Source organism: Microtus oregoni, unplaced genomic scaffold (assembly GCF_018167655.1).
Source record: "Microtus oregoni isolate MIOR12 unplaced genomic scaffold, Mior012 000080F_ref0000499, whole genome shotgun sequence".
NCBI classification, from domain to species: domain Eukaryota; kingdom Metazoa; phylum Chordata; class Mammalia; order Rodentia; family Cricetidae; genus Microtus; species Microtus oregoni.
The window spans coordinates 6,263,631-6,402,500 of NW_024544538.1; the positions used below are offsets into that span (position 1 = coordinate 6,263,631).

At 43.7% G+C, this 138,870-nt stretch overlaps 5 protein-coding genes, 2 non-coding genes and 1 pseudogene across 10 annotated transcripts; 2 read left to right on the forward strand and 6 right to left on the reverse strand.

Annotated features, from left to right (window-relative positions):
- Positions 1–6,116: 6,116 nt before the first annotated feature.
- Positions 6,117–6,228, reverse strand: LOC121441714. Its single transcript, XR_005973494.1, has one exon. It is a non-coding gene; the product is annotated as a U6 spliceosomal RNA (small nuclear RNA).
- Positions 6,229–29,622: 23,394 nt separating this feature from the next.
- LOC121441683 (60S ribosomal protein L39) lies at positions 29,623–33,370 on the reverse strand. The gene is made up of 3 exons (XM_041642899.1): positions 33,216–33,370; positions 31,967–32,070; positions 29,623–29,821 (listed from the first exon to the last, which is right to left on the reverse strand). The coding sequence occupies exons 1-3, from the start codon at positions 33,216–33,218 to the stop codon at positions 29,773–29,775; spliced, it is 156 nt and encodes a 51-aa protein (XP_041498833.1). The 5' UTR covers positions 33,219–33,370; the 3' UTR covers positions 29,623–29,772.
- Positions 30,507–30,638, reverse strand: LOC121441716. The gene has a single exon (XR_005973496.1). It is a non-coding gene; the product is annotated as a small nucleolar RNA SNORA69 (small nucleolar RNA).
- Positions 33,371–42,345: 8,975 nt separating the features above from the next.
- Positions 42,346–65,201, reverse strand: LOC121441673 (regulator of nonsense transcripts 3B). 3 transcript variants are annotated; one of them, XM_041642877.1, is made up of 11 exons: positions 64,958–65,200; positions 64,027–64,133; positions 63,751–63,857; positions 59,023–59,121; positions 56,580–56,690; positions 54,395–54,438; positions 53,890–54,072; positions 53,464–53,502; positions 51,417–51,577; positions 50,114–50,408; positions 42,347–43,351 (listed from the first exon to the last, which is right to left on the reverse strand). In XM_041642877.1, exons 1-11 carry the CDS (start codon positions 65,108–65,110, stop codon positions 43,202–43,204), a joined length of 1,449 nt encoding a protein of 482 aa, XP_041498811.1. In that variant the 5' UTR covers positions 65,111–65,200; the 3' UTR covers positions 42,347–43,201. The 3 variants fall into 3 exon arrangements, with proteins under 3 accessions (XP_041498812.1, XP_041498811.1, XP_041498813.1); XM_041642878.1 differs by lacking the exon at positions 53,464–53,502 and having other exon boundaries at positions 42,346–43,351; positions 64,958–65,201; XM_041642879.1 differs by lacking the exon at positions 59,023–59,121.
- Positions 65,202–72,640: 7,439 nt separating this feature from the next.
- Positions 72,641–117,492, reverse strand: LOC121441678 (A-kinase anchor protein 14-like). 2 transcript variants are annotated; one of them, XM_041642890.1, is made up of 6 exons: positions 115,039–115,125; positions 109,382–110,238; positions 109,200–109,291; positions 105,890–106,069; positions 101,848–101,900; positions 100,966–101,059 (listed from the first exon to the last, which is right to left on the reverse strand). In XM_041642890.1, the coding sequence occupies exons 2-6, from the start codon at positions 110,226–110,228 to the stop codon at positions 100,966–100,968; spliced, it is 1,266 nt and encodes a 421-aa protein (XP_041498824.1). In that variant the 5' UTR covers positions 110,229–110,238; positions 115,039–115,125. The 2 variants fall into 2 exon arrangements, with proteins under 2 accessions (XP_041498825.1, XP_041498824.1); XM_041642891.1 differs by lacking the exons at positions 100,966–101,059; positions 101,848–101,900; positions 115,039–115,125 and adding exons at positions 72,641–72,747; positions 117,142–117,492.
- On the forward strand, positions 76,513–100,910 carry LOC121441677 (NF-kappa-B-activating protein). The gene is made up of 9 exons (XM_041642889.1): positions 76,513–77,061; positions 80,525–80,605; positions 87,510–87,580; positions 87,762–87,902; positions 90,414–90,477; positions 92,340–92,449; positions 92,538–92,613; positions 93,947–94,096; positions 97,747–100,910. The coding sequence occupies exons 1-9, from the start codon at positions 76,682–76,684 to the stop codon at positions 97,919–97,921; spliced, it is 1,248 nt and encodes a 415-aa protein (XP_041498823.1). The 5' UTR covers positions 76,513–76,681; the 3' UTR covers positions 97,922–100,910.
- A 13,068-nt stretch (positions 117,493–130,560) lies between the features above and the next one.
- On the reverse strand, positions 130,561–135,477 carry LOC121441690 (NADH dehydrogenase [ubiquinone] 1 alpha subcomplex subunit 1). Its single transcript, XM_041642915.1, has 3 exons — positions 135,269–135,477; positions 133,318–133,407; positions 130,561–130,714 (listed from the first exon to the last, which is right to left on the reverse strand). The coding sequence occupies exons 1-3, from the start codon at positions 135,368–135,370 to the stop codon at positions 130,694–130,696; spliced, it is 213 nt and encodes a 70-aa protein (XP_041498849.1). The 5' UTR covers positions 135,371–135,477; the 3' UTR covers positions 130,561–130,693.
- Positions 135,478–135,616: 139 nt separating this feature from the next.
- Positions 135,617–136,778, forward strand: LOC121441680 (annotated as a pseudogene).
- The last annotated feature ends 2,092 nt before the right edge of the window (positions 136,779–138,870 follow it).

A 138,870-nucleotide genomic window follows, 5' to 3' on the forward strand; every position in this document is an offset into this window, starting at 1 on the left:
ATTAACCCATTTTTCTGATCTAGGTTAGCCATGTGGCTCAGTACCTTTTTCAGTGGGGCAGATCACATCCTGCTGCTTTGGTGGTCTGGGCAGGAGTGTGTGTGAGGAATCAACTTCCTCCTTCCCAGAATTCTCCTGTTCTCATTACATCATTTCTACTTCCTGTCTGGTTTTCCCACCTATATTTCCTGCCTGGCCAATCAACATTTATTTATAACATGATTGACAGAATACAGACAATTCTCCCACACCACTTCCCCCTCTTTTAAAAAAAAAAAACAAAGGAAAATATCCATAGTCCATTTTTGGGAATGTGGGCATAGTATTCCAGGCTACTTCCAGCTGGTTGGGGGCGATGATAATCTTATGGGGACCTAAAGAAAATTTAGAGTTATGATCAAGTCCTGACTGAAGTATTCTGTGAGTCTTGATCACCTCAGGCAGCAGTCTTGAACCTGTTCTGGATGAAGAACTCAGACATCTGGGCCATCTATTCCTGCCGGAGACTTCTCAGGTGGTCTTCCTTGGTCAAACTGGATTTTTCTTAACTCTGAATAAATCCACAGCCTCTCATTTTCTGTGGAAACAAAAGCAAAATCTCTTTTCCAAAGTAACATACCTTTTGACTTCAACTATGAAGTCAAGGCATTTTCAAAATACCTATCTTGGATTAATTCTGCAGCATTTATAAACAAATATCTTTTAGCAACTGTTGCTCCTTCCTCAGCATTCAAACAATTCAAAGAGAGCATAATAACATACAGTATCAAGATTCTCTGTGTATTTTCCATCTTTACGTGGCTTTATTTTAACCTCTATTTCTTTTATTTTTACTTTTAACTTTTGGCTTTTTGAGACAGGTTCTCTGTGTATCTTTGTCCTGGAATTCCCTCTGTAAACCAGGTTATCTTTGAACTCACAGAGATCCATCTGTCTCTGCCTCCCAGGCTACTCTATTTATTTATTTATTTATTTATTTATCATTTATTTATTTATTTATTTATTTATTTGCTTATTTATTTATTTATTTATTTTTAGAACCTTATCCTTTAGCCTGTATATATTTTTAACACACTGTAAACCATTTAGAGGTTTTCTTCCTCTTTGAATCTCTCTTTTCTATTTTGTGACCACATGATCTTTTAATTCACCAAGCAATCATGGCTGAGGTACTGGCTAGAGCCACGTTTATTGCCATAACTCTATGGAGTTTCAAGGTCTTTTCCGGGAAGCAAGCTGCAACAGTGTATCCATCGGGACCGCCTGCTTGAAAGAGTCAGAGTTTTCCCTGGCAGGACGGCCCAAAAAGCCAGCATTTTAAACCAGCGCAGTCTTTTTCCTGCTACGGCTGAAAATTGGTATGTTTTACTCTAGTCTTTCCCAAGCTTTCTCAGGCTTTCTGTGGATGCAGTTATTCATGCTGGGCGCCATTCTGTAACATGAAGGGTCCTGTTTGTTGTGGTGGTTTTCGTACCGCCCGGCCCCCACAACTGTTTAGCTCCAAAGAAAATCACACATAGGTCTCCATAAATTATAAGCTGATTGGCCCATTAGCTCTAGCCTCTCACCGGCTACCTCTCACATCTTGATTAACCCATTTTCCTGATCTATGTTAGCCATGTGGCTCAGTATCTTTTTCAGTGAGGCAGACACCCCCCACCTCCCCGGCTCAGCGCCTTAATACTACCCATTTTCTACTCATTCACAAGATCCTGGACAAGAGGACCAACTACTGCAGCCCCCACTTCCTCCTCTTCTTTTAGATATGGTTTTATACATTCCAGGCTGGCTGACCTCAACCTCACTTTCTGGGTGATCTTGAACCCCACCTGGTGTTATGCAGTGCTGGGGTCAGGATGGAGACAAGGGCCTCCTGCATGCCACACAAACACTCAACCAACTGAGCTGCAGCCCTCCTTGGAGCCTTATTGGCAATGGATAAGATTTTCGTGCGGTTATCCAAGGACCATCTCTTCAGCTTTAACTAGACTCAACTGCCACAAAGACAGGGACCGAGTTTGCTGGGTTAACCACAGAATCCCTAGACTCTGGTACATGGTGGTACTCACTGGGGCTGCGGCGATGGCTCAGCTGTTAAAGGCTCATACTGACTTTTCAGAAGAACTGAGTTCAGCTCCCAGCCCCCACACTGGAAAAGCTCACGATCATGTATAATTCCAGCTCCAGGGTATCTAACACCTCTTCCGGCCTCTGAGGGCATCTGCACTTCTGTGCAAATACCCACACACAGACATATACTCACATAATTTAAAAACTAAAACTACATCTAAAAAGAAGTTACTGATTGCAAATGGAATCTTAGATGTCACCCAAAAGCACATTAGAAACGAATGGAAAAATAAACTGAAGGGCATCAAAATTTAAACTTGTCTTTAAAAATTATTATATTTATTTAGAGCTGGACATGGTGGCTCACACTTTTATTTTCAGCACTTGGAAGGTAGGGGGAGGTAGATAGCGGAGTTCGAGGCTAACCTGATCCACTGAGTGAGTTCCAGGACAGCAAGGCTACACAAAGAAAGCCTGTCTCAAAAAATCTAATATATATATGTAGTATGCATGTGTGTATGTATGTATGTATGTGTGTGTATGTATGTATGTATGTATGTGTGTGTATGTATGTATGTGTGTATGTGTGTGTGTATGTATATGTTATATATATCACATTTATTTGGTTAGTGTTGGTGCCTGTGTACATGCCATGCTATGCACAACATGTAGAAGGTTTTTTCCTTCCATTGAATCCTGGGGAATCGAACTCAGGTCATCAAGCTTGGCAGCAAGCATCTTTACCAAGTGAACCATCTCACCAGTTCCCAAATTAAACCTTTAAAGAACAACAGAAAACTATCAAGAAAATGAAAAGAGGTCAGGCATGATAGCAAAACTCCTGTATTCCCAGCTGAGGCAGAAGGATCAATATGAGTTTTAGACCAGCCTGTCTCAAATAAAAGTGAGTTCTGGAAGGATAGCTGAGTTAAGAAACTGCTTGCTCCACAAGCAAAGAGGACCTGAGTTTGGAATCTCAGCATCTGGGTAAAAAGTCAGCATTAGTACTGTAGTCTGTAGTCCCTTCTTGGGGGAGCAGAGAGAGGTGGATCTTGAGAGCCTGCTGGCCTGCCAATCTCGCTGAATCAGCAAGCTCTGATCTTGTCTCTAAATAAACAAATAAACAAACAAACATGGAGAGCAATTGAGGAAAACACCTGACATCATCGATCTCTGGCTCTATACAGCTGTACACACAGACAGACACACAGACACACAGACACAAACACAGAGACACACACACAGAGTCTCATGGGATAAAACCCACAGAATGGGAGAAGGTGTTTGTAAACATGCATCTAATAAGTTATCTATCCGGCCCAAGCCTGGGGGTGACAGCCTGTAGTCCCATCACCCAGTGGACTTATGACAAGGGTTATCTCAAGTTCCAACCCAGCCTGAGCTACATAGTTAGAGACCCTATCTCAAATTAAACGGTGGTATAGATATGATATTGATCGCATATAAGCTCCTATAAGTTAACAACGCAGACACAACCACCTGATGCTGGAGCGAATAAAGGACTGCACTACACGTTTCTTTCTATGTTTTTGTGGTTGTTGTTTGTTAGGTTGTTTGTTTTGAGACGGGGTTTCTCTCTGTAGCTCTGGCTGTCCTGGAACTCACTTTGCAAACCAGGCTGGCCTCAAACTCAGAGATCCACTTGCCTCTGTGCCCTAAGTGCTGGGATTAAAGGTGTGTGCCACCACCGCCTGCCCCTTACTACACATTTCTACAAGGACGAGAAGCAGATGAAAGAAAAGCATATAAAAAGGTGCTCGTTGTCACTAGGCCATGGAGAAATGGAAATCAAAACTACATTGAGAGAGCTGGGAATATAGCCCAATTTTAGAGAGCTTGTCTAGCATGTATAAAGCCCTGGGTTCCATGCCAGCCCTACATAAACTGGGCACTGTAATGCTTACCAATAATCCTAGTACTCAAGGGAGGAGACTACAGACTTAGTGAATGTTTGGTCAATGGTTAAGACCACTTAGAGTTTTTTGCCGAGGATCTAAGTCCAGTTCTCAGCTCCCATATTAAGCAGTTCACAAATAACTGTAACTTCAGCTCCAGGGGATTGGCCTCTGTGAGCACCCGCACTCATGTGCACATACCTACCTAGACACACACACACACACACACACACACACACCAATTTAAAATAAGATCAATCTTTTAAAAATAAAGGCAGACATATCACCATAGAACCTTCATCTGGCGATGGATGGAAATAGAGAAAGAGACCCACACTGGAGCACTGGACTGAGCTCCCAAGGTCCAAATGAGGAACAGAAGGAGGGAGAACATGAGCAAGGAAGTCAGGACTGCGAGGGGTGTGCCCACCCACTGAGAGAGTGGGGCTGATCTATTGGGAGCTCACCAAGGCCATCTGAACTGGGACTGATGGAGCACGTGATCAAACCAGACTCTCAGAACGTGGCGGACAATGAGGGCTGACTGAGAAGCCAAGGACAATGGCAATGGGTTTTTGATCCTACTGCATGTACTGGCTTTGTGGGAGTCTAGTCTGTATGGATGCTCACCTTTCTAGACCTGGATGGAGTGGGGAGGACCTTGGACTTCCCACAGGGCAGGGGACCCTGACTGCTCTTTGGAATGGAGAGGGAGGGGGGCGAAGTGGGAGGATGTGGAGGGAAATGGGAGGAGGTAGAAATTTTTAATAATAACAATAATAATAAAATAAAAATTTAAATAAATAAAGGCAGAGACACTGGAGAGATGGCTCAGTGGTTAAGAGCACCTTCTTCTTTTCCAGAGGACCGAAGTTCAGGTCCCAAGACTCATGTCAGATGACCACAACACGACAGCCTGTCATTCCAGCTCTAAACAGTCCTATGGCCGGGCCGTGGTGGCGCACGCCTTTAATCCCAGCACTCGGGAGGCAGAGGCAGGTGGATCTCTGTGAGTTCGAGACCAGCCTGGTCTACAAGAGCTAGTTCCAGGACAGGCTCCAAAACCACAGAGAAACCCTGTCTCGAAAAACCAAAAAAAATAAATAAATAAAAAAATAAACAGTCCTATGCCTCTGACCTTCAGGACATCTACTCTGGCCTGCACATACACGAAGGCACACACTCATACACCTAATGAAGACTAAAAGAAATGGGTGCAGAAAGATAGCTCAGCAGTTCAGAGTACTGATTATTCTTCCAGAGGAACCAGGTTCGATTTCCAACACCCATGTGATTGCTTAAAAACCTTATGTGACTCCAGTTCCAGGGAATTCAAGGGCCTCCCCTGGGCTCTGTTGGCCCAGAATGCATTTGGTATACAGACATACATGCTGGCAAAACACCTATATTCATAAAATAAAGTAAAATCAAATTAAATCTTTTAAAAATTAAATCTTTATTTAAAAATTAAATCAACAAAAATAAAAACAGAACACGGAAGGGGGACTTAAAAACAGAACAATGGGATTTGAAAACAGAGACCAAACAAGCACAGAGTAACTGAATTTATCAAGAAAAACAGCAACCCAAATCCGCCCGTGTACTCACCAGCACCCGGCACAGAACTGCATGTGTCCCTCATGGATCCCAATCTTGGTCAGTCTATTTCACAGTTGATAGTTTGCTGAAGGACAGGAAGAGACTTGTTTGCAGCGCTCTGTATCCGCTTCTCCTGCAGGTTTCCTGGCCTGTTTGGTTCCAGGCAGTGAATAGAAGCAGAGAGGAGAGGAGGCATCGGAGAGGAAAAAGGGAAGAAGTCCCTGCAGACAGAAGGAGATCATGTCTAGAGGAATCATGGCCCTTGACATAAAGGTAAGGAATCAGAAAGACTCGATTCCCTGTTGCTCAGCTCAGTAAGCTACGGATGTTCAAAGCAGGGCCTGGGGCATGACAATTGGATTCGTGTGTTCAGGATCACCTGCCAAAAAGACAGAGGAATTTGTTATGCACCCTAAAGAGCCTGTGGCCTGTGACTGGGGATGGGACTCGGTGGTAGTGGCCTTGACTAGCATTCAGGAGGCTCCAGGTTCAACCCCCCCCCCCACACACACACACACAGAATTTTCTTTAAAATGTCTGGAGTGACTCACAAATTCTCATGTCCTCCTTGCTCAAGGGCCATGTTCATCTTCACTGCGTCATTCTAATTTTAGTGCATGTGCTGTAGAATAAGTGAATTCACAAAAATAATTTAAAAAGTAAATACTTCTGTTCAAAACAGGAATCCAGAAAGCATACCTTAACGGGCCCTGGTCAATGAGGAGTTCTGGATATGGACTCTTCCTTAAAGATAGGAAGGGCCTTTTGGTATGTGAATTCGCCTGTGCTCTAGGGCCCAGATGGTCAACAAACACCAATGGTATTGGTGAGTTGTTCCATGATGACCTCATTCTATGTAAGGAAGAGTGTCTGTGGTGACCCGAGGGACTGATTTAATCAATGGGGTTGCTTTAAGAGCAGAGTGGAAGTCTCTCTGACAAAAGAATTTTCAGCTGTGGACGACAGTCCTAGCCAAGTGCAGCCTATGCCTGGGAGACTCAGTCTGCCTTTTTAAAAGGCCTGTCCTACAGGCTTAACCTATGACTTGGTAGAGCCAGAAACTGCCAAATCCAGTACCTAGTAGTAAATCTCTTCCCATTTCTCACCGATGAGTTCTGCTTCTCTGGTTGGACTCTGACTTATTAAATACAAGAAAGAAAGGCTGGAGAGCTAGCTGGCTCAGTGGTTAAGAGCACTGACTGCTCTTGAAGAGGATCTGAGTTCAGTTCCTAGCAGCCACAGAGTGCTCACAACCACCTGTTAACTCCAGTTCCAGGAGATCCAATGTCCTCTTCTGGCTTTTGAGAGCACCAGGCATGCACATGGTATATATATATATATATATATACAAAATTCATATATGTAAAATAAGTATTGAAAAGAAAAGTGCTGGGACCTGGAATCTGCACCAGAGGCTGAGGCAGGAGGATGGTAAAAAGATTTTTCCATCATCCTCTGGTGAGGATCTAGTCCAGATGGGCCATGCATCAAGAACACATCTGAAGCACTCGGGAGGCAGAGGCAGGCGGATCTCTGTGAGTTCGAGACCAGCCTGGTCTACAGAGCTAGTTCCAGGACAGGCTCCAAAGCCACAGAGAAACCCTGTCTCGAAAAAAACCAAAAAAAAAAAAAGAACACATCTGAAACACACATGTAAACATGATACACTCCAACACTGCAGGTTGGTGATCAAATTTAAATTTGTTCAGGTCACAAGGCCCTGGTTTTGATTTCCAGTGAAACACAAGACACACACACACACACACACACACACACACACACAGAGTTCTTTGAATGGAACATACCTGGCAGCCAGGTCATGACTTCTACAACCATTTTCCAATAAAAAGATCCATAATGGATTGTAACACAATGAATGCATGAAATAAATATCAAAAGTTTCCAACTGATACGAAGAAGTTACTATTTTGTTGTTTTGTTTCTTGAAGGCAGGATCTCCAGAAGTTCAGTCTGAGACTAGCCTTGGACTTCTGATCTTCCTGCCTGCATATCCCAAGTGATAGAAGAAATTAATGAATACGTAAGTAAGTGGGGAAGAAGAGGCAAACTTTATATGCAGGAAACCCCCAAAGAATGTGTGCAGATACTTCTTCAAAAAGATTGTACTCCCTACCCCTTTTCTGGTCATCCCTGCCCCATGTTTGTGTATGTGTGTGTGTCTGTCTGTCTTTCTGTCTCTTTGTCTCTGTCTCTGTATTTGTGTCTCTGACTCTGTCTCTGTGTCTGTCTCTCTGAACAGAGACTCACTAAGTAGTGGCTTCAAAGTCTCCATCCTCCTGCCTCAGCCTTCCTAGTGCTAGGGTTCCAGGCATTCACCATCACACCCTGTCCTACTCTTTAAACGAAGGTCGCACCTAACAAGCAATTTTTCCAGCGTACTAGCAGAAAGGAGAAGGGACTCAACATTGGAGAAACCTGACACCCTGCCTTGGCCAGGTGCTCTAGGTCAGTGTCGACATGTGGATGGTATGTTCCTGAGACAGAGCACAAGAAAAATGGCACTTTTCCTCTGTGATCATTCTTTCCAAAACTCGCAAGCCCAGCCTAATTGCAAGGAAAATAGCAAAGGAATCCCGAGAGAGGAGCATCCTACAGATGCTTGACTGGTAATTTTCCAGGTCAGCAAAGACAAGGGAAGCGGGGGACCTCTCACAACAAAGAGCACTCTAAGGCCATGTTATGGCTGACTAAATCATGACCTCATGTATGGGATCTTGAAATGCCAAAGTGAAAAACTGTTTAATGCAAAAACAATTGTGGAGAGGTTCACATCTGCAGTTCCAGCACTTAAGATGAGGCAGGCAGACAAGGCAGGCAGACTCCCTCAAGTCTGAGGCCAGCCTGGACTACATGGTGAGTTCTAGGCCAGCCTGAGGTACACTGTAAAACCTCATTAAAAAAAAAAACTACAGGGAGGTGGTGGTGAATGCCTTTAATCCCAGCACTCAAGAGGCAGAGGCAGGGCAGGGGGATCTCTGTGAGTTCAAGTCCAGCCTGATCTACATAGCGTTCCAGGATACACAAGAATCCCTGTTTCTAAATAAATAGATAAATGCCAGGAAAATGCAATAAACCATGACTTTCTCTGTGGAATCTTCTCAGTTTTTAAAATAAAGCTGTTTTAAACATAGGGACTGAAGAGATGTCTTCTTGAGATCCTGAGTTCAGGTCCACTCACTGCTGCTAACTCACAACCGTCCGCAAGTCCAGCTCCAGGACATCCAATGAGTCTGGACTCTGAGGGTACCTGATTCATGTACATATGCCCAAATTGTGTGCATATGCACACATGTGTGTGAACGTACACATGCACACACCTACACATACTTAAAAATCATAAAAATAAAAATCATTCTTAAAATAGCATCTATTTTTAAAAAAACTCAATCAGGAAAAGGTCATACAAACAAGTTTCAGTATTACACTTCAGAACAAGGAGCTATTCTGCTGATCTTATTTTTGCTTTAATTAAGATACAAATCTTGGGGGCTGGAGAGATGGCTCAGCGGTTAAGAGCATTGCCTGTTCTTCCAAAGGTCCTGAGTTCAATTCCCAGCAACCACATGGTGGCTCACAACCATCTGTAATGAGATCTGGTGCCCTTTTCTTGCCTGCAGGCTTGCATGCAGACAGAATACTGTATACATAAATAAATATATAAATATTTTTTAAAAAGATACAAATCTTGGTGGTTCAAATGAGCAGTTGTTGTTTAAACTTCTGTTGGTCACAACTGTCTTGACTTTTAGCCAATGCTACAAAAAGAAAAAGAGAAAGAGAAAAGGAAAGAAAGGAAAAAAAGAAAGGAAAGGAAAGGGAAAGGGAAACATAGAAACCACCTGAAAGAGATTGTTCCGCTTCTTGTCTGCAGGGCCTCCTTTACCCTAACAGTTGTTACTAACTTACCACTTTGCTTGATACGTAATAAACTCATGCGCAGCCGTCTATGCGGGATGGCCAAGTACTTGGCTCAACATGCCCAGCGTGTGCCTTGCCTTTTAGCAGCGGAACCTGCTGTTTATGCCACAGACCCTCAAAATGTCCCTGTTCCACGGTGGAGGACGCTGAGACTCCAGAAAGGAGTCAGAGGACCAAGTTTTAACCAGCTTGTCTGGCTCCTAGGCTATCCTTCCCAGGACCCCAAACCCACCTCCATCCCACTTCCCATCCCTAGGACCCAAGAGTCACTGACTTCCTGTGTGTCTTCCTACTTCTCCTTCTGAAGCCTTTATGCAAATGAATTCCAAGTTAAAATAATTCCCCTCCTCAAGTCCACGGCCTGTCTCAGAGACCCGTCTCTCGGATGCCTTACAATCATGTCTAACTTGGTATACAAAAACTGACCTCCCAGCCTGCTCTCCAAGTGCTCTAGTTGTCCACCTCTTAGAACACAGCACAAACCTCTAGTGTGTTGTGCAAGACAGATTCCTGAGCTTTGTCGCGGTCACTCCCTTCTCCTCATCCCTGCTGTCAGTCACACGTTTTTGTTGTTGAGACAACTAAATCTCTTCCGTCTGCCCATCTCATCCCTCTCCACTACCTCTGCCCCAATTCTGTCACCAGTATGCCTCCTCGTCTGAACCGCAGCCTCCAGTGAGTCACAGCTCCACGCCTCCCCGCCACAGCCCCAATCACGCCGTTTGCAGCAGTCCACACATTCACCTTCACTCTTTCCTTTCGGCCCCTTTCTCCTACATGACTTCAGTTTTTATTTGTAATCAATCATGATAGCTAATACTTGTAAACACAACACTCAGGAGGTAGAGGCAGGAAGATTGTCCCAAGTCTCAGGCTAGCCTGGAGGGGCCTTATCTCAACACACACACACACACACACACACACACACACACACACACACACACACGAAATGTAACCAAGAACACAAGACCTCTACAGGTTCAAACCAAACAAAATCTCAGCACTGAGAAGGGGAAGTGGACACAAGATCCCACCCTAACCGAGAAGCTATAGATACCTGCTGGGGAAGGGAAACCAGTTTTCTTCAGAGCAGTGAAGCTGAACATGCCATTCACACTCCAGGGCAGGCCTCGACTTTCAGGTCCAGGAGTACTTGACCAACACAGAACAAACTCAGGAGCTTTTTGCAAGCTTTTCATTTTGTTTTGCTTCCGTTTGATGGCTTCACTGTTGTTTGTTTTGATTTTCATTTCTTTTTGTTTTTGAATGAAAGACAGAAAAAGGACATGAAGTTGGGTAGATTGGATCTAGAAGGAGTTGGGGGACGGGAAAGAGTAAGATCAAAATATATTGCATAAAACAAATAAATACACAAAATAAAATAGTGTTAGGAGGAAGGAAGGAAGGAAGGAAGGAAGGAAGGAAGGAAGGAAGGAAGGAAGGAAGGAAGGAAGGAAGGGAGGGGGAAGGAGGGAGGAAGGAAGGGAGGGAGGGAGGACGGAAGGAAGGAAGGAAGGAAGGAAGGGAGGGAGGAAGAGGGAAGGAGGGAGGAAGGAAGGGAGGGAGGGAGGAAGGAAGGAAGGAAGAGAGGGAGGGAGAGGGAAGGAGGGAGGAAGGAAGGGAGGGAGGGAGGGAGGAAGGAAGGAAGGAAGGAAGAGAGGGAGGGAGAGGGAAGGAGGGAGGAAGGAAGGGAGGGAGGGAGGAAGGAAGGAAGGAAGGAAGGAAGGAAGGAAGGAAGGAAGAGAGGGAGGGAGAGGGAAGGAGGGAGGAAGGAAGAGAGGGAGGGAGGGAGGGAGGAAGGAAGGAAGGAAGGAAGGAAGGAAGGAAGGAAGAGAGGGAGGGAGAGGGGAGGAGGGAGGAAGGAAGGGAGGGAGGGAGGAAGGAAGGAAGGAAGGGAGGAAGGCAAAGACCAGTGAAGTAGTTGAGCAGATAAAGGCCTTCCCAACAAGGCTGCAACCTGAATTTCATCCCTAGGACCCAGCTGGTGGAAGAAGAGCAGCAACATTCATGAGCATGGTGCATACACTGTCTACCCCAGCCCCACCCCAAGTTAATGTAAATATGCTTGAATGATTTAAATTATTATTATTATTTAGTGTGTGTGTGCGCGCGCGCGCGTGCGCGCGCATGCACAACGGCTCAAGTGCAGAGGTCAGAGGACAAGTGTATGGACCCAGTCCTCTCCTTGCATCTTTCTGTGGATTTCAGGGCTGGACCTCAGGTCATCAGGCTTGCGCAGCACTTTACTTGCTGAGCCATCTCGCTGTTTCCCCCAAGCCCCCCAAATTTCAAACATGCACAGTAACTGTGCATAACTTTAAGGTACAGTATGATCTATTTTTAGAACAGAATCTCACTATGTATCCCAGGCTAGCCTCAAACTCTTGATCCTCCTGCCTCAGTCTCCTGAATGCTAGCATGGTGGATACACCCCTTCACCTGGCTGTTCAGAGTGTCATTCTGTGATACAGATACACAGTGTGTCATGATCAAATTGGGGCAGTGAGACTATCTACCACCTCGATATCTATCTAAACTCTCCCCCCTCAAGGCCACTGTGTGATTGTGAACACTTTAATATTGTTCTTGGCTATCGATAGAATCCAAGTTCCCCCTAGGCCTAGAGGCTCCCATGACCTAGCTCCTGGATATTTCCCAGACTCTCACCCGTCTTCATTACTTCCTCTGGTAACCCCCTCCCCCCCTCCACCCAATACATCCCCTTTATGCAGTCCTGGTCCACTGAGTAACTTTCAGTTCCCTAAAGGCTCCCAGCCTTCTTTTGTCTGCCCTTCTCATGGTCTGTTTCCTCTGCTTGGCCACATCATGAGGGCTCCATTCTCCACAGCTTTGCTCCCAAATCTAAGGCCTCTTCAGCCTTCGGGGTTCTGGGTGTTCTTCCTTAGCTCCTTCCACGTTAAAGACGGATCCCCAAGCACCTAATGCCTTCCTCAGAACAGGAGGTGGGGTAAGCTGGGCTCTGTCTTTGACCTCCTCTGTCACCAAACAGACTAGGAGCCGATGTGGCCTAGATGAACCTCAGCTTTGTTATCTGTGGTGGGGTTTCTGGAAAGAGAAAGTGGGAGCTGGAGGTGCCTGACCTTGAACCCAGATCCACGGGCTTTGTGATCCAATTACATAGTTATTTTGTGGTAAGTTATTTGTCTTCCTTTCTCATGTTCTATCCCTTTGATAAACCCTAAGAAGGATAACTTTTCTTTTCCCTCCCCTCCTGCAGTTCCCCCTTCCCCCACCCTCAGCTCCCACCACCACTTCAGTCTGTAACCCAGACTGGTTCCAGACTAGGATTCTCCTGCTTTGGCTTCCAGAGTGCTGAGATGACAGAAGTATCCCCACACTGGGCTGGGATCCCTGTTTCTAAGAAATACAATACAGTCAGGGTCACAAATGGGGTTTCCAGGTTCATGTTTCTTAGAGCCTGGGCATCAAACAGAAGAAAACTAGCCAGGCACAGTTGTGTGGAATTGTAATTCAAGTACAGGGGAGGCAAAGGCAGGAGGACTACCAGTCAGGGACCCACTGATATAGTGAGACCCTGCCTCAAAAAAAAAAAATCAAATGAAGAAACCCGAAAATCCCAAAGGCTGGACTCAAGTCTCAAATGTCTTTCCTTTCCCCTTTTCTTTCTCTCTCCCTCCCTGTGTCTTTTCCTTCCTTATTTAATTGTTTTCTTGTTTTACTTTTTTTTTAGCTAGGATCTCAGATATCCCAGGCTAGCCTCAAATTCATTGATGATGGAAGTTACAAAATAATCCCACACTAGCTCAGAATTACACAGAGGCCTACATTAATTATAAACTGGTTGGCCTATTAGCTAAGGCTTTCATATTAAGTAACTCTCACATCTTACATTAACCCACAATTTTTGTCTGTATTAGCCATATGATAACCTTTTATCAGTGAGGCATTCTCATCTTGCTACCTCTGCATCTGGGTGACGACTGCAGACTGAGTCTTTCCTCTTCCCAGAATTCTCCTGTTCTCCTTGACTCATCTCTAATTCCTGCGTGGCTACTGGCCAATCAGCATTTTATTAGACCAGTACAAATGACAAATCTTTACAGGGTACAAGACATTGTCCCACAGTAATTCATATTGTAGGAATAGCCTTGAATAGCCTTGAACTTCTCGTCCTCCTGCCTCCCTTTCCAGAGTGCTGGGATTACATACATGTGCCACCAAGATCCAGTTTATGTGGTGTTGAGGATGGAACACAGGTCTTCGTGCATAGTAAGCAAAAATTCTATGAACCACGCTCCAGCCCCAGCTTATTTTAGTGTGTGGTGCACACCTATAATTCCAGCTATCAGGAGGTAGAGGCTAGAGGATTGTGAGTTTAAGATCATCCTTGAATACATACTGAGTTCAAGGCCAGCCGGGGCAACATAAGACCCTGCCTCAAAGTTTCTCCCTGCCAGAAAGAATTTCCTGATGGTCAATATAGAGCATCAAGATAAACACAGATCCTTGTGTGCTCTGTGGTTCCCAGGCACATAAAGTGGCTCCAAGTTGTCTTAGCATTTCTATTGCTATGACAAAATATCATGACCAAAAACCAAGTTGGGCTGGGTAATGGTTTATTGGGCTCACACTTCCACATTGTAGTCCATCATTGAAGGAAGCCAGGACAGGAACTCAAGCAAGACAGGAACCTGAAGGTAAGGGCTGATACAGAGGCCATGGAGGAATGATGCTTACTGGTTTACTCTTCGTGTCTTGCTCAGCCTGCTTTCTTTTCTTTTTTTTTTAAATTTATTTATTTATTATGTATACAGTGTTCTGTCTGTCTGTATGCTTGCTGGACATGAAGAGGGCACTAGATCTCATTACAGATGGTTGTGAGCCACCACATGGTTACTGGGAATTGAACTCAGGACCTTTGGAAGAGCAGTCAGTGCTCTTAACCTCTGAGCCATCTCTCCAGCCCTCAGCCTGCTTTCTTATAGAACCCAAGATAACCAGTCCAGGAATGACACCACCCACAATGGGATGGGTCCTCCCCCATCAATAACTAATAAATAAAATGCCTTACAGCTATGGAGTCTTATGGAGTCATTTACTCAATTAAGTTTCCCTCCTTTCAGATAACTCTAGTTTGTGTCAAGTTGGCAGAAAATGAGCCAGTGCACAAGTTATAGATTCTAGGCCCAAGTCTCCAGAAACGGGCTACTTCCAGTTCCTGTCTCTTGGGACATTCAAGTCAAGCGAGTTGCCACCTGAATAATAAAGTGTTCTGAGGTTACCAGGGGACAAGAAGCTGAAGCCACATAGAGAAATCTAGAAGGATCAAAGGCTGTGTAAAGAAATGGAAAAGGCCAAGGAAATCAAGCTCACTGTATGTGTATGAAGAAACCATCTTGGAAGTGAATTCTTCCGACTGGACAGTCCCACTGTCCCCAAACCAAAGCACACAGCCAAGGTCAGCCTGAGTTCTTGACCCACAAAAATGATGAAGACCAAAAATGTCTTTCTTTTGGGCCACTGTGGTTTGGGATAGTTTGTTGCACAGAAGTAAATAAATAGAGCACATTATTCTCGGTGACAGAAGGCAGTAGATAGACAGCGAGGACACACAGTTTTCTTGGCAGTCTTCAAAATGCAAGCAAAATGCTATCTCTTCAAGCACAAAGGTTTTGTTTGTATAGAGTGGTTCCAGTCTGACAGTCCTAAGTTAAATTGTAAGTATATAGATATGACTATTGCAAAAACACATAGATATCGCTATGGAAATTAAAATATGTAACTTCATATTGCACACTATAGACAAAAACTGTTTCAGACTCTGCCAACCTCCACCTTTACACTTCCCAGTTTAAAGTATGTGAAGTTGAGCTGGCTGAAACCTGCAATCCCAGCATGAATGAAGGAAAATTGCTGAGTTTCAGATCAGCCTGTACTACATAGTGAGTTCCTTCCAGTCTGTGCTGTGGAATGAGACCTGTCTGGTTGATGATGGTGGTGATGGTGGTACTGGTGTTTGAGTTCCAGATAGTTGCCTTGGCCTTGGTATTCTCTATCATGGTACTTAACATACCATAAATATTTATGAACTAATCTCTTTAACCAGGCCTGTGTTTTCCTTTTTTTTAATATTTATTTATTATGTATACAATATTCTGTCTGTGTGTATGACTGCAGGTCAGAAGAGGGCACCAGACCTCATTACAGATGGTTGTGAGTACCATGTGGTTGCTGGGAATTGAACTCAGGACCTTTGGAAGAGCAGGCAATGCTCTTAACCTCTGAGCCATTGCTCCAGCCCAAATGTGTAGCCCAGGCTGGCCTCGAACTCGTGATCCTCCTGCCTCTGCCTCCTTCAACAAATCCTACCGGCATGCGCCACCACAACCGGCTTCCTTTTCTTGTTGTTATTCTGAGACAAGGGGCTCATGTAGACAAGGGCTGATCTCAAACTAAATGTGCAGTCAAGGGTCGGGCCCCATGGATGTGGATCCATTCCATCTTGACCAAAGGTCAGAGAGTTCAGGTCTATTCTTGCTCCTCCAAGGATGTGACAGGAGGTTTGAACCAGAGTGTGGCTGCCTACAGGATGCTTGGTCTAAGGTGTGGTCGCTACATATCCTGCTTAAACAACAGAATACTTAACTTAGGATATTTACTTGACGTCTCAGTTATTAAAGAGGCAATTGCTCTGTTTGTCTTTGTATCATGGTAAAGCAGTCTTTTGCCTCCCCACCTTTTAGATTGGGGTATATAAGCATATGGAAAATAAATACAAGTGAATTCAGTATTCACTGGGTTGTCCTCCCAACTCTATTCTGTGTCACTTTTTCTTTTGTATCTGTTGTCTGCGAAATTTTCTAAGCCACACGCCCCTGCCCTGGAACATACGAACCCTTCGGAGCTGAACCCCAACAGATGTCATCCCAACATGGGGCCCTGACAGTCAAGGATGGCCTTGAATTCCTGATCCTCTTACTGTTATTGCCATGGTGCTAGAACTACAGGCATATATTACCACACCTGGGTCTATACTTTTCAAGCTGCAAAATTAACTTACTAGGGGCACAAACCACATTTTTTGATGAAATAGACCTGTAAGTATGATGTATTACATATGAGTATTAAATGAAGATAGAAAGGAATGTGGGACTGGAGAGATGGCTTAGTAGTAAGACTTCTTGCTACCTAGGCAAGAGGACCTGAGTTCAGATCACAGCACCCTGTAAAAAGGAGAAACATGGGTGTTCATATACACACCTGTGACTGTAGCAGTGAGACAGGTAGAGACAGGAGGATGCTGAGCTATTGATCTTCAGCCTGGTTTCAGGTTTCAGTGAGAGATTCTGTCTCAAATGAGTAAGACATAAAGTGATAGAGTAAGACACTCAACCTGCTCCTGTATACACGCATACATCACATGCTCCTGCATACACACAAATATCACATGTTCCAGCATTCATATATCACACATACACACACATACATATATAGTAAATTTTCCTACAAGAGAAAATAATGAAGCTAGGTATGGTGGCACGTGCCTTTAATCCTAGTACTCAGGAGGCAAAAGCAGGAGGATTTCTGTGAGTTCAAGGCCAGCCAGGGCTACAGGGTGAGACTGGACTCAAAAAAAATGATTACATGAGGGAAGAGAATGAAGGAAAGGAATGTTGTCGAAAGAAACAGCTAAAGGAATACATGACATGGTTTATTCTGGAGCAAATATGAGTGGCCAGGTCCCCGGAGCACACGTTTAGGTCTCCCCAAATATAATCATAATGCTCAGTATAGACGTAGTTTAGTAACAGAACAGTGAGTAATAAATCAAGAACACACTGGTAGAAGCATCAGAGGAACAGTCACGGCAAGAGGAGGGAAACCTCTGCCATAGGCTTCAGATGCTATTTCATGACGGGCTTAGCTTTTGGGTGGTGGAACCTAGTGGCCTGCTAAGTTCATAATTTCCAAAAGGTCTTTCTCTGTTAGGTATGCTACAGAGGTGGGCAAGGAATGGCTATTGGGGGGGGGGGGCAAAAGCTGGCCGCAAATAAAGTGTAATTCGACTCTGGGCCTGCAACCTTCTAGCCTCTCCCATCAGACACAGCTTCCCTCCAGGGATGCTCATTCCCAGCAATGGAAGCAATGGGAAAAGAAAGAAGAAAACTGACATTACACGAACTCTTTTATTTTTTGAGACAGGGTTTCTCTGTGTAACAGCCCGGGCTGTCCTGGAACTGCTTTGTAGACGAGGCTGGCCTCGAACTCACAGAGATCTGCTTACCTCTGCCTCCCAAATGCTGGGATTAAAGGCGTGCGCCACCACCTCCTGGCCTACAAGAACTCTTTTTTTTTTTTTTTTTTTTTTTTTTTTTATACCTGGAGGGACAGCCGTGGGTGCTGGGAACGGAACTCTTATATTTTTGGTTGTGAGCCTAGCCTTTAACGGCTGAGCCATCCCTCCAAGGCCAAGAACTCTTTTTAAAGACTCGGTTGTTTACAATTTCAGAGAACTATCCTCCTGTATGCCCTCCCCCACCCGCTGAACCTCTTCTTCCCAAGAAATCTCCTGCTTATTGTCACTACCACTGGATGTGTGTGTCACACTGCGTTTAATCACACTTGCTTGCCTGGCATGAGTAGGGGTTATTTACTTGAGAAGGGCAATTTTGTCAGTCGCTACAACATTGAGGATATCCTCACTCCTCCAGCAACCTTTAACTGCCTACACTGCTCAGGGAGAGGTGTGATCCTATGAGCCACCCCCCCACCCACGATGGAATGTTGACAGGTCCCGTCTGCTACAGATTTTGCACAGAGACCTATTGCTGCCGCGAGTTCGTGGCTGTATGAGCTATACCATAACCAGAAGACAGCATTGTAAAGCACACCTTCCCCTCCTCCAGTTCTTACAGCCTTTCTTTCCCTTTTCCATAATGCTCCCTGCGCCTTAGTAAATGTCCCATTTAGGGCTGAGCAGGCGGCCACTTTGATCAGTTCAGCGTCTGGATTACCCATTACAGACCAAGGCTGAGCGCAGCACTTATCTACGGACACAAACATACGTGTTTAGGAGGCAATTTGATACGATGCCCATTTAGCAAAGCAACATTAGTCTGCCTCCCCGTTAGGGCCAAGATCTTCCCCAGCTGTGGACTTTGGAACAGATTTACATTATTTGGCACAATTTCTTCCTGTGGTGCCAGCCTCAAATCCAATCAGAAAATGATGGCTTACCACTTTGTAGGAACTCCTAAAGACCAAATACTAACATTGACTGATTGGCCAGGCACTGGTTTGTTTTATTTTCTTCTTTTGAATCAGGATCTCCTGTAGCTCAGGCTGGCCTCAGTATGTAGCTGTGGATGGCTTTGAACTCCTGATCCTCCTGCCCCATCTCCTAAGGATTGTAGGCAGACACAAGCACGCTCTTCTGGTACTCACGCGGCTGCAGTGAGTGCTGTTCTGCCTCAGCCCTCCCCCCACACCTGGTTATTTATTTTACTTGTGCGTTGTGCTGAGGACTGAAATCATGCCCCACCTGTAGCTCTGATTTATATTTTAATATCATGAATCAGCAACAAATTAATAACAATAGGAAAAACTTTGAGACAGGGTCTCATTGGGCAACTTTGGTTGGCCTAGGACTTACCATGTTGACCTGGCTGGCCTCGAACTCAGAGATCCACTTGCCTTTGCCTCCTGAGAGCTGGGATTAAAGGCATGTGTCACCATGTCTCACAATGGGAAATGTTTTTACGTTTTTACACACACACACACACATACACACACACACACAGTGCTTTTTAGACTCTATCAAAATACAAGTCTCAGAAAGCTGGGAAACAGGTGTGCGTTCAAAGCATAACCGAGTGCCGAAGGCTCCCTCTGGAGGTAGCAGATCAAGATGACAACTCGAAACTCATTCTGAGTCTCTTGGCAGAGGTAACATGTGATTCCAGCGTCCACCCCTTTTTCTTTTGTTTCTTTTCTTTTTTATGTATCTTTTGGTGCTGGGGAATTGTCTGTATTCTGTCAATCATGTTATAAATAAATGCTGATTGGCCAGGCAGGGAGGACAAAAACCCCAACAACAAGCAGGCCTGGCCCTCCATGTTACAGAATGGCGCCCACGTGGATAACTTCATCCACAAAAAGCCTGAGAAAGCTTGGGAAAGACTAGACTAAAGCATTTTGGTTTTCAGCCGTAGCAGGAAAAAAGCTGGCTGTTTTATTTTATTTTTTTAAAGATTTATTTATTTATTACATATACAGTATATATATATATATATTATATATATATTTATTATTTATTACATATACAGTATACTTTCAGGCCAGAAGAGGCCACCAGATATCATTACAGATGGTTGTGAGCCACCATGTGGTTGCTGGGAATTGAACTCAGGACCTCTGGAAGAGCAGTCAGTGCTCTTAACCTCTGAGCCATCTCTCCAGCCCCAAACCGGCTATTTAAAAATGCTGGCTTTCTAAGCTGTCCTGCCAGGGAAAACTCTGACTCTTTCAAGCAGGTGGTCCAGACTATGGAGTTATGGATACAACGTTGCAGCTTGCTTCCTAGCAAGGACCTTGAAACGCCATAGGAGCTTTTCAGTGTTATTTACACACTGTTGCAGCTTGCTTCCTGGCAAGGACCTTAAAATGCCATAGAGTTGTGGCAAAAAACTTCTCCATATTCCTTAGCAAATTAAAGACCCATGTGGTCAGAAAAAGAGAGATATACAGTAAAGGGAGATTCAAAGAGTAAGAAAACCTCTAAATGGTTTACAGTGTGTTAAAAATATATACAGGCTAAAGGCTAAGGTTCTCACAGAAAAAAGAAAGAAAGAAAGAAAGAAAGAAAGAAAGAAAGAAAGAAAGAAAGAAAGAAAGAAAGAAAGAAAGAAAGTAGCCTGGGAGACAGAGACAGATGAATGTCTGTGAGTTCAAAGATAGCCTGGTTTACAGAGGGAGTTCCAGGACAAAGATACACAGAGAACCTGTCTCAAAAAGCCAAAAGTTAAAAGTAAAAATAAAAGAGGTTAAAAGAAAGCCACGTAAAGATGGAAAATACACAGAGAATCTTGATACTGTATGTTATTATGCTCTCTTTGAATTGTTTGAATGCTGAGGAAGGAGCAACAGCTGCTAAAAGATATTTGCTTATAAATGCTGCAGAATTAATCCAAGATAGGTATTTTGAAAATGCCTTGACTTCATAGTTGAAGTCAAAAGGTATGTTACTTTGGAGAAGAGATTTTGCTTTTGTTTCCACAGAAAATGAGAGGCTGTGGATTTATTCAGAGTTAAGAAAAATCCAGTTTGACCAAGGAAGACCACCTGAGAAGTCTCCGGCAGGAATAGATGGCCCAGATGTCTGAGTTCTTCATCCAGAACAGGTTCAAGACTGCTGCCTGAGATGATCAAGACTCACAGAATACTTCAGTCAGGACTTGATCATAACTCTAAATTTTCTTTCTTTTTTTTTTTTTTTTTTTTTTTTTTTTTTTTTTTTACAAAGAAGCAGAATAACTTTATTTGGAGCAAAGCAACAGCTCAGATTTGAGGGTGATGTGCTGTCAGGTTTTTTTTGATTGTTTTACATTTTATTAGTACCAAATCAGTGCACAATGATACAAGACAGGTTGAGGAATCCAGGCCTCGTCACCAGCTGCTCTGCCTAAATTAAAGGGGAACCAGATCTCCGCTGCTGCGTTGTAACCTTGTTCCCAAAGGGCCAAGGGGAACTCCAAGCTGTAACTCTGCCAGCTCCCACGCGCTCCCAAGAGAGATAGCACGCAATGCCCCCGCCCTTCGGTCCCCATAAGATTATCATCGCCCCCAACCAGCTGGAAGTAGCCTGGAATACTATGCCCACATTCCCAAAAATGGACTATGGATATTTTCCTTTGTTGTTTTTTTTTTTTTAAAGAGGGGGAAGTGGTGCAGGAGAATTGTCTGTATTCTGTCAATCATGTTATAAATAAATGCTGATTGACCAGGCAGGAATTTAGGCGGGAAAACCAGACAGGAAGTAGAAATGATGTAATGAGAACAGGAGAATTCTGGGAAGGAGGAAGTTGATTCCTCACACTCCTGCCCAGACCACCGAAGCAGCAGGATGTGATCTGCCCCACTGAAAAAGGTACTGAGCCACATGGCTAACCTAGATCAGGAAAATGGGTTAATCAAGATGTGAGAGTTAGCCAGTGAGAGGCTAGAGCTAATGGGCCAATCAGCTTATACTTTATGGAGACCGATGTGTGATTTTCTTAGGGGATAAACAGCTGGGGGTAAAGGGCAGGACAAAAACCACAACAACAAACAGGGCCCCCGTTCATGTCACAATCTTTCTTTCTATGAATGTAGTTAGAGCTGACCTTGAAAGCTTCACCCTCTTCCTCTGGCCTTAACCTCCCAAGCGCTGGGGCTGCAGGCTTGTGTCACCACAACAGGTTTGGCTCTTACTCTCCACAAGTCCAAATCAAAGATGGCTCAGCAGATAAAGCACTTGTTGCCAAGCCTGGTGACATTTTGATCCCCGATAGCCACATGCCAGAAAACAGACTCCTGCAGGTTTCCTCTGGCCTCCACATGTGTGCGTGCGTGCGTGCGTGTGTGTGTGTGTGTGTGTGTGTGTGTGTGTGTGTGTAAGAGAGAGACACATCATCATGAAATCAATTAAGGTAATAAAAAATAGTCTGCCAGATGGTGGTGGTGTTGGCGCATGCCTTTAATCCTAGCACTCAGGAGGCAGAGGCAGGTGGATCTCCATGAGTTCGAGACCAGCCTGGTTTACATGGTGGTTATACAGAGAAGTCCTGTCTTGAAAATCAACAACAAAAAGACACTAAATCCCACAGTCCATAACCTAGTTTGTGTTAAGATTTATTCCTTTTATTTTATATGGCATCTTTCCCACATGGCAGCATCCTTAGGGATCTCTGAAATACCCAGACAGACTTAAATAAAAAGAAAAAAAAAGGGCAACATAAATGACTGTAGAAAGCACGAAGTGAACAGAAAGCAAACAGCCAATGGCAAAGGGCCAGAGAGGGAAGCCATCTCTCCTGGCAACGCATGGCCAACACACAAGGCTCTTGCAGCAGCTGCCCTTGCCCCAGCGTGTTCAGCCTGAGCCAGCCTATTTACAGCCAAGTTTACACTTGCCCAGTCCTTCAGTCACAGCCCATTGAATCTTCACCCCACTTGAAATGAACTCTTAACTTGAGCCAATGGGCTTTTTTCTCTCAAAATCTTACTGTTGGGATTTAGTGATTTCTGTCTATTTCTACTTCATGCATGACCTGAGGCCAGAGAGGAGTTCATATTTGTTCTTGTGCTAGGAGGAGCAGAGGAAGTAGATCTGCCAGGAGGAACAAGAGTGAAGCAGACATGCAGAAAGGAACTGTAGGGGACGGGGGACGGACCTAAAGAGAGTGAGCACCCTGCCAGACTTGTCAACGGCCTTAAAGGCCTACCTATGCTTCTTCAGGAAAGTTCAATCTTGCCCTTTGGTTCCATGAAACAACTTTTTTCCTTAAAGGTTTATTTTTAATTATGAGCATGTGTGTGTATTTGCATGAGTTTCTGCACATCGAATGTATTCAGGCACCGGCTGAAACCAAAAGACAGTGTTGGATCCCTGGGATCTGGAGTTGCAGGTGGTCATGAGCCACCTGCAGTGGGTGCTGGGAACTGAACTTGGATCCTCTGAAAAGAACGGTAAGTCTTCTAAATGGCGAGTCATCTCTCCAACCCTCTTTAAAAACTTCCTGTTGGCATATAGCAGTTCTACAAGATAATGGATTTCATTCTGACTTGTGTGATGCATTTGGATTACCGCTGACCCCCTTCCTCTTCTACGTGTCCTTTTGTTAATTTTTTTAAATTGGTGATTCAATGAGTTTAATTAGGGTTACTTACATGCAACTCACCAGTGGATACACTACTGAAGAAAGTCCTTCCCCCAGCAACCTTTAACTACTCAGGGAGAAATTGGGCCTCTTGCGATCCCCCCTCCACCCCTGCTCTATAATGGAATGTCGATAGGCCCAATCTTGTGCTAGTCCTTTGTAAGTAAGCAATTACAGCTGCTTGGAATTCAAGAGTTTGACAAGCAGGGTGTGGTCATGTGAATATTTAATTCTATCACTCAGGAGGCAAAGCCAGTAGAACGTCTGTGAGTTCAAAGCCAACTTGCTCTATATATCATGATCCAGGACAACAGGACCACATAGAGAGATCCTGTCTCAAAAAGATAAAAATAAAAGAATGTTTGTGGCTCCAGATTTGTTTGTCAGCATCTACATTCTAAAGGACCCAAGTTCCTTTCCGAGCATCCACATTCTAGAGGACCCAAGTTCCTTTCCGAGCATCCACATTCTAGAGGACCCAAGTTCCTTTCCGAGCATCCACATTCTAGAGGACCCAAGTTCCTTTCCGAGCATCCACATTCTAGAGGACCCAAGTTCCTTTCCGAGCATCCACATTCTAGAGGACCCAAGTTCCTTTCCGAGCATCCACATTCTAGAGGACCCAAGTTCATTTCCGAGCATCCGCATTCTAGAGGACCCAAGTTCGTTTCCGAGCATCCACATTCTAGAGGACCCAAGTTCCTTTCCGAGCATCCACATGAGTCGGCTTACAAACTACAGCTCTAAGGGATCTGGCACTCTCTTCTGGCATCCACAGGCATCAGCACATGTTTCATACACACAAACACATGATTTGTAATAAAACACAATGTCATCATGTCTATATAGCCTGGGAAATATAAAAGATGAAAGCTAAATCATGTTATAATATATATATAATATAATATATATATATATATTTTAAGCAAATGATATGCTCAATAACGATCACGTCTGCACTATTAATAGACTCCAACCAGGCATGGTGTTGTTGCATCGTGATACCAGCTACTGTTACTAGGGCGCTGACTCAGGAGGATCCTAGACCTTGACACAAAGCTAGGTGATGTAGCAAGACCTTGTCTCAAAGAAACAAAAGCGATTGCTACTTTATGTAAATGCATCAGTGCACACATTTTATATTATGTACCACATACGTCTTCATGTGCACGTTTTATATTATGGCTCACTTGCAAGCTCATCCCTTTATTCACACACTCCCATTCATTCAGCTGCTTATTCAATCAACTGAGTACATTTTCTACTAGTTGCTGCTGTGTGAAAACAAAGATCGGTGTGCAAGCCGTCCCTTTTGTCTATCCTGCAGAGTTCACAATCAGGTGAAAAAGGCAGCCATCAATGAATCGACCGCATGTGCAAATTTACAATTACAGCTGCGAGGTTAAAAATGCCAGAAGCTGGTTGAAGAGGTAAACCTACCTGGACTGGGAGGAGATGGGAACTTCAGGGGGTCTCCCTGTGGTCATATACAGTAAACCGCCACTTGAAGAACAGTCTGGAGTTAGAAAGAGGAACAGCGGTCCCAGTAGGGAAGGGCACCTGGTACTGAGGGGCAGACCCATGTGGCTGGACCCAGCTTAGTAAATAGAGGAGGTTGGAAACATGCTGTCCTCCACTCCTTTGGAGTCATTTCAGAGAATGAGCTTTGTCCCGAGAGCACTGTGAAAGGAGAAGAGGCAGGGGGTGAGAGTTGTCTGGCAGAGCTCACTCTGGCTGGCAGGGTAGGGCTGTGGGACTAGCCTTTCTCAGCACTGGCATTGTTGTTGGTATTTGGGGCAGGATAATTCTGTTGCTGGGGACTGACCCCTGCAAGCCATAGCATGTTCAAAAGCATTCCTGCTGGACACTTTTAGTGGCAACTGCCCTCATAGTTACAACCAGAACTGTCTCCAGACATTGTCAAAAGTCCCCAGGGAGCCGGGCGATGGTGGCGCATGCCTTTAAAGAGGAAGGCGGATCTCTGCGAGTTTGAGACCAGTCTGGTCTACAGAGCTAGTTCCAGGACAGGCTCCAAAGCCACAGAGAAACCCTGTCTCAAAACAAAACAAAACAAAACAACAAAAAAAAAGTCCACAGGGACAAAAATCACTCCTCATGGGCTGTGTTTAATTTTCTTGGTTGACTACTTCATTTCCCTAGACCCAAACAGAGCCCTGCAGTCCTGAGTGGGGTACCCTTGCAGATCACACTTGAGGCTGCTTCCCTACTATTCCACTATTGCGTAGCTAGGGGCTTGATGCTTGTTAGATAACCATTCCTGAAGAGAATGTCATCCAAGAAGGGTTTCTCTATGTAGCCCTGGCTGTCCTGGAACTTACTCTTACTCTGTAGACCAGGCTGGCTTTGAACTCAAGAGATCCGCCTGCCTCTGCAGCCCCAGTGCTGGGATTAAAGGCGTGCGCCATCACTGGGCCTAACCTCTTCTGTTACCCTTGAACACCACACTCACTTTCGCAGAAACACACACATATGCAGAGTTAAAAATAAAAGTAGGCACTCGAGTGGCTCACTGACTAAGTTCTTGGTGCTTTTACAGAGTATCTGAGTTCAGCTCCCAGCCCCATCAGGCAGCTCACACCCACCTTTAACTCCAGTTTCTGGGGATCTGACACTCCTTTTGGGTCTCTTGAGTTCACCAGGAATGCATAGTGCACACACACACACATACATATAACTTCATTTTTAATTGTTTTAATAAAAGAATTGGTCTTCTACATAGATTTGTAGAAAAATTTTACCAACCTGTTCATTCTGTAGTTCAGGCTGGCCTTGAACTTCTGATTTTCCTGCTTCTGCCTCCCAAGTGCTGGGACTACAGATGTGCACCACCACTCCTGCTTTCTGTGGTGCTGGCGACTGAAGCCAAGGCTTCACTCACATGCTGGAGCAACCACTCCCCACTGACCTGGCCCTTACTTTCTAGAGCAGGCTGCCCTTGAGCTGCTGGCAACCCTAACTCAGCCTCTCAGGTGGTGTTTGGAGCACAGCCGCGAGGCACCACACCCAGGGGATTCTGTTTCCTGAGGGCAAATTTCCACAACCAGTTCAAAGAGGGAGCTGAGACCCTAGCCCAGTTTTCAAGACCCAGGAATTTTTTTCATGTCACCCTGCCTTCTTTGGGTTAGAACCCTGGAACAGAAAGGGCCCAGCACCTTCTCATTTCTTTTTTTTTTTTTTTTTTTTGTTTTTTTGTTTGTTTTTGTTTTTCGAGACAGGGTTTCTCTGTGGCTTTGGAGCCTGTCCTGGAACCAGCTCTGTAGACCAGGCTGGTCTCGAACTCACAGAGATCCGCCTGCCTCTGCCTCCCGAGTGCTGGGATTAAAGGCGTGCGCCACCACCGCCCGGCACCTTCTCATTTCTTGAACTGGCTCCCATCACAGCACCCCGCTTCCCACAATCTCTGTATGGGTTGTTATACTGTATCCAGCATGTAGCATATCCTGCTTGGGGAGGGAATTAAAACACTACTACGTTTTCCCCTTGCTCCCTCCCTGACGTTCTACAACCCATTGGGTGTGGTGACACACTTCCAGCACTCTAAAGGCAGAGGCAGGTAAATCTTGAAGCTTGAGGTCATCCTGATCTACAGAGTTCCAAGCCAGCCAGTGCTGCACAGTAAGACCATTAGAAAAAAATTTCCTGCTAGGTGGTGGTGACACACACCTTTAATCCCAGCACTGGGAAGTCAGAGCCAGGCAGATCTCTGAGTTTGAGGCCAGCCTGGCCTACACAGAGAAACCCTGTCGTGATAAGCAAAACTCCTACAGCTAAAGCTAGCACTTTTGAGCAGCTTTCTGCCTCCTGCAGGCGAGGCTCCAGTTTGCACTGTTCCACTGTGGCTTTCTGCTGGTTTTGAACCCACAGTTAACTCTCAATTACTATTCTGCAGCTGCCTTTTCCAGGTCAATGGATAGGCGGTATTGTACCGCCCTATCACCTTCCATTTCTATTAGCCTACCTATTCAAGGTCCCAAGAGAAGGCTGGCCTTGTCACTTAGCCTCCCAGGTTGTTAGGATGCTATCCCAACTTCCACTGAAAAAAATTTTTAAATAGTGATTATTAGTTTTGTTTTGCTTTTTTTTTTGAAAAAGGATCTATGTAGTGCTGGCTGTCCTGGAAATGACTATGTAGAGGCAGATCTTTATAGGCTGGTCTTGAATTGGACACACACATGTATCTGGAATGCTGAGCTTAAAGGCATGTACCACTATACCTAGCTATAAATAATGCGTATTATCTTTAAATTATCTATTTGTGTGTCTGCACATAACTTGCAGGTACCCAGAAAGGCTGGGGTCACTGGATCCTCTAGAGCTAGTTACAGGTGGTTGTGTGGCACCTGATGTGGGTGCTGGGAGCCAAACTGGTCCTTCAAAGTGTTCTTAAGCGGGGGCTGGAGAGATGGCTCAGAGGTTAAGAGCACTGCCTGCTCTTCCAAAGGTCCTGAGTTCAATTCCCGGAAACCACATGGTGGCTCACAACCATCTGGAATGAGGTCTGGTACCCTCTTCTGGCCTGCTGTCATACACACAGACAGAATATTGTATACATAATAAATATTAAAAAAAAATAGCAAAGTGTTCTTAAGCAATGAGCCATCTCTCTAACCCTGAAAATTTACATACATCAGATTGCTTAAATTTTTTTCATGCGACTACCATAATTCTATCAAGTCACTCTGCTGTGGATTTAAAAGAACTGCCATCCATGACAGCCTTGAGGATTATTTTTGCTGTGCTAGAGAGAACCCAGGACTACACACATGCTAGGCCAGTGTTCTATCTACACCCTAGCCCCATGTTGATGGAGTTAAGAGAGACATGAGCCAAAGATCTGGAGTTTCTAGGTCTCTGGGTTGCTTCAGGAGTTCAAGATGACCCTGGGATAAAAAAAAACAAAATAATCCCCACCAAAAACACTGCCACCACAACCACCAGGTATTTTACTAGCAGCTGTGTAAGTCAGGCAATGTTAAGAATAAGCACCTCTAAGCAAACATGAACTTGAACCGAGCAGAGGTTGGTTCATTTATAAAAACCTCACACTTTGCTGGCCAATCTACCCTTCAGATAGATACACTTAAGGGGCTCAGAACTGGCCTGCTGTCCTAAGTTGGACCTCTGGTATCCACAGGGTAGAAAACTCACTTCAAGTTGTTTGGACCCCCATATACTACACACCTTCAAATAAATGTAAATTCAAATGATTTTAGACACACAAATTTGAATTTTCAAATATCCTTTCCATGGCTTTCAAATGCTTATAAATGCAGAAGCCTGGGATTGGCACTTGAAAGGCAGAAGCAGTTAGAGACCCTGACTAAAGAAAGGCTTGTGGACCTGTGATCCCACCACTTAGCAGCTTCTAGGATCCCTATCAAGCACCAAAAATTAGCCGACAGGATCTGGAAGAGATGGCTCAGCAGTGAGCATTAACTATTTCTTACAGGGACTTGGTTTCAACTCTCTGCACCCACAATGTGACTCGCAACCATTTGTAGTACATTCATGCATAAATCTAATATTAAAAGAGAAGGCCTACAGAGCAGCGGTACTTAACCTCCCTAATGGTATGAACCTCTTAACACAATTCACATGATCCCCAACAATAAAATTACTTTCATTGCTACTTCATAACTAATTGTACTGTTGTGAATCGTAATGCCATGTAAGTATCTGGTATGTGAGACCCTGGGCTCCATCTCAAGCCTAAGTAAGTAAAGCATACTACATACAAGTGGGGGCCTATTGAGATGGCTGTTGGTAAAGCCCCTGCTACACAAACCTGGCTACCTGAATCCAAAACCTGGAACATACTTACAAGTTAAAGACAACTGTAAAGTTATCCTCTGACCTACCTCCGCACTATGGGACATACATGTGTGAACAGTCACAATCTTAACCAAGGTGCTCGGTAACTTATGTGCAAAGTTACTTTAGTTACTTGCCTACATACGCGTCAAGTCAGCAGCGCCCAGAGGGGCTCACCCTGAAGCTGGTGTAATATAACAGTGTGAGCTGCGGGTGCTAGGCTCCAGATCCAGGACTCCTGCAAGAGTATCAGTCCTCAGCCTCTCTAGCTCCCAGGGGAACAACTCTCCACGTGCACCGCAGAAGCTTATCTTATTAGGTCTGGCAGGGGAAAGGGAAATTCAGAACTCTACAAACCAGAACAGCAGTTCAAAAGTTTCTACATTTTATTACTGGAGAAACCACTCCCAACTTAAACATGATCAAGTCTCCAGATTGAAAATGTTGAACTTCATCTTCTAACACTCATCAAGGATCACGATTCATCATTAATTGTTTTGCCATTCATTGTTGACTCCTTACAGACCCAGCTTCGTTCTCCTCCAGTGTCTTCTCTTGGAGTTGTACCTGCAGAGAATGAAGACACAAGTTACAAGGTGGTGCGGTCATAATATAGCCGCTCATTTTTTTTTTTAGCAGATTTGGCCTTTTAGGTAATAGGATAATTTAATAAGGAGCTTCCTAGAGAGAGTTCCAGGCCAGCCAGGCCTACATAGCCAAGACCATCTCCAAAATAAATGTTACACGAGTGCAGGGCCCTGGGTTTAGTCAACATGTCAAGAACGGGCTGGGGCAACCCAGTTTAAAAAAAGGGGGGCAGGACACAGTGGCGACACCCCTTTAATTCCAGCCTGGACTACAAAAACCGTCAAGTCAAACCAAGAAGATTCAAAGCAGAACAAGCTTTGCCAACCCTACCTTCTTTCTAGATGCCGAGGTAGGAGGGTTGAAAATCCAAAGCCCATATGGGTTGGACAGCTGAGTGCAAGGGCAGGCAATCTACTGAGACCCTGCCTTAAACCAAGCACTGGGGAAACGCCAGGTCTAATACCCACACTGCGGTGCAGGGTCAGATAAGTAAGGGTAGATGCAGACAGTTGAACCCCTTCCTATGGACCATACACAAAGGCTCCTGCAAAGGGCAACAAGATGCTCCTTGGGGAAAGGCGGCTACCATGCAAACCTGGCAGCCAGAATTCACCCCAAGAACTCATTCAGGTAAGAGAAAGCACCTCCCAAATTGCACATAATTTGCTGTTCGTGCCAACGTGTCACGATTTTGCTCCCAGTAAGGTAAAATCAGCAACAGTCAGCACAGCTTTTCTTTCAGCAGGATAATGGCAGCACTCCCACAAGATGAAGCACTGCAATTGCGACCTGCTTTAAATGGTCAAAGCTGGGAGAGGGGCTGGGGGTTACAGTCCCATACAGAGAACTTGCTGAGTAGAGCATGCAGGTGGCCCTCACTCAAACCCATACCATCCATAAACGTGAGCCAGAAATAGAGAACTCTGTGGGTTAGGGTATATAATCCACCCAGCAAAACACCATTCACAACTCTAGGACATATAGCTAACCCACATATCAACTAGCAGTCCCTACTCTCATCAGCCAGGGCTCCAGGAAACAGGCTCATGCATTTACAGTATGTGTTGGCTCACACCTGTAATCTCAGCACTTGAAAAAGGCAGCACCTACCATACCAGTAGATAGAAGATATCTATTAACTAGAGTGTAAGGCCAGAGTGGGGAGCTGACTTCCAAGTTCAAGTGGCTAAATTAACTGAGAATATAAACCCTCAATTTAGCAGAACCACAGGCAGTCTGGACTATGGAGACCCTGTCTGAGCACAACCCACCAAACCAGTAGCCAGGCGAGACAGCTTGGAAAAGTGCTCACTATCAAGGTTGAAGAACTAAATTCAGTCGCTAGAACCCACGTGGTCAAAGAGGACCAACTCCCACAAACCAGCCTCTGACCACATGCCGGCATGCATCCCCCACACAAATGATTAAAGAAATACACATGAACTGTCCGAACTGTTGCTGGCTGCCTGACAAACTGTCAGGACTTCGCATGCCTATTTTTCCTCCCTCCAAGGCTTCAGACTGAACTCACTAAGTAAGGCACTTCCCTTGCTTCTGAAGTTCTTCTGAAGCTGCCAATTCAAAGATTCCCACCAGGAAAGTCAATCTCCTCAAGCTTTCATAGGGAAATTAGCAAGGAACTGAGAAAAACCTGCCCCCAAAGCCTAGCTGTGACTGTAGAAACCAACAAAACATTTACAAAAGGTTTGTGGGAGGGATTTCTGGAGCTCTCTATGAGGTTAAGTAGGCAAAGCCACTTCCTTGGAGCCCAATGACCTAAGTTGGATTACCAGGATCCACGTGAATGGAAAAGTGATTCCTGAAAGCCGGCCCCAGCCACGTGCACCTTAGTATTCAGGTCTGTATTGGCCCGACCTTGGAATTCGTGTCTTCAGCCTGTAGCCACTAAGAGCACCACCTGTGTGCACTCAGAGCATCTTTCTCTCGTGTGCCACTTTTTGTAAATTCTAACAGTGCACTCCCCCCCCCACACACACACAAAAGGAGCCGCAGCATGGTAAGCAGAGAACAGGGGTCCCAGCGTGTTATCTTCCAACTACGAATCCACACACCCCAAATCATGTAAGAGCTGGAGACCCGCAAGCAGGGCAGTAGGGGCTTTACCTGATTTTGTTGCCAGTTTTCATCCGAATCCACTGAGGAATAGGACGATTTTGCTTTTGTTTCTTAGCCAGGAATCGCTTGATTCTGAAAGTCTTGTGAGAAGACTACGAGGAGATACAGTTTAGTGACCCCAGAGCTTACTCGTGTGATTCAGTCCCAATTTCCCTCGCTCTACCACCTGGCCTGCGAAAAATATACACCCGGGGAAATCTCCCCAACACCGAACTGTGGAGTCCTCTGAACCTCATTATTCCCCTCAAGTCAGAGTCCACGGCTTAAACTCAATTGCCTTAGATCAAGACTGATTAATTACAGAGTCAGGTTTTTTTTTTTTTGATTTTTCGAGACTGGGCTTCTCTGTAGCTTTGGAGCCTGTTCTGGAACTCACTGGCCTCGAACTCATAGAGATCCGCCTACCTCTGCCTCCCAAACGCTGGGATTAAAGTTGTGCGCCACCATCGCCCAGCTACAGCGCCGGGTTTTAAGTCCATGCTCGAAAACCATGCTAATTTACTGTTTATCCTGCTGTGCTTCAGACGACAAACATAGACTAGCTAAGGTAGGGGGAACTAATTTACTGCAACTAAAATGACGTTGGGTCAATCCCGCCCAATCATTTAAATCAGTAAGTCTAGGCGCTCTACTTTTGAAAACAATATTCTCTACTTTCAAAAGGCAGTGTGCACTTCTCCTGAACCACTGTAAAAGTTCTAGATTTTCCTGAATAAATGCAGCTACGAATCCCACTTTGAACCGAAACGCCAATAAACAATTTATCAGTAGGCAACGACTGGTGTGCTGTTAGCAGACGCTTCCACGGAGTGATGCAGAGCTTCCGAAGGCTCTCGTTAAGTCCCATTAACCCTTACTGCGGACAGCTGCCTGTGCAAGCCCCCACTCTGACCTGTGCTCTCTGTGCACGCCAAGACAAGGCTAGTAGCGTTCAATCAGCCGCAATCAACCCTCTCCTTTTGCCCAGAATCGTCGGCTCGAAGCTAAGCGAAGCAAGAACACTGAACTGCTCGCCAGACTGCACGATGAACAGCCCGACACTGTGGGGAGAAATGGGCTTGCTAATTTTATGATGCGTCCGCGATCCGAGCAATGGCCAAACTAACTCCCACAAAAAAAGCTCCCAAAGCTGAAAATGCACCCGCCCCTCGATGCTGTGCAATCCCATCTTAAAGTCATGGCAGCCTGCGGTCTCAGGGAAGCTGCCTAGAATGGGGATGGCAGCCGATAATCTTACCATGGCGAGAAGGCTAGGCGGGCAGGCGGCACACGATGGCGAAGGAAAGGCGAAGAGAAGGCTCCGACCGGAAAAACGCGATTAGAAGACGCAGCTAGAGGTGGAGCTTAGCTAAGCGGTGACGCCACGCGTCTCATCTTTCCCCGCCTCCGCGCTCCCATGGGGCCTTGAGAACGCGCGCGGGAATTACACGAAACATAATTCTCAGGCCTCCGCTTCAGTGGCTGTGTTCTCCTAGGCCACCGTCAGGGTCCTGGGGGCACTTCTTTCGTGGCGGGGGTAGGTGGCCTTTAAGAGGTGCCGAAGTAAAAGCCTTTAGCAAAATTCGGGAAACGAAGTGGGCGAGGCCAACACTGAGGAGGGCGGAGAAAGGGCTGCCGTCACTTTCGAGCGCCGCTACTTCCGCCCTTCTTTGGGAGGAAGCTTAACGCGAGGGGCGGGGCTTGGGTGTGCGCCTTTTATGGATATGGGCGGCGGGCATATGGGAAGAGGGAGGGAGTGATCGCTCCGCGGTTTTGTAAATTCGTTCCCAGCACCCGTGTCTGGCGCCTCCCGGGCGCCTGTAACTCCAGCTCCAGGGAAAAAGATGCCTTTGGCTTTCACAGGCGCCTGCATTCACGATTTACGTCTACATATCCCCTATGTAGAAGCACACTGACACAACCAGAAGAACTTAAAAAAAAAAGAATTTAATTGAATAAAGACATATACGGGGGCCAGGGAAATGGTTAGTGGATAAAAGCACTAACCACACTAACCATAGGGCTGGAGAGATGGCTCAGCGGTTATGAACACTGGCTGCTCTTCCAGAAGTCCTGAGTTCAATTCTCAGCACCCACGTGGCGGCTCATGATCATCTACAACGGTATCTGATGTCCTCTCCCGGCACGCAGGTGTACATGCAGAGCACTCAATAAAACTAAATAATTTTTTTTAAAAAAAAGAAAGAAAAATATTAGCCATGCAACCTTAACAACTCAGTCCTGAAACGCGAAAGCACGGGCCACGGTGGCCAACACCTTTAACCTAGCACGAGGGAGGCAAAAAGCAGGAGTGTCTCTGTGAGTTCAAGGCCAGCCTGGGTATACACAGCCAACTCCTGGACAGCCAAGACTACTTAAGAGAAATAATGAGGTTCAGAGGACTCCACATTTCGGTGTTGGGAAGATTTTCCCGAGTGTATATTTCGCAGGCCAGGCCAGGTGGTAGAGCGAGGGAAATTGGGACTGAATCACACGAGTAAGCTCTGGGGTCACTAAACGGCTTTCATCTCCTGGTAGTCTTCTCACAAGACTTTCAGAATAGAGACCTGTCTCAAAGAAAAGAAAGTTGGCCGGGCCCACACCTTTAATCCCAGCACTTGGGAGGCAAAGGTAGGCAGATCTCTGAGTTTGAGGCCAGCCTGATCTATAGAGAGAGTTCCAGGACAGGCTTCAAAGCTACAAAGTGAAAGACCCCAGTGGTGGGCAGTCTTTCAGGCTAAGGAGACCCTCCCAAGGAACAGCGAGATCACTCTTCGGATGCAAACAGCAAGAGGCTTTATTCAGTACACAGGTACCTGGGGCGACTTAGTCTCTCGAAAGACAAAGCGCGCCTGCAGACTGGGGGAAGGTCTTTTTATAGGAAAGAGGGCAGCAGAAGCAGATTACAGAAGCAAATGCATCGTTAGTGGTCAGTTGGAATGGGGCAAGGGGCACAGGTGGTTTTTCCTCTCCCAGCACAGATGTATGGGAACAGATATCCTGTTAATTGATGCCCTGCCCGAATCTATGGATATAAATATCCTGTTTTGCAGCCAGGGACCCTGACCTTACTCTGCACTTACAGTCGTTCATCAAAAGCTTTGTGAAATGACGTTACAGCAGCCAAGCTGGGATCTTTCATAGGGGGAGTTGTCTCTTCTGTGAATTACTGATATTCTAAGTTGGGCACATGTGCTGACTATAGGCATCCTGTTTCCTTAAGCAAACGGGAGGTTCTCATTAGAGCAGGCCAGCTGCGGGTTCCTTATCGCTTGGGGCCAGATGGCTGACCGGCTGACCGCAGATATCTTGCCTGGCTTCTCCGCCCTTGTTCTCAAGTCGAACTTCCCTGCTCTAATGTTACTTGCGTTGCTCCAAAGTTTAAGCCTGGCATTGCTGCTGCTTAGCTGTTTGTCTATACTGTGGGGGTCTTTCAAAAGAAACCCTGTCTTGAAAAAGCAAAAAAAAAAAAAAAAAAAAGAAAAACAAAAAAACCCTTGGATGCAGTGATCTGAATACGTAACCCTGAACATCCCTCCAGCAGGGACACCTGGAAGATTGAGGGCCAGCTAGCCTGGAGCACTCAACACAGCAACAGAAACAAGAGAAGTCCTGCCTCAAAAAGGTGGAAAGCATGAACCTCCACACATGTATGTAAATAAAACAAGTTGGGCATAGGTGTGTATACCTATGATGCTCAAGAGGCAGAGGCAGGAGGATGGTGAGCTGTGAGCCAGCCTAGGTTATATATAAGACCTTATTTTAAGAAATATTACTGTATAACAAAACTGAAAAGTAAAGATACTTACTATCTGTGGTTATCATAAAAAGTTAAAGATTCCTTTTATCAGTGCTAAGTTATTCTCAAAACTGCCTTGTATATGTCTTCTGGGGAAGGGGACCAGTTCTTGACGTGCAAGGCCTGAGAACTTCATAAACATCCAAGCCATCCTTCACTACCTCACCAATACCCAGCACACACTGCCTTCAGCTCTGAAGTTTCTCCTAGTTCCTTTAGCTTCAATTCTCCCAGCGGAGCAGCTAGCTTGTCATGGCCAAAAGCAATGCGAGACAGCTCATGGAGTGTTCGGTGCTGCATGCATTATCAGCGCCGACACAGAAAGAGCAAAGGCTCAGACCCATGGAGGTGATAGTTTCTGCAAAGCAACACTCAACACACAAGTGGTGCCACCTATACAGTCACTATCAGTTAGCTTTTGTTGTTTCTTGAGACAGGGTTTCTCTGTAGCTTTGAAGCCTGTCCTGGAACTGTGTAGACTCACAGAGATCCGCCTGTCTCTGCCTCCCAAGTGCTGAGAGGAAAGGCGTGTGCCTCCAGCACCTGGCATCAAGTACAAAGTATCGACTTTGCACAGGGATCGACTCTGTCACGATGATGTAATAGGCAAATCTTATCTCTAAGTTTCTAAACAATGCCAGAGGAAGGCTTAGCAAAGAGATTCTTGCTCTTCTTTTCCCGTTTGCAAAAGAATAACAAAAGAGAAAAGAAAAAGAATAGAAGAACATAGGTCCATAGTAGGGCCAAAGTCACAGCAATAAGGAGGCTGAAGCAGGAAGAGTCCTATGATTTGAAACCAACCTGGGATACATAGCAAATTCCAGGCCGGCCAGGGCAATAAAGTGGGACCCTGTCTACAGACGTAACTAAATCTCTATCTTTTCTTAGCAGCTGTCAAACTTTACAGCTTGCTATGTGTGTGTGTTTCTTCTCAAATTCTTTTTCTTTTCTTTCTTTCTTTCTTTCTTTCTTTCTTTCTTTCTTTCTTTTTTTTTTTTTTGTTTTGTTTTTCGAGACAGGGTTTCTCTGTGGCTTTGGAGCCTGTCCTGGAGCTAGCTTTGTAGATCAGGCTGGTCTCAAATTCACAGAGATCCTCCTGCCTCTGCCTCCCGAGTGCTGGGATTAAAGGCATGTGCCACCATCACCCGGCTCTGAGATAGGTTTCTTTGAAGCTTTTGGAGCCTGTCCTGGCACTCACTCTGTAGACCAGGCTGGCCTCGAACTCACAGAGATCCACCTGTCTCTGCCTTTCAAATGCTGAGATTAAAGGCGTGTGCCACTGTTGCATGGCTTCTTCTCAAATTCTAATTAAATGGTCCTGGAGCTTCAGAAACAAACAAGCAGGGTGTAGTTAGTTGCCCACACTTTTAATCCCAGAAATTGTGAAAAAAGCAGAGGCAAATGGATCTCTAAATTCGAGGCTACCCTGATCTACAAATCAAATTCCAGAATAGCCAGAGCTGTACAGAAAAACCCTGTCTTGAAAAACCAAAGCCAGGCTGGGTGGTGGTGGCGCACACCTTTAATCCCAGCACTCGGGAGGCAGAGACAGGCGGATCTCTGTGAGTTTGAGTCCAGCCTGATCTACAAGAGCTAGTTCCATAGTTCCAGGACAGGCTCCAAAGCCACAGAGAAACCCTGTCTCGGGAAAAAAAAAAAAAGAAAGAAAGAAAGAAAAAAAGAAAAACCAAAACCAGCACTGGAGAGATGGCTCAGAGGTTAAGAATACTGGCTGCTCTTCCAGAGGTCCCGAGTTCATGCAGGCAGAACACTGTATACAGAATAAATAAAAAAAAAAAGAAAAACCAAAACCAACCAACCAATCAAAAAAGACTCAGGTGCCCTCTGAATCTTCTCCATTCTGTCTTTAATTCCAAAGAAACCAGGAGCTGAGCACAGGTGAGGGTTTGGATTTAATCACCAGCACCATACAAATTCAAAACAATTAGCCATAAAAAATTAAATCTGTGCCTGAAGAAAAAGACCCAAAATGGAATGAACTTTTTTTTGGGGGGGGGTTAGTTTTAGGGTTTCTCTGTGTGTCCCTGGCTGTCCTGGAATTAGCTCTGTAGACCAGGGTAGCCTCAAACTTACAGAGGTACACTTGCCTCTGCTTCTCTAGTCCTGGATGGAATGACACCTCCTCCCCACCCACACTCCCCATGCTTACTTATTTGTATGTGTGCATGTATGGGTAAGGATGGAACCCAGGGTCTTATACATGCTAGGAAAAGCACTCTACCATTGAGACATGCCCAGTTCTTATGTGTTTATTCTTTTTTGTTGGTTTTTTGAGACAGGGTCTTTTTTTTTTTTTTAAGTGTTCTGTCTGTCTGTATGCTTTGCTGGCCAGAAGAGGGCACCAGATCTCATTATACAGATGGCTGAACTCAGGACCTCTGGAAGTGCTCTCAACCTCTGAGCCATCTCTCCAGCCCCTTGAGACAGGGTCTTACAGTGTAGTTCAGGCTTTTTTAAAACTCACTATATAGCTCAGGTTGACCTTACATTTACAGCAATCCTTCTGCCTCAGCCTCTTGAGTACCAGCATTATAGACAATGAGCCATCATGCCTGGCTCCTATAAGTTTATTATTATAAATAATAAGAAATTATGCTTTATGGCTGCAAGGTAGGACATGGCAGCACATGTCTTTAATCTCAGTACTCTGGAAGCAGATTCAGGCAAATCTGTGTGTTCGAGGCGAGCCTGATCTAGAGAGAGTTCCAGGACGGCGAGGACTGTATACAGAGACTTTGTCTCAATAAATAAATAAAAAAAATAAAAGTGGTGGAGAGGGACAGTAAGGGGACAAACTAAAGTTTGACAAAAAAAGGGGTGTGTGTGGCAGTAAAATGGCTCAGTGGCTAAATCTGACAACTGAGAACCAATCCCCCAAAGCCCCAAAAGTTGCCCTCTGACCTCAACACATGCCATGCCATGTGTAAACAGCTCCACAAAATAAATACAATAAAAATTAAAGTTAGGGCTGGAGAAACAGCCCTGTGGCTAAGATGCGGTACTATTATTTGGGAGGGGTCGGACCGGGCTGAGATAGGGCCTCTGTTCAGGCCCCAGGCTGTCCTGGAACTCAGGCTGGCCTTGAACTCACAGAAATCCACTTGTCCGCTGAGTGCTGTGACTCAAGGCCTGTGCGCCCCGCCCCCACCATCACCAGGCTCAATCTTCAGCGTAGAAAGTGAAAGAAAGGCAGCTTCGAGAAAACAACACTGGTTGCTAACACCAAACAACTGCTCAGAGGGAGGAGGGCTGGGCCCTGCCATGCTCTCAACCGGTCCATCCAGTTTAGGGGGTTTCCTCAGCCACACTTGGCAGCTTCCAGGCAGGAGACTCCCAGATCATCTCTCCTCTCACCGCCCCGCTCACATTGTAACCCCAGTTGTTTGTTCCACTGGTCTCTAGTCACTGACGTAGCTGAGTTACTCAAGGACAAGGACTTGGTTTTCTTTCCTTGTCCCTAGTGACTGGCACACAGTGAATAGGAAGTGAATAGAGAGATAGAGAGAGAGAGAGAGAGAGAGAGAGAGAGAGAGGGGGGGGGGGGGGGGGAGAAATTCGAAGGGGCGGGGAAGAGGCCTTGACTCAGGCCACGCAAGACCGGAGGGAGGTGCTGACGGGAAAACCGCCCTGCGTTTACTCAGCTGCTTGCTAACCGGCTAGAGAGGAGGCAGGCGCTGCCAACTCATTACTGATGGTTGGGGAGTAGCCTTTTTCCCAAGGCAGGCTCCTCTGACCTCTACCTTCGCTTCTATTTTGGCTGCCTTTGCAAGAAAACTACATTATTGGTTATTCTCCCTTCTCTTAGACGTCTAAATACTAAATTTTAGTGTTCCTTATATTAAAAATGATCATTTATCAACACCATTTGTCTGGTTTATTTCATGATAGACTTCTATAAAAAGCTATAAATGCAAACTGAATCTATTCTCAACCCAATGGCTTTCAAATGCCAGGCTATTAATAGTCTAGAAGCCACCACATTCTGTGGCTCTCAAGTATCCTAATTGAGTTTTCTCTTCTCTTGCATTCAACTCTGCTGGCAACTCCCCTTTTCCCATTGCAGTCTGGAGTGTGAAGCCAAGGCCTTGCTTGCTCTATCACCAAGCTTTATTCACAGCCCTGTCTGCTACTACTGGTTTTTTTTTTTTTTTTTTCATGTTTTGAGATAGGGTCTCATACAGCCCGGGGTTGGCCTGAAACTTAAGATGTAGCCAATAGTCTTGAACTCTCCATCTCCAAGTGCTATGATTAGAGATCTGTTCCTCTATATCCAGGGCCACTACTTCTCGAAACATCCTTTCAGATTAAGTAGCACCAGAATATTTGGCTTTTCTCCTACTCTATGGCTACTTCTTGTCATCCTTATAGAAACATTTTTCTTTTATTGGTAGAATGTTAGAATTCTTTCAGCCTGGAATCTACATCTATTTCTGTCCCTACTTCATTCTCTTTGGCTAAGTGACAGAATCCATGTCTGTGGCTTCAATGACCATCTAAAATTAGATGAGTTCCTAGATGTTTCTCAAGTTCTAATCTCTTCTGACCCATTTGCCCCCATCTCTGCTCCCCACTTACCGGTCACTCTGCATTATATGAGTTTCCCTCTGCCCAGTTTCCTAACACTCAAGCACTGCCAAATCCAGTGACAACTTCATACTTCTGTTCCCTAACCTTTCTGAGGCAAGGGACACACTGAGCCACTCTCCTGAAATTTTCCCTTATTTGGAAGTACTCTCCCAGTTTTGGATAATTGTCTTTCAATCATTTTTAGTGGCTCTTCTACCTGCTTCTTGGAACCGGCTTCTACAAGCTGAGAAAGGTAGATATGACCAAGATACACTGATATTGCATAGGGGGCTGGAGAGACGGTTTAGTGGTTAAGAGCACTTGCCACCACTACAGAGAACCTGGTTCAGTTCCCAGCACCTACACAGCAGTTTACAATGGCCGGTAATTCCAGTTTCAGGAGATCTGCTCTGCTAGCACCAGGTACTCATGTGATGCACAGAAATCCAGTCTGACACATAAATCAGTAAAATGGGTTTTTAAAAGATACATTGCATACATGTATAAAATTGTCAAAGACCAAAACTATTTTTAATAAATGTGAAGAAATACAAAGCCACAAGCTAGCCTATGAGTAAATGGGCAATCAATGCCACCTTAGGTGGAGCTGGCAGGAAGTCAAGCAGCAGCTCAAGAATGCTGTGCCCCACTACTCGTATCTCATGCAGTAGTAGGGGTGGGGGAGATCCCCCCTCTACAGCCTGCAACAGATGAGAGAGCTGACCCTCCCCCTTACCAGCTGCAGCACTCAGGAAAGTGGGCTCTGCCTCGCCTAGGCAGCACAGCAGAGTTGGCCAGGTATTTGGAGGTAAGGGTGACCCATTACTCATCTGACATGTGGCATCATGGGCGGAGGAGAGATGCACCCCCAAACCCCACTCATCAATGCCTGAGCCAGGTGGAGGAGCTGGCCATGGGGTCATAAGAGTGGGAGAGCTGTCCCTACCCCTCACCAGCTGCAGCACTGGAAGGAGAGGCCACTGTACCTCACAGGGTAACACAGTGGAGCTGGCCCTGGTGGGGCAGGTGTGGAAGAGCAGACCCTGAGGGCCTGACAGGAGAACTGGCCCCACCCCTCCCTCATTGCCACAAGGGACAATGGGGGGGAGAGGGGACAGGGCCCGGACAGTACTGGAGAGCTCACCCTGGTGGTGAGGACAGGGCAGAACTGGTGGGGTGATCAACCCTGCAGCAGCCCAGGCCCTGGTTCTGGCTTTTGACTTCACTGGCAACATCCACCCCATCTATCCTGCAGGAACATGTGAAGAAACCTGACCTGCAGATCCAAAGCTACAGGATCTCCACAACACAGGGTAACCACAGGATATCCAAAAGAGTCCTAGTGAGGACCCAGCATTGATAGTGTAGCAGAAACCAGGAACCTCGAACCAGACCAAGGTCCTGAGTTCAATTCCCAGCAACCACGTGGTGGCTCACAACCATCTGTAATGAGGTCTGGTGCCCTCTTCTGGCCTGCAGACATACATGCAGACAGAATATTGTATACATAATAAATAAATATTTTTTAAAAAATACAATGTGTAAAAGACACTGGAAAAAAGAATGTTGTGCACTACTGTTTTCGACAGTCTTACTTTGTAGCGCAGGCTAGCCTAGACCCTGCTATGTAGCACAGGATGACCTCAAATTGATGTCAATCCTTGTGCCTTGACTTTCTGAGTGCTGGGATTGCAGGTGTGAACCCATGTCTACCTTTAGTTCGTTCTTTATGGTAAAAGAATGGTGAGCCGTGATCTAACCTCTCTTTTGGTCGAAGCCTCTCCTTGCCTACTGAAGGCAGAAATTAGTATCATTTATCCCCTTTCAAAATTTTCAAGAAGTTAATTCAGTATCAACTACTTAATTTCTAAAAAGCAAAGCTACTTAAGAAAGTTAATAAACTCACCTTGCTTCAGGCTGCAGAGGTTATAGCTGAGTGGCAGAGTGCACACAGAGCATGCTTGAGTTCCCTCGTTCCGTCCCCAGTACCACCAGTAAGTCAGAACGTGAATAAGGAAATGGAGTTTCATACTTGAATGAAGTCAAAATTTATTGACTGTAATACAAAACAAGCTAAGACTGAAAGCTGCCATTTGACAGGAACAGATCTATCTGTGTAGTTTTCTTCCTGGAGAGGGTGTGCACTCAAGTCATCTGACCTAAGATAGAACGAAGACTTAGATTGTCAGCAGCTAACTAAAGACTACACTTTACCTATAAATAGGAAAAAATTGCTAAAGGCAAAACAAGACATTTACAATTTTTTTGATGCTAAGTTCACAGAAGTAAACAAAACAAGCTATAATTACAAAAACTTCAGACACAGAATATAGATGTAACACGACTATTTAAATCTTTTCCATCAGCCATAATCTCTCTTCCACTCTACTTGTGCTACAATTATATGCTTGTTACTTCTACACTACAGAGTCAACAGTTATCACCAACAATGCAAAACAGTTAGACCCCGACAAGACTTCGTGTGCTTCTGCTCCACTCAAGCTAAGACACTCTAAGCCAGGATTAAGAACACCTGTTGATTTTAGCCCCTGCTCCGTTTTCGCTTGTGTCATACAAAGTCCTTACTTTGCACTTGCAATGTTCTTGCTACCGTCTTTGTCTGAGACATTAAAATTAACTTGTGAAAACTGCAAAAAACAATGAAATTGTACTTCCGATTCTGAGCCTGCAATCTTATTCCTGCTTAGACACACTACACTCCTCTGTAGTGCATCCCACCAGCACAGCGACCCCTTTCCTTGTTCTCTGTTCCTTTGCCCTGAAGGCACTTCTGGATAGCATAACACGTGCTCTTTGGCTGCCTGGACAGTCAGGACACCTATGGCCAATGAGTCTTCTCACTCTTCTCCTCCTTCTTTTCTATGGCTAATACCACTTTCCTGCTTTCTGTCCACTGGGGAATCTCCAGACTTGATGTTGTCATCAGGGGGACAGAGTCGATTTCGGCTTCGGGCTCCTGGTTGGTACAGCTGCATTGCTGGACGATCCTAAAACAAAGCAAAATATTCATGTTACAGCACTGTTACTCCTCTTTAACATGGGGGGAGGGGGATTTCAGAGCCCTAAATGATGCATTCATATACCTCCAAATCAAGTCATATCAGGTCAAAGACCTGAATGTGTGCTACGTAATAACTTCCCAATTCCTCTCTCAATCTGAAAAGCAACCTTTTTTTTTTTGAAAGGAGGGATTGAAACAAGAGCCTTGTGCATGGTAGATAAGTGCTCCACTAAACTGTATATCCAACCCTTTTTCTATTTATTCTGAGACAGGCTATCTCTAAGTTGCCCAGGCAGGCCTTGAACTTACTATCTTCTTGCCTCAGCCGTCAGAGTAGCTAGAACTACAGGCCATCAACATATACATATACAATATGTGTGTGTGTGTGTGTATATATAGCTGCTGTCCCATTTTTATTTAAGACAGGGTTTCTCTGTGTAGCCCTGGCTGTCCTGGAACTCACTCTGTGGAGCAGGCTGATCTCAGACTCACAGAGTTCCATCTGCTTCTGCCTCCTTAGTTCTGGGGTTAAAAACATGTGCCACCATACCCAACTTGCAGTCACTTGAGACTTAAACAAAGCTGGGGTACTATTTTGAGAAATCTACTGCCTATTTTTAAAATAATAATATTTTTATTAATTCTTTGAGAATTTCATACATGTATATAATGTCTTCGCCTAACTTTTTTTTTTCTTCAAGACAGGGTTTCTCTGTAGTTTTGGAGCCTGTCCTGGAACTAGCTCTAGTAGACTAGGCTGGCCTCGAACTCACAGAGATCCGCCTGCCTCTGCAACCCAAGTGCTGGGATTAAAGGCGTGCACCACTACCACCTGGCTTTCTTTGCCTAACCTTTAAAGCTATCTCAGATTCAATAGTTAGGTCTAACTTTTTTTTTTCTTGGTTTTTCGAGACAGGGTTTCTCTGTGGTTTTGGAGCCTGTCCTGGAACTAGCTCTTGTAGACCAGGCTGGTCTCGAACTCACAAAGATCCGCCTGCCTCTGCCTCCCAAGTGCTGGGATTAAAGGCGTATGCCACCACCGCCTGGCTTTTTTTAAATGTCAAAACTACAACAATCAAGGGTGTGGTAGTTTGAATGTAATTGGCACCCATAAACTCATAGGGAGTGGCATTTATTAGGAGGCGTGGCTTTCCTGGAGTAGATGTGGCCTTGTTGGAGGGAGTTTGCCAATGTCAGGGCAGGGTTTAAGGTCTTATATATGTTCAAATTTAGGTACAGCCCACCATCCTAGCAGGTAGCACTTTAGAATCAGGTTCCTCAGTAAGGCAACAAAATCACATACTTGGGCCCTTGATTCAAGTCCTATGTAAGCTTTATGACCGTTATGACCCTAGAAAACTTCTAAGCCATGTTAAGAATTTAGCAAGTGGTGGACTGGGGATATGGCTCACATGACACAGTGCTTGTCTAGCATGTGTGAAGCCCCGAGCTCAATCAGAGCATAAACTGGGCACAGTGATACAAGTGCATAAGTGCAACACTTGGGAGGTAGAGGCAGGAAGATCAGAAGCTGGAGGTCATCCTTAGTTATAAGTGATTTAGGGCCAGTCTGGGATCCAAGTCTCAAACAAATCAATAAGAAAACCAGACCCACACAAATAGTAATAAAGAATAAGAAAAACCAAAAAAGTATTGGGGTGTATGACTTAGTAGAATACAGGCTTTGCATACAAAAATCTCTTACTCAAGGTCAAGGGGCTCCCTATCTCCTCAAAAAGAATTCAACAAAAAAATTAATTATAGGCTTTCTTTGCTCTTTCTTCCTGATTTATGAAAGCTAACCCTAGAGTGTTATTTCTCTTCTGTATGTGGTACTGGGGACTGAACTCAGGCAAGTGCTCTAACACAAGCTATGGCCCCAGCCCTAAAGCACTATTCCTAATTGAAAAACTGTAGCAACATATTTCACTGCTTTCACAAAATGAAATGTCAAAATACTTGACGCCCCTGCATACTTTTTAAGGATATAGATAATGGGGCTTCTAGTGTGTAAAGATACAATGAATTTGGACATCAAGGATGAAGAGCTGCTAACAACAAGTTAGACTGCAGTGAAGATGTCTAAAGCCAACACTGGCTCACATCTGTAAATGCCAGCAGTTGAGAGGACAGGGCAAGAGGATCGCCTTGAGGTCAAGGCTGGCTGTCTTACACAGCAAAATGCTGTCTCAAAATCCAAGGAGTGGGGCTGGAGAGATGGTTCAGCCGTTAAGAGCATTGCCTGCTCTTCCAAACGTCCTGAGTTCAATTCCCAGCAACCACATGGTGGCTTACAACCATCTGTAATGAGGTCTGGTGCCCTCTTCTGGCCTTCAGGCATACACGCAGAAAGAATATTATATACATAATAAATAAATAAATATTTTTAAAAAAATCCAAGGAGTGGAGGATGTAGCTCAGTTAGCAGACTACTTACTTAGCATGTACAAGACTCTTGGTTTGATCCCCAACAATGCATAAACTGGGGGTACAGTGGTGTATGCCTGTAATCCCAGCATTCAAGAAGTGGTGTTAGGACGATCAGAAGTTCAAAGCTATCCTCAGCTACATAGTAAGTTTGAGACCAGCCTAGATTACATGAGACCATGTCATAAACAAAAAACAAACCAAGGGAGAAAGTATAAAAATAAAGATTTCTAAGTTCTCAGGGACTAAACAAGACACAATGATAACCTTTAGATACTGCTAGGACACCAATCTTTACTCTCAACACTGGTAAATAAAGGAGAATAAAGTGTTTAACTCCTTTTCTTTTCTTTTTTTTTTTTTTTTTTTTTTTGTTTTGGTTTCTCAAGACAGGGTTTCTCTGTAGCTTTGGAGCCTGTCCTGGAACTAGCTCTTGTAGACCAGGCTGATCTTGAACTCACAGATCTGCCTGCCTCTGCCTCCCAAGTGCTGGGATTAAAGGTACATGCCACCACCGCCTGGCTCTCCTTTTCTTATATAACAAGCTAATGATATTAATATGTCATGCCTTTTTCATCCTTATTCTAATAGAAGGTCTCACTATGTAGCCCAGAGTGGTGTTAAACTCACAATCCTGCTTCAGCCTCCTGAGGGCTAGGATTACAGGCACGGACCATCACACCTGGCCTTTTCAACTTATATTTGGGTAGACACCTGAGCATGTAAGGGTCAGAGGAAAACCTATAGTTGGTTCTTTCCATCATGTGAGTCCCAGGGATGAAACTAGGATTGTCTAGTTTAGAAGCAAGCACTCTACTCACTAAAGCATCTTGCTGGCCTCTTGTCAACTGTTTCTCTTGAAAAGCTTTAAATCAACTGAAATATTTTATAAAATTAGTACAGTGAGTACCCACATATCCTCCTCTGAGGATTCAGAAAATGGTAACATTTTGTCACATTTGCCTTTTCTCTCTTTAATGTATGTGTGCACATTTTTTCACACATTATTTTCTTGCAGATTAATTTAAAAGCTGTAAACATCAAGACCATTTACTCTTAAATATTTCAATATTTCAGCTTGTATCTTCAAGAATAAGGGCAGTTGCTATTGATCAAGACTTTTTTTTTGAGAGGGTCTATTAAGAAAAGATTTAAATATAGATTTAAGCATGTATGTTAAGAACGGGGAGAGATGATCAAGGCATACCTCATACAAAGGTGCATACTTTGACCGAAGAGATGGGGAGGAAGGAGGATCCGAAGTTCAAGGCCAGCCTAGGCTATATAGTAGTTAAGGCCAGCATGAGCCACATGAGACTTTGTCTCAAGCAAACAAATTAGAAATGGAAAAGAGAGGAGATGGGAAGATGGCTCAGCAGTAAGATCACAGGCTGTTTTTTCGGAGGATTTGGGATTTGTTCCCAGTACCCACATGGTGAATCACAACTATATGTAACTCCAGTTCTGTGGTATCTGATGGCCTTTTCTAGCTTCCTCAGGTACTGCACACATGTAGGCAAAGCCACCATACACATCATCATATAAAAATAAGTAAAGTCTGGTGGCGCACGCCTTTAATCCCAGCACTCGGGAGGCAGAGGCAGGCAGATCTCTGTGAGTTCGAGACCAGCCTGGTCTACAAGAGCTAGTTCCAGGACAGGCTCCAAAGCTACAGAGAAACCTGTCTTGAAAAACCAAAAAAAAAAATCAAAAAACAAGTAAAGCCATTAATGACAGAAAAAGGGAGGAAGAGGAAGGAAAGATAGCCATATAAGAGGCGAGGAAGTAGTACACATGCTCAAGAGGGCACAGGCTTCCCAAGAGCAACCCAACCAAAATATCCTAAACCAGTGGTTCTCAACCTTCCTAATGCTGCGACGACCCTTTAATACAGAACCTCATGTTGTGCTGACCCCCCAGCCATAAAATTATTTCTGTTGCTACTTCATAACTGTAATTTTGCTACCATTATGAATCATAATTAAATATTTTTGGAGATAGAGGTTTGACAAAGGGGTTAGCTACAGGTTGAGAACTGCCATCCTAATAATGGAAACACACATTCATCACAGGTGCACATCTGTAATCTTATCACTCTGGAGCCTTAAGCAAGACTCTGTGTCCTTACAAGTCAACTAACAAGAAAACTAGGATATCCAGGGATCATATTCTTCCTGATGTGATGACAGAGCAAGGGAGCACAGCATCACTTAAGAATATTCTTTTTTTTCAATAAAAAAAAAAAAAACAGGGAGGAGGCAGAAATTTTTTCAATTAAAAAAAAAAATTCTTGCCAGGCAGTGGTGACTCCCGCCTTTAATCCCAGCACTTGGGAGGCAGAGGCAGGTGGATCTCTGTGAGTTTGAGACCAGCCTGGTCTACAGAGTGAGTTCCAGGACAGGCTCCAAAAGCTACAAAGGAAAACCCCGTCTCGAACTCCCCACCCCCCAGAAAGTTCTTGTCTACGACGGAGTGTGAGGATATTCAAAGTCTCTAGATCAGGGCACACCGGGTGTTTTGTCTATTTTGTTTTTGAGACAGGGTCTCACTATGTAGCTGTAGTTAGCCTGAAACTCATTGTTTAGACCAGGCTGGTCTCAAATTTGTAAAGATCTACCTGTCTTACAGTGATCTATCTGCTCCTGCCTCCTGAGTTTTGGGATTAAATGTGTGCACCACCATGCCCAGCCGTTTTAAAGATTTATTTTTATTATTTTTTTAAATATTTATTTATTTATTATGTATACAATATTCTGTCTGTGTGTACATCTGCAGGCCAGAAGAGGGCACCAGATCTCATTACAGATGGTTGTGAGCCACCATGTGGTTGCTGGGAATTGAACTCAGGACCTTTGAAGAGCAGGCAATGCTCTTAACCACTGAGCCATTTCTCCAGCCCCTATTTTTATTATTTTTAACTATGGGGTGTGTGTATGCATGTGTGTGTGCATGCATGTATTTATGTACAACTTGCTCATAGAAGCTGGAGTTATAGATTCCGTGACTCTAACATGGGTGCTAGGAACTGAAGTCCAGTACTCTGGAAAAGCACTATTCACTCTTAACTGCTAAGCCATCTCTCCAGCCCCAAGTTTTTTATTTTTTAAGTAAATAAAATTTGCTTAGGACACAGCTATACTCAATTCATTCCTTTTGGCAGTGCTGGGATTGAACCTTGGGCCTCATGCAATTTAGGCAAGCACTCTTAACCACTGAGAAATACTCCCAGTTCCAAGATCATTTTTATATACCATCATGCCTGTTTTCTTAACAGAATTTAGCTGCTATGTCAGAGACCATATGGCTCTTACAGCTTAATATATTTACCAGCTGGCCTTTTCTAGGAATGCTTGCTGATTTCCAGCCTAGATTTGATTATTATTTTCATTTTAAAATTGTTCAGTTAATTATAAGTTTTTAGTATTGGAGACTGAACCTTCATGCTAAGTTGTCTATCACAGTACCAGCACTTAATTATGAACTGTAAAAGAAACAGGATATATATGTTTAATGAGATCAAAATGTTATATTTTGCCAGTCTACAATCTGAGAAGATCCATAAGACAAATTGGTTTCTGCAACAAACAATTCAATGTCAGGAAAACAAAAGGGAGATTGCTTAGATCAAAAGAGAATTCAACCACACACTAATTAACTATTTCAAACACATATACTTTAAGAACTTTGTTCAAAGCCCTTATTTAAGAAGACATTAATGATGCAATTGAGGAACTCTGAATTATGAATAAATAGGATATTAAGAAATTACTGCTTGGACTGGAGAGATGGCTTAGTGGTTAAGAACACTGGCTGTTCTTCCAGAGGTACTGAGTTCAGTTCCCAGCAACCACATGATGGCTCACAACCATCCATAATGAGATCTTGTGCCCTCTTCTGGCATGAAGGCAGACACGCAGGCAGAACACTGTATATATAATAAATAAATCCAAAAAAAAAAAGAAATTACTGTTCATCAGGTAAGGGCACTTGCTGCCAAGCTTGACAACGGGAGTTCAATCCCTAGGATCTACATGGTGGAAGGAAAGAAATGACTCCCACAAATTGCCCTCTGACTGTCACTTACGCACTGAGACCTAATGTGCACTTGCACACACAAAATAAATGAGTAAATAAACATAACAAAAGAAATGAAAATTCCACAATAGGGACTGGGGATGAAGTTCATGAGCAGAAAACTTGCAAAGCCCTGAGTTCAATACCTAGTGGGGGTGGGGAGAGACAGTCATTCCTTTACATTTATCCTTGTAAGAATGGGGAAATCAATCCTCATAAAATAAGCAAGTTTAATGAAAAGCAGCACCTTGTTCCTTATGCGGTCTCTCTTCACCACTTCCTCTTTCTTTTCAGCTTTTTCCAAGGTGCATATTGATTCTGTATTCTCGCTCTTCTTCCCTTTATCTCGAAGTGCTTCTTTTTCTCTCTTCAGCTCCTCTTCCTTTCGTTTGAAAGCCTTCTCTTTCTCATAGCGCTCCTTCTGCTGCTGCCTCCGGCGTTCTTCTTCTTGCCGCTTTATCCTCTCTCTTTCTCGGATCATGCGCTCCTGCTCTCTTTCATAATCCCGATCCCTGTAATCTCTGACATTCTCATCATCAAGCCTGCGTGACAAACAAACAAGAGGGCTGGAAACACAGCTTGGCTGACAGGGTGGGTGCTTTACCAAATGATGTATGATCGTGTGCGGGTCTTAAGTCCCAGCACCATAGGCTGGACTCAAACACATGAGACCGTCTGAAAAACACAGCGGAACAAAAGAAAGGAAGGTGAGCCTGACCCTTCAAGCATCCTGCAATTGCAAGTGCAGGAACACTGTGCTAACTTGGCCATCCTAATGAGGGTGCACTGACTGCTACAGCTGAGGGAAAAGTAGTGTTTTTGAAAACAAGCAAAGCCGGGCGATGGTGGCGCACGCCTTTAATCCCAGCACTCGGGAGGCAGAGGCAGGTGGATCTCTGTGAGTTCGAGACCAGCCTGGTCTACAGAGCTAGTTCCAGGACAGGCTCCAAAGCCACAGAGAAACCCTATCTCAAAAAACCAAAAAAAAAAAAAAAAAAAAAAAAAACCAAGCAAAACCAGAGGTCAGGGCTGAAAAGCTGGCTCACCAGTTAAGAACCTATTGCTTTTGCAGAAAACTCGAGTTTGTTTCCCAGCACCCACATCAGGGGCTCACAAGCACCTGTAACTCCAGTCACAGGGGGATCGGACACCTATGGTCTCCAAGGGAATTTGCACACATGTGCATATAATCACATACTAGACACATACACATAACTGAAAATAATATAAATAAATCTTTAGAAAAAAAAGAAAAACCAAAGCTCATTCACCTAGATGAAAACACTAGAATATTTGCGACCTTTCCTTTTCCTTCTTCCACGTGTATAAAGCAATTCATCTTTTTTCCTTTTTTTTGACAAGGTCTTACTATGTAGTCTAAGCTAGTCTGGAAACTAACAATCCTCCTACCTCAGCCTCCTGAGTGTTCTTACATGTGAGTACACTATTCCAACCAGCAATTAATTTAACTCTAGGCAAGTATAGGGCATGCCATCTACATTAATGGCTAACGATGAAAGTTGGCTCAGAGCTCTCAATCGCTGACTGACCTCTTTGGCTTTTCATCCTTCAGGTCAACATCAAAACGCCTGGGCAGAGTACAACTTTGCCCACAGGCTCTTTCTTCATTCAGATTCTCTTTGTCCATTTTCTTGGCTTTGTCTCTTTTATCAAGTTCTTTTTCATCTCCTTTTTCTGGTTTCTTGAGCAGCTTTTAAAGAGAAAATTTTTATTTTTTATTTTGGTGAATAGGGCATTGCCTTCTGATTTTATCAAAAATCCCACAATATACTATTTTGACTTTATACTACAGAAAGCCCCTTATCTTTGTGCCATTATTCTCAAACTTACAGGCAAACAGCTAATGCACAATAGTGACTTACTAAAAGGATGCTACTATTGTAAAGTATCATTCCTTCCACGAGAAGTGGTTTCATCATCCTGTGGCAATGGGATCAAGACTCCTTTGGTTTTAAATGGACTCTTTTGAAGGGGTTTTGAGACAGGTTCTTACTATGTAGCCCAGGCTAGCCAGGAAATTATAATCTGCCTATATCTGTCTCCCTAGTACTGGTTAAAAGTGTGCACCACCATACCTGGCTATAGGTCAAACTTTTAAGTCAGTCAGGTTTTTTGTTTTTATTTTTCTTTTATGTATACACCTGCAGTGCCAAATGCCTTGATTACCAAAGGAGAGATTCATTGTGGAAATGATTCTGCCTTAAGCCTGAGAATAACATATTTATGACGGTATAATCACATTATCATTAGAGATAAATATCAAGAATTACTTGGCACTGAGATTTTAAAACCCAAAAGCCTTACACAATAGAACGCTGAAATTCCAACTCTACTCAATGCCACATATGCTACTCTTTCTGACATCATTGCTATAAAGAGGTATCATGGATACCTCCACTAGGTGTTGGATAGGCAGAGATTCTTAGGCAAAACAAAGTATCACAGTAAATGCATCATAAGAGGTTCACCTCAGGGAAAAGTCATCATGCAAGTCACCAAGCAAAAGGCAAAAGAACCACAGGACTTAAGCATGAGCTACTTCAGCACACACAGCCACTACAAATGGGAATCCAAAATGGACACAAAGAAGGTCCCAAAGTAAAATGAGGGCGGATGTGCAGGTTTCATTTGAAGTGTTCTTATTTCTCTAACAAACATCTACCTGTATTAGATGCCAAGATGTTCGTTACTTAATAAGAACATTAGAGAAGCTCTCTAGTATGGCTGGCTCTACCTTCTGTCTTGCTTATCATGTAGATAAACAAGTCAAATCAATTGTGGCATGGTGAACAGAGACTCAGCTGGAAGGAACTGAGGTGGAAGTTTCTCCTGTATCAGCAATGATGAGTCCAAAGGAGACTCAGGAAACCCCAGCTCCCCTAACTGCTGTATTTCCAGAAAGTAGAAGAAGGCAACCATGCTGTCCTATCTGTGAGATGTTCTCAGACTTTCTGATGGTCTAGCTCCAAGTACTTCTCTGGGATGTTCACTGGAGCAAGGGCTGCCCAAGCCATACCCTTGGGATGGAAGCAGCAAGGCTGAGATCTTTCTACAGGCTTTCCTCTTCCTATATGCAATGTAGCAATAAGCACCTGTTGATTACAGATTCCTAGATGCAAGACAGTAACTCAGGAATCATGAGAGGGAAAAGCACTTAAGGCAGGGTATTTGTCAATACTCGTTCCCCAGGGCAGCCAGTTAGGAGAGGCATAGAAGAGAAGGCACGATATAAACTGACTTTCCTCTGAAGCTACACTGCTGAGGCTTCTGGGTATACAGCAGAACATCAGGGTGTCACTTGAATGCCCTCTATTTATTCTATCCTATTTTATTGAGGTACTGGAACTGCAGGGCAGGCTGGCTTCATACTAAACCCTTCTGCCTTGATGAATTACCTTGCCTGGTTTGGGGTTTCCTTTTAAAGAGAGATGTCAAATAGCTCAGCTTTTACAAAGACCCAAGTCAATCTGAAGGGGTTTCAACACATAACACTACCACCACCACCAAAAGTTATGAGCTAAGACCTGTGTGTGTGACATGATACTAGATGTTCTGTATCATGTATTTGATCCTTACATTTTTCTGATTCACAGCTTGTAACAGAAACCTGTGTACCTGAAGACAGTGGAAAACAAACAGATGAGGCAACTTCATGTATCATTTATGAAAGAAAAGCTGAAAAAAACCCCACATTCATGCAAGCCAAGCCTAAGTCCTCATTTACCAGGACCCGAGAGACTAGCAACCCACATAGCAAACATTATTAGTGACTGAAACAAAACAGGTCTGCAATGAAGGATGATAGCATTGGGTAAACTACCGAATCCTTCTAAGTCATCCTCAGCTTAAAACTTAATATTATTACTATGATAGGAAATATTTTTATTTCCACAACCCACCCCCAAAAGTGCAAAAATAAAACAAAACTTGCAACAACACAAGGCTCATGCATAGACACATGCAGTTTCAGTGACATGCAGTCTGTTTCCGTTGTTCCCATACCTTGATCTTTGGTTCATCCTTTATTTTTTCCCTTTCTGGAACTCTCTCTATCTTCTTTAGCTTTTCTATATCTTTTCTTTTTCGTTTCTCCTCTTCTTTCCATTTTCTTCTCTCTTCCTCTCGTTGTCTTTTCCTTTCTATTTCTCGTCTCCTTCTTTCTTCTCTCTTTTCTTCTCTCATTCGCTAGAAATACGAACACAATCCAATTCCAATTACAAAGGCACCAAAACCCCAATTAGCTGCAAAGGCATTATGGGTACCTGCTAGCCCATCTGACTTGAGGCATTCGGGGTATCACAAATTTCTCTGGGGCAGCAAAGCTCTCTCTAGGTCTGCAAGGTAAGCCCATAGGCTCACCACCACCATGAAGATGCCCAAAGAAGCTAGACCTTTAAGGGCTAACTGTGGGAAAATAGCTATTTCTCCTGTAGGACCCCAAGGCTCTCAGATGTTTATGCTCTGTGAACTAATCAAGAACCAGGCGAACTACAAAATGAAAACTCACCTGTTTGTTCTTCAGGAAGCTCAAGAGTGGGGTTGTCTTTTTAGCTATAAAGCACAAGCAGATTATTAATAATGCTTATCAAGCCTGGAAAGGATTTTATTTTCAGTCAGCCCTGCTACCCACTCAAGATGGGGAAATGACACCCCTTACAAAATCCACCCTATTAATCCAAACAAGTTGTAAAGTATTCTATTTCAAAATGCAAGCTTAAATTACATTTTTTAAAAAGTGAATAAAACTGGGTGTGGTGGCATACACCTGAGGAGGCAAGAGGATCAGGAGTTTAGACTATCCTTGGCTGTATGGTCACATAGTTTGAGGCTAGCCTGGGGTACATGAGACCATCTCACAAAAAAGTGAAAAGACAGTGAATAAACTGTCATTAGAATACTGAAAGTTGGGGCTGGAGAGATGGCTCAGCAATTAAGAGCACTGGCTGCTCTTCCTGAGGTCCTAAGTTCAGTTCCCAGCGCCCACATGATGGCTCACAATCTGATGCCCTCTTCTGGGCTGCAGGTATACATGCAGACAAAGCATGTGTACATAAAAATAAATCTTAAAAAAGAAGTGCTGAAAGTTTTTATGAGCAATTGCTACTTGGTAACAGGTAAGTAAGTACATTTTTATTAGATAGGAGCTTAAGTTTGACTGGAAAGAAACCAAGGACAGGAGCGCTACTCCAAACAGCTGGTCATTCTGATGCCCTAGCTCTGCTTTGGGGAATTTATTCTAAGGAAGCTTAATCTGCATATTCATTAATAGAAACCAAGCTTTAGCATTTTAGTAAGGGGCTGGAGGGACAGCTCAGGGGTTAAGAGTTAAGTACTGCTACTGCAGAAGACCCGAGTCCACCTCTCAGGAATCACATCAGAATCCCAGCGCTAGGCAATCTGAAGTCTCCTGCCTCCCCAGGCACCTGCACCCATGTGCATACACCCCCCCACAGACATAAACATTAGAAAAGTAAAAATGGAGTAGACATGGTGGCATACTAGGGAGACAGGTGGCAGGAGGATCTCTGTGCAGGCATCCTGGTATACAGAGTGAGTTCCAGGACAGCCAGGACTACGGAGGGAACCTGTCTCAAAACAACAAACAAATACTAAAAAAAAAACTTACTTAAATTCATTTTTTCAACATGCTGAACAATGATAATAGCCTTGATGGCATCTTTTTGAACACATCTTTTTTTTTATATTCTTTTTTTTTTTTTTTTTTTTTTTGTGGTTTTTCGAGACAGGGTTTCTCTGTGGTTTTGGAGCCTGTCCTGGAACTAGCTCTTGTAGACCAGGCTGGTCTCAAACTCACAGAGATCCGCCTGCCTCTGCCTCCCGAGTGCTGGGATTAAAGGCGTGCGCCACCACCGCCCGGGTACATCTTTTTTTTTAAAAAAAAAAAAAAACTTTCTAACCCCCCCCCCCCCAAAAAAAATAAATAAAATAAACTTTCTGTTTGTTTAGAGACAGAGTCTAATACAGCTAAGGCTGGTCTGGAAGAACTCACTATATAACCAACGATGGTCCTTTTTTTTTTTTTTTTTTTTTTTTTTTGGTTTTTCAAGACAAGGTTTCTCTGTGTAACAGCCCTGGATGTCCTGGAACTTACTCTGTAGACCAGGCTGGCCTCAAATTCACAGAGATCCACCTGCCTCTGCCTCCCAAGTGCTGGGATTAAAGGCGTGCACCACCACTGCCCAGCTCTCAGAGGATCACTTTAACCTTTAACCTCTGATCCCCCTTCCTCTATCTATCCCCTTCACCCCACCGAGTGCTGGGATTACAAGTGTATGCTACCATTACTGGGTTGTTTTTTTTTTTTTTTTTTTTTTTTTGGAGACAGCATCCTGCTCACTTAACTGTCCAACTGGCCGCGAACAAACTATAGTGCAGGCAGGCCTTAACTTTCTATCCTCTCCGAGTAGCTAGGACTATGGAACAAATTTATGAGATAAATTCCTAGAAGTAGAAATCCTGGGTCAAACACACGCCAGTAGTTAGAGCTGGTTGCTTAGAACCAACATCTAAGTGAAAATTTCTCATATTTTCAGTTTTCTAATAATGAACTTCAGTTTTGTAGATTACCAGGTCAAGTTTTAGGAATAAGATCTTACTGCTAGAAGACATCAATTGTTTTTCAAAGGCAGTCTGATGAAAAAGCCACTGGCCAAAACCCTCTTCCTACTTACCTATTAATTCTCGATTTTTGGCTTCTATTTCCTCCAGCAATGTCTCTGGAGTAGACGTCATTTTTTCATTGTCTGTGGCATAACTCTCCAAAAATTTTCTGTATTCTGGATCTAAACAATCATTTAAGGAACCAGAAAACAGAGACTTTAACCAACAAAAAAGAAGTATTACCTAGGACAGATCTTTACCTAAGAAGATATTTTTCTACTATATGGAAGACTTGAAAAACAAAAAACAACACTCACACAAGCTAGATCCCTACGGCTACTTTGGAACTCAAATCACTGATACCCACGGTGGAGTGTGATGTAACAGAGGGGTCAGGAAAAACGAGAGAGCATACATTAGAACACACTGATACGAGGTGGAACACTGTTCTAGGCCTGGGGTTGCAGCTCAGTTTGAGAGCGCTTGCTTAGATGGATGAGGCACTTGGTTTGAGCCACAGAATCTCAGGAGAAAAAAGTCTAAGGACCCCATGAAACCAGAGCCACACTTACAGGAGAAATAGAAATTACATAGTATTCCTTAACAGCGTGTAAGCAATTTGTGCATGAGCACACACCACTTTATGACACCTCAATCGGAAAGTGTGGTGGTCCAAAATGATAAATTAGAGGCCAAGTCCTAAACATGGCTTTGGAGACTGTGGTGATTCCTGGAGCTCTCTCCTAGGTATCTCCATCCTAAGGAAGGGAAATATACCTGAGTCATTATATTGTTTGCACTGCCGCATTTCATATCTGGATTATCATCAATAAAAAGCTGTGTACTTGCCTCTTCACTGTTTCACAACAACAAATGACAAAAATTCAACAATTTTTTATTTTATTTAACATTTTTATATCAGATTGATCTTTTAGGATCAATCTGATATAAAAATATTGAGGCTGGTGGTTAGATAGATGGCTGGTTAGAGAGATGGCTAAGTGGTTAAGAGCACTGGCTTCTCTTTCAGAGGATCCAGGTTCGATTCCCAAAATTCAATGGTGCTTTACAACCTTCTATCACTCCAATTCTAGGGAATTCAACATTCTCTTCTAGCCTCTGAGGTGCACAGACATACATGCAGGCAAAACACCCAAACATATAAAAAATAAAAAAAACACACACACACACTGGGGCTAAATCCTTATCGAATACAATAAGAGTTATATAACAGTTTTCCAACATAATAGTACCAAAATCTCAAAATCTGGAGTTGGTTATGCCTTACATGGAAATTATGCCAGTTATCCATTCCTCTATTTTTGTTTAACTTAGTAACTATACGTATTGCTAACTGCATACTCAAGGCCTAGGGGATTAGAATGCTGATTTCAGTTGTTTTATATGAAGCTACCTGGAGATAAAAAGGTTTTCCCCTTGGGGGTGGGAGTGTCTATCAAGATGGCTCAGAGGTAAAAACATTTGCTGCCAAACCTGCTGACCCGAGATCCGTCCCCAGGACCCAAATGGTAGAGGGGAGACCAACTCCTAAAAGCTGTCCCCTAAACTCTACACTTATGTATTCCCCTCACCACCAATTATATACATTAATATTTTTTCTAATATTTTTTATTACTTAATAAATAATACCATTCAAAATTTCCACTTCCTACATTAATATTTTTCAAAGTCTTGGGGGGGGGGCTAGAGAAATTGGTCAGTAGTTAAGGGTATTGACTGCGGTTCCAGAAGACCTGGGTTTAATTCTAAGCACCCCATAGTGGCTCACAATCGCCTATAATTCTAGTTTCAGGGGACCCTCTTCTGGCCTCTCCTTTCACCAGGCAGATAAATGGTATATAGACAAACATGAAGATAAAACACACACACACACACACACACACACACACACACACACACACACACACACACACTTTTACAATGTTTTCAACCATAGGACAAAACTTGTTTTAGAAAGATAACAGAAACTATAAATTAAATCACAGCAATGGTAGGAGGCTGCAAGGAGCAATCAATATCAATTAAACTAATTTTTGAGGCTGGAGAGATGGCTGAGAGGTTAAGGGCACTGGCAGCTCTTCCAGAGGTTCTGAGTTCAGTTCCCAGCAACCACATGGTGGTTCACAACCATCTATAACGAGATCTGGTGCCCTCTTCTGGCCTGCAGGCAGAACACTGTAAACATAATTAAAAACTGCTTTTGGTTACCATTTCCTAACCAGCAGACTCAGAATGATTTACTACTCAGCAGTCAAGACTGGATGGCTCAGTGGCGGACGAATGAAATGCTACTAAGCCAAAGAGAACAGAAACACTGGAAAAGCCACACCCACTCTCACAATTCAGCAACGCTTCTGCAGGCATAAGAGTTCCCATTAACTTTATTTGAAATGTTTCTAATGTAACATACTGGAGTCTAACTCACAAAAGCATTATGCAAAAGAACTTTAAAAAAGCCCAAAGCAGCAATACATAACCAGAGCTATACTGTACCATCATCGATAGTCCCAACTTTTGTATCTCTTTTCTTAATCTTCTTTTTTGCAGCTTTTTGAAAAGGTGCAAATTCTACTATAGCATGATATTCCTGACCTGTTTAGAGAAAAAAAAATGCCACCCTTGCTGTAATAAAGAAGATCTCAAAAGTGGGTACAAGCAAATCATCTACTGTTTTCCAGACTCCAAATGCCGAAACCCTTACTAGATTAACACAACTACAGAACTGACACTGATAGCAGAATTAAAGACATGGCACTAAGCTGGATGTGGTGGCATGTACCTATAGTCTCAACTATTGAGAAGACTGAGGCAGGAAGATTGCTTGAGCCCAAGAGTTTCAGGCCAGCCTGGGCAACACACAAAGATCCTATCTCTATCAACAACAAAAACAAAGATAAGGCACAGAATTAATGTTCCCTGAAATTTACCTTCTAAAATGCGGTATTTTGATATGTGAAAAGAAAATCTACAAATTAATTTTCATTATGAATTCATTCCATATATTAGAGCATGACATAGTGGGTCATCTATAGCCCTAGCACTAGATGGTTAAAATAGGAGGGTCATGAGTTCAAGGCCAGTCTGGGCTGCCTAGCAAACACCAATTCAAAAATCCTAAATAAAACCAGCAAATATTAGAAATCTCTTAAACAAGCAATTGTTAAAACAATATGGTGGCTTTTTTTGGAAGTAGGATACATCACATAGCCACAGCCAACCTCAAACTTTCTATGCAGCTGATACTGTCTTAAACCCCTGATCCTCCTGCATCCACCTCCCAAACTCTGGTATTAAAGGGATACAATGACCAGCTACATGAGGGAAATCTAGAGACAGAAGCTCAGTGTGGTGGCACATGCCTGTAGTCCCAGTACTCATGAGGAAGAATGCCTTGAGTTGAGGCCAGCATTGGATACAGAGTAAGACCCTGTCTGGGGATGAGGGAGATACTAAATGGCTTAGAGCTAGTTGTGGGGGTGACAACTAATAAGTATGGGGTTTCTCACTGGGATGATAATCACAGTCTAAAATTAGATTGTGGTGATGGCTATACAACTGTGTGATTATATGAAAAAAAACCCACTGAACTGTATTCTTTAAAAGGGTATATTTTATGGTGTGTGAATTACACCTACATAAAGATATTTTCAGCAAGGTACCAATATAAGTTTGACAAATATTATTAACTTCATTATGGCAATCATCTCATAGTATATATACATACATCAAGTTTTCATATTGTCAACAAACTTGTATAAATTTGTCAATTTGATCTCACTAAACAGAAAAACCTGTTTAAAGTCAGGTATGGTGGCTCGTACCTATAATCTAGCACTCAGGAAACAGAGACAGGAGGATTGCCACAAGTTCAAGGCCAGCCTGGTCTATATATACTGTTTCAAAAGTATAAAACAAAGTAAAACAAAAAAAAGACTACATATTGCACAAATGATATGATTCTGCTGCTATGAAATGCCCAGAGTAGGGAAATCCATAGAGAGGGTGGATTAGCTGACTGCCAGGGCTGAGCGGAGAGTAGAAGACTGCTAATAGAGAGGAGTTATTTTGTGGATGGTCAACGCTCCAGCAAAGTGATACTCACAGAACTTTGTGAATATACTAAACACTACTAAATTTGCGCTTATAGATGGTGAATTTCCTTCTTTCTTTTTTTTGGGGGGAGGTGGGGGGGGGGGTTCTCAAGACAGGGCTTCTCATTAGCTATGGAGTCCTGTCCTGGAACTTGCTCTGTAGACCACGCTGGCCTTGAACTCACAGAGATCCGCCTGCCTCTGCCCCTGAGAGCTGGGGCCATCACCACTCGGGAAAAGGTAGTGAATTTCAATTGAAAAAGAAAACTGACTGCTAAAAAATAGCATATACCTGATCATTCCCACTGAACAATGTCATACATGGTACAAAATACTGTCTTCTCAAATAAATTAATAAAATAAAAAATACTATCTTCTCTTCAGTGACATAAACTAGAATAAAATAACAACTGGGTTCTTATGTGGGGTTGGGAGGCACAGATGCAATCCTAGTACTTAGAAGAGGAAGGCAGGAAGGAGGATGAGGAAGTCAAAGCTAGCCTAGGCTACATGGGACCTGTCTCAAACAAAAACAAATCATGAAGGAAACATGGTTATGAAAATCCTAACAAATGCAGAATCAGACCAGGAGGATTAAGTGCTATCTATTGAAGGAGAGGAAGAAAGAAAACTAGACTGAAGCACAGTGGGAGATCAACTGGGGGAAACAAAGGAAAACCAAACCAGAGCCAAGGCAAGGTGGTGCAGGGCTGTTACTGCCAGGATGAGTTTGGAATTTTTGTTTCATAACTATCAACTTAAATCATCTTTTCAAAAGGGTTAATTTCAAGTGGGGGATGTAGCTCTGTGACAGAGACATGGCCTTGTATGTGAGAGACCCTGGGTCTATTCTTGTGTGTGTGTGTGTGTGTGTGTGTGTGTGTGTGTGCGCGCGCGCGCACACACACACACACACACACACACACACACACACACAATGAATCTTATAGCAATTAAAGTATACAAAAATAGAAAAATAGAAACCCCTGTAAGGAGAAATGGCTGATGAGGACACATAATGTAAAGTATAGGTTAAGTTTCAGGGAAGAATGCACTTTAGGGGCTGGAGAGATGGCTCAGTGATTAAGAGCACTTATTGCTCTTAGATATGGGTTCAATTCCCAGCACCCACATGGCAGCTCACAACCATCTGTAACTCTCCAGTTCCAAGGGATCTGGTGCCCTGGTCTCAGTGGGCATGAGGCATGAATATGGTACACAGACATACATGCAGGCAACACTCATACACGTAAATTTTTTTTAAAAAAATACACATAATAAATGTTACTTAAATATAAAAAACTATACACAATGGGCTGGTGAGAGGACTCAGTGGGTAAGTACACTTGCCACCAAGGCTGATGACCTGAGTTTAATTCCCAACACCCTCACAGTGGAACAAGAGAATATGTGTACCATAACCCACACACAAAACAAATACATGTAATAAAATTGTTTAAGAAAATAAGCCAGGCGGTAGTGACACACGCCTATAATCCCAACACTCAGGAGGCAGAGGCAGGTGGATCTTTGTAAATTCTGAGTTCGAGGTCAGTCTAGTCTACAGAGCAAGTTCCAGGACAGGCTTTGACTCCAAAGCTACACAGAAAACCCTGTCTTGAAAAACCAGGGGGCTGGAGAGATGACTCAGCGGTTAAGAGCACTGCCTGCTCTTCCAGAGGTCCTGAGTTCAATTCCCAGCAACCACATGGTGGCTCACAACCATCTGTAATGGGGTCTGGTGCCCTATACATAATAAATAAATATTTTTTTAAAAAAAGAAAAACCTGGGGCTGGAGAGATGGCTCAGAGGTTAAGAGCATTGCCTGCTCTTCCAAAGGTCCTGAGTTCAATTCCCAGCAACCACATGGTGGCTCACAACCATCTGTAATGGGGTCTGGTGCCCTCTTCTGGCCTTCGAGCATACACACAGACAGAATATTGTATACATAATAAATAAATAAATATTTAAAAAAAAAAGAAAAACCTAATCCAAAAAAGAGAGAAAGAAAAAAGAAAATAATACGTTGATAAGACTCCTAACTTGAATCAGATGTAAAGAATAAAGAAATAAAAATATCACTACAAAAAAAATCACTACAACTTGTGAACTAAGTGAGAAATCACTGCTACCTACTAGAATAAAAATGCTGGTCAGGAAAAATAGCTAGTTTGGGAAAATTTATAGAAGTTAGGCATGGAAGAGTATAACAGAGAGTGACTGTAGCAAGTGAGAAGCCCTTGGTTTATCCTTTGTGCACACAAGTTCGATAAACACAATTGTTAAGCCTTCAGCTTTTATTGGCATATACCATAACCAAGATTCACTATTTGAAAACTGGAAATAATTGAGAAACCTTATATCATTTATCTATAATTATAAAACCAAATGAAAGATGGCAAATGCCAACCTGGATACATTTTGGCTAAATATTGCAAGTAGCCAATACCAAGTAAAAAGTGAGATTGAAGTTAAGTCAGAAGTTTGTCATTGTTATAAATTGCGTGTCCTGGATACCAAGAGCTTGCATGTTTATGTGTTTTGCTGGTGCTGGGGATCACACCAGGGCCTCACATGATATTAATCATCTTCAGTCTGGGAGAGCAAATTTGATGTGTTAGCTATATACAACTTTGTGAGAAAGATAAACAGTATTCTCACTGAGGACTCCTGACCTAAAGGATATTAATAGCTCTGAAGCAGAAAGTCAACATTTAAAACAAGTTTAAGGTGTCGCATAAGGAGAAATCCGTGGCAATTTCATTCACTGGATCCAACTAAAGTAAGTTAATAAAAATATCTCAGGATTTTAAAAACCCTTTACATGTTGCACATTCTATCTCAAAGGAGTTGAGAAAAAGCGCCTACATAGGCGTGGAGAAAGCAGTGTTTTGTGTACTGCTCTCCCCCTCTGCCCCTCCCTCTCTCTTTTCCTCCTGCCCTCCCCCTCCCTAACCCTCTCTTTTTCTAGGGTCATTCTATGCAGCCCAGAATGACCTCTAACTTGCAGTCATCCTCCTGCCTCTGTCACCAGAGTGCTGATAATAGGTATGCACCGCTACTGGCCACACAGTCTCTTCAATGTAAAAATGGAAAACTCTTCTAAGAAACCTTTTTAAAAAGACTCACCTTTATTGTCAAGGAATACATAGCCATCAAATCGGTCCCTGAATAAAATAATGTCCTCTTGGTTCTTAAAGTTGATATAGGCTCTGGCATACATATGCGGATACAGACTGTAGAGGGAAAGCAGGTATGTGAATATGCTTGCAGGTGTCTGGCTCAATCGCAAAGATGTACGCATCAAAGGAACTAGCTCAAAATCAAAAAGGAGTAAGATAAAAGAACGGAAGTCTGCTCTCCACCCCCGTTTTTAATTATTATTATTCTTTTTTTTTTTTTTACCTAGTATCATTGGAAAAAAACTCAAAATAATCATGCTCAGGCATAGGTTGAAGATGTTCCTGAAGCTGCTCCTTGGTCAAAGTGGGAGGTAATCTTCGAATTACCACCTTAGGAAATATGAGGAAAACAAGATCAGCACACATCAACTTTCTCGCATACCCTAATCATGGCTCTTGAGGATCGGCTTTAAAATACAAAACCACTGAGACTATTCTCCTGCAGCCCAATACTCAGGATTAGTCAAAGGTAGGGGCAATGCGGGTTGATAAACACTCTCGGAAATGACAATTGTCTGGCGCAAGGACAATCTCAGGTTCTGCTCTTAAACAGCAACCCCGCAGTGTGCAACCCGTTCTTGAACAGGTAGACAAATCCTAGTCTTTCGTGAGTGTCACGAAATCGTCTCTCTCGCACTTGTATTCCTAACTCCCGCTGAAAGAATACCCTCCCCATTCTGCTTAACATATGCAAAACATTTCACCCGTCGCCAACCGTCTGTCGTGCCCCTCTAGGTCATCAAGTCCCTTGACGGACTTCCCCAACTCGCCTCCATTAACCCATCACACGCACTCCCACCCCTCACCCGCGGTATCGCAAGGACTATTTAGCAATTCAGCGCAATTAAAGTTCCCCTATCTTGCCTGCCGCTCCCCTCTCCCATGACCACCCCGCAGTCGCAACTCTAACTTAATCCACCCTTCTCATCAGGGAACCCTCGCTTTCCCTCACCGCTCCCCGCCCCCCATTCGGGGGCTTAACCAGAACCCGCTAATCCTATTTCCACCGGCGCTCGAGACCGAGCAAAGCGATTTTCATTCAGTCAGAACAAGAAGAGAAACCCGGGAGAGGAAGAGAACAGCCCCATTCTCTGCCAGCCTCTCCAACCCGAGTACACGTCCCGCCCTCTCTCGGGCCACCCGCCGGTAGGCACCTTGCTTAAAGCTTCTTTCTTCTCCCTGTTGCGATCTTGCTTATCTTCCCCTTTGGCGCCTTCGGCAGTAGCACCAGCGCTGCTGCCCGTGGCACCCTGAGGCGTTAAGAGAGTCACTCGCTTCTCCTTAGGCCTGTCTTTCTCTTCCTTCATGGTCACGGGTACGCTCCTCAGAGCGGTAGCTCAGCTGCGATGCCGTTACGCCGGGCACCTACGGCTCACGGCAAGAAGCCTCCAGAGCTCCGCCTCTAACAAATGCCCCTGGTGATAAGCGGAGCCTGGCGTTCCATTGGGCTCCCCGAGATCTCGCGAGAGTCTAGGGCACCCTGCTTTACTCCGGGGGTAAGGGTTTAACACCTGGTCTATACTTCCCGCCTGCTTAATCGCCTCGCGGCCCAATCCCCTAGCGGCCCAGAGTCCCGCGGGGCCCGCCCCTTCGAGCGTCAGTAGCAACTCCGCCATCTTGTCTGGAAGCGACTCTTTCGTGGACTACAATTCCCTGCATGCAACGCAACTACCCGCCTAGGACTGGAACGTGGGAATTTTACAGCTGTCTCAGGGTCTCTATTTTAAGTACATGTGATCTTTTTTTTTTCTTTTTTGGTTTTTCGAGACAGGGTTTCCTCAGTGTAACAGCCCTGGACTGACCTGGAACTCACTTTGTAGACCAGGCTCGCCCCGAACTCACAAAGATCCACCTGCCTCTGTCTTCCGAGTGCTGGGATTTACAGGCGTGCGCCACCACCGCCCGGCATATGTGATCATTTAATGTTAAATTTTAGTGTTCATTTTTTTTTTCAGATAAGGTTTTGAGCCGCGTGTGGTAGCTGGTGCCTGTAATCCCAACACTAGGGAGCCTGAGGGTGGAGGATCACAGCAGGTTCAAAGTCTGGTCTAAATAGCAAGTTCCAGGCAAATTAGTGCTAGATAGTGGAGCCCTGTATCAACCAATCAATCAATAGGTAAATTAATAGCTAAGGAAAAGTTGTCTTTTTTTTTTTTTTGCTGAAATACACTTTCAGAAGCGTTAAAGCCTAGTATGAAGATTTACTGATTAGGATTTACAAAATTAACTAGGCAGTCATGGCACACGCCTCAGAGGCAGGCAGATCTCTGTGAGTTTGAAGCCAGCCTGGTCTACAGAGCGAGTTCTAGGACAGCCAGGACTATGCAGAGAAACCTTCTCTCTAAAAACCAAATAAGTAAATAAAATTAGACTTTACAGAAAGTCAAAAAACACACTATACTAATTGCAAGGAGTTATAACAAAAATGTATGAGATTTGTTTTCACCCCACCACCTCACCCCCTTTTTTTTGTAATTAAGGGATTCTCTACTGGTATGGGTTCACTTTACTCTCTTCATTTTAAAAAGGACAAAACTGACTGTAAACGACCTCTCCTACAATTTAAATCCCCTTAGCAGGTGAATGGACAAGCGAGCTGTGCTGCATCCTCAGGATGAAGTACTATGTCTTGGTAATGACCTGTGACACATTCTGTAAATAGGAGCAAGGAGATTAGCCAGGTGTTGTGGCGTGTTCCTGTTGTCCCTGCATTTGGGACTTCTACAACTCATAAACACTTTCAGCAATGTAGTAGGATACAAGATTAACTAAAAAAAAAAAAATCAGTAGCCCTCCTGTACACAGATGATAAAAGGGCTGGGGAAGAAATCAGAGAATCAACACCCTTTACAATAGCCACAAATAGCATAAGATATCTCGGAGTAACTCTAACCAAACAAGTGAAAGAGTTGTATGACAAGAACTTTAAATGTTTGAAGAAAGAAATTTGAAGAAGACACCAGAAAGTGGAAAGACCTCCCATGCTCTTGGGTAGGCAGAATTAATATAGTAAAAATGGCAATCTCACCGAAAGCAATCTACAGATTCAACGCAATGCCCATCAAAATCCCAGAAAAATTCTTCAAAGACCTCAAAAGAACGGTACTCAACTTCATTTGGAAAAGCAAAAAACCCAGGATAGCCAAAACAATCCTGTGCAATAAAAGAACTTCTGGAGGCATCACAATCTCTGACTTCAAACTCTAGTACAGAGCTACAGTACTGAAAACAGCCTGGTATTGGTATAAGAACAGACGGGAGGACCAGTGGAACCAAATAGAAGACCCGGATGTCAATCCACATCTTCGAACACCTGATCTTTGATTAAAGAAGCAAAAAATATCAAATGGAAAAAAGAAAGCATATTTAACAAGTGGTGCTAGCATAACTGGATATCAACATGTAAAAAAAAAATGAAAAATAGACCCATATCTATCACCATGCAGAAACCTCAAGTCCAAATGGATCAAAGACCTCAACATAAAGCCAGCCACACTGGACCTTATAAAAGAGAAAGTGGAAAGTACACTTGAATGCATTGGCACAGGGAACCACTTCCTAAATATAACCCCAGTAACACAGGCACTGAGAGAAACAATCAATAAATGGGACCTCCTGAAACTGAAAAGCTTCTGTAAGGCAAAGGACACGGTCAACAAGACAAAATGACAGCCTACAGAATGGGAAAAGATCTTCACTCGCCCCACATCAGACAGAGGTCTGATCTCCAAAAACTACAAAGAACTCAAGAAATTGGACACGAAAAGATCACATAATCCAATTTTTTAAAAATGGAGTACAGATCTAAACAGAGAACTCTCAACAGAGGAATCTAAAATGGCTGAAAGACACTTAAGGAAATGTTCAACATCCTTAGTCATCAGAGAAATGCAAATCAAAACAACTCTAAGATTCCATCTTAACCTGTAAGAATGGCCAAGATCAAAAACACTGATGACAACTTATGCTGGAGAGGTTGTGGGGAAAAGAGAACACTTCTGCATTGCTGGTGGGACTGCAAGCTGGTACAGCCCCTTTGGATGATAAGGGCGGGCACAGCCCATTGTGGGTGGTGACATCCCTGGGTTGGTGGTCCTGGGTTCTATAAGAAAGCACACTGAGTAGGCCAGTAAGCAGCTGCTCCCAACATCACGGCTTCTGTATCAGTTCCTGCCTCTGGGATCCTGCCCTGTTTGTGTTCTTGTCCTGTCTTCCTTCAGTGATGAACAGCAATGCTGAAGTGTAAAATAAACCCTTCCTCCCCCAACTTGATTTTTGGTCATGGTGTTTCAAAGCAGCAACAGAAACCCCGAGACAGTACCTAGTCTTAAAAAGCCCGAGCACGACTCTCCTCTATAGCCCATAGCCACACTTGATGTCTTATTTTTCCAAGTGCCTCCCCCCCAAATCTTCGTGATTAAAATCTACATTGTAATTTCTTTTTCCCTGAAGATTTAAAATTTTAGGTTTTATTTATTTTCATTGAAGTGTATGAGTTTTTATCTGAATATATACTTGTGTACCGCATATGTGCAATGCCTATGGAGGACAGAAGAGGTTGCTAGATCCCTTGGGGTTGGGATTACTGACCATTGTGAGCTGCCTTGTGAGTGCTGGGATAGGAGCCAGGTTTTCTGGAAGAGCAACCGGTGCTCTTAACTGAGATAGCTCTATATTTGCCATCCCAAAAAGATAAGATAGAAGATACTCCACCAGAGTTAGGGATCTCCTTCCACCAAGTGGTTTGTGGGGATAGTACTCACTTGCAGGAGGTGCCTTTTATTAATTGATTGATTGATTGAATTTTTTCGAGACATGGTTTCTCTGTAGCTTTGGAGCCTGTCCTGGAACTCACTCTGTAGACCAGGCTGGCCTCGAACTCACAGAGATCTGCCTGCCTCTGCCTCCCGAGTGCTGGTAGCAGGTGCCTTTATTTGCTGATCATCTCACCAGCCCTTTAAACCTTTTAAATGTACATATTTTGAGTGTGTGCCTGTGTGTGTGTGCATGGGAGAGGAGACCAGTGGACACCCAGCAGGAGTTTGTTCTTGCTTTTCACCACCTGGAACCCCGGGATTAAACCGATTCTAAGACTTGCCATTTTGCCCGAGAAATCTCTCCAATCCTTAAAAAAAAAAAGATCCTTTCCGTAAAACAACTTTTACTTAGTTAGTGTCAGTGTGTATGCGTGTTTGCTTATGCAGAAGGTAAATGATTCCATCCCCACCCCAGTTCTTTCTCTCCTGCCATCATCTGGGTCCCAGGAATGAAGTTCACATCCTCAGGGGTTGCTGCAGGCTCTTTAACCTGTAGTTTCATCTCAGTGTCTGGTATTTTTTAAAGCTATTTTCTGACACTTTTTTTTAGAGCATGCATGTTGAGGTGTACCTGTGTGCGTACCAGCAAGGAGATTATATAACAACATCCTCCCCCAAGTAGGTTCTCTCCTTCTACCAGGTGGGACTGGAACTTCAGAGAAAATGGATGACAGGAATCTTTATCCCCTGATTCATGCTCCCCAATAAACACACAGTACCTTAGGGGGAAAAAATTTAAATTAGTAGGTGATAAGTGCTGGAATGTAGACACACCATGCATGTAGTACCCAAAGAAGCCAGAAGAGGGCATCAGATACCCTGGGACGGGAGTTGTAGACAATTGTGCCCTGATGTGTGAGTTCCGGGACTTGAACCTGGGTCCTCTTGGAGAGCAGCATCTCTTCAGCCCCCCAAATTTTAATCTTTTTTTAATGTCTTTTTTTGTTTGTTTGTTTTTTGGTTTTTGTTTTTTCGAGCAGGGTTTCTTTGTGGCTTTGGAGCCTGTCCTGGAACTAGCTCTTGTAGACCAGGCTGGTGTCGAACTCACAGAGATCCGCCTGCCTCTGCCTCCCGAGTGCTGGGAGTAAAGGTGTGCGCCACCACCACCCGACCTTTTTTTAATGTCTTTATTTTGTGTGTGGTACATGTGTGTTTATGTAGCTGAGGAGGTGAGAAGTCATACGACCAGAGAGGGCTGAAACCTTCCACCTGGTGCTTTGCAGGGACAGAACTCAGGTCATAAGGCTTGGCAACAGGCACCTACACACACCTGTTGAGCTATCTCACTACTCCCTTTAAAATACATTCTCAAACTATTTTTTATTCATTGGTGTGTGTGTGTGTGTGTGTGTGTGTGTGTGTGTGTGTGTGTTTCTCTCTGTCTGTCTGAGAGCCTTCTGGTGATGCTACAGGCCAGCTGGCCAACTGCAGCTGCTCCACTCCATGGGTCCGGGGAATGAAACCCAAATTGTCAAGCTTTGCAGCAGGCCCTTCTGCCTTCTGAGCCACCTCACTGGACCTTTACCTTTTTTTCCTCCTTAAGCATGTGTCGTCTTTGGTTTTGGTGTGCTTGTGCGTCTGCACTCCTGGGAATGTTAAGATACCCAGACATCATTTGTGTTCCATTTTCACCATGTGGAGGTGGAGATGGAATCCCGAGGTTTACCCTTGGCACACACACCAGCCGAGGCATTTCACCACACTTCGTCATAAAACATGGTTTATTTTTATTTGTTTGTTTGTTTGAGACAGTGTGTTTTTGTGTAACAGCCCTGACTGTTCGGGAACTTGCTTTGCAGATCAGGCTAGCCTTGAACACAGTGAGATTCGCCAGCCTCTGTCTCCCAAGTGCTGGAATTAAAGGTATGCCCTCCACCAGGCTTTAAAATATGTTTTTAAATAGTTTATTTTCTGTGCGGTGGTGAACTATGTGTGGCTACGGGGGTTTGTGTGCAGGTGCCTGCAGGCCATGGGTTTAGATGGCACCCAGAAAGAGTTGAATCTCTCCTTCCAACTCCAATATTCTCAGAGGTCAAACTCAGGCTTGGCACCCAGAACCTTTATTTATATCTTGCCAGTGCTTTAAAAAAATGTGTTTGAAAAATTTGATCCATTTCGTGTATGTGCCTGGGTGTGTGTTTTGGGTGGCTGGGACACGATGCTCAGAGGACAACCTGCAAGAATTTGCTCTCTCTTCCCAGCTATTCAACTCACATTGTGAAATCTGACAGCAAGTCCTTTTACTTGGTGAGACACCCAAACACACACACACAGAGGCACATATGCAAAATATATCCTTTCGCCAGCTTGGGTTCTATAGCTATGGTCTGACATCCAACAAGAATAAACCATGTTTTATAAATTGAATGCAGATATTTGTCACAGGAGGCAGGAAATCTCCTCCAAGAGCAAAATGCAACCGAGGTAAAAGGCCCTCCGTTTTTCCCCCTTCTCCCAGTTCCCCAAGGCATTGCCCATCGTGCGTCATTCTTTCTGTCATGTTCTGATGGGATGGAATTCAGATCCCTAAGCTTGGTGTCAGAGGCCTTTACCTGCTGGGCGTCTCATTAGCTCCAGGCCAACTAGGGCTATATAATGTTGCCCTATTTCAAAAACAAACAAACAAGCAAACAAGAAAAAATAAGAAGAACAAATTTCCTGGTAAGTCTTACTCCAAGTTGGGAGACATGAACAAATAAATGTCTATTCACTGCAGATAAGGAACTGTTAACAGACCAAAGTAAGGATACCATCAAAGTCCAACTTGACGAGCCAATGAGTTTTATTGGGGTTACTCACAGGGATGTGGGTGAATGGTTACTTCCAGTTTCAGAAATGACTCAAAGATATCACCAGTGTGTGTGGTAAGGGAGGGATTTAGGTATCTGCTCCGTGTCAGGGACTTTCTACAGCCTTGGCATTGCTTACTTCCTGAGCTTCACTGGCTTCTTTATAGGATGGAAGTTTTCCCTTCCCTTTAGAACAGTGGTTCTCAACCTTCCTAATGCCGCAGCCACAATGCTTCCTCGTGTCATGGTGATCCCCAATCAGAAAAATATTTTCCTTGCTGCTTCACAAATGTAATTTTGCTACTGTTATGAATAATAATGCAGGTATCTCCAATGTGGGATATCTGATTAGTGACCTCTGCGAAAGGGTCATTCAGCCCTCAAAGGGGTGGAGGGCCACATGTTAAGAATGGCTGCTTTAGAACATCCGATGTCTTAATGAACTTCTCTCCAAAATGGAAGGTTTTAATCTGGAAGGAGTCTGCTACACAACACAGAATTCCACACAATTCTGGTTTGCACTTTTGACCTCCGACTAATTGTCTTTTTTTTTCTTTCTGTTTTTTTTTTTTCAACATAGGGTTTCTCTGTAGCTTTGGAGCCTGTCCTGGAACTAGCTCTTGTAGACCAGGCTGGCCTCAAATTCACAAAGATCCACCTGCCTCTTCCTCCCAAGTGCTGGGATTAAAGGTGTGCGCCACCACCGCCCAGCTTGTCTTTTCTTTTTTCATAGAATATATTCAACAGGCCGGGCGGTGGTGGCGCACGCCTTTAATCCCAGCACTTGGGAGGCAGAGGCAGGCGGATCTCTGTGAGTTCGACACCAGCCTGGTCTATAAGAGCTAGTTCCAGGACAGGATCCAATGCAACAGAGAAACCCTGTCTTGAAAAAACCAATATATATATATTCAACATAAGGCTCGCTTTTCCCATTTAACATTTCATACAACTTTCTCTTATATTTCAAAGGAAATGGCTCATACTCCAGTTTATTGGTTTTCAAAGTGTGATGAGTTACTGCTAGCCCTGATATTCCACTGCAAGTCTATGTGCCTTCAAACATCCAAATTAGAGCGGACTGTCAGTGCCCCCAGGAGAGCCATACACTCTATATAATAAAACTCCAATACCCGCAGTATTATTAGTCAGGGTTCTCTAGAGTAACAGAACTTATAGAGTGAACCACACTATATATAGAAAGGGGATTTATTAGAATGACACACAGGCTACAGTTCATCTAATCCAACAATGGCTGGCTGCTAACAGAAAGCCCAAGAATCCTGTAGTTGTTCAGTCCATGATGCTGGATGTCTCACTGGTCCAGGAGACACTGGAACCCTGAAGAAGGAAGTTCTAATGCAGTGAAGGAAGGCATTTGCCAGCAAGGCAACGGTAAGCGGGTAAAGAACAAAAGCTTACGTATTCCATATCCTTATATAGGCTTCCAGCAGAAAGGTGTGGCCCAAATTAAAGGTGTGTCTTTCCACCTTAAGATCCAGATTTATTATTATTATTATTATTTTGTGTTTTTGAAACAGGTTTCTCTGTGTAGCCTTGGCTGCTTTGGAACTCATTCTGTAGACCAGGCTGGACCCAAACTCAAGAGATCTGCTTGCCTCTGCCTCCCGAGTGCTGGGATTAAAGGCCTGTGCCACCAGAGCCCTTCAAGATTAAAGGCATGTTTCTTCCCACCTCAAGATTTGGGTTAGATATGTATCTTCCTATTTTAGATTAAGCAAAAAATTCCTCCCTGGTATTCCCTCCATTTTTGGATTTTGTAGTTGATTCCCGATGTAGTCAAGTTGACAACCAAGAATAGCCATTACACCAGATAAGAAGCCCGCTTTTGGGTTATTGGTCAGGGGAGTCTAAGAGACTCTTTAAGCATAAACTATTGCTGTTGCTCTTTGTTGCCTCTCAGAAGTTGAAAGTAAGTCCATATTTTGAAGGCACCACACACCAAACAAGGACCTGGAGGATCTGAGCTGGATCTAACCTTAAAGCTTCCTTCCTGAGGATTAGCTTTTGTGATACCAAAAGGTGCCATACAAGCTTCCAGAACAACCAATCGTCATACCTATGAACTACAACATCAACCGGCATAGCACTATATCCCTAAAGATGCAGTAGGGATATCCCTAAAGATGCAGTAGGGGCATGAATATCCTGGAAGTAACCTACAGCTCTCTAGTTGGCTGCACCCTTTCTTAGATAAGTCTGCCTGCCTTTGAGTCTGGCTTGTCGTTCATTTGTTTTCTCTTTGCATTTTGATTTTTGCCTGCCTTGCAATCTTTTCAGCCTTTTTTTCATTCCACCCCACAACCTTTTTACTTATCCTTTTATTCCTTACTTTTTCACTCATCCCCAGACTTCTTCATAAAGTAAAGCCTGCTCAACAAGAGGGAAGTGATGCCTGGTACTAGAAACCCAGTCAACTAACTTCCCAGGGCTAGTTAGGTCATTGATACTTGCAGAGAACCTACAACCATCACTTCACTAAACCAACATAGTTCTTACCTGCATTCTAAATTTTTATCTTAATACCCATAAATACAAGCGTAACTATCACCTCTCATCAAAGAAACCTGTCTTTGCAAGAGACAGAGACCATCACAGAAAATTAAATTGCCGGGCAGTGGTGGAGCACACCTTTAATCCCAGCACTTGTGAGGCAGAGGCAAGCAGATCTCTGTGAATTCGAGGCCAGCCTGGTCTACAAGAGCTAGTTCTGGGACAGGCACCAAAGCTACAGAAAAACCAAAAAAAAAAAAAAATCACTGCTTGGCCTATTAGCTCTCGCCTCTTATTGGCTAACTCTTACATCTAGAATTAACCCGTTTCCATTATTTTATATTTTATCACGAGGTTCATGGCATACCAGTAAGGTTCCGACTGGCTGCTTGCATCTTTCTCCTCTGGCGGCTCCATGACTTCTCCTAACTCTGCTTTCTTTCATTAACCAATAAAAGCAACACACATACAGAAGGACTTCCTACATCACTACGAGGTTTCAGCAACATTGTTACTTAAACAAGACCTGAACAAGGACCACACCAACAGATAGATAAGGTGAGATGAAAGAGGGAAATCACAAGAAGCTCCAACCCTAGACAAAGATTTACAGGCAACTAAGTAATGCTGAGAGCCAAGAGAAATAGCCTTCCCCCAATTGACTATCTAATACTAAGTGGTCTGCCCAGAAAACATATACATACAGGTAATAGTATATGCATTGAACAGGTTATTGAAACAGGGCTCCAGACCTTAGTAGGCCCCCAAACCTTAGCACAACTGACTCCATGATTGAAGTACCATTAAGGCTGTAAAACTCAGCATGTAGACAGTACCACCTGCCAAAACAAAAGACCCAATCCATCAAAGTGTATAGTTTTGGAAAGTTTCTAGATGTACTAACCTTGTCTTTTGTCTTCTCTAGTTCCACTTCTGGCTGTTCTTGTTAAGTGAAGTATGCCAACCCAGGATATTTTTTTATTTGTTTGTTCTTAAAAGTTCACCCTGAGAAAGTCTGGGAGCTAAACTGAGATCCTGAACACCCAGTGTATTCGTTAGCTAATAAAGACTTTCTATTAGCTTAAATGCATGTCCAAAGCAGTCTTCTCTGTTAAATACCACACAATGGTTAAACAATTATATTTACATTCTTTGGAATATATATATATATATATATGCACACACACAATATGTAATGTCAATTAAAGAAAAATAAGCTATGAATTGAAGAGAGTAAGGAGGAGGCACATGAGAAGGCTTAGAGGGAGAAAGGGAAGGAGGAAATGATGTAATTGTATTTCAATTTCAAGAGATTAAAAAACCCACATCAAAGCCGGGCGATGGTGGCGCACGCCTTTAATCCCAGCACTCGGGAGGCAGAGGCAGGTGGATCTCTGTGAGTTCGAGGCCAGCCTGGTCTACAGAGCTAGTTCCAGGACAGGCTCCAAAGCCACAGAGAAACCCTGTCTCAAAAAAAAAAAAAAAAAAAAAAACCCAAATCAAAATTAGCATTTGGATGCCCTTTCACTTAAAATAGTACTTAATAAATACAATTAGGGATCATTTACCATGTATTGCTGGACTAGTGTATGATGGACTAGTTTAGGGGGCTGAACAAATTCGTTTTGTGGAGACACTGGTAGAGAAGGGTGGCTGGGGGCTAAGTTCTAAGATTTTCCTCTGGGCTGTTTATTTAATCGGAGTGCAACAGACTGAGTTATCAGAATGTATGTCTTCTAAGAAAACCGAAAGACAAGGGTCTTAGATCAAAGCTTAAAAAAAAAAACAGCGATTTTTTTTTTTGGGTTTGGGATTTCAAAAGAAAAAAGGAGCCGTGTGTGTGTGTGTGTGTGTGTGTGTGTGTGTGTGTGTGTGTACACATACATGGATTTTTTTTTTTTTTTCCGAGACAGGGTTTCTCTGTGGAACGGGGAACTGGCTGTCCTGGAACTCGCTTTGTGGATCAGGCTGGCCTCAAACTCACAGAGATCCTCCTACCTCACCTCCCGATTTCTGGGATTAAAGGCCTATGCCATCACTGCCCAGGATAATTTATTTATTTTTCTTTTATGTACATTGATGTTTTGCCTGCACGTATGTCTGTGTGAGGGTGCCGGGTCCCCTGGAACTGAAACTACAGTTTGTGAGCCGCCATATGGGTGCTGGGAATTGAACCCGGGTCTTCTGGAAGAGAAGTCAGTGCTCTTAACCACTTAGCCCTCTCTCCAGTGCCCACAGATTTCAAAGGAAAAAAAAAAAAAAAGGAGCGGTGTGTGTACGTGTACGCGCGCGCGCGTACGTGTGTCTGTTTCATTACATACACAGATACAAAAGCTCACACCAAATAAAACCGCACACGGAACACATTGAGAATTGGTGTTGTTCACACAGCTACTCAATGAAATATGTACAGCATTCATCGTAACTTTGCTCCAGGTATTAGAGTTCCAGAACGAACAAAGAATTAGTGTTCGCGTGGTTTACATTTCTGAAGCCTCACTAGGAACTGTACGAGTCCGTGGCTCGAGTTTCCCGACCGGCTTCTTTATACTAATACACCCATCCCTTCCTGTTTGCTGCAAGGAGCTTGGGTCCAGGGGAAGGGGTTTACCGACGTACCCGGAACTGTTTCCAAGGGTTTTTTCTTTTTTTCTGGTTTGCTAAACGCTGCGGGCTCTTGGACGCTTGGCATCTTAGACCCTTTGGGGGCCGCAAGAGCGCCCCCTTGTCCCGCCCCTTGGCGGGTTCAGCTTCCACCACCATGGCTCCAGTGTCGGGCTCCCGTAGCCCTGAAAGGGATGCCTCCGGGGGAAAACGGCGCAGTTCGTCGAGGAGCCCTAAGCCCAGCAAGTCTTCCCGCTCCCCGCGGGGTCGCCGCTCTCGCTCGCGCTCTTGTTCTCGGCTCTGTGACCGGAATGGTCTGAGCCATTCGCTGAGCGGCTTCAGCCAAAGCTCTCGAAACCAGTCTTACCGCTCCCGCTCTCGATCGCGTTCTCGAGAGCGGCCCTCTGCGCAGCGGAGTGCCCCTTTTGCTTCTGCATCCTCGTCTGCCTATTATGGCGGTTACTCGCGCCCCTGCGGGGGCGACAAGCCCTGGCCAAGCCTGCTGGACAAGGAGAGGGAGGAGAGTCTGCGGCAGAAGTGAGTGAGATCGCCGCATCCTCTCTTGGACGAGTCCGCCCGCCTTTGAGTCCGGCTAGTCGTTCATTGTTTGTGTTTGTATTTCGCTTCCCACCCACCTCGCACCTTTTTCATCCTGTTCTTCAGTCCATCTCACGACCTTTTTATTTATCCTTTTCTAACTTAAATTTTCATTCATCCCCAGACTCCTTCATAAAGTGCCCCGTTTTCCCACTACCTACTTCCCCCCTCCTGTCTTTGCAGGCTGATAACGCTAAGAGCCTCGGCTCTATTGTAGTTCTTTGGTTGTGTCATTATCCGTGAGCTTCTCTTTATTCTTCACTAAACTGAACTTGTGAAAAGTAGAGGTTCTATTTTATTGTTCACAGAATTAGTAGTGCCTGCCTCTTGGTAGGCATGCAACAACCATCGCTTGTTGCATGAAGGAACAGACGAGCTTGCGATAACACGATGTCAGTGGGAAAGTTTTGCTGGGAATTGGTAAGGATTTTAATTAAGGATCTGTATTGGGTAGGAGGAAACCTTCCTCTATGCAAGATGGTTAGATGAATGTAAGAAAAGTACTCTGCCAAACTGTGGATGAGGCTATATTAGGAAAAGTTTTGTGAAGTGGTCTCAGCCATTTTTGACCATGAAAAGCAATGCAGGTATTGAGATCAGATCTCCTCTAATGGAGTTCTTGGTTTAAAAAGCCTGTGGTTGCAACAGCTATGAGTCTCAGCAGGAAGTCAGATCATTGTCGTCCTCATCTCCGTAGCAAGTTTAAGGCTAGCCTGGTATACACGAGACCGTATCTCAGAAAATACGTTAAAAAGGCTGGGCATGCCGGGCGGTGGTGGCGCACGCCTTTAATCCCAGCACTCGGGAGGCAGAGGCAGGCGGATCTCTGTGAGTTCGAGACCAGCCTGGTCTAGAAGAGCTAGTTCCAGGACAGGCTCCAAAACCACAGAGAAACCCTGTCTCGAAAAACCAAAAAAAAAAAAAAAAAAAAAAAAAAAAAGGCTGGGCATGATGGCTCAGCATTCAGAATGGAGGGCAGGTAGCCTGGACTGCAGAATAAATTCAAGGTCAGCCTGAGGGAGAGTGAGACCCTAAGAGAGAGGCATTTATTGCTGCATTAGTCATAGTGCTAATATTATGAAGTTTATCATGTTTGTTAAGCATTATGTCTTAGGCACTGGACTAGGCCTTTACCATGTGTTTTAAAAGGATAAAACTTAAAACATTACAGGCATTAGGGGCAAGTAAACTCTCTAACTGTTGAGAAATGTTTTCGTGATATTTTTTTTTCCTTCCAGGAGGGGAGGACATAAAGTCTAATAGTAAAAAGGGCAGGCTTCACAGCCACTCTGCTTGAGGATGAAGATTTTGTTTGCCATGAAGCAGGTAGCTTTGGGCAAGACAGTTGACCTTTCTGAGCTTCTCTTCTTCACCAGAAAGAGGTGCGGGAAATTAGCAACAAGGCTTTTAAGGTTCTACTAACTTCCATAAATGCGTGAAAACGGAAACAGTAAGATAGTTCTGAATTGCTAGAGACTTAATTATCCAATTTAAGTTATTCAGCATGGTGTAGTCCCCACAGAGTATGTGGGCCGGAAAGCAAACGGTGAGCCAGGAGTTTTGTGAGCTCATGTCTCTAATCCCATGACTTGAGAAAGGATCAGGAGTTGAAGACTAGCTGGACCCTGCTATATGAGATCCAGTCTCAAAAACAGGTGGAGAGGGTTTACTGGAATGTTATAATTCATTGGATGGAATTTGCATTTGTACTTTTAGATGACTTGAAGTTTATTCTGTCTGTTAAACATTGTGTCTTAGGCTCAGTACTAGGCATTGTAGCATGTGTTTAAAAATGAGAACTTTTAAAACATTACAGGAGCAACGGGTATGAGGCTTTGTGTTCTTTGTGGTTGGGTAGGCATTCTTCCCCTAGCAGTTACAAAGAGATGAATTCCCTTTTAAATTATAGTTTTGACCAAATTAAAAAAAACCTCCAAGTTTTTCCCATGATGAAAGAAGTTAAAAGAAAATCAAGCCAATTATATTTGTGCTATAATGATTAATTTTTAAACTGTAAGTTGCAAGCTACTACACTTTAAGAAATTCAGGCTTCCACCCCAATAATTATTTTTTATCTTCGAATAATTATTTCTTTTGGGGGGGTGGTTTAGACAAGGTCTGTCTATACAGCTGTTCTAGAACTTATATAGACCAAGCTGGCCTCAACAAAAAGAGACCTGCCGTACTTTGCTTCCCAAGTGCTGGGACTGAAGGCACCAACCACTATACATGATGTTATTTTTATTATGTTTTGAATTCTGTGTAGGAATGTGCGTCTGTGTATGGATATGTATATATGAGTGTAGATGCCTTGGAAGGCCAGAAGCATCAGATTTCCTGGAGCTGGAGTTACAGGCAGCTGAGAATCAACCGTCTTGGATGCGGGGGACCAAACTCCAGTCCTCTGCAAGAACAATATGTGCTCTTCATTGAGCCATCTCTCCCGCCCAGAGTTTGTATTTTAAGTTTATGAGTAGTAGTAAATATTAAAACAGAATTAGCCACATACACAAAATGAAAAAAGGTGTCCTCCCAAGAGTAGAGAACATACTCCTTCCCCTAAAAGGATCTGGATGGAAAACTGGTCATAAGCCTTATGGAGCATGAGGACAGTTTTTGTTAAAGAAAATTTTCCTTTCTCTCCAGAATTCCCTTTATTTTTATTTCATCTTTATCTTCACTAATTCCTAGGTTTCTGAAAGCAAAGTTTGACCAAATCAAAAGCTTTCACTACTTTATAAATATACGTGAACAAATGAATTTATTTTTAAATATAAACCTTTCTTAGCCGGGGGTGACGGCGCACACCTTTAATCCCAGCACTAGGGAGGCAGAGGCAGGTGGATCTCTGTGAGTTTGAGGCCAACCTGATTTAGAAAGCAAGTTCCAGGACACACTTCAAAGCTACACAGAGAAACTCGTCTCAAAGGAAAAAAAAAAAAAACCAACAACAAAACACCAACCTCCTTCACCCTCAAAACCTTTCTGTTACACTTTACAGTTAAATGGGCATTTAGAAGCTATGCCACACATTCAGTAAAAGAGATGCCCTTGACAGTCTGACTGCCATTTTTGCCACTGCCACTGAAGCACTCTATAGTTTACACCTGTTTATGATACTATCAGAGCACGACTCCTACCTACAGAGCTTATATTTAAATCAAGTTTTTATTAACTTTTCAAACATACATAAATCCAGGTGTTTCTGTAGCCTCAGCTATTTCGAAGGCTGGATCACTTGAGCCCAGGAGTTCAAGGCCAGCCTAGTCAACACGGTAAGATCCTGTCTCAAAAGATATATGAGGAACATAATACTAGAAGACTTGATTCCTGTTGAGTTTTATTGTATGTCTAGGAAACAGTTCATCCATTGAGTTATAATTTAAATATTTATATCTTTTAGGAGATTAAGTGAAAGAGAGAGAATTGGAGAATTGGGAGCTCCTGAAGTTTGGGGACTTTCTCCAAAGAATCCTGAACCAGAGTAAGTAGGTTAAAAAAATATAATTTTAAAATGTTAATAGCATTTGTTTAAATCCTGGTCTGCAGGCAAAATTTTTTTAATTATATTTTCTTACATTTTATTTATTTGCACATGTATGTATGTGCACAGGTGGAGGTCAGAGGACAACTTGCAGGAGTCGGTTCTCTCCTTCCACTATGTGGGTCCCAGGGATTGAACTCAGGTCGTCAGGCTTAGCAGCAAGCGCCTTTACCTACTGATCCATCTCGCCAGCCCTACTGTCAAAATTTTTAAGTGAAGAGCTTCAAGTACTTATCAAAAATTTTTTTGCTTTCTTATGATTTATACTATTTTACCCCTTATATTAAAAAAAAAAAACCATGGAACATGGGTAATGATTACAGATACAGTTAGTAGATTTTAGCACATTCATTGTGTGTGTGTGTGGGGAGGTTGCTTTGTTTTGTTTTGTATTTGAGACATGGTCTGATTCCGTGATCCAGGCTGTTTGGAACCCACAGTGTAATAACCAAGGCAGAACTCAGCCTCACAGCAATCCTCCTGCCTTAACCCCCTAAATGCTGGAATTCCTGGCATAGATCACCATGTCCTGCTTAACTGCTATCTTGAAATTATAACTCATGAATCATTAATTTCCTACTCAGATTCGTTATTAAAAATAATATATTTATAATATTTTTCTTTTTTTTCAACTAACCCACCATCAGACTGCTAGGTATTAGCATAAGTAATAAAAATAGAGGTAAGAAAGAAGGTCCTCCTGAGAGTGGAAGTGGGCTAGTGAGCTGGGGAAAGTAGACACTCAAAAGCCTGGAAAATTCATGTGTGTGAGTGATTGTGTGCGGGGTTCAGAATTTGAAGTCAGATATCTTCTGTGATCTCTTCTCTACCTTATATTTTAAGTTTACATTGATTTATTCTCTCTCTCTCACACACACAGTCCGTGCACGGGTGTTCTAGGTGTACTCACATAACACATGTGGAGGTCAGAGGACAACTTCCAGGAGTTGGGTTATCTTCCACTGTGAGGGTTATAGGAGATATAATTCAAGTTGTTAGGATTGGCATCAAGTGTTCTTACCTGCTAAGGCATCTTGCTAGTCCAGCACCTTGTTTTTTGAGACAGAGTTTTTCAATGAACCTGGTGCTGATTCAGTGAGCATGATTGGTTGACCAATAAGCCCTAGGAATCTTGCTGTCTTTGCCTCTGAGTGTTAGAGTTACAGGTGAATGCCACCCCACCCATCATTTTTCTGTGGGTGCTGGGAATCTGAACTCAGGTCCTTGTGCTTATGTGACAAACATTTGATCAACTGAGCTACCTCTCTGACCCCTGAATTAAAAAAACGTTCAGACAGATATAACATTGTCCATTGCCATATTCCCACCCCTTGCTTCCTTCTGTTCTCCTAAATACTTTCATTTCTTCTTTCATTTTATACATACATACATGATCTTATGGGACTATATAGAATCTGGGAACCACAAATCAGATAAAACATGAAATTTGTATTTCTGGGACTGACCTCATTTGCTCAACAGGATGATAGGCTTTTGCACCTGTTTTCCTGTACATGGTGGAACTCCATTCTTCTTTTTTTTTTTATTTTTTTTATTTTTCGAGACAGGGTTTCTCCACAGCTTTTGGTTCCTGTCCTGGAACTAGCTCTGTAGACCAGGCTGGCCTCAAATTCACAGAGATCCACCTGCCTCTGCCTCCCGAGTGCTGGGATTAAAGGCGTGCGCCACCACCGCCCGGCTTCCATTCTTCTTTTTGACTGGAAATGTTTCCACTGTGCACATACACTACATCTGTAGGTCTGTCTGTAGGTTTGTCCCACGGCCGAGCTGCTGTGAATAGTCTGCAGTTTACATTGTGTGTGTGTGTCTCTGTGATGTGATGACTCTAGTCCTTTGGGCAGATCAGGCAGATCAGGCAGATGCCCAGGAGTGGTAGAGCTAGATTCTGTGGAGGATCTATTTTTTTTTGTTGTTCTTGTTGTTTGAGAAACCTCCATACTGCTTTCCACAGACGCTGGATCAGTCTATTTTCCAACTGATTGTATATAAAGGCTCCCTGTTGTCTACATCCTCAACAGCATTTGTACTGAGTTGTTTTCTTTCTCTCTCTCTCTCTCTCTCTCTCTCTCTCTCTCTCTCTCTCTCTCCCTCCTTCCCTCCCTCTCTCTCTCTCTCTCTTTCTTTGTTTTTTGTTTTTTGGTTTTTTTTTTTGAGACAGGGTTTCTCTGTGTAGCTTTGGAGCCTGGCCTGGAACTGGCTCTACAGACCAGGCTGGCCTCGAACTCCCAGTGATCCGCCTGCCTCTGCCTCCCGAGTGCTGGGATTAAAGGTGTGCACCACCACTGCCAGGCTCTTAGTTGTTTTCTTAATGGCTGGGGTAAGGTGGACTCTCAGTGTAGTTTTCATCCACATTTCACTGATGGATAATGAGGTTGAATTTTTTTGTATGTGTTTATTGACCATTTGTATTTTGTCTTTTGAGAACCATCTGTTCATTTCATTAGTCTTTATTTATTTATTTATTTTTTATCTGTATGTTTATTTGAGACAGGGTTTTTCTGTGTAGACCCAGATGTCCTGGAACTTATTCTGTAGACCAAGCTGGCCTTGAACTCACAGAGATCAGCCTTCCTCTGTCTCCCAAGTGCTGGGACTAAAGGGGTGTTCCCCCACCACCTGGCTGAGTGCATTTATTGTGTTGGTTTCTTGTTTAATGTTTTTGGTTCCTCATAGTCTTGTTATCCTCCTCTGCCAGATGTAAGGTTTTCTCCCATTCTGTAAGCTGTTTCTTCACTCAATTTTTTTTTTTTTTGCTGTGTAAGAGGTTTTAATCTTGTAAGGCCCCATTTGTTGATCTGGGGATTTATTTTGTGAACAACTGGTATCCTATTTAGAAAGTTCTTACTTACACCTATGTTTTTTGAAAAATATTTATTTTATAAGTGTTTTGCCTACATTGTGTATAAGTGTACTGCATACTACCCTGGGCCTGCAGAGGCCAGAAGAGAGCATTAGAGCCCCTGAAACTGGAATTACAGATGGTTGTGAACTGCCATGTAGGTGCTGGGAACTGAGCTCGGGTCCTCTGCAAAGAACAGCCAAGGTGCTAAACCACTGAGCCATCTCTTCATCCCGTATGTTCGTATTTCAAAGGGTTTCCTCTTAGATTTTCAGAGTTTCAAGTCTATATTAAGGTCACCAAGAATTTTTAAAATTAATATGCTGCTATTTAAAAAAATGTTTCCTAGTGCTGATGACATCATTTTTATTAATTAAATTTGTTCTTTGACAATTTCAAATAAACGTTTTCTATATCTAATACTCTGAAGGCCTAGTACTTTTTAGTTGATGCTTAGTTTCTTTTTAAACGTTAATATTTTCTAAGCGGGTATCTGTGTGCCCTAGCACACAGGTGGAGTTGCTCTCTCCTTCTACAGTATGGAGTCTAAGGATTGCACTCAGGACCTCAGGCTTGACAACAAGCACCTTTAGCTTGCTGGCCCCCATGCTTATTTCATTTATTTATTTATTATTTATTTATTTATTTATTTATTTATTTTGGTTTTTCGAGACAGGGTTTCTCTGTAGCTTTGGTGCCTGTCCTGGAATTAGCTCTTGTAGACCAGGCTGGCCTCGAACTCCCAGAGATCCGCCTGCCTCTGCCTCCCGAGTGCTGGGATTAAAGGTGTGTGCTACCACCGCCCGGCCTTTTTATTTATTTATATTTTTGGTTTTGTGAGAGGTTTCTCTGTGTAGCCCTGACTGTCTTGGAACTCACTCTGTAGACCAGGCTGGCCTTGAACTCAGATCCAGCTGTGGGGATTAAGGGTGTGAGCTACCCTACTCAGCTCCACTCTTGGATTTTTTTGAGACAGTGTGCTTAACAAGAAACCTATAATTTGTGTCAGGATGATAAAGCGATATTATCTGAAACCTGTTCTTACAGATACCTGAACTCATTGAGTGAGGATTAAAAGAAACCCTAAAAATATTTTGATAAGTAATATCCAAGTTATATCATGTGATCTTCCAAACTTTAAGGATGACACAATATTTTAACTTTCCTTGGGACCATCAAAGCATTTTAATTTTTTAGAGCCTGTCCCAAAGAATTAAAATTTTTGTTTAGATTTATTTACTAGTTTTGACAAGGTCTCACTATGTGGCCCCCAGCTGTCCTGAAACTCACTGTGTAGACCAGACTGGATTCAAACTCACAGAAATCCACCTGCATCTGCCTTCCAAGTGCTGGGATTAAAGGTGTGTATCACCATGTCTTGCTATTTTTATTATTTTTAATTATATGTATTGTGTGGATTTCCATGGGTATGCACAGCTAGGCGCTAGTGCCCCCAGAGGCCAGGGATATCAGATTTCTTTGAAGTCGAGTTTTAGGTGATTTTGAGCCACCCCCAGCATGGGTACTGGGAGTCAAGCTCAGCTGCTGTTCAAGAGCAGTGCACACTCTACTTGCTGTGCAGATAACAGCTGGTAGAGGGCTTGTCTAGAATGCCTAAGACCCTGGGTTTAATCTCTAGCACCAAATACACCAGGCATGGTGGTACATGATTTATGATCTCAGGATTGAAGAGGTAGAGGCGGGGGGGGGGGGGTGCTAAAGTGAAAGGCTATCCTTAGCCACAGAGTTAAACCCCAGCATGAGCTAGAGACCCTGTCTCAAAAGCCATATGTTTCAGCTGCCAACTCCAACAACTTCATCAGATCCACGGGACCCACATGGGTAGAAGGAGATAACCAAATCCTGAAAATTGTTCTCAGACCCCCACAGTAGTGTACACATATGTGCGCGCGTGCACTCGTGCACACCTACACACACTCACACACGTACTAAACAAGCTAAATGTGAAAAATGTTTTCAAACCCCCAAACAAAAAGCTTACTTTCAGAATTTATTTTGCTAATTCTGTAGTCTGTTAAGGTATGGGGAGATGGGAGTTGTTCCAGTGTATATCCTTTACCTACTTAGAATAAAATTCTGAAGCTATGATATCTCCTGGATATAGAGCAAATGCCTAGCATCAGTGAGACCTAGGTTTGATTCCTACAGTCAATAATAAAATCATGAACTCTTTCATTAACCTTCATGTTTGCCTTTTCTTGATCTTTCCTTATGTTTTCTATTTCTCAACTTTTATCTTGTGAATTTCTTCTGTAAATATAAATCTTACACATTGCTTTTTTTTAGATAGGGTTTCTCTGTGTAGCTTTGGAACCTGCCACGGACTGAGTGGGGAGCCACTCAGACCATGGGAGAAGCAGGTCTTGGTAATCAGGAAGGTGCAAGTTCGGTGAATGACAGACAGACACAACACACAAGAGAGTGGTTGGGATCTGCTGCGATTTTACTGAATTCATGTTTTCATTATATAGTATTCAAACAAAGAACAAATCAGAAGGTCATGTATCATTGGTTGGCACAGTAGGAAAGCTTCTTTTAGTCACATCAGCTATATTTAAGAAAAGTATATTATCAGGAACAGGTGTTAGACATAAAGCGTCCTTAGAAGAGGAAATCTTGTCCTTGGGAATGTAAACCTCAGGCAAGTGCTTTCATCTTATGAATAGAAAGTTTCTGTCTCATTATCGCTATCATGGCCCTTCCTCTTCCTAACCCTTTATTCATCTAGTGACCAAATATACCCAATCAGTTCTCTGCACCTGTTGAAATATACTTTTTAGTACCTTCTTATGCAGCAGACACCATGGGGGTTGGGATCTAGCAAGCCTATCCAGAAAGTTCAGAGTATAATATAACCCTCTTTGTCCATACCTTATCTATTCCCTTGCTCATCATACATCCCGTGTATGTAGTCTTATACATTCCCATACTGTGCTTCCCTATCCCAGAGCTGTTCGTGAAGAGACAATCCTTGTCTTGTAGATACATAGACTATCATTATTGGGGGCTGGAGAGATGGCTCATCGGTTGAGAGCATTGCCTGCTCTTCCAAAGGTCCTGAGTTCAATTCCCAGCGACCACATGGTGGCTCACAACCATCTGTAATGAGGTCTGGTGCCCTCTTCTGGCCCACAGGCACACATGCAGACAGAATATTGTATACATACTAAATAAAAAAATATTTTTAAAAAAAAGGAAAAAAAAGGATATTATTATTATTATAAAAGAGATTTGCAAAGCCCATATCCCGCATAGCCAGCTAATCGAGAAACACATCTATGCCTCAGCAGTGGCTAATACTGGGCCATCTGCCATTGACCTCCAGGGAGCCTAGTCCCATAGGACATGTAGCTCCCGTCCGGCATAATGACATATGTCATGTCACACAGACGACACTGGAGTTGGTGTGGCAGGAATCTGTCCTGGAACTCGCTCTGTAGACCAGGCTGGCCTTGAACTCACAGAGATCTGCCTGCTTTTGCTTCCTGAGTGCTGGGATTAAAGGTGTGCACTACCACTGCCCAGCTACACACTGCTTTTTTAACATACTGTGTAAACTCTGAAGCATTATATAAATATAAGTTATTTTATTATTAAGGAGATGGTAGACTCTTGAATATACTCTTACAAAAATGGCTTGTCTTTGGGCGCTAGAGAGGTGGTTCAGTGGTTAAGAGCACAGGCTATCAAGCCTGAGTTTGAGCCACAAGACCCATATAGTAATAATTCTGTACAGCCAATTCTAGAGGACCCGATGCTCTCTCTGGCCCCTGTGGGCACCAGGCACAGTCATATGTGTCGGCAGAATGCCCACACAAGTAAGATAAAAGCAACATTAATAATAAGAATAATTTTACAAGCTTTAAAGGTTCCTAGGCAATGAGCGCTGTTGCTGAAAAACTGTAAGTGCTTATTTTAATGCCCTATGGAACATATTTCTTACAACCGTTTTCTGTAATTCAGCTCTGATGAACATACACCAGTAGAGGATGAAGAGCCAAAGAAAAGCACTACTTCAGCATCTAGTTCAGAAGGTAATTTTGTAAAATAAGGAATTAATTCATAAATTTCAAAAGTATGTTTATAAATAATTGCACATTGGACCTTGCTTTTACCCAGGCTACAAAACAGCTGTTTCTTTTCATCATTTCCAATATAGTAAGATGTTTGGAAATACTTCTGTAGAAGTTAATTTTTCATTTGTACTTACAACAGATGAAAAGAAGAAGAAAAGGAAATCTGGTCATTCAAAAGAAAGATCCAAGAAAAAGAGAAAGAAAAAGTCATCTAAAAGAAAACATAAGAAATATTCTGAAGACAGTGACAGTGACTCTGAATCCGAAACAGACTCCAGTGGTAAGAAAGCTGTGTCATTCTGCAAACCCTGGACTGCATTCTCATTGTTCAAAATGTTATGTGTGGGAGTGTTTTGTCTGCAAGCGTGTCTATGCACCATGTGTATTTCCTCCGCTGTCAGATCCCCCGGAACTGGAGTCACCGTTATGACCACCATGTGAGTGCTGGGAATCAAACCCAGTCCTCTGGAAGAGCTGCCAGGGCTCTTAACTACTAAGCCATCACTCTAGCCCCTGAGCTTTTTAAAAATTTGTTGAATTATAGCTGTAATTCTAGCCATGTTAGTTTTCTGATTATATTTTCTGCACTTAAGTATGTGTCACTTGGTACAGCAGGCCTCTGCCTTCTGAGCTAGTCACTCCCGGCTTTGCCTTGGCTTACTCTGAGCAGCAGTGGACATGCAGTAGGTTTGTGATACACAGATTTCAAAAACAACTAGTCACCACTTCCAGGTCAACCATTCCTTAATTATTGTCCCAAATCAGCCATGGTTTTTATTACATTTTTCTTCATTTATTTTGTTCATATGTGTGTATGTGGACATGCATACCACAGGATATGTGTAGAAGTTTGAGAGTAACTTTGAGGAGTAGAAATTTCTCTCCTTCCATCATGTGGGTCCTGGGGGTTGAACTCAGGTCCTCAAGCCCAGCAATAAGCAATCTTATCAACTGAGTCATCTTGCCAGTGCATTTCTGGCTGCTTTTAAGATTCCTCTGTATCCCCATGCACCCTAAGCTGTAGTGATATTTTGTTTGTCATCTAACAACTAAAGCTTACCTAAAGATCAATCAGAGTGCAGAGCTAAGCCACTAGTTAGCCATAGAGGCCAGGCAGTGGTGACACACACCTTTAATCCCAACACTCGGGGGACAGAGGCAGACAGATCTCAGTGAGTTCAAGGCCTTCCTGGGCTACACGAGATTGAATCTGTCTAAACAAGAAACATAGCCACACAAAGGTGATCCCAGCACTTGTGATCACAGGCCTTTAATCGCAGCACTGAGGAGGAGGAGACAGGAGTTATAAGGATGGGCAGAGAGGAATATAAGGTGGGAGGAGACAGGAGCTCAGTCTGAGGATGCAACCTGAGATGTAGTCTGCAGGTGCAGTCAGAGATGCAGTCAGAGATACAGTCTGAGGATGCAGTCGGGGGTGCAGTCTGAGGATGCAGTCGGAAATGCAGTCTGAGGATGCAGTGTGAGATGCAGTCTGAGGTGCAGTCTGAGGATGCAGTGTGAGATGCAGTCTGAGGTGCAGTCTGAGGGTACAATCTGAGGATGCAGTCAGAGATACAGTCTCAGATACAGTCTGAGGATTCAGTCAGAGATGCAGTGTGAGGATGCAGTGTGAGATGTGGTGGGGGGATGCAGTCGGAGGGATTCAGAATTCGTAGAGACAGATGCATTTTGAAGTTTCATAGAGACGCAGCAGTCTGAGGATTTGTAGAGATATGGTCGGCCCTTCAATCTGAGCATTGGTAGAGGTAAGAATTCTCTAGTGACTGGCCACTCTGCTTCTCTGATCTCTCAAGTTTCACCCCCTAATATCTAGGTTTTTATTGTTAAGACCAGTTAGAGTTTGTTCTCCTCCATGCTTTCCTCTGTCAGCCCAGATTCTGCTTGTTTCATTACCATCTCTCCTCCATTCCACTGAGATTCTGGAAAGCATTCTCTTCCTCTGCTACATACACAGCGTTGTTCCTTTTTGCTTTTGTTTTTCTCGCTATGAAACTTTGACAATTCTCGGGAAGTAAAGGGAATAAGGTAATCATCATCTTTATTATTAGTTTTCTTAGCATTTTGATATAGTTGCATAAAATATGGGAATAGGGGAAGTTGATGAGCTCTTCAGAGTAAGTTGCCATTCTCCTTGACTAAATATATATATTTGGTTTTTTCGAGACAGGGTTTCTCTGTGGCTTTGGAGCCTGTCCTGGAACTAGCTCTGTAGACCAGGCTGGTCTCGAACTCACAGAGATCCACCTGCCTCTGCCTCCCGAGTGCTGGGATTAAAGGTGTGCGCCACCATCGCCCGGCTATATATATCTTTGAAATAGGACATTTTCCTACTTAATCAATGCTATTAACTCAATGAGTAAATTAATAGTGATTCCCTATATTATTAATACTTAGTGGGGACTTTAATATTTTACATTTATTTATTTATCGTTTGTTTGTGTTATGCATTCATACATACCTATAAGTTGTGTGGATATCAGAGAACAACTTATAGGAATCAAGTCTCTCCTTCCACACATAGTTCTGGGGCTCAAATTCAAGTCAGTTTTGATAGTAAGCATTTTACCCATTGAGCCATCTTGCTGGTCCATGGCTTTAATTTCTTTGATTCCTGCCCCTAGTATAGTTCCTGGCAAGTTTCAATAAATGTTAGAATGAATAAATTTCTCTGAAACAACTAATGAATATTTACAATAGAATATTTACCTGTTAAAATATTGGGATTTTGAACTTTAAATTCTTTTTAATAATAATGTGCTTTAATTTTCAGATGAAGATACAAAAAGAAGAGCAAAGAAAGCTAAGAAAAAAGAAAAAAAGAGAAAACAGAGGACGTCAGTTTTTCTTTTCTTTTTAATGAAAAAGTTTGAAATGTAGATAAAATTATGTAAAATAGTATAATGGTCATATATATATACACACACACATACACACACACACACACTCAGTCTGACCTATTACCCTCTCATGGGTAATCTCTACCACCCTCCAGTCATTTTGGTACTAATGAGAGCTATCATTCCCTCCATAAATAATTTGATAATTTAGTACCTTTCTCTAAAAGGTATTCGTTTAAAGAAAAGTAAAGATAGTAATTTCTATTGTGCTTAAAATGTTAACAGTCATTGGGGAGTGGTGGCTCACACCTTTAATCCCAGCACTCAGGAGGCAGATGTAGGCTGATCTTTGTGAGTTCCAGGCTAGCCTGGTCTACAGAGTGAGTTCCAGGCCAGCCTGGTCTACAGAGTGAGTTCCAGGACAGCCAGTCCTATTCAGAGAAACCCTGTCTTGAGAAAACAAAAAAATTTAATAGTCAATTCCCTGTAGTTTTTTTTCCCTGTAGTTTATTCAAATCAGAATACAATTAATGTCCCTAATCAAATTGGTTATTCAGAGTAAATTAGCATGTTTTTCTGTCTTCTCTATTTCCTGGAGAGAGAAGGGGAAGGTATCTTGAGGTGGGCAAGGTTCAAATTGGAACTTTGGCCAGGAATACTTTCTAGGTGGTGCTATGTAACACCATCAGTAGGCAACAGATGTTTGTCTCTTTTTGACATATTAGCAAACACTAATGGTCTTTGTCAAGAGTCAGTATATCACTGAGATTGTAAAGCAGTGTGGGAGTTTACTTTGAATGCTGCTATTTAAACATATTTGCTGTATTTTAACCCATTATACTGAAAACTTTTATTAACGCTTACATTGATGAGAACTCGTTTTTGTTTTGTGGCGGTTATTTTTTTTTTTTTTTGCATTTTGTTTTGTTTTTGTGGTTTTTTTTGTTTTGGGGATTGTTTTATGTTTTTTTAAAGATTTATTTTCATTTAAGTGTATATATATATATATGTGTGTGTGTGTGTGTGTGTGTGTGTGTGATGTTTATACAGGTACCTGGAGAGGACAGTAAAGGGCATCAGGTCCCCTGGAACTACCTGATGTGCTGGGATATGAACTCTAGTTCTCTGAAAGAGCAGCAAGCATTTGTAACTGCTGAACCATCTCTTTAATCTCTGATGTTTATTTTCTTTTCTTTTATTTTTACACAAGGGTCTATAAACCCCAGGCTGGCCTCAGGCTCACTAGATATCATAGAATGTGTTTGAACTCCTGATTTTCCTGCCTCTAGCTCCCAAGTGCTAGGAATACATGTAGTTAGTCTTTTTTTGTCCCACCAACCAGCCCCCAAATCACACCACAGAGACATTTTATTAATTATGAAAACTCGGCTGATAGCTTAGGCTTTTTTTATAACTTAAATTAACCCATTTCTATTCATCTGTGTGGTACCATGTGGCTCGTGGCTTTTACCTCTCTTCCTGCAGGTTTTGCTTCCTTTACGTCTGACTGGAGACTCAACCTTCTCCCCAGTATTCTCTGTCCTGAAAATCCTGCCTAGCTATTGGCCATTTAGCTTTTTATTAAACCAATCAAAGTGACACTTCTTTACAGTGTACAAAAAGATTTTTTTTTTGCAGCAATTACAGACATAAGCTATCACCTCCGGCCTGAGAGTTAACTTTTAAGTTATTTTATTTCCATTAACTTTCTACATGATAAATATATTTTGTTAATCTTTTAGTTATTTCTTGTTGATAGTAAAATACTACTTGGGTTAACTGAGAAAACTGAATTGAAAAGAAAACATGAGAATGCCTTTTAATATGAGAATACTTAATTTGTATTATAATCCTTGCAGGAAGAAATCTAAGAAAAAGAAGTCTAAGAAGAACAGAAAAGACTCCAGTGATTCAAGCTCCAAAGAGTCCCAAGAAGAATTTCTAGAGAATCCTTGGAAGGATCGATCAAGTAGGTTCTTGCAGTTGACTAACTCAAAACATGAAACAGTAACTGATTAGTCAAGTTGTGAATGTGCTTCTTAATATTTTTCATGCAGAGGCAGAAGAACCATCAGATCTCATTGGCCCAGAGGCTCCCAAAACACTTGCTTCCCAAGATGATAAGCCTTTGAAGTAAGTAGAAGCGTACAATTGTGGGGTTTGGTGGTTCTCTTTATTGTAGGCTATTTGCTTTGTTTTCTGCAGTACTGAGTATGGTCATGCCAGGTTAGCAGGCTGACCCTGAACTGTGCGTTCAGCCAGTAGCAGTGTATTTGCAGTATCTAAAGGACTTTCTTAGCTCAGTATGGTGCTTATACCTGTGATCCCAGCATTTGGAAGGACAAGGCAGGGAGATCTGGGAATTCAAGGACATTCTAGGCTACATTGTGATCTCAAGGCCAGTCTGGGCTACAGGAGACCTGGTTTCTCCAAAATAAAAACAAGCTCTTTAACTGTCCTTCAAAGTCCCCTTCCAATAGAAGGAGCATATGGCGAATCCCAAAGCTTCTACCCTCTTTAGTCCTCACAGCACTGCTTGTTTCTCGTGTTCAGTGCCATTTTTAAAGTTTTTATCAGTTTACCCATTTTTTATGGGGGAGGGGAAAGCATGAAGTCAGAGGACAACTTTTAGGGGTCGGTTCTTTTCCTCCACCATATAGGTACCAGGGATTGAACTTGGGTCAGCAGACTTGATGGTAAATGTCTCTACCTTAACTGTGAGCCTCCTCTGCAGCCCATGCTGCAGTATATTGTTTGTGTTTCCCTTATAGTATAGTATAGTTATCTTTATAACTATATAAATTTTGTAAGTGCAGAGATTACTTTTGTGTCACAAGCTTCAAGTTTAATAGGAAATACAAGAAACCATCACTGAACTGCTTAAAAAAAATCTCTTTTAATCAAAGGCAAAAGATAATTTTTACCGTATGGCATTATTATTATTTTTTTTTTTTTTTGATTTTTCGAGACAGGGTTTCTCTGTGGCTTTGGAGCCTGTCCTGGAACTAGCTCTTGTAGACCAGGCTGGTCTCGAACTCACAGAGATCCGCCTGCCTCTGCCTCCCGAGTGCTGGGATTAAAGGCGTGCGCCACCATCGCCCGGCCCGTATGGCATTATTTTATTATTTGTTACAAGTTATTTTGCGATATATTATTTATTTGGGTTTTTTAGAGAGAATGCTCTGAGGACAAACAATAATGGTAATACCTGATTAATTAACCCACAGTTATAAGGTGTGAGTTTTTACTTGTGAATATTGGTTCATTTGTTCTTCCTGATTATTTATACATTTCTAGGTTAGTAGTACAGTATAATGTTCTCTAATAAAAATGAAGTAACTCACATCAGGCACACAGCTGCTCAGTACTGTTATGCTCACTACTATCTGAGGGAAAATGACGTGTGCGCTCCTTTTCTATGGAGATAGTTTAATGAGTCTTTTGTGAATTCTGAATTACCTTGTAGCTATGGCCACGCTCTGTTACCTGGTGAGGGTGCAGCTATGGCTGAATACGTGAAAGCTGGAAAGCGAATCCCACGAAGAGGAGAAATTGGCTTGACGAGTGAAGAGATCGCATCATTTGAATGTTCGGGTTACGTAATGAGTGGTAGCAGGTATTTTCTGGGCATTGAATCAGTTTCCATAATTAACTCTTTTCCTTCTCCTTCTCTATTACTACTAGGATTATATTTTGGTGATGTTTTCACTAAGTGACTATTTCCTAATGGAAAATAGTATACACGTACACACATGCACACACACACACACACACACACACAAATACTGGTTTCATTAGGAAAAACATACTTAAATAAGATTTAACTATGTATAAAACTTAGCCTCAAACTTTACAATATCTCCAAATTTAAAGACTAGTTTCCAGTTTTATTTTAAACAACTGGTCCACCAGGCAGTGGTGGTATACACTTTTTTTTAAATAATGACTTTAATTATGTATACAGTGTTCTGTCTGCATGCTAGAAGAAGGCACCAGACTTCACTATAGGTGGTTGTGAGCCATCTTGTGGTTGCTGGGAATTGAACTCAGGTCCTCTGGAAAAGCAGCCAGTTCTTTACTTCTGAGCCATCTCCCCAGCCCTCCAGTTTTATTTTGTATTCATATTTTGGTATAATTTTCCCCCTGGAAAATATAGTTAAGTTCAGCCATCTATCATAGAAGAATATGGGAATCCATGAGATAAACTTTGTTGGTTTTTGAGTTTGCTTCCAGGTCTCAGAGGACCAGAATTTCTGGAAGTGAGTAACAGTTAGGGATCATGAAGGATGTGAGATTCAGCATGAGGAAATAAGACTATGGAAGAAACAGAAAATACTTGACCAATCAGGGAGAGGAAAGGCAGCAGTACTGAACTCATGTGGAACTGTGGCTTCTTTAAGATTACAAGCTACCTACTAAAACTGCTATTTTGAATTGATAGCAGAGACAAATATATGTGGACCCTTCTTTCTAAAGTACCCCAGAATCTTAGATTTCTGCAAACCAGCATCACTTTGGAGGATGACAGTATGGTAAGGACAATCCACTACAAATGTAAGGATCAGTAAGGAGGGTTCAACATAGCAATTTTTTTTTGATTGAGATGATTATTTACATAAAAGGTCCCAAAGACTCTTCAGGGCGTTAACAAATGGTTGCATATAAAGTTATTACAGAACCAATTGTGTTTTTATATCTCAGCAACAGGAAACTAGAAAATACTATTAAATATATCATCAATATAACTAATAATGTATAACTGCATAATATATAAGGAAATATAATTAAACATTTATAGTTTAAGTATATTATATAGTATCAGAATATGAATAATTTAGCACTAAATCTTAACAAAAGGATCCCCAGACCCCCACAGGAAAAACTATAAAACATAAAGAATCCTTAAGAGAATGTAGACATTGCTTAGTGGTTAATAGCACTGGCTACTCTTTTAGAGAACCCAGGTTCAATTCCCAGCATCTATATGACAGCTCACAAGCAGCTTTAACTCCAGTCCCAGGGGATCTGAAGTCCTCTTCTGGCCTCTGCAGGCACTTCACATATGTGCTGTATAGATAGATATACATTCAAATATACAAAACATTCATACACATTTAAAAAATTAAAAAGTTTAGCTGGGTGTGGTGGTACAGATTTTTAGTTCTAGCTCTCTGGCAGAGGCAGGCAGGTCTCTGTGTTTGAGGTCAGCCTGATCTACAGAGAGTTCTAGGACAGCCAGGGCTACAAGGAGAAACCTTGTCCTGAAAAACCAATGAATGGATGAATAATAAAAAAGAAACACTAAAGAAGAATTATGGAGACAGACCATGTTCAAAGATAGAATAGCAATATTGTAAAATCAGTTTTCTCAAATTTATCTGTAGATTCAATAAAATTTAAAACAAAATCACAGCAGTTTATGAAACTTAATAAAGCTGTTCTAAATGCTCTAAATGTTCTAAAATGTATTTGTTAGTTTGAAAGGCCAAGATTAGCCATGTTACTTCTAAAGAAGAGTAGGCAAATAAGATGTGGCCTACAAGAGATGAGAATTAAGGAGCTTGCAGGCCTTAGGAAGCGTAGGGAATAACCTAATTATTCAGTGGGATAAAATGCAGAGCCCAAGGACAGTTTTACATGTGTGGAATTTGTGTGTATGAGAGAGCATGCCAGATCTGTGCAGAAGTATTCAGGAAATGGAATAGGAAAAATGTCATCTATATGTTAAAAGAAGAACATAGAACACTGAGTCACTATATATAAAAAGTAGCCACTAGATAACATACATTCAGAGAGGGTGCCTCTTAGATAAAAATGTATTTTATAAGCAATACAAAACATGTCCTACCTAGAAGTTTGCCTAGGCTAAAAGTAAGAACTTGTGTCCATCAAAAGACATTAAAATGTGAAAATTCCAAGCTCAGGTAAGATTCTTGCAATACACACAATTGATAAAGTGCTGATAATGAGAATATTTAAATGAACACCTATAAAAGAAATACGGGGAAATGACAGAAGGTCAATCAAAAGAATACATGTATCCTATATATAAACTAAATGATGTTCATGATTATTGGAAATGGAAATCAAGACCTTGGTGAAATACTGTTTTGTACCCACTTAATAAGAAGAGATTCAAAGTTTTGACAGTGGCAGATATTGAGAGAATGTGGTGCCACAAGACCTCTTAAACACTGGTGGTAGCATATCCATTAACAATGTGACATTATCTTGGAAAGTTGGATTCTCATGTGCATTATAACCAAGCAGCACTATACTAGGGTACCCAAGAGAAAATCCTGCCCATGGACTAGAGACACGCATGTAGGTGTTCATTATAGCATCTTTCTGTTCCATGTAACTGCACTAAACAACTTAAATATATTCCCATTTCCTTGACTCTCCCATCTTATCCCTAGATACCATTACACGAACCTGAAATGATTCTCTCCTCTTGTTACCCAGTCTTTCTTGGTTTTTCTGAGAGAAGTTTCTTGAAATAATTATGTAGGCTTGGGTACATATGCACAAAAAAGGTCATTAATTTTTCTCTCTAAATAACAGACCCTTTGAATTCAACATTATAGTTTTCCTCTGCTTCTATACTTTACTGATCTAACTCTTAGACTGCATCCCGTTTTCTTTATGACCCTTCTGGATTCTAAGGATATTAAAGTATCCACAGGATCCCTCGTCAGTTATAGATTTTCACTTCATTCTCTTCTTTTATCAGTGACACTTGGCTAACTAAGAGAAATCTTTCATCTGCCCTGTTATGGACTCCACAAAGACAAAACCCACTATTACTGGCTGGGCATGGTGGCACGTGCCTTATATTACAGTGCTGGAGAGGCAGAGGCAGGTGGATCTGTGTGAATTTGAGGTCAGCCGTATTAGCCAGAGCTATTTAATGAAACTCTTTTTAAAAAACACACAAAAACCCAAAAACAAAAAAATGCACATCATCTAAAACATTTAATAAGTTTCCCATGTCAGTTTATTAGAAATAAGCAAAAAAGAATTGTCTTTAATCTGAAATTAATGATAATATCCACTATGCTGACAAACATTGGTGATCATCACTACTAGATATAAGTTAAAGGAAAAGGGACCATCGATAGATAAAATGTATAATCATTTGATGACCTATCTCCAGGTTCTATTGTCACCTTTTAAATAGAAGATTCTATATTAAGAAAGGATTAATGAGGATATAGTATAAGAATTATTAATAAGAAATTAATTAAAAACTAAAATTGTCTTTAGGCATCGTCGAATGGAGGCCGTGCGACTGCGGAAAGAGAACCAGATCTATAGTGCAGACGAGAAGAGAGCCCTTGCATCCTTTAACCAGGAAGAAAGACGGAAGAGGGAGAACAAGATTCTGGCCAGCTTTCGGGAGATGGTGTACAGGAAGACCAAAGGGAAGGATGACAAGTGAGGACTTTCCCACTGTACAAGTGGACATTTCTAACATCAAAAAGGAAATTGTGGGTTCTAGGCATAAAAAGGTTATTGTTTTGTTTGTTTTTGGGGTTACTTTTTGATGTGTGGTTTCAAGCAGTTCAGGTTGGCCTCAGGCTTTGTGGCCAAGGATGACTCTGAGCTCTTGGTCTCCTGCCTCTACCTTCCAAGTGTTGAGATTCCAGATGTGTGCCACTATGCCCAGCCAAAAAGGCTACTGCGCTCTGGAATGGCTTTTCAGTGCTTCCGTGCCTTCTGAATCCTTCAGTCCTTCAATAAAAGATGCTTGTTGATACAATTAGTAAGTTATTTTGGGCTTTTTAAGGTTGACCCTAACTTTCTGGTTTGAAAGTCCAAATTTTGAGTGAAATCATGCAATGTTAGAAAGGTGTCACAGAGAGAAAGTGGCAGCGGCAGCAGAAGTTTAAATTTTACGTTGTGATTTGGTGTGAATATTTTTAGCTTTATACAGTGTCTGCCCCTGCCCCAGCAGAACTTGGAAATGGCATATCTCTGTCTTGACTGTGTCACAAATGGGCTGTTAACAAAATGAATGACAGTGTTGCTGTAAAAAGCAATTCTGGAATTTGAAAACTGACTGTTTCTATAGTCTGCCCTAGAAATGTATTTTGGGCTAAGTCTACCTCTGCTCTAAAAGCAAGCAAACCAAAAGGCTAACTCACAGATGTGTGGAATAGAAAATGTGAGCATTAGATGTTTTAAGTTGTTAATGAATTACTTAAGATAGTTCTTTCAGCTGCCAGGGTGTAGCTCAGAGTTAGAACATGTGGTTATCATGCATGCGGCCCTGAGCTACATCCCCAGCAGTGCAAAAAAAAAAAAAAATTTTGAAATGCAGTCTTGGGAAGTCTCTTGTTGTGCCGGTATAAAAATACTATTTCTAGCTAAGCTGATATTTATTGATAGGATAATATCTAAAGGAATGAACATCAGGAGTGCTAATGAGGGAAAATATAATGTCAGTATTTTAATTAGCTGTTTCATGATAATGAAAGTAAAATATTAAATGTTTTCATTTGTGTTCTTTATGTACTCAGATTTTTTTTTTTTTTTTTTTGAGACAGAGTCTCACTGTGTAGCCCTGGATAGCCTGGAATTCCTAGAATTCTGCCTGCCTCTGCTTTCCTGGTGCTAGAATTAGAGGTGTGTGCCACTGCACCTGGCTATCAGCTTTGATTTTAAACATTGTTAAACTCTTCAGCTTTTTTATATCAATCAATGTCTTTAATCCCTAACTTTGTAGAAACCCTCCTCACTTTATCACTGCTCGAAAAGTTGAATATATGTTCTTGGAAAATGTGTTTTTAGCCCACAGCTGCTGAACTGGCCAGCAGTTAGCATGTAGCAACATCTGTGATCTTTGAACTTGAAATGATTTCACTGTATCTGTTCTTCTCAGTCTAGTAAGTCTGCAGTTTCCTAAAACTTCATGGAAACTAGCTTCCAAAGTTTCAAGTCTTACTGTTTCCTACACCTCCTCATGTCATACAATGTAAAGTTTATAATTCCTACTTTAAACTTTATTCTGGGGGGGCATTAGATTTTGTTAACTGGCTCCTAGCGACTGGATGAATATGTTTTCATTTTTCTTAGGTAATGTAGTTTAAATGCAACAATTTTATGGTGTATAAGTATTATGGGTTTTATTTCGATTCTTCTCTTGTATAGAATAGACACAGTCAATGAAAGAAAAGATAGGAATTTATTTCAAAACCTACCATTCCTTGAGTCAGTTCATTCGGATAAGATCTGCAAAGACCAGCTTTAATAGCAGATCCTTTAAAAAAAAGTGGAAGGCTAAAAGTATTTTATTTTTAGCTTGAGTTATTGCTTCAAACTGTGTTTTATCACCTGAGCTCTAAGCCAGCCACTGTTTGCAAAGGCAAATCTTCCTGGTTTACACACATATGCACACACACGCGCATACACACGTGCGCGCACACGCACACGTGCACACACATGCGCACGCATGCACGTACACACATGCACACACGTGCGCACACACATGCACGTACACACATGCACACACACGTGCACACACATGCGCACACACACATTTGTAATTGAACAAACATTGAGTTAGGACTTCTTTTTGCTACACTCCCAGTGAACAAGATGGTGGCTAGGGTTCTAGCTGTATTGTTCAAGTTCTTTAGGCCCATTTAAAATCTATGTAGAATGATTGTAATTTAAATACTTCATTTTGTTCTGTAAAGAGACTTACCTAGTTTCTTACCTCTTCACCTGTTGTTCACAGGGTTTTCTCTCCTTTTTAAATTGTTGTACAAAGATAATAGTTAAAAAAATAGAAGACTTGCTCAGTCCTACCACATGTCTTGTTTGTTACAAGTATTCTGTGTTCCTTGTATGTCTTTGTCACTCAAAGTATAGTGTAAATTTGTCTTGGACATTTTAAAATTGTGTGACCAAGCTTAGGAGTCTCATAAGGAAGGTAGGAATACATGATGACCCAGTGTGAAGGTAGAAACAAGACCAGAAAAGAATAAGGGCGCTAATCCCTCTCTAGTTCATTGTACTAATAAGCATGTGATGTGTTCTAGAAGCCAAAACATTCGGTTTCAGAATTTGGCAGTGAGGCTCACCTTACAGTAGAAGAGGTCTGTGAGTAAGCAAACCCTTCAGACTGGGTAGTATGAGCTCAGAAGTGTTGCCGTTTTGTTACCCAGCATACCCATAAAAATGTGTATCAAGCCGGGAGGCAGGCACAGAGAAGGACCAAACAGCTAAGGGCCAATGGGTGAACTTGAGCATTGTTGGAAATGCAACTCTGTGCTTGCCAAACTCCAAAATCATGATATAGTGTTGACAAAAACCTTTTCAAAAACAGAAAACAACTTATTACAGAATGGATAACGAATAAAAGCAAAAATGCAGTTGGGTTGTGTACCACAAGTTTATTATTCAATAAATATTATGTGGTTTGATGTGCTGTTTCATATTTTAATGTATCATTAAGAGTCCTCAGACATAACACAAGAATCAGACAACTTTGAAAGGAATAGACTCCAACAAAATATGTTTGGTCTCAGTAATGTCTCTCAGCCATTGTTCTCGAAATCGGATCTTTCCTGGTCTATAGAGGAAGGGGAAAAACATGCATACACAAAGCTTTTATAATCAAAACATTGAGACAGGAATTCCCTCCTTACATTCCCAGTGAACAGGGTTCTGACTGGTTTCTACTGGATTCCTTACTGTTCTTTAAGCCTAGGTATAAAGTCTTTTGGAGGGCTGCCATGAAGTAACATGGGTTGCTACACTTGAGCAAATTCATTGTGAGTTTCATGTGGTTCTTTATTGGGAGCGGAAGTCCTGAAACATAATTTTACTCTATAGTCCAGTCAAGCCTGAAACTTACAGCAGTCCTCCTGCCTCAGCCTCTCAAGTGCTGAGGTTATAGACATACATTATAATGCCTAAAAGGGGCATTTACCCATAGTAAATTCAGTATAATTGTCAAGTTTTCCTGAAGAGGGCTAGGGCCGTAGCTCAGTGGTAGGTTCCCTGCCTCATGTATGCAAGGTTCTGGGCTTGATACCCAGAAAACACACGCACACACGCACTCACACACACACACTTTCAAGCTTTGATGTTTCTGTAGAAATAACAGATATGACTCACTTTGCATTACCCTGTTCTATCAACTAATTCATAAGTTTCTAATTACTGAAAAAAAAACACTAAGAAAAACAGTTTTCTAGACTGCTGCCAGAATCATCCTTTCAGCCAGTCCTGTAGGGAAAGTGGTCAAAGATGAGGTGAGCTCTGCATGAATTATCTGTGGGTGTGGGCCTATGGGATTCCTAGAATGTGACAGCCTTTACCTCACCCGTTTAGAACAAGTCTCCAAATTTTAATTACCTTTGAAGTAGTTCTGAATTCTCAAAGATATAGGAGACATCAACAGGCATATCCTGAGAGAGAGGGACAACTGTAAGTCTGGACCAAGCATGCCAACGCTCAATCCTCCCCCTCTCCCCTTATCCAGAAGTATATATTTGCATTTTCAGGACCCATAAGTGGGAACTTATTAGCTGGTAGTTCTTTTGTCATTTAAAGGCTATTCTGCTAAAGACTTTTTTTTTGGTCACAGGTACCTTAAGCTACACCACAAGATTGGAGACAGTCGCCAGAGGCGAGTGTCCCTCAATAAGAGCATGACTCAGTCTTTTGCCTTCTTTATTAATTTCTTTTGGCAAGGGGGGGATTGAAATTGTTTTTTTTTTTTTTTCCGAGACAGGGTTTCTCTGTGGTTTTGGAGCCTGTCCTGGAACTAGCTCTTGTAGAGCAGCCTGGTCTCGAACTCACGGAGATCCGCCTGCCTCTGCCTCCTGAGTGCTGGGATTAAAGGCGTGCGCCACCACCGCCCGGCTTGAAATGGTTTTTTAATATCGAAGTTTAGTTCTGTTGTCTTCTTTACATAGTGCATTTTAGTCAGCTGTGGCTCTCTACCTCTTCGGAATGGAACAAACAAGAAGGAAATAACATAGATGAACAAGTTGAAACATTCTCATTTTGAAGCAGTGGTTTTGCTGTGTTACCTGTACTGGTGGTACATACATACACACCGAGGAATGAGGACCAATAGTTACAATAGTAAGTAAGACCCTGGCTAAAAAAGAAGCTAGGCGTGATGGCACCTGTCTGAATCCCAGTACTCAGGAGGTAGAGGTAGAAGAATTGTCACAAGTTTGAGGCCAGCCTGGTCTACCAAGTGAGTTCAGTGTCAGCCAGGGCTTTTATAGCAAGACCCTGTCTCAAAAAGCGGGAGTGTTTGGGGATATAGCTCAGTTGGTAGAATACTTCTCTAGCATGCCTGAAGCCAGTGCCTCATAAATTGAACATGGTGACCCGTGCCTGTCATCCCAGCACTTGGGAGGGAGAGGCAGGTTGGAAGCCAACCTGGACTATATGAAATCCTGACACATAAGATAGAAAAAAAGGAAGGAAGGAAGGGGAAGGGGAAAGAAGTAGAGAGAAGAGGGAACAGGCAATGCATTGTTTGGGAAGAAAATGTTCTAGTTAGAAGGAATGGTGGATGTCTCTATCAGGTTTATTGGAAGAATAGCAAGGTTGGAGTGGTAGAAACAGAATAGAGGGAAAGCGGCAATGAGAAAGCAGAAATAGTATATTTATAATATGTATATTAGATATAGTCATAGCTCATTGTTATTCAGATACAGTCTCTAGGTGTGTGCTATCAGAATTACCTAGGAGTTTGCTGAGAATGTATTATCTCAGCTGGGTGCTGGTAGCCTATGCCTTAACCCCAGCACTTAGGAGGCAGCCAGAGGTCTGTGGATCTCTGGTGGCCAGCCCGGGCTACAAAGTGAGTAGGACAGCCAGAGCCACACAGAGAAACCCTGTCTCCAAAATAAGACCCTCTGAATCTGAATCTTCATTTAATAAGATCCTCAAGTAATTTCCATGTACTTCAAAGTTCAGCACTATTGCGGGGACATTTTAAACAAAGGACCTGAGGCTGGAGAAATGGCTCAACAGTTAACAGCTCTCCTTCAGAGGACCCATAGTAGGCAACTTAAAACTGCCTGAAACTCCAGATCCAGGGGATCTGAAGCCCTTTCTTGGCCTCTGTATGTTAGATGCACTCATATGAACACACACACACACAATTAATAAAAATAAATCTTTAAACACAGGAGTGACAGAAATTCGCTTTAAAGGGCTACTGCATGTGGGCAATGACAAGGAGAGAGAACAGTTAAGCTATTGAAATAATCCTGGGGACAGAGGGAGAGAGACAGGAGATGTGGAACACTGTCCATACTTTCTTGATGGGTGAAGGGAAGGACATGATGGAAAGAGAAGAGTCAAGGAAGATGCCGAGGAATCAGCCATCAGCTCAGATGCAAAGACTTGAAGTGGGTCAGTTGTGGGGCGAAATCAAACATTCAATTTTAAGGCTAGGGAGACGGCTCAGGGCTAAAGCACTTGTTTAGCATCCAAAGGCCCTAGGTCCAACCTCCAGAATCACAGAAACAAAACTAATTTTAAAAATAATAAGTGAAAGGTGCATTAAATCTCAAAATATGCTAGAGATTTGGAAATCATAAGATCTAGTGACATTAATTTTTCTTATTGAGTCACTTTTTTTTGTTTTGTTTTTTGTTTTTCAAGACAGTGTTTCTCTGTAGCTTTGGAGCCTATCCTGGAACTAGCTCTTGTAGACCAGGCTGGTCTCGAACTCACAGATCTGCCTGCCTTTGTCTCCCGAGTGCTGGGATTAAAGGCATGCGCCACCACTGCCTGGCTTGATTCACTTTTTTTTTTTTTTGAGATGAAGGAATCACAGTGTGTCACCAAAGTTGGGTATAAACATTCTCAAAAAGTGTTTTTTTTTGGGGGGGGTAATAAACATTTTCAAGGTTCTTATTTTTATTATTTTATGAGTGTTTTGCCTGCATGTATGTGTGTGCACCACACATGTACCTGGAACCAAAGAGGGTTTCAGGGTCTCTTGGACTGTAGTTACAGATGACTATGAGCTGCCTTGTGGATGCTAGGAATCTAACCCAGGTCCTATGCAAGAGCAGCCAGAGCTTTTAACCACTGAGCCAGCCCTGGATTTTATTTTTAAATTGTGTGTGTGTGTGTGTGTGTGTGTTTGTTGGGGGATATGTGCTTATGAGTATCCAGAAGCTAGATCCTTTGGAGCTGGAGTAATTATGAGCCCTGTGTCTTGGGTCCTGGGAACCAAACTCAGCAAGAACAGCAAGCGCACGTAACTGCCATAAACTGCGTTCAAGTGATTCTTAACCTCCTGAGTGCTGAGAACAAAGTGCATCACTGTACCCAGCTTGAGGTTTTGTTTGATTTTGAAATGTACCTCTTGCTGTTGCTCAGGTTGGTATGCGGATTCAAATGATTCTCCCATTTCAGCCTCCTGAGTGGGTGGGGCGGCAATAGGCAGGCATCCACGTACCGAGCTCTGGGTGGTGGTTAAAGCCATATGACTGGATAAAATAACGAAGCTAAGTACAGAGAATGGGTCTGGGCATTGGGACATTGTAACATGAAGTTGACCGTGTGAGGCAGACACCAGTCCATGCCGCAAAGGAATGGTGAGTGCGGGACAAGGCACGCCAGGAGAGCGTACTAGAAACCAGATGCAAAGTGTGGAGGACAGTAGTCAGCGTGATAGGTGCTGCGGATGGGCCAAGTAAAATGAGGGCAGAAACGTGACTGCTAAGTAGAGTGGCATATTATTTGTGTTTTAATAAATAAAGCTGGCCTGAAGGTCAGTGCAAAGAAGCCACACTAGTCAGCCATACAGGCCAGGCAGTGGTGGCACACACTTTCAATCCCATCAGCCACACTAGTTAGCCATAGGGGCTGGATGGTGGTGATGCACGCCTTTAGTCCGAGCAGTAGAAAGGAATATGAGGTGGGATGAGACAAGAACTCGCTCTCTCTCAGTCCGAAGGTTTCACTGAGGTCAGAGCTCTCTAGTGCCTTGACTGCTTTGTTTTTCCGATCTTCAGGTTGAACCCTAATATCTGTCTCTAGGTTTTTATTATTCATGCTACAATTAAGTTTTATGTGTTGGAGATACAGCTAAAGGACAGAGTAACTGCCTAGCACATGCAAGACCCAGGGTTCCATCCTCAGCACCACATAAATAAATAAACAAACAAATGGCTTGAATTTGTTAGAGTGAGCACTGGTAGCACACGCCTGGAATCTCAGCACGGGGGAGGCTGAGGCAGGAGGATCAGGATTTCAGGGCCATCCTTGGCTATTTAAGTAGTTAAAGATCACAACCTGTCCCCACAAAAGCCCAGTGTTTTGCAGTAGGCAGGGGAGTCGATGATACCCATGACCAAAGATGTCATCATTGCTGAATCCTCACTGAAGGGACCAGGATGCAAAAAGCAGAGCTTACCGGAGGTTTGCTCTTGTTGAACTTGATGGTGAAATAGGCGTTAGCACTGACTCTTGCTAGGGGTCTCACGGCAGTAGGGGCACTCCAGCGCACACGGTAGATATAGTGGAAGGAGTGAATTAAGTCTTTCCTCTCTATAAAATCTGCATAGTACACCCAGCGATTTTGAAACTCCCAAGTCTGTTTCACAGAAAAAAGAGAAAGCTCACAGAGAGAGAACAGCAGGATCAGCTCAACAAAGGCAGTACGTAACAGGGTTACAGATTCTGAAATCTTGACCTTGTTCAGTTTGTTTCGAACTAGGACCCACTCTGAGTTATTCCCACAGGAGAGAGACAGAATAATTCGGAAATGCGAAACATTTGAGATGAGCTTTGGGTGGTGGCAGAAGCAGAATGGGGCAAGGGTTAAGGTGTGGATGTACACATCACACTTGACATTCTCACTTGGGAGGCAAGTGTGTGGCTAAATTGGAGACTAATCAGTGATTGGAATAGGTGTTCTGTTTACCCCAGGAGGCCTCTAGGGTAACGAAGCCCATTTCAAGCACCTGTCAAATTGGACTTACTTCCTTTGTTGTGAAACGTGGCTTAGAAAAGAAGGGCCGCGTTCTGGGGGAGATTTTTCTTTGAAGGCACTTGCTATGCAAGCCTGAGGACTTGAGTTCAAACCCCAGGATCCCCATAAAGGTCCCAGCTAACTCCATAGGGCTGTCCTCTGACCTCTCTATGTGTGCACTGTGGTAGGTGTGTGACCCCCCCCCCACCTTCCCCCGCACACAACAAAAAAGTAAAAGAAGGTCAGGCAGTTGGGTTATCTACCTCAAATGGGGGACTGGGAGGGGGGTGGTGCAGCTCAGTAGCAGAGTGTTTGCCTCCTGTGTGGAAGGCCTTGGGGTCTGATCCCCAGCATGGGTCTTCTACACTCTCTGAGACAGGGTCTCACTAGATAGTCCGGTAAGAAAAGACGTGAGGGTGGCAGGTCTCATCTGATTGGGGGCTGAGGGTGTAGCTAAGTTGTCAGAGTGCTCATGTTTGCATGCACAAAGCCCTTGGCTTGTCCCCAGCACTGCATAGGCCAGATGTGGTGGAGCACACCTGTCATACCAGCTTGCGGGAGGTAGAGGCAGGAAGCTCCGAAGTTCAAAGTCACTCTTAGACATCCGATGAGTTCCAGGCCAGCTTGGGCTTCAGGAAATCCTGTGCCTTTCCAGCCCCCAAAATGCAATGGGATGGAGAGACAGGTACACAAGGAAGTGCCCTGAAGTTTGGCTCCCCAGAAACCCATATGGCTGGGTAATGGTGGTGCAGCTGTAATTCCAGCTTTAGAAGGCAAAGACAGGAAGCTGCATAGGGCAAGCTGTGGGATTGACTCATTGAGAGATCCTTCCTCAAAAATAAGGTGGAAGAGTGACAGGACCCACACACACGCGTGCTCACACATGCATTCCCATAAAATGCATATTCATAGGCAACATATACCATACACATGAAGAAAAAAAGTCATATCTGTTTTTTTAATCCAGGCTGTGGGAAATTTTGTTTTGTTTGCTTGTTTTTCGAGACAGGGTTTCCCTGTGTAGCTTTGGCTGTTCTGCAGCTCACTCTATGGACAGGCTGGCCTCGAACTCACAGAGATCTGCCTGCCTCTGCCTCCTGAGTGCTGGGATTAAAGGCTTGTACCACCACTGCCTGGTTTAGACTGTGGGAAATCATAAGTGGCACAGTGAGACATTTTCCCTTTCTTTTGGCCATTAGTAAAAAGTAACGGCCTACTGACGGTTTCAGAGCCGAGTTTGTAGGTTTGAAGCCAAGCTTAAGGAAAGTAGGCTTGGCTTCACAGTATGGGGTGGTCCACAGAAGTGAGGTTCAGGGCAATGGAGTATAGAGAGGAGGCCACTGCCCAGGGTCTGGTGAGCACCAACAAAGGTTAAAATGGAGTAGTGGTACCAGGATCTGAGAGGAGTGGAGAGATGTGAGCCACAGTAGGAAAGGACCCGCATGAATAGTTATTCAATATATGCGCATTACAAAGGGCCAAAGACATGAATGAGTAGGATGTTGTTTATATGCGTATGCGTATGTGGAAATAATGGTTAACCTTTTGTTATTTCTTAGGATCTTTCCAATTTGTACCTTTTCTTTCTTCCTTTTTTTTTTTTTTTTTTTTTTTTTTTTTGAGAAATGGCTTCTCACTGGTCAGTCCTAGGCAAGCATTTGCCTGTCTCTGCCTTCCTGGCACTTGGATTACAAGTACACAGCATCACGCATGGCTTTTTAAGTGGCTGCTAGGAACTGAACTCAGGTCTTCGTGCTTACACTGCAGGCATATTCCTGACTGAAATATCTCTCCAGCCTTCCTCACCTTTTGGAGACAGAGACTCATGTAACTCAGACTGGCCTGGAATGGTAGTTGAAAATGACTTTAAACTCCCAATCCTCTCACCTTCACCCCCCCACGCCCCCAGGGCTGGGGTTACAATCCTGTCCCACTATACCTAGAGATACTTCTCTCTCCTTAGGCCAGCTTGCCCCCATTGACTATGTCAGCACAAAGTGCTTATGTGGAAATAGCATATCTTTGGGAAATGTACAATTAGGACGATACAAATGCATAGCAATGTGGTTGCACTTTTCTCTTTCAAAGATCATCCTACCTTGGGGCTGGAGAGATAGTTCAGTGGCTAAGAATGCTTACTGACTGGGGAGGTGGTGCACCCTTTTTAAGCCCAGCATTCAAGAGGCAGGGGCAGATGGATCTCTTATGTGTTTAAGGTCAGCCTAATCTACATAGCAAATCCCAAGCCAGCTTGAGCTTCATAGTGAGAGCCTGTTTCAAAAAATTAAAATAGGACTGGAGAAATGGCTTACTAAGAATGTTGGCTACTCTTTTCAGAGAACCTGGCTTCAACCCTCCGCATCTACAGCAACTCCCAGCCACCTCCCACTCCAGTTCTGGGGCATCTGACACTCTCTTCCAACCTCCACAGGCACCAAGCGTACACATGGTGCACACACATACAAGTCGGGGCAAAACCACTCGTACACATACAATACAAAGATGTTTTTCTTTTTAAAAGAAAAGAGCAGTGACCGAAGGGTTACAATGCTTCTATTAAAAACATAAGACAAGTAAGCAAAACTTTCCAATCTTGACTTTGGAACTCACAGGAAAATTATGTTTACTTATTCTAGGTGTCTTTGATGCCACCCCTTTTGTTTTCATGACCTCAAACTTTTGATCAATGGAGGACTTTTTTGTTGTTGCTCACACCCTGGGGTACCAAACTGGAGTGACCAAAGTCACTTACCGAAACAAACTTCTCAATTTGTTTCCGACCCTTTTCTGCTGTGAATTCTCCATGAGTGAGCCACTTAATGTTCTTGATGGGGTTTCTGGCTTCTGCAAACAAGGTAGAGGTGTATTAGTTGCCTGGTAGTGTGCTCTTACAGCAACGAGACAATTCTTTAGACAAATAAACCAGAAACTTACCTTCCACAAATTGAACAGCGGCAGCCAGAACACCTTCAACTATAGTCCGAGCTACCTCACCTGTCCCATCGTCTTTTTTTTCCTCTACCACAGGCTTTTTCTCTTTGACTTCTGGCACAACTTTCTTCTCTTTTGTTTCTGTCTCGGGTGCCTTCTCTTTTACCTCGGGTTCAGCCTTCTTGTCTTTTATCTCTTGTATTCGCAGAGACTTGAATCCCTTTACCTCAAGCAGAGGTGGCATGTCTTTCTTCTGTCTCATCTCTGGCATGAAGATCTTCTCTTTAAATTCTGGGACAAGTAGCACAGCTGGCACGACTGGCACGACTGGTACAACTGGTGCAGCTGGCGCAGTTGGAGCAGCTGGCGCAGCCGGTGCAACTGGCGCAGCTGGCACAGCCACCTTTTCCTTTGGTTCTACTGGTGGCACAATTTTCTTTTCTTTGGCTTCTGGCACTACGGGCACAACCACCTTTTCTTTCATCTCTATTGACATAATCTTGTTTTCTCTCGTGTCTGTCACAATTCTCTTGTCTTTTACGTCTGTCACAAATGTCACCATCCTTTTGTCTTTCGTCTCTGGCTTCTTGTCCTTGGGATCTGAGATCGTCACAGTCTTCTTTTCTTTTGGCTCAGACACACTCTTTCTGTCCTTTGGATCTGTGACGATGGTCACAGTCTTTTTCTCTTTCTGATCTGTTACAGTCTTCTTTGGGTCCGCCGCAGTCTTGCTGTCTTTTGGCTCTGTAGCACTCTTGGGCTCTGGAGCATCCGGTTTCTTTGCCTTGGCTGCGCTAGTGTTCTCCACAGTCTTACCCCTCTGGGGTGGGAGTCTTTTTCTGTTATCCATTTTATTTTGCCTAGATTAAAAAAAATATTTATGTGCATGAATGTTTTGCTTGTGTGCATATCTTGCAGCAAGTGTATGCCTGATGCCTGCAGAGCTTAGAAGAGAACATTGAATTCCCTGTAACTGGAGTTACTGACAGTCGCATGCCATCATGTGGATGCTGGGACTTCAACCCAAGTCTTCTATAAGAGCAACAAGGGCCATAAAACAGAGTCATGTCTCCAATTCCTCCACCCTGTCCATTGGAAGTTCAAAATTCTCAGGCCACACCCGCTGCCTCTTGAGAAGAGACTAGGGGTGAAGGGTGCTAGTCAGACCTTTTACTACCGACCCTTTTTATCTGCTTGCTGAGATGGACCTTGCCTGAAAACCAAGGATTTTCCATGCTGCAAACTGAGAGAACTTAAATCGAAATGCAACAGAGGAATTCCTAGCTTACTTGAACCATAACTCCGAATACTGACTCTAAATGCCTCAGTTCATGCTTTGAACAGATAAGGGGTCGAGCCTAGTTTAAAATTCGAATTTCATTTTTTAAAGACTTATTTATTTTATGTGTGCATGTTCTTGTCTGCATGTACATCTGCACATCACAAAGAGGGCATTGGATCTCATGACAGTTATGAGATGGCTGTGAGCCACCATGTGGGGGCTAGGAATTGAACTCAGGACCTCTGGAAGAGCAGCCCGTTCTCTTAATCACTGAGCCATCTCTCCAGCCTCCAAATTTCATTTTTAAATCTGTGTGTGGGTTTGCTTGTGCATGTGAATATGGGTGCCTGGAGATGCCAAAGGAAGACTAAATTGCCCTGGAGCTGCGGTTATGAGGGGATGTAAGTCACTTGATGTAGGTGCTGGGAACCAAACTTGGGACCTCTGGAAGCTCAGTACATGCTCTTAACCACTGAACCATCTCTCCAGCCCCAGCATGACTTTTTTAAAAAGTTGTGAGTTGAGGGAATAAAAGTGTATTCCAGTAGTAGGCCATTTATCTAACCTTGAGAAGCCTTGGGTTCCATCTCTAGCAACACACAACACACACACACATACATATACTTTCTCTCTCTCTCTCTCTCTCTCTCTCTCTCTCTCTCTCTCTCTCTCTCACACACACACACACACACACACACACACACACATGCAAGCACACGTAATGAATCAAGAGGCAAGCCAGCAGATGAGTGTTTTCATCTTGAATTTTCCAGGTATATAATTCTCAAAGATCCCAGGCATATATTATCTCAAGGAAACTATTATTTTTACCATTTCTTTCCCGAACATGTTATGTCACTTGTGCTTAATTAGCTTTGGTTAACCCTTTCAAAAATGTTAAATGGAGGTCAAGATGATGAGTATTCTCCTTTCTGTCTGGATTCAGTGGGGCTCTTGAACCATTTGGGATGACTCTGGTTTATGTTCTGAGATCTGAAGCTGGGAATAGTGACAAATATCTTTCATCTTAACTTTTGGGAGATAGGAAGAGTGCCGCAAGTGTTGCAGGAGGCCTCTTGTTGGTTCCTGGCTGCCCAGAACCCAAATAATCACACAGAAACTGCATTAATTAAATCACTGCTTGACCCATTAACTTGCTTTTTTTTTTTTTCGAGACAGGGTTTCTCTGTAGCTTTAGTGCCTGTCCTGGAACTAGCTCTTGTAGACCAGGGTGGCCTTGAACTCACAGAAAACAGAGATCTGCCTGCCTCTGCTTCCCGAGTGCTGGGATTAAAGGCATGCACCACCACCACCCAGCTAGCTCTAGCTTTTATTGACTAACTCTTTCATCTTAATTTAACCCATCTCTGTTAATCTGTATATCACCACGAGGTCGTAGCCTACCAGGAAACTTTCAGCATGTCTATTTCCTGTGGCTCCATGGCGGCTCCCTGACTCTGCCTTCTTCTTCCCAGCATTTACTTCTTTCCCGCCTACCTAAGTTCTGCCCTATCAACAGGCCAAGGCATCTTGTGCTACATAGTGACACCCTGCCTTAAAAAAAAAAATAAGTGAACGGAGCTAGAGATAGCTTAGTGGTTAAGAGCACTGGCTGCTCTTCCAGAGGACCCCTGTTCAATTCCCAGCATCCAGCATCCACCTGGCAGCTCATAACTGCCTGCAACTCCAGTGCCAAGGGGTCTGATGTTCTCTTCTGGTCTCTGCAGGCATCAGGCACACATGTGGTGCACAGACACATGCAGGTAAAACACTCATACACATAAAATTTAAAAAAAAAATTTTGTTCCTGTTTGAAGGAACAGAAATGTTTTTCTTAAAAAAATCATAAATGCAGTTCGAGTTTTCCAAATACCTTCAGCATTTGCTGATACCGTTAACAATAACTGAGCCTTAGCTTTCTCAGGACTGTGGACATAATAGGGGTGTGTCCATCGGGAGTTCTGTTTTTTCCTTTTTACATCTTTCCTCTTGAGTCTTGAAACACTTCTGAGAAATCATTTCTAGCTTGTAAATCATTTCTTGCAGGCAAATCTTTTTTTTTTAATTTAAAAAAAAATTTAGTTTTTTTGAGATGGGTCTTTTATAATTTATTATTTTTTAAAAGAAAAACTATCTTTTTTCATTTTACATACCAATCCTAGTTCCCACTCCCTCCCATCCTCCCATTCCCTTCACCTACTCCCCACCCCACCCCCCATCAAATCCTCAGAGAGGGCTTACTTTGGGGAAGGTCCAAGGCTGTCCCTACTATATCTAGGCTGAGCAAGATATTCATCTGTAGGAAATGGGTTCCCAAAAAGCCAGCACAAGCAGCAGGGATAAATCCTGGTGCCACTGCCAGTGGCCCCTCAGTCTGCCCCAGCTATACAACTGTCAACCACATTCAGAGGATCTAGTTTGGTCCTATGCTGGTTCCTTCCCTGTCCAGCTGGAGTTGGTAAGAGAAGGGGTCTTATTATGTAGCGTTTGCTGGCCTGGAGTACCCCGTGTAGACCAGAATGGCTTTGGACACACAAAGGTCCATCCACCTGCTTGATTAAAGGTGTACAACCCCATGCCAGCCTCCTTGTCAGCAAACCTATAAATGAAAGGGAGGGGGGTGGCAGTAGGTGTTTTTCCAAACTGAGCTCTTTATTTTTCTATAAAAAAAGCTCCCAATTTTGGGATATTTTATGTGCCATGTTTCATTTAACTACCATGACCCTATGACTGAGACAGACACTGGCTACTTTCCACATCTTCTGTCTCCTGCTTTGCTGGAAGGCTGACGGGAGTAGAGCACATGAAATGGCCCTCTAGTGTCCTAGGGAGGTCACATGCCAGGAAGAGCATGTGGACCTGTGAGAGGAAAACTACATTGCTTGCTGGCCCCCCTCTATGGAATACCTGTGACTGGCTGGCTGCCTAGAGAAACTTCTAGCTTCTCTGGGCTGCTGTCTTACACAACTTGTGTCTGGTTCCCTCCAACTCCTACAAGCCTCAGCAAGCTGAACTCTGTATGTCTGTACTATGGCCGCATCTTTGTATTTCCTTGACCAACTATCCTAATTTTAGTATGCTAAGTTTTTTTTTATTGTTTTGAGACAGGGTTTCTTTGGTAGCCTTTACTGTCCCAAAATTCACTTTGTAGATCAGGCTGGCCTCTAACTCACAGAGATCCTCCTGTCTCTGCATCCCGAGTGCTGGGATTAAAGATGTGCAACACCGCTGCCCGGCAAATAGAATGCTAATTTTTAAACATGTTTATTTAGTTCAGTTGACTGAGTGTATGCAAGTGTACTGTGTATGTGCAGGAGACTGTGGAAACTAGAAGAGGGTGGGATCCCCTGGAACTAGAGGATTTTGTTTTTGTTTTTGTTTTTTTGTTTTTTTTTTTTGAGACAGGGTTTCTGTCTGTGTAAAAGCCCTGGTTGTTCTGGAACTAGCTCTTGTAGACCAGACTAGCCTCAAACTCACAGAGATCCACTTGTCTTTGCCTCCTGAGTGCTGGGATTAAAGGTGTGTGCCACCACTGCCGGGCCTGGAATCAGAGTTACAGGCAGTTGTGAGCCAGCTGATATATAAGATAGGAAAAAGAAATGCAAAAATATTAATTCACAAAAGGCTTCAGGGGCCTGTTTTCATCTTCATCTGGTCCAGATTGTGCTCCTTCTTCCTGCAAGCCTCTTTTTTTTCAACTCCTTAATGGGAGGGGGCATGGGTGCTCCAACACACATGGGGAGGTCAGAAGGCAACTTGCAGAAGCTGGTTCTCTCTTTCTACCACGTGAGTCCTGGGGACCACATTTATGCCCTGTGCCATCTCACTCTTGCTGCAAGCCCCTTTCATGAAAGACAACCCTTTGTTTCCCTTTTTAGCATCATTGGTCCTAAGTGTATGGTGGACACTGTGTAAGGCAATCAAATTCCATATATATATATATATATATATATATATATATATATATATATATATATATAAAGCCCTGCATATCCTTTAAACATTCCTGTAATAACTACAGATAACTACAGACTCATGCTCATTTAGGCCTTGATATTTTCATTTTCCGCTCCACTCCCCTCCACCTCAGTTGTCCTCTTGCGGCAGCTGGCGTCTTTCCAAAGCCCACCTTTGGATACATAGCAAGTTTGAAAGCAGCCAGCCTAGGTTACATAGATTCCCTCATCTCCAAAGTAACAACAGCAAACCAAAAAGGGAGGGCTTGAGGAAGGAAAGAAGGAAGGGTTTTAACTTCACCCATCTACGGACACATCAGTCTTGGTGTCCCTCCCACTGACTTCTTTGGGGTCTGGGTAATTAATAGAACCACTTCAGGTCCCCAGTTGAGGCCTCCCCCATCCCAAAGAAACTCCGGTACCTAAATGAGTAGATTCCTTTTCGAAGCAGTAGCAGAGTTAGCCAGGGAAGCTTTAGCAGTTCTTGCAGGGCTTTGCCCCAAGATTCCTGGAGAGAATGTTTACAAATGCTACCATGGCAACGACGGCTCTTTGAACAATGGGAAGCTAAGCCCATGTGCCCCAGTCAATAAAAGCAAAGAAAGCAAGAGGAGGAACACACATTCTCCTTGCCATTTGGCCTCAGTACCAGAACTGAGCTGTGTGACGCAAGCTCAGCTTCTTCCCAGGACATGAGCTTTCAGGGTAGTGCCTGGAGGGTGATGCCACATTCCTCAGCCAAGAAGCACTGGGCCTTTGTATGCTCTGCAGGTTACTGCAACAAGCTATCTACTTTTTACAGTGCCGTCAGAATGTAGGTACCAGTGTTTCATATTTGGATGAAGTGAGGCACAGAGGATGTCATGCAAATTGCTGAGAGCTCAAACCCAGAACTATCTGACATCATTGACCACAATCTCATCTTTTCATGCCCATTCTGAGGTTAGGAGCTCTAATATGTTCAACTATTCTGAAAGATGTCTTTTGTGCATTGAGGATGAGAGTAGAACAATGATATCTGTACAGACTCAAGACAGTTTGCTTTGCACTTTTCTTTTTCCATTTGTTGTTGTTTTTTTGTTTTTTGAGACAAGGTTTCTCTGGGTAACAGCCCTGGCTGTCCTGGAACTCACTCTGAGACCAGGCTGGCCTTGAACTCATAGAGATCCACCTTCCTCTGCCTCCCAAGTGCTGGGATAAAGATGTGCACCACCACCCAACTTTTCTCTATTTCTTGTCTACAAAATAAAGATGATCATGGCTTAGAGTAGAGGGTGTTGTCCTTTTTAGACAATGTCTTTCTATAGAGCCCTCCCTCTCAACCAGGGTCTCATGTATGGGATCTGAACTTGCTATGCAGCAGAGGATGGCCTTGAACTTCTGACCCTAAGCTATGGAATTCATGCATGATGCCAACTGACTTAATGTTCCAAAATCCCCGGGCGTTCCCAAGTGGCCTGCCCAGGATTCCTGGGTGGTTTCCCAAGCAGCTAGCTGCGGGAAATGCTTGCGAGTCCCCGGCGGGCGGGGCAGGTGCCAGGCCCCGGAGTGGCTCGTGGCAGGTCCTGGGTCCCACCACCCGAGTGGCGGCGGGTTCCCAACGGCAAGCGGGCGCATGGGTAGGGACATGTGACAGACACATAGTATGAATCAGAACTGAACCTTTACTACTTAGAGGAGAGAGAGAGGGAGGGAGGGAGGGAGGGAGAGAAAGAGAGAGAGAGACAGAGAGACATGTGCACACGCACACCAAGAGGGGACAGCGAGAGAGATTCAAGATGGTGGGGCAGGGGTCAGAGGTCACTGGGAGTGGGTGTGGCTTGTCCCTTAAAGGAACCAGAGACCAAAAGAATAACATTCCCACGTCTTCCTTACAATAAAAAAAACAGAAGATTAGACACCACAGTTTGAAGGAATTGGGGCGGCAGATTCTCAAAACTGCTTCTGATTGTGGGAATCGTCTTTTGGGGGGGGGGACCTGGGAAGGCTGGGTGCTGGCCACATCCTGGCATAGCTGGTCTCTTTGCTTCTGACCGGTGTCTGTGGCACGGAAATGTCTGGTGTCCCTTATCCTGTTTAAGGTATTGGCAGAACAAAGAACAAAGTTAAATTAAGGGGAAAAAATTTTTTTTGGACCAGGGAATTGATGGGTGTAACTGACCTGTTTAAGATCCTTTAATTCAGCTCCCTGGAACTCACAAGAATTCCTTGGGTTTGTGAAAACAGAAGTTTTAGACACATGGAAGGCAGCATAATAGAGAAATTTGATTTGAAATTTATTTGGTGTGGTAACCTGGCAAAACCTCTCAGCTATCAAATTGTCAGAGATCTTTGAGAAGGATAAGATTTTACTTGAGTTACTGATTAAAAAATAACAGAGAACTTACTTGGATGGCACCCAGGGCTACTCTTTTGGGCCCTCCATGGTCGCTGAAGGTTGCACTTGACCTTTGCTGGTTAGCACCAGGCCTGCCAGGCTCCAGAAGATCCTGTGGGCTAAGAAATCTGTAGGAAGACAGGCCTACCTTGACCTGAGCAGCTAGGCTGTCGATTCCAGTGATTCCGTCCACATCTAGAAGTCTTTAGTTTAGACGAAAGGCAGTTTTGCCCAATGGTCAGCGCTTGGCAGTTGAAGCAAACTGCAGAAGGATGTTGTTCTGCGCCCATTTGTCTTCTTTGGAGGACGCAGAGTGTTGCTGCTAAGGAGCCAACCTGTCTCTTCTTGTTATGAAAAGTTTTTTAATAATTAAATACTTAAATATCACATTCCCCGGATCTCTGAGCAGTTGAGGGCTGTTTATCAGGCATAGCTGCAGCATAGAATCTGTCTGGAAGGTTGGATCTGAGCTTCACTGCACTGGCTCTTAACAGGTAAGATCCACACTTGTAAAAAGAGAGAAAGAAAGAAAAAAAACTGCTTGTAATATAAGATTAGTGGCAGAACTGACAATGGTAGAGAACAGCTTAATATTAAATATAAGGCGTTTCTGTAAGAGACTTAAAAGTACATACCAGTTTAAAATATGAGACTTATGATTTTGTAGTCTGAAATGAGATGTAATGAGCAATTATTATACACAGAAAGAGTGAACAGGAATTGGACAACATGGATGCCTTTGATGGACCCTATCAAAGGCATGCCATTGTACAAAACATATGTAACAGGGTTAACATGAGGAGTTTAGTGAAAACCAGGTGAAAAGGCAGGGTATGCAGAAGTAAAAGTGGGAGAGCTTGGTCACCTGACCTGGCTCTCAGCCAAAATGGTGACAAAGTCACTGGACCCACCTGGCCCTCCACCAAGATGGCGACAGCCACGTGTTGTATGAAAAAAGTCACAATTTTTGAGCTGTAAGGATTTGAAGCTTAATGAGAGGGACTTAAAGGCATGATCTGCTCTGTTGCTGAGCCGCCATGACATAACAGAAGCCGCAGAGGGGAGGGGCAAAAGGCTGGAACCGAAAAAACTGCATCATGCCACGGCTTCAATTGAAAAGCCGGCTGGAATTTTAAAGGCCGGGGAGCCGGTTGCTATCCAGAGCCAAAATCGTGAAAACCCGCAAAAACAGCGTGAACACCCAAGACCACGTGGAAGAGCATCTTCTATCTGCGGGTGGGGTGCTATGGCCTAGCTGGATTCTGGTGACCCAGAAACCAGGGAGGCTGGGGGGGGGGGGGGCTGCTCCGAGTGGCGATTAACCGATGAAAGAAGTGTTGTGCTTTCCTGTTGCTTTAAGGGACAAGCCACGCCCACTCCCATTACCTCTGACCTGCCCGCTGCTGCCGTCTTGGGCCCTTCCTTTTCTGCTTCCTTGACGTGCGTGCTTTTTATTATAAGGAAGACCTGGGAATGTTATGGTTTTGGTCCCTTTAAGAGACAAGCCACACCCATTCCCCTCCCCATCCGCTGAGGCAGGCTGACCTTCAGCTTCCTGCCTGAGCTCATTCTCTTTTCCATCTTCCTCTCGGAGAGGCAGCTTCGCTTCTGCCTCTTTCCCCACTTCTCTGCTTCCCCCCTTCTCTGTCTCTTTCTCCTCTTCTCTCCTCTCTCTCTCTCTCTCTCTCTCTCTCTCTCTCCCTCTCTCTCTGTCCCCCCCCTTCACCCTTCCTCCTCCATAACCCCCTGAATAAACATTCAACCTCACCCTGCATGTCGTGTCTATCCCTGTTTCTGTCTTCTGCCCACCCGCCATGTGTCTCCCTGCCTGGAACCAGCCATTGCTCAGGGACCAGCAGCCGTCTCTGCCTGGGGCCCACTGCCTGCAGCCACATGGCCCGCCACCACTGCTCTGGGACCAGTAGCCGTCTCTGCCTGGGACTGGCTGCTCCCAGGGCCCGCTGCCTGCCACCACATGGCCTGCTACCACCATTTGGGACCTACAGTATTTCTGCTGCCTACTGCCACCGGGGATCTTGCAGCATTTTTTAAAAAACAATAACAAGAAGAGAAAAAGGAAAGAGAGGAAATGGAAAAAAAAGATAAAGAAACTAAGGGACCCTGGGTCCCTGGTCAAATGCACTGCACAGGAAGTGCATAGTGCTAACGCAGGCAGACCGATCCCCAGGACCCATCCAAACATGACTCCGGCAAAGGAAAGCAACCATAGCAGAATGGGGAGACACTCACCATTGAAGCCATCTGGGAAGCTGGTGGTGTGTAAGACTTTAAGACAATCCTGAAGCCATTTTTTGACAATTCTGAATCCTCTCTGCCTCTGTGCCATAGTGCTTCCCCTCCTCCCCTGGGAACCAAGGACCTAACAGCTACACTCACACGTACTCAGTTCCTGAACAATTACCCATATACATATGTTTTGGTTCGGTCCCCTGGGAAACGGTGTCAAAATGACCTCTTACCTCATCTGATCTGGCAACAGCTCTCCAGTCAATTATTGGTAATAGCCCTTTCAAATAAGCCAATCAGAATAGTCAAAGAGCAACCCCCTTGCTTCTGTGGCCCCTTTAAAAGTAGACTGTAAGCCAGGCGATGGTGGCGCATGCCTTTAATCCCAGCACTCGGGAGGCAGAGACGGGCGGATCTCTGTGAGTTGGAGACCAGCCTGGTCTACAGAGCTAGTTCCAGGACAGGCTACAAAGCCACAGAGAAACCCTGTCTCGAAAAACCAAAAAAAAAAAAAAGTAGACTGTACCAGCTATTCGAGGTCCCTCGGCTTCCCGAATGCTGGGGGACCCTGTCATGACAGAATTAATAAATTCCTCATGCTTTTGCATCAGCTGTGGTGTGTGAGATGGTCTCTGAGGGTGACTCCTTCTCGGTGTTTGGACGCTAAAGTCCAACAGTGGGAGTGGAAAAAGAACCCAGTTCATGATATCTGAGTCATGTGGCACCAATTAATGTTCCATAATCCCCGGGTGGTTCCCCTAGCAGCTATTGGCGGGAAATGCTCGCAGAGTGGCTCGTGGCAGGTCCTGGGTCCCGCCATCTGAGTGGTGGCGGGTTCCCAATGGTGAGTGGGCGCGTGGGTAGGGACATGTGACAGACACATTGTATAAATCAGAACTGAACGTTTATTACATAGAGAAGAGAGAGAGAGACAGAGAGACACGTGCAGTGTGCATGCCAAGAGGAGACAGCGAGAGAGATTCAAGATGGCGGGGCAGGGGTCAGAGGTCACTGGGAGCGGGTGTGGCTTGTCCCTTAAAGGGACCAGAGACCAAAAGAATAACATGAGTTGTATCCTCAAGCTCGAGATCCCCATATGTCAGCTTGAGGGCAGCATCATGCCCAACTTTGAATAGGTTTTCTTTTGTCCTTCTATTCTCTCTCTCAAATTCTCTCTCTTCCCCATCTCTCCTTCCCTCCCTCCCTCCTCCCTCCTTTCTTCTTATGGTGTAGGAGTTCCTTCTGTTTGTGTGTTGCTTTCATTGGTTAATGAATAAAGAAACTGCCTTGGCCTAGTTGATAGGGTGGAACTTAGGTAGGTGGAGAAAACAGAACTGAATGCTGAGAGGAAGAAGGGCAGAGTGAGAGAAGTCATGGATCCTCTGCCAGAGATGGATGCCTGTTACAATCTCTGATAACCCACTGCTACATGGCGATACACAGATGAATGGAGATAGGTTAAACTAATATGTAAGAGTTAGACAATAAAAAGTTAGAGCTAATGGCCAAGTAGTGTTTTAATTAATAGTTTCCTTTTTTTTTTTTTTTTTTTTTTTTTTGGTTTTTCGAGACAGGGTTTCTCTGTGGTTTTGGAGCCTGTCCTGGAACTAGCTCTGTAGACCAGGCTGGTCTCAAACTCACAGAAATCCACCTGCCTCTGCCTCCCGAGTGCTGGGATTAAAGGCGTGCACCACCATACCCCGGCAATTAATACAGTTTCTGTGTGGTTATTTCAGGTGTTAGGTAGCAGGGTGGCCGGGACAAACAAGCAGCCCCTCTCTACAACACTCCTCCCTCCCTCCTTCCCTCTCAACCAGGGTCCCATGTATTCCAGGCTGGATCTGAACTTGCTATGTAGCAGAGGATGGCCTTGAACTTCTGACCCTAAGCTATGGAATTCATGCAAGCTGCCAACTGAGTTGCATCCTTAGACATGAATAGGGTGTTTGTTTGGACTTTTCTAGTTGTTGACTCTTGTTTTGTTTTTGAGACAAGTTCTATGTTAGCCCTGTCTGGCCTGAAATTTGTTATATAGACCAGGTTGGTCTTGAACTCACAGATATCTGCCTGCCTCTGCCTCAAAGAGTTGCTTTGCTGCTTTTAAAAAAAATGATAATTAAGCCCAATTATTTATATGAAGATTAGAAGCAGTGCCAGATACATCACATACTTTCTTTATAGTGGTTGATAATATTCCTGGCAGCATCATTAATAATAATGATGTGTTTCTAAGATTTATTTTATTATTTTATGTGTATAAGTGTTTTTTACCTGAATGTATGTATGCGTACCACATGTGTACTTCGTGTTCATGGATGCCAGGCGACTGTGTTGGAGCCCCTGGATCTGGAGTTACAGACTGTTGTGAGTTGCTATGTGGGTGCTGGGAACTGAACCTGAGTCTTCTGAAAACAGTAAACATTCTTAACTGCTATACCATCTCTCCAACCCTATAGTAGTGACATTTTAAAAAATATTTTTATTAATGTAATTTCTTTATCGAATCTTTGGGAATTCCACATCATACACCACAATTCCACTCACCTCCCAGTCCCTCCATATCCTCCCCACACCCTGAAGTGCCCCCAAACAAAAATAAAAAAATTAAACCAAACCAAACAAAAACAAAAATAAAAACAACAAAAGAACAAACAACCAAACAAAAACCAACCAAACAAACATAAAAACCCCTTTGTTCCTCCATCATTCCTGCCTCTCCAACACCTCTTCATCGTCCTGGTAGCACTGGGAGCCAAGGTGTATCACACAGTCTACCCTTTTGTCCCATCAACTTTACTTGCAAATGTTTTCATTGCAATGAGTCCTTGACCTGGTTCAAGGCCTCTAGTTTCTGGTACAGCATCATCACTGGACCCTCTCCAAAACTCCTCTAGGATATCCTGTGGCTGCCCCAAGTCATGGAGAACAACATCCCTTCAGGAGCTCCAGCGGGTCCTAGATGGCGTAGATGTTAGGGCAGGCCAACCCAAGGCCTGGCTGTGGGTTTGGGTGGTAGCTGAACTGGTCATTCCAGGCCACCAGGGCTGTCCCCCTCAGGCGAGGGGCAGAGCCAGCTCCCCTGTACCTATGCCATCAGGGTCAGCTCTCCCCTACCTGTTATGAGGGTTGGGGCCAGCTCTTGCTGCTGTGCCCAGCAAGGGGCAGGGCCAGCTATCCTAGGGCCAGTGAAGAGCAGAGCCTGCTCAGCATGGTTCTCTGATTCCATCACACATGGTTCCCATGGCCCCCTAAGGGGTCACAGGCCCCAGATATCGACACAGGCCTTAGTTACAGTAGGACCACGGACCCAGATATGGCCCTTGGCAACAGCTTGGGCCCAGATGACATCTTGGCTCTGGGTTGAAGCACAGGCCCTCAGATCAGGATGGTTCTGGAGGTGGCACACCATGTATCCCCCCTCCACAGGCCAGCCCTAACACCTAGGCCATAGGTTGCAGCCCTGACCCCAGACTTCCATATAACCTTTGGTGGCAACCCAGAATGTGGCTGCAGTGGGACCACGGACCCAGACATGGTCCTAGGCAACAGCCAGGTCTGGATGTCACCATTGCCCCAGGTGTCAGTGCAGGTCACTAAGATACGCACAGCCCCAGTGGTATCATGGTCTTTAGACACTAACATAGCCCCAGATCTCGGGTATCCATGTGGCCTTCAATGGTAACAGGAACTTCAGACATCAACACAGACCCTGGTCACAGATCCAGACATAGCCCTCAGCTGCAGCTCTGGCCTGAATGTCACAATGGCATCAGGTAGCAATGCAGGCCACTCAGATCTGCATGGCACCAGTTTTAGCATGTCCCTCAGCCACCAACATGGACTCAGGTGGCTACCTGACTGTGGGCATTCACATGGCTCTGGGTGGCAACATGGGCCACAGACTTCAACACAGACTCTGGCTGCGGTAATACCATGGACTCAGACATGGTTCTTGGCAGCAGCCTGGGTTTGTTTGGACATCACCATGGCCCCAAGTGACAGACTGGAATGGCCCCTATGGCAGCCTGGCCCTTGGAAACCAACACAGCCCCAGGTAGTGGCACAGAACCCAGGAATCTGCACGGCCTTTGATGGCAAGGAGCCACAGTCATCAACACAGGCCCTGGCTGCAGCAGGGCCACAGACCCAGACATTGCCCTTGTCAGCAGCCTGGGCCTGGATGACACCGTGGCCTTGGATGGCAGCGTAGTCCACCAAGATCAGTGTGGGCTCTGGTGGCGGCTCAGCTCTTGGACGCCTATATGAACACTATTGGCAGCCCCAGACACTGGGCATCCCTGTGGCCTTTAGTGGTGACATGGGTCATGGTTGGCCACACACAGCCTGACTGTGATAGGACCATGGACCAGACCTGTCTCCTCCTCACTGCCTCCACTTCTTTGGCTCCACCTACTTCCACAGCCCATGAATCATTCTGCTTCCCTGTCTTTTCTATTTCCCCACTACACACTTGTTCATCATAATGGGATCCACCTACGCATGGGCCCATGGCTATCTTCCTGCCAGTCCTGGTCCTGAGGATTCCAGGCTGGTCTTTGGGTGGCTCACACCTGCCTGAACCAGAGGGCATCAGATGAACTAGTAGTGACATTTTTAATGAAGCGGGCTTCGCTGATGAGGTAAAGATCTGATGACTCTTTATCAAGCTCTAGTCTCACTAGCCCAGGAAATGCTCTAGTTTCTGAATCCCTGCCCGGCACCATGCTGTGGGTGTTCGGTGGTTGTTCACTGTGACACAGATGATCTGCATTGGAGCAAAGAAAAGAAATGCTCCCTTCAATGTCTTTATTTTGCTTAGGACAAAAAAAAAAAAAAAAACAAAAAACAAAACAAAACAAAAAAAAAACCAATGCCGAGCTCAATACCTGGATGACACCATGTACATCAAGTTTCCACACAGTGAGATCCCGCTGACGAGATGGAGTTCCAGACAGGTGAGCAGAGGTGGTGAAGGGGGTGTGGATGTAGTGAGACAGTGTAGGAAGAACCCATTACATGCTGGGTTTCATCTCTAGCACCATGATAAAAGAGGAAAGAAAGTAGTAACTTCAGAGCTGGGTGGGGTGTTAATGCACACCTGGAACCCCAGCCTCTGGAAGCAGAAGGATCACCACAGATTAGAGGATGTGGAGGCCCCAGGACAGTGCGTGAGAGACACATAGAGGACCTAGTGTGAGAATTTGGAAGTAGGATTTTTTTTTTTAAGGTTTTTGTGGTGGTTTGAATGAGATGTCCCTCATACCCCATATTCTCAGGCATTTGAATACTTGGTCCCCAGTTTGGGCGACATTGGGTAGTGGTGCGGGAGAATTGTGTGTATTCTGTCAGTCATGTTATAAATAAATGCTGATTGGCCAGGCAGGAAATATAGGTGGGAAAACCAGACAGGAAGTAGAAATGATGCAATGAGAACAGGAGAATTCTGGGAAGGAGGAAGCTGATTCCTCCCACTCCTGCACAGACCACCGAAGCAACAGGATGTGATCTGCCCCACTGAAAAAGGTACTAAGCCACATGGCTAACATAGATCAGAAAAATGGGTTAATCAAGATGTGAGAGTTAGCCAGTGAGAGGCTAGAGCTAATGGGCCAATCAGTTTATAATTTATGGAGACCTATGTGTGATTTACTTTGGGGCTAAACAGTTTTGGTTTACCTGGTGGGACAGAAACCCCAACAACAAACAGGACCCTCCATGTTACAGGGTAGAACTAGGAGGTGTGTCCTTTTTTTTTTTTTTTTTTTTTTGGATTTTCGAGACCGGGTTTCTCTGTAGCTTTTGGTTCCTGTCCTGGAACTAGCTCTTGTAGACCAGGCTGGCCTCAAACTCACAGAGATCCGCCTGCCTCTGCCTCCCGAGTGCTGGGATTAAAGGCATGCGCCACCACTGCCTAGCAGGAGGTGTGTCCTTGATGGAGGAAGTACGTCACTGGGGATGGATTTGAGAGTTCAGACCCTCGCCATTCCTGGTTTGCCCTGTTTCCTGCTTGTGGTTTGAGATGGGAGTGGTGCGGGACAATTATATTCTGTCAACTATGTTTCAAATAAATGCTGATTGGCCAGTAGCCAGGCAGGAAGTATAGGTGGGACAACCAGACAGGAAGTAGAGACCGGGCAATGAGAACAGGAGAATTCTGGGAAGAGGGAAGCTCCCTTCAGAGTCCTGCGCAGACACCGAAGAAGGACAATGTGATTGCCCCACTGAAAAAGGTACCTAGCCATGTGGCTAACATATACTAGAATAATGGGCTAATATAAGTTATAAGTGTTAATAAGAAGCCTGAGCTAATGGGCCAGTTTATCATAAATATAGGCCTATGTGTGATTTCTTTGGGGCTAAATGGCTGTGGGACCTGGTGGGAGGACAGAAACCAGGCAGGACAGAAACCCAGACAACATGGGAGCTCACAGCTATTCCTGCTGCTACGCTTGGCTCTTGCTACCATGTTTCCCTAGCATGATGATGCTGGACTTTTTTTTTTTCAAGACAGGGTTTCTCAGTGTAGCCTTGGCTGTCCTGGGACTCACTCTGTAAACCACGCTGGCCTTGAACTGAGATCTGTCTGCCTCTGCCCCCTAAGTGCTGGGATCAAAGGAGTGCATTATCACTGCCTGACTCAGAGGTGGAGTTTTATCCTTCTGGAACCATAAGTTTCAAATAATCTTTCCTTCTACAAGTTGTCTGGGTCATGGTGATTTTATTACACAATAGAAAAGTAATTAATATGGTTTATTTTTATGCATGTGCCTGCATGTATGCCATGTGTGTGCAGGTGTCCTTGAAGGCCAGAAGAGGATGCTGGAGCACCTGGAACTAGAGTGATGGGTAGTTGTGAGTTGCCATGAAGAGGCTTGGAGCCTAGCTTGGCTCCCCTGCAAGAGCAGTAAACTCTCTTCGTTGTTAAGCCATGTCTCCAGCCCCTGGGAAGGAGATTCATGATGGTCAGAGAAAGACGTGAAGGCAAGTAACAGGTAATGCCTTATAAACAAGATAGACCTTCTGCTGAGCCGTAAGAGGTCTCCCAGCAGGATAACCAGGCTTTTTCTCTGTAGCAGGAGCTGAAACATCAGCACCTGTGCCAAGCCAAGATGCAAACCAATTCTGGACATCTAGCCTGTAGTGCTAGCAAATTAGAGGCCTCTCGTGCAGCGCTAAGTGCACATTCTTCCCAGCTCTGCCAACTCTAATGCCAACTCAGGTAAGTGTGGAGGAGTGTGGAGAGCAGACTAGGGGACAGCAGACTAGGGGATAGCAGAACAGGGGACAGTAGAACAGGGGACAGCAGTTAGAGGGACAAGAAGGGCAGAGGAGAAGCTATGCCTTGGAAGCTCAGTCATCATTCCTTGCCTGGGAGGCCCCATTCCTCTACTCGGCCACCTCTCTCCCTGCTCCCGCCCACCCACTCGATGTGCCTCTAGTAATCAGGGTGTCTGGCCTCTTCAACACTCTACGACTCCATTTCTGGCCTTAACCATACATAGAGCAGGACTCCACTGGCCCATGGTTCATTCATGCCCTGGCATTTACCTGCGAGAAGGTCAAACCTGTCTGTACACAAGGCACAATGCCCCCTCATTCCATGGGACACTGGATTCTAAGGGAAGCTGCCTTTGCCTATGGCAGGCCAGGCCAAGGTAAGTCTATGTCCGTTATCTCCCAAGGACAGCTGCACATGCCCTGCATGGCTTACCTGGCTGTACTACCTGTGCTGTCCAGTACTGGACGGAACTGCAGGGAAGAGAGCAAGCGAGCACCTTGCTTGCTCTACGTGTGGGAAGTAGAGGGACTATCAAGGATACCGTGTTCACCAGAGAGTGCTGGCGAGATACTTGCAGGTTCCCATGGCGTTAGATTCTTGAATTGAGAAAAACCCAGAAACCGGCCCTGCATTAGTTTGCTTTCTATCACTGCGATAAAACACTGACAAAAACGTGGGGAGGAAAGGCTTTGTTTGGCTTACAAGTCCCAGTTTCAGTCCATCACCGAGGAAGTCAAGAGCAGGAGCAAGAACCGTAGGAGAAAGCTGCTTACGGGCTTGCTCTCCATGGCTTACTCGGTCTGCTCTCTTCCACAAGCCAGGACCACATGCCCAGTGGCGACACCATGCCTTGTGGACAGGATACTCCCACATCAACCATTAATCAAGAAAATGCCCCACAGGTTTGCCCACAGGCAATCTGATGGGGGAACCCCTCACTCTTTCCAGGTGATTCTAGCTGTATCAAGTTGACAATACAAACTAACCGACACAAGCCCCTAAGCAGGAGTGGACTACATCAGAGCACACGGAAGAGGGGATGGGGGGGGGAGGACATTGTAAGAACCTTCTTCAGGACTTCACACATTAGGCCTTAAATTTCCCTTTCCATGTGGGTCCCTTCATTCCTGGGAATTTTTTCCTGGCTTTTTCCTCACTCTTCCCTTATAGAAGTGGTTCTCAAGCTGGGGGTCATGTCCCCCACAGAGGTAACAGGTCAGATATCCTACATATGAGATATTTACATTACAATTCAGAACAACAGCAAAATTACAGTTAGGAAGTAGCAACGAAAATAATTTTATGGTTGGGGTCCCCACAACATGAGGATCTGGATTAAAGGGGTCCGGCATGAGGAAGGTTGAGAGCCACTGCCTTTTTACTGTCACAGGACACTCTCCCGTCTGTCTTCTTACCCTCCCCTCTTCTCCACGTTCCTTCCTCCTCTCCTGCCCAGTCCTTGCGAAGCTGATGGTTCTCAGCAGTGAGGCCAGCTGATGTCATTCTCTTGTCAAGTGGATCCAGTCAGCCAGTCTGTACCCAGTGGGTACCTGCAGCATTAGCACACGGCACGAACTGTGACGTAACGGTAAATCCGATTTCTTTCCCACCATGCCTCAGTCTAGTTGGGAAGGGACAGTACTGACATTAAAAAGTAACTTGTAGTGTAATCTTTTTTGGGGGGGAGCACCACCCAGCTCCCAAGTAAATCACACACACAAAGCCTTATTTTTTATTTATTTTTTGGTTTTATGAGAGTGTTTCTCTGTAGCTTTGGAGCCTGTCCTGGAACTAGCTCTGTAGACTAGGCTGGCCTCGAACTCACAGAGACCCACCTGCCCCTGCCTCCTGAGTGCTAGAATTAAAGGCGTGAGCCACCACCGCCCGGCTATAGAGGCTTATTCTTACTTATGAATGCACAGACTTAGCTTGGTTTGTTTCTTGCCAGCTTTTCTTAATTTAAATTATTCCAACTACCTTTTGCCTCTGGGCTTTTTCCTTTTCTTACTCCTGTGCATCTTACTTTCAGCCTCACTCTGTGGCTCGCTGGCTGGCCAGTCCCTGATGTCCTCCTTGCCTTGTTCTGTTCTTCCCAGCCTGGGTTCTCCTTCTATTTATCCTCTCTGCCTGCCAGCCCTGCCTATCCTTGCTCCTGCCTCACTATTGGCCCTTCGGCTCTTTATTAGCACCAGCAGGTGTTTTTTTGACAGGCACAGTAACACAGCCTCATGGAGTTAAAAGATGCAGAGTAAACAAATCACACACCTGAAAATAATATTTCCCAACCGTAACTAGCAGTTGACTGTGGTGGCGCATGGGGTGTAGAATATCTTTCTACCAAGGACTAAATCAGAAGATGATACAAAAGGTGGAATGGAAGCCAGGGCCTTGCAATTGCTAGACAAGTCCTCTACTACTGAACTACATCCCCAGGATGCCAACTAGAATCTTGAACTCTGTGGGATCCACTCAGAAAAAAAAAAAAAGAAAAGAAAAAAAAAAAAGGGAAAAATGTTTCCATATTCTTCTAGCCAGTTTTGAAGAACTATAAATATCTTAATATCTATTACAAAGGTCACTGTAATGCCATTCAAGAAGTATTAGATGCTCATGCAGAGATGACTGTTTGGTATATATTACATCAGTAATTTTACAAGCCTTTGTTGTCTTTTATTTTTTTAAAAAAAACTATCTAATTTTATATATCAATCCCAGTTCCCACTCCCTCCCCTCCAACAGGTCCCTCCACCTTCCCCCCTCTTAACCTCCATGCACTCCTCAAAGAGGGTAAAGCTTCCCATGGGGAGTCAAAGAGCCTAGCACATTGTTTGAGGCAGGACCAAGGCCCTCCCAACTATATCTAGGCTGAGCAAGGTATCCCTCCAAAAAGAATGGGTTCCAAAAAGCCAGTATAAGCAGTACAGATAAATCCTTGTTTCACTGCCAGTGGCCCCACAGTCTGCCCCATACAACTGTCACCCACATTGAGAGAGCCTAGTTTGATCCTAAGCTGGTTCCCTCGCCATCATGTTCGTGAGCTCCCATTAGCTCAGGAAAGCTGTCACAGCGGGTGTCCTCAGCATGGTCTTGACCTCTTAGCTCATATTCTCACTCCTCCCACTTTTCGACTGGACTTTGGGAGCTCAGCCCAGTGCTCAGCTATGGATCTCTGCATCTGCTTCCATCAGTTGCTGGATGAAGGTTCTATGGTGACCTTATTTAGGTTTCTTAGCAACTCTTTAAAGATAGTAACTTCAAAACATATTGTACTGGCTAGTTTTATGCCAACTTGACACAAGCTAGAGTCATCAGAGAACCTCAATTGACAAAATGTTTTTGTAAGATTGGACTGCAGAGGGGCTGGAGAGATGGCTCAGTGGTTAAGATCATTGCCTGCTCTTCCAAAGGTACTGAGTTCAATTCCCAGCAACCACACGGTGGCTCACAACCATCTGTAATGAGGTCTGGTGCCCTCTTCTGGCCTGCAGGCATACACACAGACAGAACATTGTATACATAATAAATAAATATTTGAAAAAAAAGAGAAGTTTTAAAAAAAATTGGACTGCAGACAAGACTGTGGGGCATTTTCTTAATTAGTGATTAATGGGGGATGGTGCCTATTGTGGATGGTGCCACCATGGGCTCATAGTCTTTGTTCTATGAGAGAACAGACTAAGCAAGCCACGGAGAGCAAGCCAGTAATCAGCACCCCTCCATGGCCTCTGCATCAGCTCCTGCCTCCAAGTTCCTGCCCTCACTGCTTTTGATGATGAACTGTTGTATGGAACTGTGAGTGAAATAAATCCTTTCCTCCCCAAATTTCATGTCATGTTTCATCACAGCACCTACCAAAACCTCATCACTGTAAAAGAAAAAGGAGACTCTCCAAGAAGCCACACCCACACTCTAAACTGTGTGTTTAGATACATCTTAGTTTCTTCAGAGTGCTTCTACTTCTCTCTCAACCCCCACGCTTATGCCTGTATCAAAATAGCTTTAGTAAACTCCAACTTTACTTCGTAAGAAGGAAAATTGACTTTAGATTTTTTTTTAATTTTTTATTCGGCATTATATAACTTGCGCATAGTATATAATATGCTGCATTTGCCTTTTAGCAAGAACAGATGATCATAGCTGAGTAATTTCTTTCATCAGCCAGGAAAATGCTTCCTTAATCAATGTTCTCCAAGCCCTGTAAAACAGTTTGAAAAGGAGAATGTGAGGATCCTGTTCCCATGAGAAATGTACCATGCTGTTGATTTCCAGTGTCACAGAATGACACTGTTAGTAAAGCAAGTGATTTACCATTCCACATTTCTCTAACTGCAACAATAGAAGCTGAATTGGATTTCATAATCCTTTTTTTTTTTTTTTTTTTTGCTTTTTTCTTTTTTCGAGACAGGGTTTCTCTGTGGTTTTGGAGTCTGTCCTGGAACTAGCTCTTGTAGACCAGGCTGACCTCAAACTCCCAGAGATCTGCCTGCCTCTGCCTCCCAAGTGCTGGGATTAAAGGCGTGCGCCACCACCACCCGGCCGGATTTCATAATCCTTGAATAAAGACCTTTGAGCCCCCACCCCTTTGAGACAGGGTCTCACTCCATAGTCCTGGGTAACCTCAAACTCACAGAGATTCACTTGCCTTTGCCCTCAGAGTGCTGGGATTAAAGGTGTGTACCACCACACCATGTCTGGCCTTTTCTCTCTCTTTTTTTGGATAAGGTCTCATGTAATCCAAGTTCATCTTAAACTCCCTATGTAACCAAAGGTAAACTCCTGATCCGCCTGCTTCCACCTCTCAAATGCTAGGATTGTAGAGTGCACACTATACCTCGTTCACTTCATTTTCTGACAGCAGCAAACATATTATATATATGAAAAGCCCTTTTCTTCACCTTAACTAGAATTACAGTCAAGCAACTATTCACTTCCTGGATCCTCATACACAGGCCCCTCCATAAATTAGAGGACCACTACACTGTCTCACAAAACAGCACCAAACACAAGGCAAATACTGTTATCCTCATTCAAACTCGTCATAAACGATGAAGCAGAAACTCAAAGAAGTTAGAAATCACCCGATTCTACCTCAAGGAAACAAAAACCACTTCTTTAAGTCAGTCAAATAGTAGCAAAGCCAAAATTCAAGTACAATGACCCTAACTCTAAAACCTTTGCTCCATAAATATGCAGACCTTCTAAAGAGGGCATAGTATCATATATCTGTAATCGCAATCCCAGCACTCGGGGAGGCAAAGGCAGGAAGTTTGCTCTGAGTTCAACTTTACTCTAGGCTACACAGCAAGCTCCAGACCAGCCAGAGCTATGTAGCAAGTGTCTGCTTCCAAAGAAAAGCAGTATCAAAACCAAAAAAAAAAATCATTCACAATGCTTAAGACTCTACTAGAGATAAGTAATGAAAAGAACATAGTCAGGGGAGATGAAGCCACTGAGCAGCAAAGCACGGACTTTTTAAAGGCAGCTACTTATTATCTACCTTCTCGTCCATGAGAGTTGATTCTCAGCCAGCATCAAACTGAGCCCTGCAATACTTTTTACTCATTCTAACCATGCTTTCTCATCTATAAAATGAACACAAAATTTACCTAAGTTCATTGCGGGGAATCTGTGAGCTAGGGGCAAATACAAAGTGATTTAAGAAACTGAAAGAATTATGAGGGTGAGAGGCACCTGCATGCAAACCTGTCAACCTGAGTTGGATTCCTGGATCCCACAAGGTTGCAGGAGAGAACTGATTGCCTCCAGATTGTCCTCTGACCTCCACATGCAACCTGCATTCACACACAAACACATGCACGCACACACAACACACAAACAAATAAAATTAAAAGTAATTAAGAAAAAATTATCTTACAAGTTAGGAAAATATAGCATTAATCTGAGTAATATTAAAATGCTACTTGGCTATTTTTGACCTATAAAAATAACAGTTTCTTACAACTCAATTATGTATAAAATTATATTCTTTTCTATGTTTTATGAGTAAGATCTTTCTATGTAGTACAAGTTAGTATCAAACTCATAGATTTTCCCTGCCTCAGCCTCCCAGAGGCTAGGATTACAAGCATGTGCCACCATGACAGCTATATCAATTCTTTTTTTTTTTTTTTTTTTAAAGATTTATTTATTTATTATGTATACAACATTCCTGCAATGTATGTTTGTATGCCAGAAGAGGGCACCAGATCTCATTATATATCAATTCTTTAAACAAGGTTTAAAAGGGCTGGCAAGATGCTTCCATAAGTAAAAGTGCCTGACACCAAGACTGAGGAGCTGAATTTGATCCCTGGGACCTACATGGTGAAGGGAGAGAGCTGACTCCCACAAGCTGTCCTCTGAGCTTCATATATGCACCATGGCACACACACAGAAGGAAGAGAAATTTCAAATAAATAAATAGCCAGGCCTGCTACTACACACATTTTATCTCAGCACTCAGGAGACACAGGTAGGTCAATCTGTGAGTTCAGCCAGCTTGGTCTACAGAGCAGGTTCAAGGCAAGCCAAAGCTACATATTCAGACCCTGCCTAAAAAAGAAACAGCAAACAAGCAAGTAAATAAATGGGAGAGTGTCGTCCACGTACACATTCAGGGGAAGTGTACCCACACATGTACGAATGCACACCACACACACATACAACACACCAACAAAGACCATTTTATATATAAAAGACGGCATACTTCACTAGAAAAAAACATGCCAATTAAATGAGTACCGTATGAACTTAGGCAAGGAAGTACCAGAACACACTGCAATCTTTCAGTCATCTTACCTTGGACACATAGTAGCGGTTGACTCCAGAGACACGTCTATCTCTTTCCATCAAATACCATTGGTAACGAAAGCGACCAACTCTTTTTTCCTTCAAGTAAAGGATAATGCAGTTTATAAATATGGGTGACCCAGTAAAAAGATAAAGCTCCAATTTTTCTTCAGTGACAAAGTAGGGGTTGAAGAGGTGGTTAAGAGCCCTTGTTATCTTTGGGTTCTCAATTGGTTTCTCAGTACCAACATGTTTTGTTTTGTTTGGGGGGAGGCAGGAGGAGACTAACTGCCTTGAACTCCATTCCAGAGGAGACTTGATACCCTCTCTTCTACTCTCCATGGTGCACACAGACAGAAGCAGACACACATACACGTAAATAGTAATAATAAAATACATTTCTACAAAAAGAAATAATCCGCTAGAAAACTAGAATCATTGCTGAAACAAAAGCAAAACCAGACCATCAATACCATTATTTTTTGGGGACGGGGCACTGATTTTCTTTCTTCTTTGTTTTCTCTCTCTCTCTTTTTTTGGGGGACAGGACCTCATTGCATTCTGGGCTCTCCTGGAACTCACTATCTAGCCCCAGGTTGACCTCCAGTCTTCCTCAATCTCCTTGCCCAAGCTTCCTGAGTGCTAGATTACAGGCTAGAGCCACCAAGCCCAGCCGTTTTATTTTGCTGCTGAGCCAGTGAGATGGCTCAGCAGGGAAAAGTGCTTGTTGCCCAGCCTGAAGACTTGAATTAGCTCTCTGGTACCACGTGGTAAGAGACAACTGCTCCCTGCAAGTTGTCCTCAGATTTCTGAGGGCTTGCACACACACTAAATGGAAAGTTAATTTTTATAAGATAAAACAATTGGCAGCTGGGTGAGGTGGGTCATGCCTGTAATGCCAAAACTCTGGAGGTAAGAGCAGGAGGATCCACAAGTTCAAATCCAAGCAAGCCACGTCGTAGAGAATGCGAAAAATGAAGGAAAGGAAAAAAAAAATCTAGCTGTTGCTTTGTAACTCTAACAAACAATAAAGGTTAGAGTACACCTGAAAGAAAAGTCCAAACCAAAACAGAAGTCCAATTATAATCTGACAGTACTCTAAGGTCGCTGGGGAGGCCTAGGAAGAGGGAAAACGAAAGCCACGATGTGAGTTCCTTAAGGCTTACACATTCAAGTGGGAAGCTGAAAAGGAGGCAGGATTGATTAAGGATACAGAACACACAGCTACGGAAACATGAAAGTGGGAAATTAAGCCAACAGAGGGAAGGTGTCGGACGGCTTAACGGGTAAAGGCCCTTGCCCTAAGCCTGCGGACCTGGGCTGTATCCCCTGGACCCACATGATGGAGGGAGAAACGCAATTCTGGCACGCTGAATTGTGATGTCCGCAGGTGCGCCTGACACGCCTACCCCCCCCCCCCCCCCCCCCCCAACACGTAAAAAGAAAAACGACCAGGAATGGAGAGATTGCTTATTGGTTCAGAGTGCCAGTCGCTTCCGCAGAGGACTTGAGTCCGATTCCTGGCACCCACTTCTGCTGGCTCCTACCCTCCTGCAACTTCAGATCCAAGAGACCCGGTGCCCTCTTTGGATCTCCGCAGGCACCTACGCTCGCGTGCACAGTCACCCAATCGGTTTCCACAAGGAGATGAATGATGGGAAGGAATGGGGACACAACTACCTCCTCTTTCCTCGGTCTAGGCAGTAGGGCCCGGCTCTTGTACGCTACCTTGCTAACTGCCAAACGCATCGTTTGCCTTTTGAGCCACTCTTCCTCAACCAAAACCTCGCTATGTTCTGCTAAAGGAAAATGTGGAGTCCGCCGAGTCTCCGCTTTCAGGCAACACGCAAAGGAGGACAGAGCAGAGCGGCATTCCTCACCCTCACAGAGCGGAGCGGCAGCGCATCCAAATGGCCACCGTAGTCCCATGGTCCACAGAGCCCGGCCGCGGCCGCCTTACCTTGCCCCCGTTGGAAAACTTGTGGATGTACGCAGTGGATACCCCGGGGATGGTCAAGCACACGCCCATAATGGCGAGGCCAGGCAGAATCTCGAACCACATCTCCGAACCGTAACTCGCACTCCGAACCGTAACTCGCACTCCAAACCGCAACCGGCTCCTCAGAGGTGACCGGCTTTCACCTTCCTTCCGGCCGCACGCAGAAGGGGGCGGTGCCTTGTACGGCTCAGGAGGAAGCGACGGTGGCCGCAGGGGCTCAAAAGTGACTGGCGTTCTCGGTCTGGCTGTCTTTCCCAGGCTGTATTTTTCGCCGCCCGTCCCGTCCCCCCCCCCCCCCCCCCCATCCAACTCACCGAAGCGGAGACCACGAAGTCTGACGACGCGGAGCGGTCCTGTACGCCGCGGCCGTTTCAGAGCTTAATGATCTCAAATGGCAGAACAACTTTCTCCGGGGAATTCGGCCGGCCAGGTGTGCACCTTCCTCTTCAAAAAGCCTGGGCGGAAAGGGGCGGCGGGGCGCCGAAAGCGCCCGCTCTGTGATGCAGGGTCCGGGGACAGTGGCAGCAGCAGCGACGAAAGCAGCGCTGTGGTTCGACCGGAGAAGAAGCAGGCAACCCACAATCCAATGATCCAGAAGACGCGTGGTAGCGGTAAACAGAAGACGAACTACAGCGGCTTGAGTAGCGAGGACGAGAATATACAGGAGGGTCTCGGCGTGGTCTACAAGTCGACCCGTTCGGCAAAACCCGTGGGGCCCGAGGATATGGGGGCTACCGCTGTCTATGAACTGGACACTGAGAAGGAGCGCGATGCACAATCCATCTTTGAACGGAGCCAGAAGATCCAGGAGGAGCTGAGGGGTAAGGAAGATGACAAGATCTATCGGGGCATCAATAATTATCAGAAATATGTGAAACCCAAAGATACGTCCATGGGCAATGCTTCCTCCGGGATGGTGAGGAAAGGTCCCATCCGAGCTCCCGAGCATCTACGTGCCACCGTGCGCTGGGATTACCAGCCCGACATCTGCAAGGACTACAAGGAGACTGGCTTCTGCGGCTTCGGAGACAGCTGCAAATTCCTCCATGACCGTTCAGATTACAAGCACGGGTGGCAGATCGAACGTGAGCTTGATGAGGGTCGCTATGGTGTCTATGAGGACGAAAACTACGAAGTGGGAAGCGATGATGAGGAAATACCATTCAAGTGTTTCATCTGTCGCCAGACCTTCCAAAACCCAGTTGTCACCAAGTGTAGGCATTATTTCTGCGAGAGATGTGCACTGCAGCATTTCCGCACCACATCTCGTTGCTGTCTGTGATCAGCAGACCAATGGCGTCTTCAATCCAGCCAAAGAAGTGATTGCTAAACTTGGAAAGCATCGAGCTGAAGCAGAGGGAGGTGCTTCTGATTTCCAAAAAGACCCTGAGGAGGAGAGTTCAGTTCCCATTATTTAGGTTTTCCGTAATTCCCAGTCGCAAAATAAATATTTTGTTGTTTGTTAAAAATCTTTTGGAATCTTTTTTTTCTTTTAGGAAAGTGGCAGAGAAGGCAGGCGATGGAATAGGGCCCTGGATGAAAGGTTTCAAGATAGGTATTATCTGGATATTTTTAGCCTTGAAATAGATACCTAACTGGTGAGTATTTCAGAGCCCTGTGTCATAAGTTGTGTGAATGGGAGAAGTCACGAAAAAAAGCTAAGATGTACTTGGGGGAACCAAAGTTGTGATGAAGTCAAGAACTGGACCTATTTATTATATCATATTTCTATATTATGTAATAGTGTAGAAATTACTTTGATGCATTATGTTGTTGGAGCAAGTGTTGTTTTAGAATGCACATTGGAGGGTTTGAGTTGGTCCTCGATCACTTTGAAAGTGTACCTTGCAATCTTTGGAAAGTGGTCCATGTTTCCTTTGGAGCACCTATAGGTAACCCCCATTTCCACAGCTGATGAAATATGATAGATACTGTCCAGTATAATAGGTATTAGCCTCATGTGGCTACTTGTGCTTGAAATGTATAGATGGCCACTAAATTGGATGTTACACTTAACTGAATTTGTGAACTTGGAGATAGTAAAAGGTCTAATGTTTTATAATCCATAATCTGAAACTATCGGTGTTCTCTTAGACTCCAATAGAACTAATCACACCTTGTTAAAATTAGAACTAATCACACCTTGTTAAAATTAGTGTACTTGTAGTCATAATTGTTTGGGAACTAGTTTAGTGCTTGGCATATAGTTAAGAAATTGATGAGAGAGTTCTAAGAAAGGGGATTTAGACCAAAGCTTTGAGTCCACACCGAGGAATTTGAAGTTATATTCTGTAGGTAATGGGAAGATGAGGATTACACATACATTTGTGTAACATTACCGAGATGCAGAGAGGACAGGCCATACGATTAGTCATTATTTTATTGATATAATTCAAATTGGGTTGAGATCAGGAAACAGATGAATGTATAAATTGAGTTAAAGTGGGCTTTATTCATATTTAAAGATATTCATTTAAAGATTTTCTTTGAACAGACATTCTTTTTTTGTCCCTCTTTGGCTTTTTGAGAGAGGATCTCTCTGTGTAGCCCTGGCTGTTCTGGAACTAACTCTGTAGACCAGGCTGGCCTCTCACTCACAGAGATCCGCCTGCCTCCGTCTCCCAAGAGCTGGCATTAAAGGTGTGCGCCACCACCGCCTGACTGAACAGAGGTTCTTAAGCACTGTGTTTAGGACAGGGGATAATAACAATGAATACAGTAGACACAGGCTGCAACTTCTGCAGCTGTATACTGAATAGTAGCGACAAATGAGGTTGGTCTCAGCATTAACCTAATCTCTTGGGCTGGTGACATGTCTCAGTGGGTGGAGGCACCTGCTGCCAGACCTGACCACCTGAATTGGACCCACATAGTGGAGGGACAGAGTTGACTCCCATCTTCAAGTACACACTGAGAATAAAGTAAATAAAATGTAATAGAGAAAAATAAGAACCTAGTCCTGGGACTGAGGAGAATATGGTTCCGTGGAAGAGCAACTGGCTGGAATGGCCAAGGGGAAAAAAGAATTGAAACACAACCTAGGACTCCACAGACATGAGACCACTTTTTTGTTTTCTTTCTTTTTTTTTTTTAAGACAGGGTTTCTCTGTGTAACAGTCCTGGCTGTCCTGGAAACTCACTCTGTAGACCAGGCTGGCCTCAAACTCAGAGTTTTGCTTGCCCCTGTATCCCAAGTGCTGGGATAAAAGGCATGTATCATCACCGCCTGACAAGATCACTTTTTCTTACTATTTATTTGGGGTGTGTGTGTGTGAGAGAGAGAGAGAGAGACAGAGCGAGAGATAAAGAGATAGAGAGAGACAGAAAGAGAGGTAGACAGAGAGAGACACACACACACAGAGTATATGGGCATCATGCATGTGTGTAGTGCCTTTGAAAGCCATAAGAGGGCACTGGGTCCCTGAAACTGGAATTAGGGGCAGCAAGAGTTTATATGTATAGGTTCCCTGTGTGGCTAGGAAGGCCGCTTAACTGCTGAACCATCTCGAGAGCCCCATGGACTCACTGGATAGACTAGGATAGACTTTAGTAAAGACTGTATG

Coding starts and splice junctions, on each gene's coding strand:
- LOC121441683 (XM_041642899.1), bottom strand. Junction 29,822..31,966: donor AAAACTGGCAACAAAATCAG/GTAAAGCCCCTA, acceptor CATTCTCTGCAG/GTACAACTCCAAGAGAAGAC.
- LOC121441673 (XM_041642877.1), bottom strand. CDS start 65,110: ATGAAGGAAGAGAAAGACAGGCCTAAGGAGAAGCGAGTGACTCTCTTA. Junction 59,122..63,750: donor TGTATTCCTTGACAATAAAG/GTGAGTCTTTTT, acceptor TTCTCTAAACAG/GTCAGGAATATCATGCTATA. Junction 53,503..53,889: donor AGGATGAACCAAAGATCAAG/GTATGGGAACAA, acceptor CACTGTCTTCAG/GTACACAGGTTTCTGTTACA.
- LOC121441677 (XM_041642889.1), top strand. CDS start 76,682: ATGGCTCCAGTGTCGGGCTCCCGTAGCCCTGAAAGGGATGCCTCCGGG. Junction 87,581..87,761: donor TTCAGCATCTAGTTCAGAAG/GTAATTTTGTAA, acceptor TACTTACAACAG/ATGAAAAGAAGAAGAAAAGG. Junction 94,097..97,746: donor TACGTAATGAGTGGTAGCAG/GTATTTTCTGGG, acceptor AATTGTCTTTAG/GCATCGTCGAATGGAGGCCG.
- LOC121441678 (XM_041642890.1), bottom strand. CDS start 110,228: ATGGATAACAGAAAAAGACTCCCACCCCAGAGGGGTAAGACTGTGGAG. Junction 109,292..109,381: donor CGCTGTTCAATTTGTGGAAG/GTAAGTTTCTGG, acceptor CCTTGTTTGCAG/AAGCCAGAAACCCCATCAAG. Junction 101,901..105,889: donor TCAACAAGAGCAAACCTCCG/GTAAGCTCTGCT, acceptor CCTCTCTCTCAG/GATATGCCTGTTGATGTCTC.
- LOC121441690 (XM_041642915.1), bottom strand. CDS start 135,370: ATGTGGTTCGAGATTCTGCCTGGCCTCGCCATTATGGGCGTGTGCTTG. Junction 133,408..135,268: donor AGTTTTCCAACGGGGGCAAG/GTAAGGCGGCCG, acceptor CTTTACTTGAAG/GAAAAAAGAGTTGGTCGCTT. Junction 130,715..133,317: donor ACCGCTACTATGTGTCCAAG/GTAAGATGACTG, acceptor ACTGTTTTACAG/GGCTTGGAGAACATTGATTA.